At 42.2% G+C, this 121,751-nt stretch overlaps 1 protein-coding gene across 1 annotated transcript; it reads right to left on the reverse strand.

Moving 5' to 3' along the window:
* Window positions 1-19,591: 19,591 nt before the first annotated feature.
* On the reverse strand, window positions 19,592-111,303 carry SCIN (scinderin). The gene is made up of 16 exons (XM_006261770.4): window positions 110,971-111,303; window positions 103,388-103,542; window positions 100,705-100,866; window positions 79,194-79,343; window positions 43,994-44,086; window positions 39,041-39,173; window positions 37,429-37,517; window positions 35,696-35,911; window positions 34,236-34,357; window positions 33,955-34,045; window positions 28,509-28,679; window positions 27,850-28,027; window positions 27,187-27,308; window positions 24,820-24,897; window positions 22,906-22,966; window positions 19,592-21,559 (listed from the first exon to the last, which is right to left on the reverse strand). Exons 1-16 carry the CDS (start codon window positions 111,167-111,169, stop codon window positions 21,426-21,428), a joined length of 2,154 nt encoding a protein of 717 aa, XP_006261832.1. The 5' UTR covers window positions 111,170-111,303; the 3' UTR covers window positions 19,592-21,425.
* Between the last annotated feature and the right edge of the window lie 10,448 nt (window positions 111,304-121,751).

The following is a 121,751-nucleotide window of genomic DNA, read 5'->3' on the forward strand; positions in this document are numbered from 1 at the left end:
AAAATAATATACTGGCAGTCAATGTGAATAGTTGAAGGCATTTCAAGTCCCCCCTCCCTCCGCGCCCCCCTTCCCCTCCCCCCCCCCCGTTTAAATTAAGCAGCTCTTTTTTCAAAAAAGCTATTACATTTATTCCTCCAGTAAGGTAACAGTTAAGCACTAACAACTTGGAGGTTGAGATCAAGGATCGTTTTGGTGTTCACATACCAAAAGGATTATAAACTCAAAAGTTGTACTCAAACACAGTACACATAAAAATAAGACAAGAATCAACTCGACTTCATAGTCAGAGCTCATAAAAATCCTAGCAAACCCAAGTTGTTGCAGAAATATCCAGTTTCCAAATGTTGCCATAAACACACACCACTTCCCATCTAGAGAAACAGCAAGAAAACCCAGAAAGGTAACCATCCAGATTAATTTTTCACTGCTTTTAGTAACATTTTTTAATCAAGGATTATACAAAAATTAATCTTCATAATCAAACTTATGTTATCTTGCTTTTTCATACTTTTCTGTTATTTTTCAATTGATCAAACATACACATGCTTAAATTTACTAGATGAATGAGTTTCTTTCAATAACTTTACCTGAAATAATTTTTCCTGAACTAGATGAGTTAAGCTATGCCTTTGCCAGAAACATAATGCCACTCAATTTTACCACTCTGAAATCATTTCAGTTACTGATCTGGCCCCAAAAGCCTTTTGAGGGGAAAAATATATTTTTTTAATTTTTAAAAATAAAAATGGCACTTTGAAGCTGATTACCTGCCAGAGTTACTCTAAACCACTTCAAAATTATAGCATACTGAGATTTCAGTGTAAGCTTCTGTCTGTTTACAATGCTTCTTTTGAACAAGGCAGTGCATTTTTTAAATATATCACTTTTCCTTAATACAATGGAGGTAGTTTTCAAGCTGATTAAAGGTACTAATGTTTCAAATACAAGTGCAATAATGTCCCAGACTAACTACTTCATTTTGCTACTCTACTATTTAACTTAATATGAGCAGATATTTTCTCCAGTCTAGAATGATGACAGGTATATCAATGGTAAATCAACCACTCCTATTCACATTCTCATATTGCAAGCACAAAGCAACACTGAAGGAAGCTGACAGATAACTAAACTAAAATGTTTACAGAAGTACTTTTAAAAATATGAACATTGAAGCTAACATCTTTAGGGTACTAAAAGAAATGTTGGAGTAGTGTAGCTGCAGCTCTTAGTGAAGCTGCACTATGAGAGAGGACTGCAGTGAGAGCACTGCAGTGACACACAGCATCCCTACTTCATGTAAACTGTACCCCAATATGAATATGACACAGTTACCTTAATGAAACATTGACAGTAGGCCAATAATCTCACTCTCTTATAGGATTATATTTGGATGATCAGCCCACAGTTAGGTGGTTGTATCACATGCATTTCAGGGGACAAGAGGTATGGTGTTGCATCGGAGACCTTCTGGTGAAAACTGACTTACTGCTCTTTATCTTTCTTTATCTTCATTTCTTCTTTTATTTGGAAAAGCTGTTTTGCAGCCTTGAAGAATACCAAATCTTATTACAATCAGCCATTAAAAGCAGGAAACTGAAGTCAACCTTGTTCCAAAATTTAAAAATACAGTGAAAGTGATCCTGAAATTATATCTGAGGAAAAACAGAAACCGAGGTAATCAAATTATATATTTACTTCATTGTGTCCTATGACCCGAATTACCAAAGCCATTAAGCATGTACTTGACTCACAATAGAATCAATGGTGCTTACATATATGTTATCATAGCATTGAGAAAACTAGTTGAAAGTTGCTGAAAACTCCAGAAGCATGGTTTTTGTAAATGTAAATCATATTCTTGAAGTTCCCTGCAATAATAAAAAAAATACTAATAAAAGGGTGGGGGTGGAATTGTCAGCATAATTAATTTAGACTTATAAAAGCATTCAGTAAGTTCTCTACAAAGAATTACTAAGGAAATTTGGTAACACTCTTTCCTGCCTAGGCAGGGGGTCAGACTCGATGACCTGTTGAGGTCCCCTCCGATGCTAGCATCTATGAAACTATAAAAAACACAATGAAAAGTTTTATAATGAATTTCAAATTGCCTGACATCAAATTGCATTTTTGAATATAGCAAGATGGAACTAAAATAAACTATTATTTAATCTTAGGTTCAGTTTATGTTTTATAACAAAGCATCTTATGGTGTGGCACCATCTTGTGTTTAGCAGAAGGTACAAAGAGAAGAGGAAGTAAGCAAGAGGACACATCAACAAGTGCCAATTTAAGGTGCTTTAGCCTGATTTACGACACAATGGGGGCATCCACACATGCAAGCACATGCGCTTGCAGCAGCTCAAATAGAAGTGGTGCAAATTTGAGCCGGGGCTTTTTGCCTCAGCACGTGTGCTTGGACATGCACTTTGTTGAGGAGCAAGTTGTGCCACTTGGGGCAAAATAACGCTGCCTGGTTCCTCCCAAAACTGTACCCAGGGGGAGCTAGAGCCTGGGGCCAGCACCTATGCTGTCCCCAGCAGTATAAAAAACTGCCCTGTCCTGGCCCCATCAAGTACAAAAAGTTGCCCTGGCAAGTAACTCAGGGCTACTCATTCTCAGGAGCTTCTGGGGCCCAGCTAATTGGTACCTGAGGACACTACCCCTTGTGCCAGCTGGACTGCTGAAGCAGCCCTGAGTGTTCCCTGCACCCTTTGCCCACTGTAGCAGTCTGGCAGTGGGGGCTGCTGCCTGGCTGTGACCTGCTGCGCACCTGCCAGACCCTGATGGGGACTGCACAGCCAGTAGAGGCACCTGCCCCTCTGGGCCAGCTGCCAGTGCGCTGTGGCTGCAGATTTGGCCTCTGTGTGGCACTGCTGCCATGTGTGCCCCTGCTCAGCCACCTGGGCAGTTATCACCCGGAAGATGTTCCGGGTGTGGTGGTCTATTTTGAACTGTCACAGCATGTCCTCCTGGCCCCATTTGTCCAGGAGGTCAGCCACAGCCAGCTGGGTCCAAGGTGCCAGCTCTGAGCAGGTAGGTCCTGCTACGCACCTCCCTAGCAGGAATTCTGGTGTTCCCTATTGGAAAACTGAAAAACCCCTGATAAAAAAATCCCAAAGTCACTCTGTAAAATACCCCCAAATCCATGTTCCTCCACAATTAAAACAAAAGACCACTATAAATAGTGAGAGAAGAAGTGAGACAGAGACAGCGATCAGTTGGACAAAGTTTTATTGATATAGCTACAGTGTTAAAGCAATGTGGAAGCCTACCAGTGTCTCTTATCATAATAATAAAGTGAACTCTAAATACATGTTTCATGAATTCATGAATGCATATTTTGCTGACCTCCCACAGGGGCTACAGCCCCCACACAAGGATTATGGCCCCCCATCAGGGGGTTCGGCCCCCACACAAGGGCTATTGCCCCCCAACAGGGGTTACAGCCCCAACACAGGGACTACGGCCCCACACAAGGGCTATGGCCCCCCAGCAGGGGCTATGGCCCCCCAACAGGGGCCAAATGGCCACCACAGGTACTACTCCCCTGCAAGGCCCACATGCCCCACTCCAGCCTCCCAATTGCTGCCCCACCTGACCCCATCCCCTGCCAGCTGCTGCAGCCCCGATGGCTGCCCCACCCAGCCCCCCACTCCTCCAAGCCTCCCAATGGCTGGGGGGATGGGGCAAGGCAGGGCAGGGATCGGGGGGCTTGGGAGGCAGGTGAGGGGTGGGGCTGTGCACAGCAGGGATCGGGGCCTCAGGGGGGCTAGGGTAGGCTGGGGCCAGGCAGGGCAGGGATTGGGGGGCAGGCGGCACTGGGGCTGGGCAGAGCAGGGATTGGGGGGGCTGGGGGGCAGGGAGGGGATGAGACCAGGCAGAGCAGGGATCAGGGGGGTGGGGAAAGGCAGGGGGTAGGGCCAGGCAGGGCAGGGATCAGAGGCTTGGAGAGCAGGAGTAGGATGGGATCAGGTAGGGCAGTGCTGGTGGGGGCTGGGGGAGTGGGCAGGGCCAGCAGGTGTCCCCTCCATAGTCCCCTCCCCCCTCCTCCAGCCTCCCGGCCCCTTACATACTGGCACTGGAGCCCTGGTGCTGAAGCAGCTGCCTGGCACTCCATGCGCTTCAGCACCAAGGCAAGGGGCCAACCACAGAGATGCTCTGGCAGCCAGAGAGTCTCTGTGGAGGACCCAGCCTCCGGTCCCCTTCGGGCACAGTCCGGGACCACGCCCTGCCCCGCTTTTTTAAACTCCTTTTTTTTTAGACCCCTGGATATCCAGGGGTCTAATTTTCTCCCTGCACTGCAAGTTTGCAGTGCATGGAACATTTTTTTGTTCCCACCCGCATGTGTTTCTTGTCCCGTCTCAAAGGGGTATGAGACGGGGCAAGAGGTATGTGCGCACTTGTCTGAATGCGCCCATTAAGGGTATGCGTCTAGACATGCACATCCTTAATGCACCTTAAAATGGTGATTTAAGGCTATTCACGCCTAAATTTTATACCAAACCTGTAGATGTGCTAATGCACATTAATGTGGTGTGTGTCCATTGACTTGGAACAAACTTTAGTACCAAGTCAGTCTGCATACCTGTGTTAATGCATGTTAGCACCTGCACGTGTAGATGCGCACTTAAATTGCCTTAATGGGCATTAGGCAAATGCGCACTAAGTTTAGGTGCACATAAAAGTACATGTAGACATTCCTAGAGACATAAAAAGCATGCTTTACTAATTGGTTCACTGAATACACACTAAGTTGAGTTTCTTTTATTATATGGTTGATGCAATAATTAACAAATACGTTTCACTAGCCCTTGGTGAAATGTATTTACTACCACCATATATATATCTATATATTAGTGGCGTTTCATTTTAATCATGGAAAAATGTGTATTTTGGGTTATGTTTTTTAAATCTGAAAATTGGGGATTTCTTTATCAGAGAAAACCAGGATCCCTGTTGATGTGTCTTGAAGTGACTTAAAAGTCTAATCCTTGAGCCACAGATCCATTCCCAGAAGTTGTAGGTCTTTCTACAGTAGGGCTGTACGAAGTATCAGCAGCCGTTTCATTTTGGAGGTGTTTCGGCCTCCGAAACACTGAATCCAAAATATAATGGAAGGCTCCAAAACATCTCTGAAATGAAATGAAACCATCCAAAATGTTTCAGAAATGTTTTGAACGTTTTGAAGGCACCCCCCGGGCATAGTCCAGCACAGCCCCTCAGCCTACCTTTTAAAGTGCCGGGAGACTGGGGCCGGGTGGGGGATGGGGCCGGGCAATGCAGCCATGGGGGATTCTCCTGCAGCTCACCCTGCCCAGGGAGAGGCAGGCACAGCCAGAGGAGCTGTGGGAGAATCCTTCATGGCTCCCCTGCCTGGCCCCAGCCTCCCAGCACTTAAGAAAAAAAAAAGCCCTACACTCACTGGCTGCAGCAGTGGCCATGGGGCCTCTGAGGGCTCATGGCAGAGCCCCCCCCATGCAGCGCAGGACAGTGGGGGGCAGCAGGGATCACCTCCTCTGCTTAGCACCTGCGTTGCAGCTGTCGCATTGTGTGGGTGCAGTGCAGCTCGGCAGGACACCGCGCACTGTCTGGGAGCTGGAGCTACTGGGCCTGAGCAATGCCAGGCCCCAGGTGACAGGTGGAACCACCGCAGCTCCCAGTCAGCGTACAGTGCCCTGCCAAGCTGCACTTCACCCGCACGATGTGAGAGCTGCTGCGTGGGTGCCAATCGGAGGGGCGATCCCCGCTGCCCTGCACTGTACAGGGGGACTCTACCACAAGCCCTCGGAGGCCCCAATCACCGCTGCCAGAGTGAATGTGGGGCTTTTTTTTTTTTTTTTTAATAAGTGCTGGGAGGGGGATGGGGCCAGGCAGGGCAACCATGGGGGCTTCTCCTGCAGCTCCCCCCAACAGAGCAGAGGCAGGCACAGCTGAAGGAGCCACGGGAAAACCTGCAGCTGCCCAGCTGTGCCTGCCTCTCCCCAGTTGATCCAAATCTCTGAAGTAGTGTTGAAACGCCAAAACAGATACGGCCGAATCGAAATGGAACGGTGATCTGAAACACTGAAACGAATCACTTTCTTCTGAAATGGATGAATCAGAAACTGAAACGAAACATAGCTGTTTCGCACATCCCAATTCTGCAGGACAAAATAGGTCACAGACTGGGATTTCTTTCTTTTTCTTTCCACTGGCTGTAAAGGTGTGGATTTGCATCATTATAGCAAGTTTCCTTTTTGGAAATGAAGGAGGTTATTTAGGAGAGGAAAAAAGAAAAGAAATGGGGAGGGGGGAAGGAACCCCACACTCTTTATTAGTAGTAAAAATATACTTCAATTACTACCAAATGAACCAGAGCTAAATCAGTTGGGACTGAATTTTCCTAAGCTAAACAATCTTGTTTGGCTTCAGGTGATAAGAACTACAAAGTTAACAGGGCAACAATATCAGCTCTTCTAGGATCATTGGCAGTTTCACATACTTGCTTAAGCTGCTTCAGTTTTACGTAGGGGGATATGGAGTTCAGATGCTGTTTATACAGGCACCTGTCGTTATGATAGACTAGAACTTCAGAATAAAATGGAAGTATTATTCCTAGTTATTAACAGTAACTCCTAAAGATGCTGATTAAAGATTAGGATTCTACAGCACTAAGTGAAATACAAATGCATTAGAAAAGGGCAATCCTTGTCTTCAAAATATCATAATCTAGGATTATGGCAGCATAAAATATTTGGAAGAATGAAATAAAAGTGGGAAGGAGAATGGAGTGACAAGATAATAATATCATGAACACGTTCTGCATGTGAAGCAGTTTCAACTCGACACCTGCCTAGACATTAGCGCTGTGTAGCTGTTCAAAGATTCTGCAACCAATATGGCTTCCTTTGAAGTTAATGAGGAAAAAAAAAACCTTATGACTTAAATGAGAGCAAGATTGGGCCTGTGGTTTATTATGGCCTGAATGCCAGAAAATCAAAAATGGACTCAGCAACAAACAATTAACATGCTAAGGAGAAACTCTTCTGTTGCCCTACAAGATTTCTGTTCATATAATAACAATAACCTCATTATTTAAATGATTTATAACCAGCTGTCTCTACAGAGCCATTATTTGCTTTCATCTTACAAATAATGTGATTCAAACCAAACCATGTTGTAAATGGCAGGACTAAAGTATCACTGAAGAGGACTAAAACAATTAATTAAACCAGTGGGTCTGGCTACTACCAGCTCATGTTATGGATGTGTAAACCCCAGTTTTGGCACTTATTTATTTAGAAGCAAATCCACTCATTCAATATGAATGTATTAATGCTTTATGTTAATGCCTTACATAATCACCAGCTGGATACAAATATTCACCTTTGTAGTCCTGATGTTCATCTTCTGAGTGCCACATGAATTTTTTTGTGTCATTTAAACAAATAGTAAATATGGAGAGATGAAGTTAGGCAGAATTTATTTGCCTGAAGCAAACTCACAGATGTGAATTTTGGTCACTGAAAAAATGAAGGGAGCTGAAATGTTAATCTTGTCATTTGACTCTGAGAGTTAGGGATAAAACTGAGTGACAGTGAGAGTCGGGCACTTAACTGTCCTATGTATCTTTGAAAAATCTTCCTCCAAATCTCTAACAGACATGAGATAACGGGCTTGAGGAGGATTCTGGGCAGAAGCTCTTCAGTGAAGCAAAGAAACAGAGTTGCTTTCATTTTAGTAAGTTTGCTGCTTCATCTTAGGCTTCAATCACAATAGAGATTTTGCTGGCATTGAGAAAAATTAAAAAGTCACACCCCTAATGGACAAAGCCATGCAACAAAACCTGAAAAACATATACCTGACATGAGAAAAGTCATGAAAAAGAAAGAAGCCTAATGTGTCCAGAGATATAAAGTATTGTATAAGCACAAAACAGTTAAGACAAACAACACACCATATAAAACAGTTTCTCAAGTCTGATCGATCCTCTTAGAATAATGCAATGCATGATACAATATGGTGTGATGACATCTCCTTTGTCATAGAGTGGGTCAAGAGCTGAAAGAGGGCTAGGAGTCAAGAGCCCTGATCCTTATCTAAGTATACATGCCATGCCCTACTTGCTGTATTTTCTCGCATACCACACATCCATAAATAAGATGCTGTGGCAGTGTACCTTTGGGTGCTTGCCACTTTAGAGGCTGGAAGCAGGCAGCTGTGCGGGCTGGGAGCAGTCTGAGGCCCTTTTTTCGCACGGCGGGCTGTGGCCAGCAGCCCGGACACGCTGGGTCGGGGAAGGCAGGCGGCACGCTAGAATTAGGCACAGACGCTTAATGGTTGTTTAAGATTGTTTACTTACACCGAAGATGGTCGCGGTGCAGGCTGGAAAACTTCCAGGAATACTTTGCTTAAGTCCCAGTTTAAGGACTCGGACAGAGCTCTGGATTCACTCACATGAAGTTTGCTAGGCTCCGTGGAACTTTTGCACGCAGGGAAAGGGTACGTCGAGGATTGCGCTCAGCGACGGGGAGAGGCGAGAGGTTGATCAGACCCCTGTTGCCTTCTTGATATTCATGCTGGGTCCAATACGCTCCGCAGCGCTTAGAGATCTTCATGAGACGTGAAGTCTCCTCCTCCTGATAGTCGTGGAGTCCTCCAACTTGGGCGGAAACCACTCAAGCCTCTTATACAGCTAGCAAGCCAATCGTTAGCCGATTGGCTTGCTAGCTGTATAATTTAGAACTGGCCAATAGTGGGGCACAAATTTGAATACGAATGGCGGGAACTCCTTGCAACATGCATTTCCTTTCTGCAGCTAAGAAATGCACCCTGCAAAGAAAGCTACAAACGGCAGGAAAATAATTTAGCAGTGCCGAAGCACACACAAACAAAAATCACACCCTTGGGTTGTGACAGCAGCCACAGGTGCTTGCTTAGGGCAACCATTTTAGGACCCAGCTCTCACAGGCTGGGGCAGCAGTTTGCTGCCAGCTGCTGAGGGAGTAAGATCATCTGGTAGACCTATTGCTTGAGGAAAATCCTGGTCCTGGGCATGACCTGAAACTGCACCCTGCCAGGGAAGAGGGGTCAGATGGGACTGTCCGTGGTAGGGCAGTCCCCAAGAAATACCAGACCAGTTACTCTGCCTGGTGAAAGGTGAGTAGGGGTGCCTTAACCCTGGCCCCCACCTTCTGGTGAGTAATTGTGAGAGTGTGGGCAAGGCACACTAATAAAGGGGCACCTGAGCCCAGCAGGGGTGCAAGACCCTGGAGGCCCCAGAGGGGGGTAGTGTTGTGGTGAGGGCCCACACAGAGTAGGGTGTAATTTTGGGCACCTGAAGGACTGTGCTAGTGGGGTACAGTGTAGGGCTGCAAAGGGTGGCTTGAAGGACAGTACATGGGCCAACCCCAAGCATGACAGCAGGAAAATAGTTGCCCAGTGGGGAGCTAGGGGCAAAGGCAGCCCAGCGTCAGCACAAGGTGACACCACGTAGAGTAGGTCAACTCGCAGCATCTGAAGTTGCTGCGTGGTAGTGCCGGAGTGAGAGTAGCGAAGCCTGAAGGCCCAAAGGGGTCGCTCAAGGGGAACAAGGACAGTAGAGAATTGCACGTTAGGGGGTGGAGTGCAAGAGGCCCCTGTGAGAGGAGGGCAGAGTGAGTGAGTGAGTGAGTGAGTGAGTGAGTGAGTGAGTGAGTGAGTGAGTGAGTGAGTGCATGCGTGTGGAAGAGGCCAACAAAGGACTGAGTTTGCTCTGGCCTCAGACTGGGGAGCAATACCAATCTGGATGCCATCTCTATGGCACGGGCCACAGTGTAGAGAAGGTTTGGAGCTGTGGATAGCACCTCTTGGCATTGGGGTAGTGAATGGGCAGCCTTCCACTTAATATATCAGAGTAACATTCAAGTCATGACAGGTGAGTCAGGGCAGACTGTCCCCGGAAGGAAGGAAGGAAGGAAGGAAGGAAGGAAGGAAGGAAGGAAGGAAGGAAGATTTGCCCTGTCACAGTTGACTATGTGATAGAGTAAGTCTTCCTAGAAACTTACTCTGGGGCCTCTGGGGTATTCAGGAAGTGTGGCATCCCAGAAGATAGCAGGGTGAGAAAACACAAACTTAAAAAAGCTTCCCCACTTAAGACATAAACCCTAATTCCGGAGAGCTGATTTTAAGAGGAAAGATGGTTTGTGGTGTGTGTGTAAATATGATATCTAAAAAAATCATCATGCAACTGGGATGCTTGGATAGCAGCAGCAGTATGATCACATTACTATCTCCTACTGTTCCTTATCTCTTTATCTAGTTCTGTATCCACACATATGGATAAACTGTTTGGTTTAGCATTGTCAACAGTGAATACAAGTTAGATACAAAATAGGCACAATGAGAATTTGTGAAGTGTGAATACATTCTTATAAAGTAGAGGCTATCTTGAGCTAATGGCACTTTAGGAAAAGTGTTGCAGAGAATTTCCCTCTATGAAGAGGGAAAAATATGCAATAACTTTGCCCATATATTTTTAGAAGTAAAATTGTAGACAAAGATATTTTCAATGATGCAAGTTGCAATCATCTACCTGGTACATGAAATGGAAAATGAAAGCTAAATTGAAAGTGAAAGCAAATATCAATGTTCAAACACAAAATATCCTACACAATTGCAACACATTTCATTCAGAACAATATTAAACATGTCAGCAGCATTTTGTTGTCATTTTTGATACAGTTATGGTACAATTTAATAACTTTTTTCTGTTTCCATAGTTTTAAGCAGTGTAATGTCCATTATTTTAGCAATAGATTTTGGTTTATTAAAATATCAAAGCAGTTCTAATATTGTATATAATATTAAAGGAGAATTATCTTTATATCCCATAGAAGTGCTATAGCTACAAGATACTTGACACCAAATGAGAAAGAAGTGGAACAAATACTGTTTCCCTAGCATAAGTGAGACTTGACAGAACCCACTTGCACACACCAGAAGTCAATTTAAACCCACCAGAGCTACATTATAATAAGGAATCAATGTTTCTAATTCTTAGTCTTCAACTACCTTTGACGTCAGCCTCAATGAAAGCAGAGCACAATATAAATTGCTTACTGATAAGAAAAATAGAAATTCCTTTGATTTGCCTCTTACTGATTGCATTATACAAGGAAATTGCCAATTTCCAAGCAGTCCTCTTCATTCATGTCATCAAAAGATTTATTTTTTTTATAAAGCTAGGTTAGTTTTTGAAAGGTGACCTCTAACGTTTACATTTTGTGAATAATCTTGTTCAATGATGGGGAAGCAAGGCACAGAAATCTGCAGATTTTGGGTGCAGACTGAAAGATTTTACAACTCTACAGTTAAATCCATGGATTCTATGGATTACCAGAATAATACAAAAATATTAGCCAACCACGTGTGGTTGATAGCGCATGTGCCTATGCAGATATTGTTCTTGGGTGTTAATCGATCACCAGGATTTGGGGCAGAAGTTCAACAAGTTAAGTCTGATACAACATCCATCCAGGTTTATATTAAAACAGTTTTTCCCATTTTGAAAGCAGTTTATGTGCACTGAACTTCTCATGTTACAGATTTGAATCCATTTCTTATCACTTATACCAGTTTGCACGAAATTTCTGCCCCTAGCTCAAGGGTGCTAAGTTAGAGGATAGGATTTCTGGCTGCTGAACTGAGGCCAGGTCAAGACTAAAGAGGAAGAAGCCTGGCCCATGTCCTTCAAACCAGGAATCTCAATTTTCTACTCTACCTCATTCTTCCAATATAACACTGTATGTAATGGGAGTTCTTTGGCTAGCCACTGATGGTTTGTGGGCTGGCCTCATAGGCTGCCTCCACACGAGCATGGATGTTTGGTTCCCCAGGGACAACTAGCAATGGCACACCTTGTGCTGCTGTTAGTTGTCCTTGGGAAACACCTGTGCCATGTACCCTCTGGTGCACAGCAGGTTACCCTGGGTGGGGTAGGCGAGGCTGTGGCCAGCAGTGTGCTGGCTCCAGCAGCCATATCTGGGGGCCTCCCATGACTGCAGCAGTGTCAATCCTGCCATTCGGACACTGGCCAGCAGCCGGAGGATGAGTATGGCTATGGCCGGCCAGGGTCTAGTTTTGAGCAGTGCACGCTGCCCCTGCACGTGTCGCTCTGCCCCTTTTTTTTTGTACAGATTATTTTGACCCCTAGATATCCAACCCCGCCCGTCCCCCTGCTCCCTTGCAGCATGGAGAACAGCTGAATGTGCGGTATGTGGTGCTGCAAATGTGTCTGTGGTGCCACATACCTCACGGCCAGACTCATCTGGACACAGCCATATGTGCATGCAGGAACAAGTGATAGTACCCACTACTGTTCTGTTTCAGCAGTGGTGTTGAAAAGACCCCTCCTTGATGGCATCGATGCATCAGTACTTCCAAAATTTGGTATCACTAGCTCCAGTTGGCTAGTGGTAGAACTGAGGCAAGGAGGAAGGCAGGATGACAGACAATTCAGTATGCCACATCCTAAGTACAAGCTCTGAGAGGAAGCTGCAGAGATATTTGCCAAGGAGGGAGGACCGTTCTGCCTGAACCTCCAAGGCCTCTGCCATGGATTCCCCCAGGGAACCTTGTTCAGGACCTCTGGCCTTGTCTGGTGTCTCTGCGTATCCCCCTGAAACCAGCCCAGCCATGGCTTCTTGTATAGGGGGGTAATCCTGACTCCTAACTCTGAGGTCATGGCCTTTGTCACTAGTCTTTCAGTCCTTAATCGTTTCTGGTTATCTGGAGCTCTTCCTCAGAGAGCTGTCTTCTAGTTCAGCTCCCGAGAGAGGGATTTTACCCCACCAAATGGGAAAAGAATATATCCCAAATTCCTATCAGCAAAACAGACAATTCATCTTTGATAAAGTTATTGGGGCAAAGGCCACACAAGATCTTGTCTACCTGTTAAGGTTAAACAGTTCCTTTGACCCTAGTCCATCCCACAGAACCCTGAAAACTCCAAAATTAGCTCAGCAACTGTTTCTCCAGTCCACACAGCCCCAACGTGTACTCCCAAGTAAGCTCTGCTGTTGGTTCTGTTCAGACTCTCCAGCTCACAGGCTAACACTCTGCTTTTTCAGGCTGCTCCATCCATTGTAATGGTCATCTCCCTCAAATTCCCCAGATGCATCCTGGGTGTCACTTCTAGTTCCACTTTCAACAAATCTATTCACATCCTTTGTAAGTGGAGGTCCATCTCTTCTCATACATCAGCTCTGGGACCTATCAGGGACTCTATTAACCCTTCCTTCCTGGCATACAGCCTAGCCAGGGAAAATGAGGCATGCAACAATTTTTACAGCATAAACACATTTAAAGCAGAAATATTACTATAAAGCCCACGGTTTGTCAGGTCTTGCTACTGAGGGCCTAGACTTATCTGTTAGAAATATGTGCAGATCCTATCCAGTTGACTTTATTTAAGAATTTAGCCCTATTTATAGATGCTGAAATCAACGATCTTTCATCCTAGCACTAACCTAGAGAAATGCTAACTGCCCTTTGAACCCTGGTTGCTAATTGATCCAGGGCTCAGCAGTCTAGCACAGAAAGTGAACAACATCTGAGTTTCTTTAATCTCTATTGATTCATTCAGGTGGGCGTTTTCTGTGACAAGGGATTCCCTCACTTCAGTCCTTTATCATTACAAAATTATGTTCTTTGCTTTTCATTTGAAACAAAGACTCCTACCAGAGCACTATTCAAGAGAGAAGGACCATTGCAAAGAACAACAGCATGCACAGGGAATCCATCCTTTATAGTGGTGCTGCCATCAGCAACCAGCATGAGATCATTGTTGCTTCAGTTCATGCACTTTGCAGTATATAGGACCCCATGCAGCATTAGATTAATGTACTGAAACCACATTAACATATGTTTGATAACCACTGTAATAGTTGTGACAGAAAGACAGAAGCTCAGGCTCTGTCAGTACCAGCAACAGCAATATTACTGCAGGCTGGTGTTGGGGATTTACCTGCCATCTGAAAAAGTTTTGAGGAGCAGGTACTGAGAAGGATTGGCAGAAAGGAGAATGCTGGTCATATTTGTCCTATGCCGAGAGGGGCCTCAAACACTGTCTAGAATTATGATTAGTATTTGTAAGACAGTTGTGCCTGGAAGATCACACAGAGGCAGCCCTATTGCATCAGGCATTGTACAAAAGAAGTGAAAGTCCCCTAGAAGAACTCGCACTTGAATAGACCAGATGAATTCTTATCATCTTATGAATTCTTACCATTAATTTATAGAAAGGGTGCAGAGGCACAGAGATTTAGTGATTAACTTAAACGTTACACAAGGAGTTCATGGCAGAGCTGGGAAAGGAACTCGTATATCCAGAGTACTCTCCCCACATGTTGCCTATGAAATCAGCCTTCCTCACACCAACCTTAAACACGTCCCCTGGACTCTTGTGAACAATAGTGCTTCCAATATAGCTATATATAAGGAAATAGAAATAATTCCATGTAATCATGTATTTCAGCTTATGGGCAACATCATCTGCCATGAGGGATCTGCAAAAAATTTGGCAGAAGGGGTATATATGTGTGTACACGTGTCTGCTGTGGGGTGGGGAGGGTGGTTCCTGGTGAGTTATAAGGTGGCTGAGGAGTCCAATCCATGCTCTGCAAGTTTTTTCCACAGATAGGAAAAGTGGCGCCTTGGGGAGAGGGCACAACTGTTGGCCAGGCTGTTGTGCACTTACCTTCCTCCTCTGCCATTTCTCATCTTCCTGAGTAAGATGGTTCTTTTCAAATGGGCTGTGGCTTGAAAAATGATGTATGATGAGAGTATGTACACACACACACACACACACACACACAGAGTGGCAATGAACTGCTTTGGTCAATGCATGTAAGATGGTACCAAGATGCTAGGGATAGATGATGTGCTTGGATAGTTTCTGATGTGGGGTGTTATCCAAAGCATTTGGGTTAGGTGCTGAGATAGAGAGATTCTGGACAAGTGTTCTGAGTTTGATAGGTCCATCAAAAATAACTAGGTGTGGTAGGCATATGGGAGGGTAACTCACATATTATTGGCAGACTGGGACCCAAATGAGTTCAGTATTGAGTTCCCTCACCTGTAATCCCTGACGTTCAGGTATTCATCACCACTTCTCACTCATCTTGCAATCATCTCTTCCCTCCCATACCCAAATCCCAGAGCATAGCAGCTAAGAGAGAGAGGGAGGGAGACCACTTCCCCTCCCCTGACCACTCTAAACGTCTCCACCCAAAGGTTGATACCTCTAACCAGTTAGCCTGTTTAAACACAGCCGTTGCTCATAGAGCTCTAATCCCAGGGTAGAAGGGGTCTCAAATAGCAGAGACCTTTCAGGTTAATGTCCTAAATAGGCTTTTGGGTCAATTTCCTTAGGAGTCAGATGACCAAACTCAGTCTTGACACACAGGTGCAATTCATATGAAATCAGTGTAAAGAACTGTGCGTTTCTAACACTGAATAAGGAGCTTTGTTAGAAAACAGTTGTACCACTGAAGATAATGGCAGTCTTTCTCTCTCTCTCCCCAGAGAGAGGTAGTTAGTCTGATCTACGTTAGTCTGAACACAGGCAGAAGACAGGGTAGATTTGCACCTTATAGCCTAACTAATCAAAAATGAAGCAGCAGCTTACTTCATGAGTTGTTCTGAAGCGTCTGTAGGAAGCAGAGCTTCTCTATAGAAATCAGTGATTAGAACACAGCTCTTCCCAGCTTGATACTCTTGGCTTCCTGCTAGACTTCTAAAGAAACATTACATATATCTTCATAGCACCTGCTGACATCAGGGGTGCATAAAGATACCATAGGAGTGCAAGTAAGTTTAGGAGGCTTCTGCCTATCTTTTGAATAATTGCTGTGTCTGTAATTCTATCAAAGGAATAATAAAAAATTAGCCAGAAATTGTTTAACAGTTAATAGTTCCTTGGAGGAGGACCTGCCTCTTGCTGTTTTCATTTTATATGTCAGGGATTCCAGATTACTTTGCTTTCTGGGCAGGTTTTTCAGGGGAAGGAGGCAAATACTGTCCCTATAGTATCTTTTTGTTGATAGTATTGATTTATTTAATTGACAAGTGGCCTTGCATGGGGTGATTTACCCAGCTGCTTATCTTCTGTACAAACACTCTGCTTGTTATTATTTAGAAGGAGTAATAAAAATAAATTGGACAATTCCCAGCTGAAGTATTATTTAAAGCTTGTACAACAGAAGAGCAATAGTGAGGGGAAGTGTGTGTGTGTGTGTGTGTTTGTCTCCTAAAGCTTAAGTCAGGCAGGCTAAGGAGAAAGGCTGGAAAAGAAAGTGCAAGGGAAGCAAAGTCAGAAAAGATGTCTATTCATCCTGCAGCATTATGAGTCTCTTGTTTTCTAGTGTCCCTGCAATGAAATTATAGCTTAGAGAGAGTACAGTTTTTCACTGTCCAGTGATAGTCACGGGAGGTTACATGCAACTCTGAGACAGCCCAGAAGTGTGTGCATGACAGACTATTCAGTAACTGGTGTGGACTAAAGATCATCCCCTACTCGCATTGAAATCAGAACTCCCACTCCTGGGCATGACTCAGATCCCAAGAAAGGAAGAGGAAAGGAAGAGCAAACATTTTGTAGGGAGAACTGTAGCTCATCAAGCTGAGACACAACATGCCAAATTAGACCTGTGATAAACTCTTAAATTCGAAGTTCTGAAGTATGCTTCTGTTCTGAGAGATGATGGCTAATATGGCCTAAATGTTTCTTAAAAGAACAGAGCCACACCCAGAGTGGAAGGAAGCAGTGCTGCTTTGGGGAAAGCTCTGGGGGTTTCCAGCCTCAGGGATGTAGAATCCCTCTGAGGTATGAAGCAGCAACACACCTGGTTCTATCCAGTGATTGCAGCAAACTAACACAATACTGTCTGCGTTAGTAACAGGTGTAATGGGGTGGGATCAAGGTCCAACTTCTTCTTTCCCCTCCTGGATTGTGCAGCTGCAATATTAGTAACACTTTTGTCAATGATGCATAGAAAAGAATAGATGCAACTCTCCTGCTCAAGAGCCTTCTAGCCTCAGCAAACCTAAAAGGAGTCACAAAGTAGCTGTTACAAATGTAAGCTGGGGTGATTCTGAATACACACAGACAACACAGACCGCTAAGTAAACCCCCGTTCAGTATTATCACTGTTGAGAATAGAGGTGCACTTATACGATAAAGAACACTACTGAAATGTGCTTTAAAATACACTTGTTTGATACTGGATGTGGGCTCCCTTCCCATGTGTAATGTCTGGATGTGATTCTTAAATTGGCTACATTACCATATCTCTAAGGCCAGATGCAGACATTGCAATTTTACCAGTATAAGTGATCGGACACCAGTCTATACCTGTCACAAAACAGAAGTTCAGCACGCAAGACTGGTTTAAAAATGTCAGAACCCGGTCTAAGATCTGCGCCCCCCACCAAAGTGTGAATGTGAGTTCTGTTCATAAATTACCAATGCTACTTGTAATCTTAAAGTACCTACGGGACCTGATAATTTCAATTGCCATTTTTCAATAACCATTTAAAATGTGTCCAAGTGAGTTATGAATCAATAGTGTACTTACTGCCAGCAGGACATAGCTCATTAAACATTTTGTATTACCTTGGCATTGGATTGGTCTTCTAATAAAGTTGGTCCTCTAAGGCATGGGTGGGCAATTATTTTGGCTGGAGAGCCTTGTGTCCCATCAAGGGCTATGCTTCTCTCTCTCTCTCATCCCAGTCCCCATGCTGCCTGATCATGCCACCCAGAGCTGCAGCACACTCCAATCCCGACCCAGAACCTGCTGGCCGCATCCACAGCAAATGCCAGCACCCTCCTGGCATGCCAGAAGCAGCTCCCAGGTTGGCACCGGTGTCACCTGTGGATGCAGCTGGCAGGTTCCAGGTGGGAATAAGGGTGTCCACCAGGTCCGCAGCTGACACTACCATGTCAGTGCTGGGTGGAAGCAGCCTCATCCACCTGCCTGGCATGGCAGAAACAGCCCTGCCTGCCTAGCACCACACAACAGCCAGAGCGTTGAGTTCCCATGAGTTCAAATCCCATGAGTTCACAGTCACCCACACATGGGCCAGATACAATCAGCTGGTGGGCTAGATCCAGCATATGGACTGTTTGCCACCCCTGCCCCTGGGATATGTTTCACCATTATAATTAGAAAACTAGTACCATCTATTATTTCATAACAATACAAGTGGCTCAATCTTGGGTGCAGTTCTAAATATTTACACACATTTTTTCCTTTTTCTTTCTATAAAGGAGGTGAGTTTGCTGTTTTAAAGCTATGCACTTAAACTTTAAGTGAACAGTATCCTTAACTGAGCAATACTGAGTATTTACAGCTCTCACTGCTGATACATACTTTGATAATAAGATTTTCCATAGTTGAGGAGATTGTTATCCCTCCTCTCTCGTAATCTGTTTCACATCGTGCCCAGTATCTTTAAGAAAACTGAAACTCCTCCATATGTGCAGCACCTCATATACTTCAAACATGAACAGAAACAAATAATCTAGGGACCTAGCGTTAGGTACCTAAACAGAAATCAGTAAAGTTATTCTCCATAATGTGGGCAAAGACATTTTTCTTCCTTAAGGAATTTATAGCACAAATCTTAATTAAAAATTAAAACAAGATCAGCCAGCAAAACCACAGGAAGCCTGGCCAGCAATCTCTATGCTTAAATTAGTTTACGGTGCCGTTTTGATATGGCCTTTATGTAATCTACACAGCAGTACTATGTCAAGAGAACATGTAATTCTCAGCCAAGGTTACAATACAATTTATCTTGCCTGCATAGATGAACCAAAACTGTTTTAACTATGTTTTGAAATGTATTGACAAAGCCCTGGAAAGATCAGAGGTATAATCCCATTCTGGAACATGCTTAAAAGAAGCGTTTAACCCTCTCCATGTGTATGACACCAGCTGTTAAAATGCAGTTATGACGCTATTATGTTTTATAACAGAATCCTCTGACATGTCAAACAGCATACGGAGGCAGGGGTATACGTACCTACTGACTTGTGTGGTTTGCGTAAAGCACTCTAACTGATCAACTGATTTTAAAAAGGGTTATGGTTTTTGTTTAAGCTTTCCTTCCAGAAAGCTAGCGAAGACCTCACTTTTTCTCGTTTCACAGAAACATGCCAGAGACACTTTTTTTTTTAAAACCTACTCTCTTCCTTATGCCTATTATACATGTTGTGCCTGGGTGAAGCTGCAAGCAACACACTGGTACCTGACTGAATATCTGTTCAGAGCACTATTAACCATCCTTAAAGAAATACATCAACTGGTTTTCACAGCTTAGCTGCTCACCTCACACACCAGTTGAAACATCTGTACAATGTTGTACCTGTATGATCTAAAAGTGGGCCAGATCTCTGCTGGGATAAACTGGCGCACAAGCAGAGAATTAAATTACCTGTATTAAACTGTACTCCTAAAAGGAGATTGGGATTTGCTATTCTTGCCTGGACATGTTCTGCTAAATGTTAGCGGGATCACTGATGAAACAAAAACAATTAGAGAGGAAAGCAGCATTACACATACTGTTATAATACAGTGTTCTGTAACTTTATTTTACACAAAACTTCCAAATATAGCTAAATTGCAGTAACACAGATTTAAACAAATGCCTCAAGCTAACAAACTCCCAGAATTAACTCACCACCCTCTCTGCTCTTTAAACTGGATTTAGAGCTGGTTTAGAGCTGGTTTTAATATTTTGCTGCATCCTCTGGTTCTTATACTTCCAGTTGCCCAGACAATGCAATTTGTTCAATAATTTTAACTATGAGCTGAGGCTGTTTTCACTTCTTTGCTTTACTGAGCTTTAAAATCTAAATAGTTATATAGGAAAAGGTACAAACACAAGTTTAAAAACTTGAATTTTCTAACTAATTTAAAAATACATAAAAATACAATTAACATTCATTATTAAGAATCCACTTTGGTACATAGGCCATTTGAGTTGCACTTATACAAATTGTAAAATAAGCATTATGAAGTAAATAGTCAAGAGATTACTTTAAGTTTGAAATGGAATGATCCCAGCCGGCTTTGGCTGGGGACTGGGAGGGTGGGGTGGAGGCCTTGCGAAGCTAAACTACAAACACAAACACATCCCTTTGAAAATCTCTCTCTCGATTCCTAAGACTAAAACAGACTGCATTCTTTCCAACAGAATAATTTAGGGTCCCTTCTTAATTTCTGGCCAAATTCAACAGAACTTACTCATATAGCAACGTGTTCCCAGAACAAGGAGTGCTAATGAGAGAAAAGTGGTTTGCCAAAGCCCTTGTATAGTGCATCTGATGTCTTCTACATAATGAGAAATGTTTGCTGTGTTTGGCAGTTTGAACAAATCTCTGAAACAAACCAAATGCAGATGAGTCAAGGGGAGTGAGCATGATAGGGGCGGAGATGACCTGTACTGGGACATGCAGTATGCTTTTAAGTGCCACTTAGTGAATCCAGATGATGTGCACCCAGTCACTGTTTAAGCGAGAGGTGGCCACCCTGCAGCATGAGTGCCACAAGTGGCACTTGGCAGATGAGGGAGGAGACAAGTAGTACAGCAGCAAATAGGGCAGGAAACAAAGCAGAGCAGGAAATCAAGCAGGGGAAGGGAATCAGAGTGGCACTGGGGGAGGTTTGAGGGCTAATTTGTGCCATACCAGTCAAAAAGGTTGGCCCCCACTGGTTTAAGCTGTCACTCCTGATGCCATTCAGAAGTGATGGCTCACTGGAATGCATGTAAGAGCAGCAGTTAGACAAACCTGAAGCTTGAACCCAGTATGAGTCCAACAGAGCTCCCATTCCTGATTCTGCCTTCAGTTGGAGGTTTGCACAAGAAAGGACTAGAAATTTTTGGCTCATTAGAAAAATTAAGGATGAGTTTTGCTTTTGGGATTTTTCCCATGGGTCTGAATAAATACAATGTTAGGTCTTCATCAGATCAAATTCTACTCTCAGTTTCATCACTGGAAATCAGAAGTACTTTCTTTGGACTTACTCTGAAGTTCTACAGGTATTGAGAGCAGAGTTTGGCCCAGGGATGTTATTTTATTTTTTGCATTTTGTATTCTGATGAAACTGATCTACAGCTTCTGTTTGAAAAGGCACTCTGGAACCAAACCAAACCAAACCAATGATAGTGTGTCATGTATTTACTGCATAAAAATAACCCACCACCATCTTATTATTTTGCTATTTTCATTTAAGCCTTTCAAAGCTAAGATATGCTACCTTACTCAAAGGTGGGGAATGGGTGATGGGTGATAATAGCTGCATCAAGACCGCTTTGCAAGCTCATGCTTAAAAATGCCAGAGCATAGACCTATACCAACAACTGATGAGTTGGTAGCAGAAACCTTCTCTGACAAATCAGTTTTTCCACTTGTTGGAATCCCAGGCCAGGAACCAGCCAGTGAAGGTTGGGGGTTCAAGTCCTTGCTTCACAGTAACAATTGGAGTTCCCTTGTCCCTTCCAGAAGGATCTGTCTCAATATAACGTTTGGCTAAAAATGAATAAATAAATAAATAAAAAATAATAATAAAAACCTGTAAAATATAGGTTCATTTTTTCTGCAGGATTTAAGGCAAAATAATCCATGACCATTACAGTTAATCCACTTAATTATAATGAAGTCAGTCACATAACTATTGATTTTACTCAGTGGCCAGTGTAATTTTCAGAATTTTCAGATCAGATATTAGGTCAATTAAAAATAGCACAAGTGAAAAGTATAGGGGTCTTTACTTTGAGCACTGGCTTCTACTATGTAAGAGTTGCTTTGGCACTGGAACACACACATGTGGTTGTTGGCATACAGAAGCTCCACTTGTGATTTTCCCTGGGAAGGACCGTATACATCTACTCATTATAGTTTGATTCAGCATTACTGTGTGATATTAGTGAAGGTCTGAAACCATGCTGGATAACCTTGGCTAAAGAAGGATGGGTATGCAAGAGAAATGTAAACCATGGGCTGAAATGCAGCTATATTAAGTCACAGGAGAGCTAGCACAAGTTCTTACAGAAGAAATGTATTTCTTTGAAATGTATGTTCAGATTTAATGCTCTTAAAGCTACTGTTTAAGTAGTTTGGGGTAGTGGATAGATTTGTATATCTTTAAATTAAGAGCAGACTTTTGCCCATTACATTAAAATTAGAGATAGGCGACAATGGGAGTGACCTGAGAGCAGTTTATGAGAGCTTACTTTTGGGAGAGTTTGGGTGCATCTATATGTTCATTAATTCACAGTACTTACTGTGCATTCGATTTAGTACTTGTAGAATCAAGTACTAAATAAATGTGCAATAGGCTACCGTACTGCACATTACCATGACTACACTCTTTTTGGGTGACACTAAATACACAGTAGACTAATACTACTGTACATTAGCATATTAGCACAGGTTTTGTTATGCACACTAATGTGCAGTAGAATTAGTTTACTGTGCATTAAGTGTCTTGTATAGATATATCCTCTAAAGTCCAATTTTAGCCATCCACATTAAAAAAAAAATTCCACTGACTGCAATGCAGGTTGTATACCTGGAGCTGCTATTATCATTACAAATTATATACAGCCAGAGGTTATCTCAGCTTTGGAACACTATGTTGTTGATTCTCATTCAACATACAACTGAGGTTTTGGTGAGTACTGTGTTGTTTTAAATGGCAGATCAAGAGGGAAAATACTAATCATTATGTCTTTAGGAATGACTGCCTACCAAACCTGGTGACCCTTTGGAAAAATAAAACATGACTAAACTTATTTCACATTTTCCTTTCATTGATTTATTTAAACACCACTGCATTTATTTCGATCAGGGTTTTATCAAATAAATGTTCTTACCAGATTTAAGAGATTCATTTCGCTCAGTTTCATTAGCATCTTTACCAATCCAGATAAACACCTGTAAATGGAATATGAAAGTTTAGTTGCCATAATGTTTATGGGCTTCGGCCCAGAATCTGATATAGATATAGATGTATGGTTTTTTTTACATTGGTATAAAATCTGGAATAATGTAATTGACTCCTCTAGGAGAAAAAGCAGGCAAGCTTGGGGTAACTCCAGAGTTCCAGTGGTATAAATGAGATTTGGCTTATTATATTTAATGATATACCTTTTCAACAGATGCAGTTCTATACCTCAAAATCCCATTACATCCTAGGTCCTGTCAAGTATGGTGCTAAATCGTACAATTAATGAAATACTGATAGCTTCACTCTTGTTTGTGACTGGCACTTAAAAGTTTTGAAATTCAGCTAAAATACAGTGCCTGATTCTCATCTGGTCTGCACATTATGTTGTTGCTAACCTCTGTACAAAGTGGATAAAAACACTAATGGCTTGTTTACGCTATGGAGCTGAAACCATAATACCTGTGTTGGAAAGGTGTCCAACTGGAGATGCAGTGCAAGGAGGCATACACCATTTATCTGACAAGGTAGTTACCCCACTCCCCTGAAAAATGCATTTTAATCTGTCAGAACATGGTTCTGTTGTCATAGCTGAATGCATACAAGAAGTTCTGCCAGCATGGCTGCATTGATTAGGAGATATGATCTTGGCCAAAAAACTTTGTAGTGTAGCTCTAACCTGTCAAACAGAATTCTCTGCTTACAAAGATAGTAGGCATTTCACAATTATTTTGCATAGGTATAAAGAACGGGGAATCAAGGTGAACATCCCACACTAAATGATCACAAGTCTAGATCACAAGCTATGGCAGTGCATTCTGCTTGTGTTACTTATAACGTGAATTTTTCAGTGTGTAAAAGAAACAACATCAAAAATATGGATTTGGATTTTAGGCTCAAATCCAACTCTCCTTTAGGCAAGTAAAGGGCCTTACAGGGCTAAAGTTGATTGCATAATGGCAACTCAGGCTAGCACATGGATTCAGACCTTAGCATTTGTGGTTACTGGGTGAAAACTTGACACCAGTCCAGATCCTTAAAATGTACATCTTCAAGAGCATTCCTCACTTCTTATATGTTGCAAGGTAGTATTCTGAGGATGACTCTTGTCAAAGCAATGAGGCCTGGAACTTTGGGTTTGGGAGCACAATGGAGCCGAAAGCCCACATCTTGTCTGGCAGGCTAGAGCAGGTTTTGATGCAACCCTTTGACTATAACAACAGCAGCTCAACATCCGTATTGTTCTTCTACAAGTACGAGGTAAGAAATGAGGTTCTCTTCTCACTGTCTCTGATTTGGCTCATTTACTATTAATGGACTTTCATACCACATGTCGTCACATCCTTCTTGTACAATCTGCCTCTTTTGACAAGGTTTGTACAAATGGAATTAAAAAAAGGTTAAACAAACTTGAGTAATAAAGTAAAGAACATTATGAGGGACACTTTCAAAGCACTGCTGGGGCTGGTAGCCAGGCAGGTTCCACTGGCATTAATGAGAAATGCTCACTGACCTTCAGGATACTTCAAAAATTCAGCAGGCATTTGTACTAGTTTTTCAAAGCACATTCGAGAAACTTTAGCTCTAGCTTCTTCCTTAGTTATAACTTCAAAGGAGTAAAATCTCTTCTATCCTTATGACCATTCTATTGTTTCTCCAAAACCATTGCTTTTTTTCCTTTAGCAAATAGTTATCTTCTTTTTCAATTGTTGCTAAAGTATTCTTATGCCTTCCTTTCTTGTTTCTGGTTTTCCAGCTGTAAGTTACTATTAGGAGTAGATACTTCTAGTCACTGAATAAAACAATAATAAATTATAATATATATATAAAATATATAATTTACCTGATCCCAAACATCTAACAACATGACATCATCTTCAGCCAGATCATCCTGTGTGAACTCTCCTGGAACCTCCTCAATCTAAAATGGATAACAATCTTTTTTGGTAGGCTCATTCAAGACCTGTTCTATCATTCCTGTGTTTGGACAAAGTATCATACTTTTGTATTCCTTTTCAGCACAGCCAAGCTCAATGTTATTTGATCTTCAAGTACAACATATAAAACTCATAGGAGCAAGTTAGACATCTGGCCTTCTTATAAACCCAACACTCAGTTTGGCACAACTGGAAGCCTAAGCTCAGGAGACACTACCAGTGATTTTAAATACTAGTACTGATTGCTATAAATAGGGATTGATAATTCACTGCAGAGGAGGGCTGGGAAATTTGCATAGCACCATCTGTACTATATACCTGGACAGAGTCGGCCTTTCAGGTAGTGTGCCCATGCATATTTACCAGGTACCACAGTAGAAATAAATAAATGGAAAGTAATAGCTTTGAGATGCAATCTCTAGTCTGAGTCCTGAAATCCATACTCAAATAAAACACCCACTGAACTCTGCTTGATTAAGCAATTTAAAATTAGGCCCCAAGGGGAACAAAAAGACAAACTGCTATTTTTTTCAAATGATTATCGACAAGAGGGAAAACAGCTCCAGTTTCTTGTGCTGTGTCTTGGTCCAGTGGCAGTTCTAAAGGAAGAGAGGGCTAGAGATGCAGAGAACTTTCCCCTCTCCTTTTATTGTGTGCTGGAACTGGAAATGGTCAGATATGCGCATGAATTCTCCAAGATGGGCCTCTGCAATGATCCTGATCTCATAAGGAAAAGTCCTCTAGAAGTTAATAGAAAACATTTACTTTCTATTGGTTTTTAATTAATTCTATAGACCATTACAAAGAATTCCGTTCTTGTTATGCAACACCACAGGAACATTAAAAAACCCTTCAGGAAGGGCATACTTCTTTACTGCATCCAGATTTTAAATTTCTATAATATCCTGTCTGATTACATTTCATCTCAAGTACAGGGCAGCCCCACTCCTACACTAGCCAGCAGCATTCAGTCTGCAGAAGAGCTAGTTCCTCCTTTCCAAGCACGACCCCTCTGCCCCTTGGATTCTGTAAATTCTTGTACCCATCTCACCTCAGCTCAGGACACTCCAGCTGGGGATGCTCACCTTTCCTCCTCCTTCAATACAGAGCAGTGCCTTAATAGCACAATTACAGCCTTAAATGTTTAGTTTAATTTATTGCTCCTGGGCGTGTGACTTCACATGCATCTCGGACAACAGTACATTGAGCCAGGGCAGAGCAGCCCCAGTTGGCAGAGGATCCAGAGGGTCAGCTGCCAGTCTGGGCCTGCTCTCCACCCCTCCCTGCCCCTTCCCCCCCCCAAGGCCAATGTGTGGTAGAGGGACTGGCTGGGGCACAAGGGTACTTCAAAACAGAACTAGCTGGGGCAGCATCTACACATGTGCTGCTGTGGAGTCTTTTAAATTAGTTTACTCCAGCCTAATATGGGCACACGTATAGACATGAGATGTTTATTGTGCAGCTAATTAGTCTACTGCGCAGTAAACATATTGTGTAAATGCACCCTATCTGTAGGGGAAAAAAACCTTTGGTTGCTTCTGACACTAGGGAGTGCTACAAAACTACCTGTGAACCTCACACTGAGGGATTGCTGAGGCTATGTCAAGCCTAGCACTTCCTTCAACCATCAGCTTTGGGTTCAACTCTCATGCTGGACAAAGCTCCAAAGCTCCATAACACATAGCTGGCTAGGTACAGTCAAGCCCATACCTGCTTGTGCACTTAGCAGTATCAGGTACCAGATACTAAGAAGAGAACAAATGGCTTCCTTCAAAAGCTGGGTCTTCCAAAGAAGTTTCTATGGCCTTTATGCCTATACTTGTATCTGTCCTGCTCAGTCAGAATGCTCAGCACAACATGCCTCTTCTCTCACCCTACCCTATGATCCTCACCAGTGTTATCCTCACCACAACTGGGTGATGCATTGTCAATTCTTGAAATAACCTAACAGACTTCCAGTTTGGTTTTGAGACATTCATCTCTTCCATCACTTTTATCCTTGTGTGTAATGAAATGAGAAGGAAATGGTTTTGAAATGTTATTATGCTCCAACTGTCATCTGTCTCTAACCCTACAGCAACAGAACAAACACTCATTATTTCTTCTGTGCTGCTTATAAGGACTGGGATGGTGACCTGTTAATTCATAAAGGTATCATATTGTATCAATGGCAGCCCCAAGAGGAGTTTCATTTAGCAGTCTTGCAGCTGAATATTAAAATGTACTAAAGAGTACAGAGTTAGCACAGGGGAAAGTATTCATAACATACTTACAATAAACCTGCCAGTCTTGTTAGAACAGCCATAGAGACGAGGAGGGTGGTCTTCAGACTCAGTCAGGAGCTGTGCAGAAGTCTGGTATTGTTTCTTGCCTCCAAGGGCTTTCCAGAATTCCGCTGGAACATATAATAGATCATCTACTTGGTGCTGAGCTTTATAATGCTAAACATTTTTTCAAGAACCCCCTTGTCACTTTTTCTGATGCGGACATTTTTCTTTATTGGCAGATATCTACATGCAAACACGGAACAGCACCTTTCTTTTTCTCTCTCTCTGTTTCAGTCGCTCAACATATAGAAAGGACAAATTCGGTAACGATCTGCCTCCACTGTAACCCTAATGACTTCTCTGAGGCTTCACTATTAGTAAATCAACTTGAGGCAAATGCTTTTGGCTGTTGACAGCCATGGAAAAAAAACAACCAAATGATGCTTTACCAGAAGAGGAAGTGTGTTAATTTTACCAGGCTCCCCAGCATCTGAATAGATTGGGTGCTTCTGCAGGGCTTTTTGGTGGTTTTATCTAACAGCTGACTCAATCAGCTGGTTCCACAAAAATGTCTGCAAGTATCCCATGGTGTGAATACATGGGACTCAATTCTGTGTGGTGCTATGCAACCTCAGCTCACAATGAACAGCCAGACTGCAGAGTGCTCACCTGGTTCCTTGCCTTCATCAATCCTAGCCGTCTGACATTTTAGAACACTGGCTGTGTACTGAGCTCCCTTCTCTTCTTCTCTGCTTGCTCCTTTTCCTACCCAAGTATAGCCTGAGTTTGTCAGCAGTTTCAGAACAAAAACATCATTGGAGTTCAATGAAGTTGCATCAACATCAACCTAGAACAAGAGTAAGATTGTTTCCTTCTGATTTTCAAATAACTCTAATTTTCATCTTCAGTACATGGGTGCTGAGATTTAACAATGGTTTAAATTCAGAGTCTCACAATAGCTCTTAGTACTAGTGTTTCTCTAGATTTATACTTGGCAGGGGCGAGACAAGGATTTAGCTTGATATTAGTAACTGGCCAGAAAGAAAAAAAATATTGGTACTAGTTCCCTGTGCTTATGAAGAAATGTCCCCTATGCCCAAATGATTCTTCACTTGTCCTCTAGATAACTTCTTGCAGTTTCCTCTGAATCACAGAATCCTGATCATTGTCAGAAACAACATAACTGTATTAAACCAAAACAGCATCTGGTTCAACTCAGAATTCTTATAACCCTACTTAAGTTATAGTCATTAAATATCAGAAATTTTGTTTCTGGTATTCATTGTAACTGTACATAGAGAGTATTGTTAATGGACAGGTGACTTTACCTCTATAATTCTGGTAGTGGAGGCCAGATTTTTGCGTATTTGAAAAAGGCGTGTGGGGGAAGCAGGTTTCTGACCTCCTTTCTTAGATGTTCCATCCTTGTAGACAATGAGTGGTTTATTTTTGAACAAGCTGAGCATATGTGCAGGCTCTTTGCCTTGCGTGACTCGTATCTATGCATACAGGAACACAAATACAGGAAAATAAAATTACAACATTATTAAATCTGTTTAGCTTAATGGCAGAGCACAGGGGATGATGATTAATAAATATAAGTAGATTAACAAGAATTACAAGTGGCAAACCATCTCAGATATCTAAGTCTACATGGCCTCAGAGGCTTGTAGTCAGTAGTACGGTATTCCTAAATTGCTTTGTCACTCATGTTAACACAAATACAACCAGCCAGGCCACCCACCCACACTGATAAATAGGTCTGTGGAGATTCACTGGAGTCATCCCCAGCAGACCCTAGCAGTATGATGTGTTCTGAAATGTACTGGAGACCAAGGTCTCATAGGGGGCCACAGAGGAACACCCCAGAGTGTTCACTGGAACATTTCCAAATTTGGAGCATGCCCCAAATCATCCATTCAGGGATATGCTGTTGCCATAGTACAGACATACCTTTAGTGATTAAAATGCTGATGGCTGCTGTCTACTTTAGCATTAAAATGGTTCCTTTTTGAAAACACTTCCATTTTACAGAGATTTATGAAGGAGAATCTACCTCTGGGGGTTAGAGGATTTGTATGTAAATGAAGTAAGAAAGGATATGATATAAAACCTTCCTTTATTTCTAGCAGTATATGTATCAGCATAAAGAGGAGAAAGAGAACACATATCCACTTAGTAGGGAACAGCTATAACCTTCCGTGGTACTCGGATGGTAATTGAGGCTGCTATTGTTAATTTAGATGGTAACTGTGTGTAACAGAACTTTACATATTCTCCTATAGCAGAATCCCCTATTCCTTCACTCCAAAAGAAGCAAAAAGCCCACAATCTGTCTCAAGTCTCTTCAGTTTTGCCAATCTGCACTATACAAGACAGCACGTTTCAATCATAAGTTAGAGTATGCATCTACATCAAGTATGCCTCAGAAGATGGGAAAGATGGAGGACAGAAAGGAAGATATGGGACAGAAGAGACTAGAGGGAACAGTAGGAAAATGGCTAAACGATTAACATCTGATTTTAAAAAACGTGTAGAAAAAAAGAGGGAAAGAAAAAAGCAGAATCCCTAATGCAGCCAGACTTAATTTGGATGCCAGTCTTGTTGTTCTGAATGAGCTTTGCCAGTAGGGGGAGTTAATATAACCAACAACAGTATACATAAAAAACAGAGCAGCTTAAACTCTGGCTTTTAGCCTGCACTATTTGCTTTTATGTTTGAGACCTGGTGGCTCAGCTTACCAGCTGGGTTCTCTGACTCTTCCTGTCAGATGTCAACACAAAGAGGGCAGATGGCCACGATTACTTCCCCTCCCCTGACAGCTACTCAGTGACTCCCTTTTCTCAAATGAAAGAAACAGGGGAGGTAAAGGATGACTCTGAACAAGAAAGCAACGATTAACTGGCAGAGGGAGAGACGGAAAGTGCCTCAGTGCCACCCAGCATAACCTCCATCTCCAGCAGCCGCAAAGCTGCAAACTGCTGAGTGCTGCCTGCTGGTGAAAAAGCAGCCCCTGGGCCTGACACTGGAGCTCTGAGAAGCAAAGCCCACAAGGTGCTGGTGGGAATGGATGCATTTTGTGGGACAAGTACACACTGACATACTGTGTAGCCATGAACTGCTAAACTGTGTATGTTAGTGGATGCTTGTGCAGGGTGGAAGAGGGATTCTTATTGTAGCCCTGTTCAGGCTAACCCAGAGCCAGAGTAGAGGAGGATGCTGTCAGGCTGCTGCTGCTATCCCTCCTCTGCAAGTGAAGAGGGAGGGGACTAGCAAAAAATGAGAAGTACCTCAGCACTGGCACAGAGAACTAATCTCTGCCACTAAAAGAACTGGTGCAGATTACTCCTGGAAGTCAGAATCAGATTCTGACTCCATGTCTACTCTTTCTTCTCAAGCAGCACAGCCCTTTTAGCTTTTTTGAGTACCAAATTGCAGTCCAAGGAGATAAAAACATAGAGTGAATAGCACAAAACCTTTCAACCCCTCTCCTCGCCTTCAGACCAGCCATAACCTGCTCTTATAATTTAGTACATAAAAGTGATGATGAGCCCTCTATGGCTGTGACAGTTTAGTAAACTTACCATGCCAAGCAGCAGCACCCTCAACCCTTCTAGGCCACTCTATACCACTTTTCTCCTATATTTGACACTGTGTGTGCATACCTATGTGCTGCTTTGGGCTGTCTAATTAGCACTACTGAGCAAGATGGCCAATTAACCTGACCATAGCATCTATACTGCTCGCTGTTTACAAAGATGCCTGCGTGGAGTATTAGTGCCTGTTTGAGAGTAGTGCTACAAGACGCAGCTACTTTGCACTTTCTATGTAATTTTGATGTCTCACTATCAGATATCAGGTAGTGAGGAGACTGAATGAAACCTAGTGCAACCACCAACATTTGTAAAGGGCAAACTGCATCAGTTCTCTGAAGGTGCAAAAAAGCAGGCAAGTTTTAAAAAGCTACCCAAAAGTACGTAAAATGAAGATAAAATGAGGGATTATTGAGAAATAGGTTGCTTTAAATCTTTTACTGGCAATGCTTCTCATTACTATAATGTAGCCTGTAGTACCACCTAGTGACTAAAATGAAGGTTACAGTTTTAAATGTTAGAAATTATGACTAATATGGATGTTGTGGTAGTGTAAGAGTGAAGTTGGAGCTGCGATTGCCCACAAATGATGAAACCTGAAAAAATTATCTTGCATTCAAAAACATATCTAATCCCATCCCAATTTCCCAACTGATCCAATAAAATATATCAAACTAACAAATCCTGGTCTCACATAATATAGATGGTAAAATACAAATAACTGCTAACTGGACACATCTGCATGAGACATATACTGCGCAGCTGACTAATTAGCTGTCCAGTAAACATCTTGGTGTCTATACATGCACCCTTATTAGGCTGGAATAAACTAATTTACTCCACAGCTGTGCACATAGACACCAGAGAGACTGGCTGAGGTGTGAGGGTGATGCTATTTGGGGGCTGCCTGCTGGCTAGCCCCATCCTGAAGTACCCTTGTGCCCCAGCCAGCCCCTCTGCAGCACATTGAGCTGCAGGGAGCATCCCTGGGCTGGCAGGCTGACCCTCCGACCTGGCTCAACATATTGCAACATAAGTTCTGGAGCTTATTGCTGGGCATTAATAGGCACATGTAGACACGCCCATTGACCACCACTGTCCTGCTTTACCTGTGACAGGTTAGGGTGCTTTTGGTATCTTTGGGAAACATACCTCGTAGTTGTGTTACATGATTGATTGTGTAGTTTGAGGTATAGGTTAGACAAGGATTTGTTTGTGATAGTTTGGACATGTCTCAGGCAGAGGGTTAAGCTAGATGACCTCTGGAAGTCCCTTCCAGCCCTACTTTCCTATGATCCTGCCAGTGGTACACACATGTTGAAATGAATTATTTCATTAAATATAATGATATTGCAAAGAAATGGAATCTTTCAACTTTAATGAAACAGAAAACGATATCAATTGTTAGTATTTTTGATTATTTGAATTACCATCATGCAGGAGCCCTAGTTGTGGACTAGCACACTTTTGTGCTAGATGCTGTACAAACACAGACCATTATGTTGTTTTAAAACATATTTTGCTTTATTTTAGCTGAGTAATTACATGGGAAGACTGCAACCGTCACTTAATAGAATTTAATAGAATGTCAGTAAATAACTGCTTATTATGAACAAATATAACTATTTCGTGTGTGTGTGTGTGTGTGTGTGTGTACACACACACATATACACTCACAATCTCTATGATCAATATAAATTGATGATAACTTTGAGAAAAATGAGGGCTGTTAAAATTTAGAATTCGAGGAGGGAAGGCACATAAACCCCGTCCTCCTTTTGCTTCCTTTCCTCATATTTCTTCACTACCTTTTCTTTTCTCCTACTAGGTCTTCACACACAAATGATTTCCTGCCTCTTTTGCTGCAATGACCCTTTACTAGTAACAGAAATGAAACCCTTGCATTAATGCCCTATCTTCTCTAAATTGCTTCTGGGTCCTGTGAAAATCTACACCCATTTACACCCATTCTTCCCCCATGTGCGTGCAGATGGTAGTACCAACAGGACAGAGAAGGGAGAGGGAGAGATATTTTTAGTAACAGGAGAGCAGGTCACAAGGGCTGGGTGTCCCTTGGAATCCATTCCTTTCAGCAGCTATAGATTTCTGCCTTTCCTTGCACACTGTAATCCTGATTTCCTGTAGCCTGGGGATTGTATGTGTGTGAAAAGTATGAAAGGAGAAAAGGCAAAAGTTATCTCCTATGCATTAGGTCCTAAACCTGTAAGAGCTTACCACCCCACTGTTTAGAGAAACAGCCAGCCTCTTAGCAAATAGAGCTGTTCAAAGAGGGCCCCTGGGCAACAAACCCTCCATTAGACAGGGCTGAAGAGGCTGAGAATAGCAAAAGCACAAGGGATAGGAGGACTTATTGGTTATCCTATACAAAATTGTTTCTGCCATGACAACACAGGTATGAAAAACTAAAGGGTAAAGAATGTAACTCAGTGATTTTCAAACGTTTTGGACTCAAGCCATTCCTCTGTAAGTTTTGTGAAGTTGAGTGGAACCCAGTTTCAAAAGTGAATGAATATATTACAGTGCTTACCTCCTTACACAGGGGCTGGGCAGTAGGAGTGGGGGACTGCCCAGTTAAGAATAAGCTTGAGCCTGGCTTATCTACTTATCTCTTCACATCTCACAGGATCCTTCAAAAGATCTGACAGCACCCTGGTTGAGAATCACTGACATAAACCCTTCACTACTATGACCCTGGATCCAAGTAAAAGGGAGACAGAACTTCCTGAAATGTGCTCCATAGTTACCCTCTTCATGTTATTAGGTAAAAAAAATTATGGTGATGATTATTAATGATAATGAGATAGAAAAACATAAGTCACCCAGCTAGTATTATACATGGTACCCTGCAAATAGAGTAAGATAAATTCCAAAGATTACAACCCAAGACAAGAAAGAGAATATGTGGAATTATTAGTGAGAAAAAAATGGTAGAAATCTAACAGACAGGACTTTTGTTTTATTTCATCTCTAAATTAAGCTAATGTGGAAGAAGAAAATAGGGTTATGCAAGTAGATTTCTTTTTATGCTCACTTATAAACAAAGCCCCGATAAATTAGCAGTGTGACCTAAAATACAGTGTTACTAGGAAATCAGAGAGATTGACCAGCCCCTTCAAAGGAATAAGGCTGATCTGCTTAAGCTCATCAGAAAAACACCAACCTGCACTGGCCGGCCGTCTAGTGCCCGATCAAGCTGGACAGTCAAAAAAGCAGATGCTGTCAATTCATCTTTTGTTGCATGTGTTCCTTGCCTAGGAAGAAACAGACAGAAACACAGCTGAAGTCCAGTTTCAAAGTAACCCAATGTGTATTTTCCAAGCAAAATACCTGGTGCAGTCCTTAAACATGAGCAAGTCCACTGGTTTCAGTAGCATTATTCACAAAATCAGAATTTAATAGTATATATGGAGTGAAGATCAATGTAATGTGAACAGAACATACCATGTGTAGATGATCTGCCCTTTAGGATAAGTATACAGTATAATATAGCAATCACCACCATAAAATTCTCCATATGTCTCAGGATCTACAGGGATTCTGCCACTGCTTTCAACACGCCAGATCTAGGAAACCAAAGAAAACATTGGAAAATATCAGAACTCACGGGACCAGCCACCAGAGAAATAGTTAAGTGACATTATGTGTTTCCTTCTTGAGCAACCCCTGTTTTCTGTTTGAGATCAGCTTAACTGAGCTGACATCAGAAAATACCAGATGATCTTAAGGGAAGCAGATTGAAGCACTGTGCAGTGGACTGGATCTGACCCTACCAACCAACCAAAAGTGACAGAGTCAATTAACAATATTGTTTCTGTGCCTCAACAGCTTGATCATCACTTGATCATCAATATATGGTCTCCACTGATCTTTCTGCAGGTTACGCTTGCTTACTACATCTCTCGTCTGTTAGCTATCTGATCATATTTTTTATATCCTGTTTTTATTTAGATATGGAATTTTGCTATCAGCTATTGCTATCTTTTTTTTTTCCCTTAGAGACCAGAGGAAGAGTATAGCGGTACCCAAAAGCTTGTCTATGTCCCTCCCAACTATAAAGCTGGTCCAATAATAGATATCACCTGAAAAAATCCCTGCCTATAAAACTTATACTAAACTATTAAGTCCTTTCGCTCAAAGACAAAACTAGTGAAACATGTCTAAGACCTAAGCTGTGGCTGACTAAAAAAAGTTATTCAATAAGACTTAGCTGATATCTCAAGCAGCGGTTGGTGCAGTGAGTATTCCACACAAGGAATAAGGAGAATTTTTATCTTGGTCAGCCTACCAGTTAAGCTGGTTCCAAGTATCCTACACTACATCCCTGTTATAGAGGCTGTGATCAGAGGAGTTGTATGCTCGCATGGATTCCTACAACATAAAAGGTGCATGACCTCATGGACATCACCCCTTATTCAAACCTAGAACCTGAGGCAAAGCAGTAGAAGCAACTGCTTCTGTGACAAGCCTCAGAAGCCATGAAGCAAGAGGAGAAAAAATGCATGAAAAAGTGGTGTATGAAAACGTTAGAGCGTATGAAATGCTGGCTTCAATTACTTCAGTGGGCCAGGATTTTACCCATATACTTTAACTCTCTGGATTGCAAGTAGAGGGAAGGGAGCAATATTTCTTTTGAATAAGATTCACATCTAAAACATTTCTTTTAAATTTGTTAATAAGAACAGCTGTTCTACTTTTTTATTTGTACTAGGTTACTGATATGGCATTTTGCATGGGCATCAAAGCACTCTGCAGAATAATAAACTAACACAGGGATTTATTCACTCCCCCCAAAATGCTTTTGAGGCATGAAGTTGCTGATTTTAGAAAACAAACAGTAACACTATACAGTAATTTAACTCTGCAACAGGACAGTTGGACTGTAATAAAAAAAGAAATGTTACCTCCACTTTCCCTGAACCATCATCTACCATATTGTGTTGTGCAGCCATTTGTGGAGATTCATGTAACTTGGTAGCATCAAATTCAACCTGTTTAATTCTAGCCACTCTCTCAGTGACATATACTTTCCCAAAGCCAACACTTTGATCTTTATCCTTCCAGTCTCTGAAGAACTGTTTAAAGATTGGAGTTTCACCATCTTCTGGAAGAACTTGAATCTGAAGTTAAAGAAAAGGGATGAGGGAGGAAATTCACTATTTTACTAATACAACTGCTTTCAAATTGTGCAGCATAGAGAGAAGCAGAATGTTTTTGGTAGGTAATTGTTTTACTGTTGCTGGCTTTGAGAGCCTCTCAAATGAGATGCAACTACTGTGTTCAATGCTTATTTCACCTCTAGGTTAGATTATATTACCTTTATCTGGAAGTAGACAGAATGTGTAGCAGAAATTAAAAGTAGCACCAATCAATACATCTGCTAACCAAGATCAAGAATTGAATGACATCAGGTCTTAGCATTGAATATTGGCTACCTATTTACCTCCAAATCTAACTGAAACCCCCGCTCATAATTTATAAGGTTCTAAATAAATACAGCCCTAGTTATTTCAGAGTCTTCTTTTTCACTGTAAAAAATCATAAAAGCAGCTACAATATACAGTGGACACAAGGGTTGTTGACCTCGTAAGATCCTTGAAAAGAGAGATCTTAGCAATCGGCCTTCAACCATGGAGCAAGCTCCTATCAGAGATTAGGCTGGCTTCTTTCAATTCTGATGCAAACCCTACTTCCTCACAAAGGAGTTCCTTAGGAAGGAATGGGCCATATCACATCACTTGGATTCTGACACCTGAGACAAGAAGCTTAGGCTAGAGTAGAGTGTGGAGGGGGTGTTCCATGTATTACATGATTTTTTTTATTTTGTTAATAAAAGATGAGATATAGAATTGAAGCCAGATAGTGAGTGTGTCTACACATGCCCCCACGGTGCAGCTGTTGCTGCACTGTCATATATTACTTCCTTTAGGAAGTACTAAATGATGGTGCAGTACAACTGTTACTGCATCATCCCGGCAGCGCAGTTATTTTTAGCCACTATGTTGCTGTAGCGCTGCACTATAGCAAGGGAGCTCGTTGCTATGCTGCTGTAGCGTTCCCATCATGATTTGTGCCCACCGATGCTATATCACCACAGCACATAGCTATGGTGATATAGCATCTCATGTAGACATGTCCAGTGCATGGGAAAGATTGAACAAACTGCCTTACTTTAAATGAGGAATAAGAAATGTATATGACTCACCAATTTAAGTATCTGAACTTGTGCACATGTCTCCAGTCTTTTGGATAACTGTGGGTGCGTCTACATGTGTGCTTCAGTGAGCATTAACCTATTTTAATGCACATTAAAGCATCACTAAAAAACCACGCGCTTTCCCTAATGTGCACTAAAATAGGCTAATGTGCCCTTTTCTAGTACCTCACAATGGAAGTACTAAATGTAATGCACAATAGCAAAAGCACATCAATGAATGTGTAGATTCACCCTGTGAGAGCCAACACTGGGTTGGCCGCATCAATGCTAATGGGTATATTTTTTAAAAGATTTTGATCTATAAATTGAACAAATCTACTGGCCAAATTAATGACTAGACATTGTGCATATGTAATAATTCATCAGTATTGAAAATAATCTTTCAGTCTCTCATTGTATTATCTCACAAACATCCCGTACCTGAGTGTTGGCTGAGTAATTCATTTGCTGTACAAATTCTTCAGCAATCTTCATGGCTGCCCTTCTCTCTTGTGGGTTAGCATTTTTGCCTGATTAAAATACATGGACAAGATGACAGAGGGAAAGATGAACCAGTTCACAGAAGGTGTAAAATAAAACTCAAAAGAAAGACTTAATGAATAATACAATCTTTAGAAAAGCCCAGCCTTACCCTACTCTTACCTCAAGCTTATACAATTATAAAACTAAAAACTGAAAGTAGAACTAGTAAAACTCCAAACAAAACAAAACAAAACAAAAAAATCCAAACAAAAACCAAACACACTCTGACTAAGTAAAACTGCCTATATTTCTTGTATTGGTTTAGAAAGCAAATGCAAAATTACTTGATCACTTGCTTATTTGTTTGCACTGATATTTGGCCATGTCATCTGCTACTACTATTCTCTCTCAATTGCTTCTTGTTCAGCCAAAGGTTTTTAATACCTCTGAAACACTCTGTGGGATTGTACTGTAGACTGGTTCTGTTCTCCGCCATGCCACTACTAATTACATCACAAAGACCACATCTGAATTTCTTAAGCCAATCTGCTGGAGCCTCAGTACAAGAAAGCAGCCTAAGACAACAGGCCTGGTGACTAATAAGGGTTATAGTTTATTTTATTGGTAGCACAAGATGGTAAAGTGAGGATGCAAGGAACAGTAAGTCATGGGCAGACATACAGCTCTCCTAAACATTTCTCTGTTTGAATGATACTTATGCATTCTGCAGGTGATTTTTTTTTCTGTCATCAAGTTTAAAATACTTCCTGGATTGACTCCAGAAGACTGACAACTGACTTGATGTGTGATTTGCTACCGCACATGGTAAAATGAAATGCAAGTGCCACAATTAATTTGTTGAGAATTATGTCTTAGTCAGAAAACAGAGAACACTATTCATTAGCTCTAACTGGAGCTCTAGCTAGCTGTGAGATATTCTGATATTCTTGACTTTTCAGCAGCATGCTATTACAGGGAAAACGTGCTGTCATCAAAGTTCCATTGTTGCAAGCTCTGAAGTTGGCACAGAAGAATGTTTATAAGGGGGAAGAAAAAAAAAGGAATGCTAAAATTATGATAAACCTTTGTTTTTAAATGATTCTCAATATGCTATCTTGAGGATGGTTTGCACTCTACTTTTGGGTCTGAAGTTTTAGCAGTACTGCATATGTGAATACAGTATACGTTCAGTATTAAGCCTCCAGTCTCTGGATTTTGCCTCTGGTTGTAATGATTTGATAAATGAGCCTGTTCCAAGTTCTTTATACTTTTTCATAAATGCTTTATAGAACTTAAGCACTGAGCTAATACATGCTATGATATACAAGCAGGATATACCCATGATATGTAGACTGGAACCAGTCCTTGAAATCCTTTACTGATCTGAGCAGTTTTTTATCTACTATGAACCCAAGGAAACACTTCATGTGAGAAGGGATTTAAAGGATACTGTGCATGGACTATTATTCTCCTATGTGTTTGATGTGTGTTATGTGGGCTTCCCAAGTCCTGGCAGTATAGGATTATGCATCAACTTCCCAAATAACTGAGAAGCAAAGTCATCTCTTACCTTTCCACACAAAGATCTTTCTTGCTGTACCCTGGTCCAAAATGAAACACTCTTCAGACAAAAGCATAGCCCTAGAGAATGGGTTTTCCTCTGCAACCACTGATACCTTCATGGACCCGCTTGCATCTGATACCTGATAATGCAGTGATTTCACAATTAAGCAACTGAACCTTTTACTCTCAAATTCATAGATTTTCATATATTTATAGATGCTAGGGGCTGGATGGGACCTCACGAGATCATCAGGTCCAGCCCCCTGAACCTGGACAGGAAAGCAAGGTGTGCATCAAGTCGTTTTTAAAGATCTCCAGGGTAGGTGGTACAAGCACCTACCCTTATATACTTACAGGCTGCCACCAAGTCTCCTCTAAGTTCTTTTCTCCAGTCTGAACAGTCCCATGTCTTTCAGCCTCTCCTTGTATGACCTGCTCTCCAGACCTGTAATCATGCATGCGGCCCTCCTTTGGACTCTCTCAAGCTTCTCCACATCCTTTCTGAAGTGCAGTGCCCAGAACTGGATGCAGTACTCTAGCTGTGGTCTCACCAAGGCCGAGTAGAGTGGGAGGATGACATCCTTAGTTTTGCTTGAGATGCATCGGTAGATGCATCCCAATGTTTTATTGACTTTGCCAGCTATGGGATCTCACTGGTGTCTTATGTTCATTCCGTGGTGAATCACAACCCCAAGGTCTCTTTCAGTTGCGGTGCTGGCAAGTGTAGCACCGCCAAGCCTGTGTGTTGTGAATTATTTCTCCCCAGATGAAACACTTGTCATTTCTCCATGTTAAAGATAAGAAGGTTTTGATTCTCCCACCTTGCAAGTCTGTCCAGGTCAGCCTGTATCCCCAACCTATCCTCAAACGTGACTGCACTCCCCTATAATTTGGTGTCATTGGCAAATTTTTCCAGTACACTTTTAACACTTGAATCCAAATAATTGATGAACATGTTCAAAAGCACTGGTCTGAGTACTGAACCCTGAGGGCCACCACTGGTCACCTTCTGCCATATTGAGTCAGTGCCATCCATTAATACTCTTTGAGTCCTATCTCAGAGCCAGTTACTAGCCACTGGATTGTAAAGTAGTTGAGGCCGCATTTTCCCAATTTTAAGTCAAAGGCCTTTCTGAAATCCAAGTATATGATATCAACCTTGTGAATTCTTTCTTTTAGAAAAGACTTGATAAAATCTGTGAGTGACTGAAAAGTAGTGACAGCTAAAGGGATTTTTAAATGTTTGATTCTTTTCACTTTACAGACAACAGAGGGAGCTATGTTATTACTTTTGTGTCGGTTTCCTTTCTTACAGATAATTTAATAAATCCTTTTTTCCACCTGCTAGTTAAATATTTTGTTCTATGAATGATTCACAGTTAAAAAATAAGTTCTTCCATGCACCCTATAGGCACTACTGAATTGCAATTCCTCCTGTAGCCAAAGGCTCATCATGTCCTGAACTACAGCTTTTGAGCTAACTATAAATCTGTCCAACCCTAAGATTCATGGATAAAATACCTTTACTCATGAACTACTCTTACATCATAAGAAATAGCCACATCAGGTCTGCTCTGCAACCTGACTAATGATTCACACCCACAATTACCAACAGGTGTCATTATTTACAAGCGCAGAAAAAGGAGATGATCTTTAATGGCTTTTAAAATTAATTCCTTTATTGCTAGATTGGCCAGCAATAACGCTATCAATGTGGTTAAATGTGCCATTCTTCCACTGATCTTTCCTTTGTATTTGAAATAGTTCAATATTGATTTTAATTACATAATTTTTCTAGGTTATGTGATAACTATACACTGTGAAGGCATGAGAGACAGCTGCATAATTCAAACCTAAGTCAACTATCATAATGGGATACAGATTTTAAATTTATATAATGAATCTATGCTGTAGATTCAACTGTCATTGTTCATCACTATATTCCAGCACACACAAAACTGAATTAAGAGATGGATTTGAAATGAGACGAACAGAAGAGTTCACAGGATAACCAGAACATTTTATGAAAGCTGGCTCATTATTATTTAAATACATGTAGAACACTGCATAAGAATACTTTGTTCATAATTAACATTCATACGTTTTACTAAAATTGTCCACAATCCTGCAAAGATGTGAATGTGTATTCACCAAGTGTAAGGTTAAGCATGGACTAGTTTTTGCAGGGCTGGAATAATAAATAAGAACTGGATATAGATAGTTTTGAGAGAGGGAACACATAGCAAGATATCATAAAGGAATCATTTCAGAACTTTTGGAATAATGCTAAAAATGATTGTTTTCAGTTAGGGGAAGAATGGAACATCTTTTAAGTCCAGCTTTGGTCAGCATTGAATTCTGGACTCTTTCTATCCCCAGAGAAGATTAAAGGGGACAAAAGAGTCTAGATTTCAGTACTGAATAAACCTGGTCTTATAAATACATTTCACTCTTCACATAACTGAAAACAATCATTTTTATCATTATTCCAAAAGTTCTGAAACTTTATAACTTTTCAAGCCTCACCCTTTCTCCTCCTCCAAATAAACCAAAATAATTATAGGTTTCTAATTAAGTGGCAAATAAAGAAAAGAAATCAAAGGCAAAAGTATTAATGAAGAAGGATATTTAATATTTAAATATTTTTGAGATGTTAAAAAAAATAAAAATTTCCATTAAACAGCAGTTCATGGAATTCATTTATTCATAGTCAAAAAAGCCCATTTTTCTTGTCCAAAAAAAGTTTTGAAAGAAAAATGTTGATTAGCTCTATCACTGATAGATATGACATTTGCGAAGAGTGATGGCTGTCTATTAGTTAGTCACACATGATTTGTTGTAAAATGCATTTAATAAATATCCCTATATTTTGAATAACTTATTCCAAACGTGGTCACCATAATTCACTCATCTTACAGACTGAAATATTTTCAAAGCTAAATTTGAGAATATTTGGAAAGAGGAGATAATTTCATAGATTTTTTCCAAATAAAATATTCCCCAAAAATTTCCAGAAAAAATACTCTTCCTCTAATCCTTACACTTGGGAAAGGAAGTATATTTGTAGACTTTTACATAGGTTATGTAACATATTAAACTCTAACGAGAAGAATACCATGCTTTAAGCAAAAACAGTATCTAAGAGAGGATATCAGGTGACAACACAGGGAGCTGTCCTGTTATCTTTGCAATTGTTTTGGTTTCTTTTCATAGTTTCATAGCTGGTAGGGTCGGAAGGGACCTGAGGAGATCATCTAGTCCGACCCCCTGCCATGGCAGAAAAGAGTACTGGGGTCAAACGGCCCCGGCCAGATGTTCATCCAGCCTTTTTTTAAAGACCCCCCAGGGTAGGAGCCAGCACCGCTTCTTTTGGAAGTTGGTTCCAGGTCCTAGCCACCCTGACAGTGAAATAGTGCCTCCTGATGTCTAGCTTGAAACTACCCTCTGCTAGCTTGTGTCTGTTGTTTCTTGTAACTCCCGGGAGTGCTCGGGGGAACAGGGACTCTCCCAATGCCTGCTGGTCCCCCTTAACTAGTTTGTAGACTGCCACTAGATCCCCTCTCAGCCTTCTCTTTTGGAGGCTGAACAGGTTCAGGTCCCTCAGCCTCTCCTCATAGGGCCTGCCCTGATGACCCCTGATCATGCGGGTCGCCCTCCTTTGGACCCTCTCCTTATTGGCCACATCCCTCCTGAAGTGCGGTGCCCAGAACTGGATGCAGTACTCCAGCTGTGGCCTGACCAGTGTCGCATAGGGTGGGAGGATCACCTCCTTGGACCTGCTTGAGATGCATCTGTGGATGCACGACAAGGTATGGTTGGCCTTCCTGACCGCATCCCTACTTTGTCGGCCCATGTTCATTGTGGCATCAATGATGACTCCAAGATCCTTTTCTGTCTCGACACTGGCGAGAAGGGAGTGCCTCAGTCTGTAGGTATGCCGCTGGTTCTTCCTCCCCAGGTGCATTACCCTTTACTTGTCAGTGTTGAACCCCATCCTGTTCTCATCGGTCCACCCCTGTAACCTGTCTTGATCGGCTTGCAGCCTGTTCTTTCCTACTAGCGTACCCACTTCACCCCACATCTTAGTGTCATCTGCGAATATGAACAGGGTGCTTTCTACACCCAAGTCACTGATGATTAGTTTTCTTACAACTAACTTAATAAATCCTTTTTTTCCCCTATCTGCTAGTCAAATATTTTGTTCTATGAATGATTCATAGTTAAAAAATAAGTAAATTCTTCCATAGGCTGTATAGATCCTACTGAATTGCTGAGACTCTTGGGCCTTATCATCTCCTCACAAGCAACTCCTCCTGTATCCTGAAATCTTTGAAGTTAATGGCAAATCCCCGTTGATTTAAATGGAGCCACAATTTTACCCTAACTCCTTCTCCCTGTTGGTAATTATTTTGCATTTTTATCGGCTTAACATTAAGCCAGTTGCCTTTAATTCCTATGGGGAAGAAACAGCAACGCAAATAGTGTCACACTCAAACTTTTCAGGATTTTCATTGGTAAATACCACAGTACATCTTTTAAACTGTGTTAGAGTAACTAAATCATATGACAAATAAAGCCATGCCCTCATTTTGAAAATATGTCACAAAACCTAATTTAAAAGTTATTAACCATTCCACCCATGTCTTGTAGTTCATAAACTGTACTAGAAACATGTTATAAAAGTCTCCCAAGTGATACAATATCCTGGCTCCAGGCCATAGTTTTGTATAGCATAGTTAAAAAAAAAAGGTCTGATCCAAACAGTGTAAAAAATATGGCTGTATTGAATTCAGCTGAGTTCTGGTGATTAACACCTGATGAACCTCTGGCTCACCGAGTTCAAATCGACACAACTGGGATTCAGGGCCCAGAACCAGAATATAGCGGATTTAAACATACTAGATGACTGTTGTTATTTCAAGTGTATCTTGCTGCAAAAGGGGGAACATTCATTGCTTACCATGTACAGTTTAGCAATTCTTCTGTTCATAATATCAGCTGTCTCATCACCATCATCATCACCCTCAGGAAGCGATGGTTTGGCCCCTAGAACCTGTATACCAAAAAAACATGAATTTTTTGCAGAGGCAACACAGACTCCTTGGTAAAGATATTTAAGTATTTTAATGCTTGGAGTCTCAGTAATCTCTGTACATAATTATGCACTATCAAATATACCACCCATGTGTTGACTAGCCTGTTGGCAAATATAGAGGTATGTTTTCAGCAGCAGTGTCAATATGGTATGTCACTTATCTATAGCCAGTCTTTCCCCGTGTGCCAGGTCCTTGGCTATAGGTAAGCTAAGAAGGTAAAAATGATTGTTTTCAGTTAGGGGAAAAGTGGAACATCTTTTAAGTCCAGCTTTGGTCAGCATTGAATTCTGGACTCTTTGTATCCCCAGCGAAGATTAAAGGGGACAAAAGAGTCTAGATTTCAGTACTGAATAAACCTGGTCTTATAAATACATTTCACTCTTCACATAACTGAAAACAATCATACAAACAATTACCTAAGAAGGTAATTTGTTCAGAGAGAGAAAAATTGTGGAACAAGTAAGAAACAACTTATTATTCCCCACATTTTCACTGCTCTCTGTGATTAGGGACAGGAATTACACATAAGCAATCAAAGACAAAAGTGACTGGAAACCAGTTTAAACCTGTAACAGAACAGAAGTGCAGTGCTCACAGACTAGTTTCAAAATGGCCAAAACTGGTTTAAGATAAACCTGGATGGATGTAGTATCGGACTTAACTGATTTAGGTTAAACCAGTCTATTAAACTTCTGTCCCAGATCCCCTCCCAACTTTAAGTTACCTGCAGTCCTCTAGTATCCCAGAATGCTTTGTTCCTCCCCCCACAAACTCCCTCCTCCCCTGGAGCTTCACTGGAACTCAACTGAGCTTGGCTGCTTTGAGCTGTCAGCGAGAGGTAGGAAGCAGGTGAGTAAAGGGAGCACACGTAGCTCAGGAATTTTCTATTTTTCTACAACAGCTCCAGCACTCAGCAAAAGGAAGGACTGAGCTCCTTGTAAGTCCAGGGAATGGCAGGCACCTGACAGCAGGCACCCAGTACGATTTCCTGCAATCAAGCTGGGCCATTTGCTAGAGCTCCAAGGGCTGGATCATTTAAAATTCTAATTTTGTGCTCCAAAGTACCTTCAGGCCTTCCGTGCATGGTATCATCTACAAATTTAGTGTACTCTTTATTGCTTGACGCAAAGCATTAATAAAAATATTGATGTATACGGGAACCACGGCCATCCCTCGCAAAATTCCACTTGTTACATTCCTTTAGTTTGATTGAAAACTAGTGATTACTGCTTTTTCAGGACAGTTTTCCAATCAGCTGTGCATCAATCAGCTGTGCATCATTTCCTTTAGGTTATATTTCCCCAGTTTGCTTATAAATCTGTGAAGCAATGACAAAAGCCTCACTAAAGTCATGACATAGCACATCTACTGCTTCCTTCCTACCCATAGTGCCTGTTACTCTGTCAAAGAAGGAAATTAGGTTGGTTTCACATGATTTATGCATAACACATCTATGCTGGCTGTTTCTTATCACCCTGAAGTTACATTGACCAAACTTTATTTCTCAGCATTCTCCTCCTTTCTCTCTTTTCTTCCATTTTTAAAGGGAGGCTTGACCTTCTTCATCTGTCTGGAACCCCCACTCATTCTCAAACATATCTGCCAACAGTTCTGGTATTACTTCAAATTTATTTAAAGGTAAATTTCTTCAGTCCAGATCAATTTGAAAAAAAATCTACCAAATACATCCTGTCTCTGACCTGGTTCTTTCCCTTTCTTAGCCTTAGTTCTTATCTCCTTATCACTATTGTGTTAGTTATCCAAGATCCATTCAATTTTGTGGTGAAGGCTGGCAGAAAAAAATAAATATGTAGGCTCCATAGTGTTATCCATTTTATCCATATTAGCTTTCCATCTTCACAGAGCAACTAACCAGTTTGGCTGCTTGCAGATATTAAAAAAAAACCCTGAAAAACAAAATCACGTTTTACTAGAAGCAGTTCTTTACTGCGACCTGGATCCATGGCATCCGTATAAAGCAGGTGCTTTAGTGGGGCTTTTTGATGCTTTTAACTAAGCCATATCAATCAGCTCTTCGGAAAGGCACCAAAAAAGCTCCACTGAAGTGCCCAATCTACACAGATAATGGGTGAGCCAGGCCCCACTAATGTGCAGCCCAGTGGCAGATTAAGATTCATTGGAGGCCCCCCACCAGGCAAGGGCAGGTTGCCTCTCCCCAACCGGGGGGCTGTGGCTGGACCCGCCCAGTGTCCTTGGTGCGTCAGGGGTGAGCTAGGGGGCAAAAGTACCACTGAGGTGAAAATGGCCTTGGCCCTGGCCCAGCTCAGCCCCTCTGTGCAGCAGGTGTCACACAGCTGGGGCTGCGGTCCCCCACCGCTGCAGGCTGGGGATGGGGCCAGGGCCAGGGCACAGGCTTCAGGTTGCCCACCCATCCCCTGTCAGCCTCGGCGGGGTGGGCTGGAGCTGCCATCCCATCCTGTCCCAGAGATGCTGGAGCTGGTAGCCACTCACAGACAGCTGCAGATGGCCCTGGGAAGCTGCCACCACTCGCAGGGAACCCTGCACCCACCCCTAGCCTTGGCCTGGCCAGAGGGGAGGAGGCGCACACTGCCCACCCTGGATGCCTACAGGCAGGATGTCCACCTGGAATGTGCTGCCCCTGGTGCCCCAGGCAGCCCCTGATTGGCAGGGGCCTCTGGGCCCAGGCCCCACACATTGATCTGCCTCTGGCACTCCCTCTTCTTGGCATGTGCTGAGCTCAGCACAGGGGCATGTGAAATTTAAGTAAAGCGTCATTTTGTTTGTTTTTTTTTAACATCTGCAAGCAGTCTTTATGTACTAAATAAATAAATAGTAAGCATACTCCAAAGGCCCTATTTTTGGAGAGTATCAGATAAATATTTGTTATGTGGCTCAAAGTTAGGCCACTCCAGGGCAGGATTATCTCTGATCTATGAAACCCAGCTCATGTTGCACTAAGATGTAGCCACTCTAGGCTATACTCTAGTGTAAACACCCCACCCAACCCACTCCCCTGCTGGCCTGGTTCAGGCTCATTGTCTTCCTGCCACCCCTCCTCCCACTTACTTGCAGCTCCTGCATTATCTACCCCGGGGGAGCAGGCAGGGAAGGGTTAACCTGCCTGCCCAGCCTCATTGGTGCTGCTCTTTGGGTGAGCTCAATATTTGATTCAATATCTATGTAATCAAGCATATGGATAGTAACATTTAAAAAAAGCTTCTTGTTGACATAATCTCAGGCTAAATGACTGTCAATATTTGATAATAGGGAAGCTACACTAAGAATACAGTTACAAAATGTTTGGACAAAAAAACCCATATATATTTAATAAAAGTCATCAGCCATCTGTGAAGTTTCTGACTTGGCAACACAAAACAATGCAAGGCCTTGGTGGATGCGACTGAACCAAGTTAACCTCAAGTATTTAATTTCTAACTCACTGAAAAGCAAGAAACAGGCGAGTTGTTCCCATGTGCTCTTTAATAACTAGAAGTCAGGACTACTTGGATTATGGCTGCAAATGTAAAGGCAGTTAAAATAAGTGGGCATACGTTTTCTGAGTAGTGTGTTACAACACAGATGAATGACTTATGAAAGCCAGTGTGTAGCAACATCTCCATGAACTGCTTTGAGCATGTTCTCCTTCCTATGCTTTCATACTAAACTGCAGGCTTCAAAGCTGAAGAGCCTGCGATGGGTTTTGACCATTGGGTTAGTGACAAAAGGTGAGACAGCAAACATGTTTCTTTATGTGAGCAGACAGGGTGCATATTTGAGGCTGTATAAAACTGAAATATCTTTGAAGATCTAGACCAGTGCTTCTCAATCTTTTCGTATCCAAGGCACCCCTCCAAAAATGCCAACTCTTAATTTTAACCTGTTTTTATTAATATGTAAACGTAATAGAGGAATTCTTCTGTTGCAAAGAACTCAGAAAGACCATAACAGAACAGATTGTTTTTTAATACTATGAATTCCTTTTTTAAATTTCTGGGTTTATCTTGTGCGACAGTGAGTGGCACCCCATAGCACACCTGAAAGTCTCAAAACACTCCAGGTTGAGAATCATGATATGAACAATGAAGGGCTACTGTAAGATCTTCTCCCACCCATGTTAATACTTCCCTTTTGATTCACAGGGCATGTGCAGTACTGTCAACAGACCTCTTTACATACAAACTCAACTGTGCTGAAAGATTCAACAGTGACAAAGACATTTGTTTGTGCATGATTACCACAGTTTCATCCTGCCATATAGATGGGAACTATTTTTGCCTCCAAAATCTTGCTTTACTTTTGCTACTGCTAGTGGCATTGAGGCTAAAGGGGGGCTATGATTTGCTGTGATAGCCTCCTGGAGATGTGGCATTTCACTGACTCTTGTTAGGATAGGACTGGATATCTTCTTCCTCCCAGCAGACAAGACCACCTCCCAGGACCAAATGGGATCATTGGGTGTGGCTGCCATGAACTGTCGATAGGCAAACTCACAACAAGCTGGAATTACAGGAGACATACCTGAGTCTTACAAGTAGCAATATTTTTCTGGTTATATATCTTTTAGATGGGTGTGGGTTGGATATTTCACAAGCTTACAGGCCCCAAATACCCTTTCTCCAGTCTGGGAAAACAGCAGCTATAACTTCTTCTAAATACTAGGTAGAACTATTATGTTTAACCCCATCATATAAATGTGAAAATGGTCACTTGAACAGGAAGAGAGGAGGAACCCGGGGACACAGAAGTTATAAGAGTGACATAGTCTTTGATAGCATTTAAACAGGAAGGTAACATCTCTTCAGAGTAACCTTATAACAGTACCCAACATACAGGTATTCAGAGAGGCCAATCCAGGTATGAAAAAATGTAAAGCAATTGGGATAGCAGTGGAAACTATGCTGTGTTCAAAACAGATTAAAGTAACATTATATGCCATTTGCAAGAAGAACGTTATTCGGATGCAAAAAAGTTTATGCTGAAAAATTCAGTTATTTTCTTTCCCCATGAAGGAATGAGAACCTGTCTAATTCTTTATGAATATAAGGTAGGGTAGTGATACACCTTATAGACCAACAGAATCAGAAATCCATAAGTCTTTGTGAGCAGGAGTTTACTTCATCAGATGCATCTTGCTCATGAAAATTTATGCATCTCTGATTCAGCTGGTCTATAACATGCATCTCTGTGCTGCCTTATGCTGCCTTATACGAGGGAAAAAAAAACAGAGAAGGGAGGGAAGCCTTTAGATAGGAGAAGGGAAGATGGGTGAATGCCATTCCCTTCATGGGGAAAGGAGTAACTGCAGTTTTTTAGCATAAGCTGTTTTTTATCCACATAAAAACATCCCTTGTGCAAACTGCATATTATGTGACATAAATTTGTTTTGAAAGCAGTATAGTTTCCACTGCTATCCCAAAGTAAGCCACTATCCTTGAAGTAAGCCATGGCTTCATCTCTCATTTAGTCAGTCAGTGGAGGTACATCTCTAGCCTGCCTTCTGCCTGACTTCAGACTAACACACCTAACTACTAGGCTTGCGCAAAGCAGCTAGTATTTGCTTCGGATTCAGACGATTCAGGGGACAGTGATTTGATTCACTGATTCGAATCACTGTCCTGAACTGATTTGGCCAAATCACATGGGCCCATCCCCTGCCCACTCTTTCATCCCTGCAATGGCTGCCCTGCCTGCCCCAGCTCCCAGCACTTTGAAGAAAAAGAAAAAAAAACAAACAAACCCGACTCACCGGGTGCTGCCGGGCAGGGGGCGAGCCCCACTGCCCCCCACTCCCCCTCCACTGTCTCAGCCCCCCCTATGGCTGCCCCACCTGTCCCAGCTCTGGTCTTTTAAGAAAAACAAAAACAAAAACAGAAAAACCCCAGGACTCACTGCTCCTGCCCGGCCGGGGATGATCCCTACTGTCCCCCACTGCCCCACACCACATGGGGGGCTCTTGCAGAGCTCCCCGAAGTGCCAAGGCTACTGAAGGAGTGGTGAGTCCTTCTTGTGGGTTTTTCTTGTTTTCTTTTTTCTTCTTAAAGGGCCGGAGCTGGGTCAGGCAGGGCAGCCATGGGGGGGACTGTGGGAGCAGGCAGAGGACAGGGCCTGGCAGGGGTCCCCCCCATGGTCCCCTCCCCGCTCCTCTAGCCCCCCTCTCCTCCACCCCCTACTTATCAGCTCTGAGTCCAGCTGCAGCTCCCTGCTGCAGCGGGCAGGGACTGTCTGAATCATCAAAGCTCTCGGAATCTTTTCCAAAGATTCCGAGAGCTTCAAATTTTAATTGGTCCCCTGATTTGATTCAGATTTGGAGATTTGGCCACCGAATCGGGCTGAATCTCTTCTGAATTGAATCAGCATCCGAAGCTTTGCACAGCCCTACTAACTCTCTCTGTTACTGGTATAAATTATGCTAGTATAAAGCATAGTTATAATGATATATAAAGTTGTACCAGTATAAATATTTTGGTAAAATATGTTACAAAATATTTTAGTAATATTTTCACTAAAATAGTTGTACTCTTATAAAATCTGTGCGTACTGCAGACTTAAAACAACTATAAAATGTTTATACTGGGTCTTCAAGGCTTGATAAATCATGTTTACCTCAGGCTAACAGGATCCATTTTAAACTTACGCACAAACCCAGTTCCCTAACAAATAAAAATCTAGTGTTGACAGTAACATACAACACATGTCCTGTCTCCTTTATTGCTTGTCTGAACTGGAAATGATAAAAGTCCTTTGGCACAGCCAGCTGGCTAGAATTAATTTAGGATGAGTGACAATTTTATCAATAAGATGGTGAAGTTTTATTAAAACTCTTGTATGGCAGAGATAACAGGTTAGCAGGAATTTGAGCGTATAATTAAATTAGCCTATGTTTAGTTCAATTGCTATTCCTCACGCTGCTTCGTTTTCTTCTCTGTGTGGGTCCTCAAATGGAAAACTACTCGTCACTGAGGTTATTATAGCAGCTGCAGAGAAAGGTTTATCTAAAGAATATTGATTTCTCAGCAGAGAGCCCTAATGAAATAATTTAAGTTAATGGTGAGTTCTAGTGAAACAGAATGTTATAGCTTATGGTTATTTGGCTTCATAATGGAATTTATGGCAGGGCAGCTGGCAATGTAAGATCTGTGTCACAGATCTGGTCAAGCTTCATCTGACCGAATGCTCACCAATGTGACATCCTAAACCACTGGGCCTGATCTTCCTTAGATTCCTTCAGAATCTGAGCAGTCACTGTCCTTGAATTGGCATTTCTAGGTAGACTCTTAGGGTGCAGATCCTTCCCAGATCTTAAACCCATGCATGCTGCCCTGGGTCCTGTGCTAATCTGTCAGACTCCTTACGTGTCGGGTGACAGTATTTCAGTATTGTCAAATGGTATGTGCCACTCTCTGCCATGTTCAGCTGTATCTGAACAAGTTGGTGAGTGCTGTGGGGCGCGAAATGAACTACAGCTTGTCAGAGCAGCCTCCCTGCTTATGTATAGGCACCCACAGAGCTGGGATTTGCACAGGCTTTATGAACCATTTTTCTTTACTCAACAGGAGAGGAAATATACAAATAATATATAAATAAATGATAAATTAAAAAAATCATTAATTCATTCCACTGCCACTCTGAAGTGTTCTTTGGGCCACATTCAGCTGCTCTAGCATCCTGTGCAGATCATGGTTTGTTAACTGAGACATGATATTATTTTAGTTCAGTTCACCTTCTCTGACCCTAGTCAAATCAGGCTGTCAAGCCAACACCTCACTCTCCATTCTTCCACTGTAAAAACATGTTTACGTCATATTCTGCCCACAGTTTTCTCTATGAATGCCTATGTATCTTTTGGATTGCTTATTTTTTCTGGTAATTTTACTTTACCCCAGATTCAGCTATCTGCAGAGATATTTGAAGAAAACTACTTCTTTGCTCAGACAGTCTCTTTAGCATATCCACTGCATTGCCCAGGTAGATTTATTCAAATGTCAAATGTCAGTAAGTCACAATAATCTCAATAGACGAGTGCTCACCCACCCTAGACATAGCTACTACACATACATGCACATACATACACACAGATTTTCTCTCTCTTTTGATCTTGATCATTTACTCCCCACACCCAGCAAGAGTTTTCAGAAAAAAGTAAACTTGGTAACAAGCAGCTCAAAATGCAACCAGTAAACTGAAGCACAGAATATTTTTTAAATAAAATGCAGACATGCTCCAGGTTCTCAACAACCTGATCTTGCAAAACTCCCAAGTAGCCCCAAGGATTGGGCCCCCTAATTAGAGTGTGGGTCATTAATATGACAACTACTATTATACAGAGCTCAATAGACCTTTACTTACCTAGCTGACACACAAAAAGAAATTTGATCTCCCTGAAAATACTTGAAGGTTGGCTCAGGAATTGCATCCTGGATTCCTTTACCTTGAATGGGATGGAGTAGAAGTCACCTGCATCATTCTGAAGACAAGAGAGGAACCACTGAATCCAAGGGGGTTGTCTTGAAGACAACAAGGTTTGTGGATGGGGGTTTAGCATTTGGAAAAATGCTGGATGTCAGTGACTTTGTTGATTGAGATTCCTTGTGCATATGTAAATAGAAGACACTGAGGTTTTAATGGAATTTTGAATTTGCTTTGTTTTTTGTGGATTCTTAGTAGGAGAGGGGTGTTTTGTTTTTGTTTTTTACAGCTATTTCGTGCAACCCAATCTTGTACAAGTGGTATCTTTTGTGGTTAGCCGCCCTGCTGCTGGGTGCCCATCTGCACACTCGTATCCTGTGGCAAATTAAAGATAATCCATAGTAGTTTACCCCTCAGTGAAAGGTCCTGCAATTTAGGAGAGGGCATTCAACCAAGGTAGTTAACATGAGGTACCTGATAAGGCATTTCAAGAATCTGCACCCTCATTTACCGTATACAGTAATTTCTTATGCGTGTTCAAGCCCTTAGCCATCCTCAGTGTCTTTGTGTAGGCAAGCCCGAAGTGTGCATCTACCACCGTTCTAGATGGTGCAAATTACAAGGCTTTCTGTAACAAAGCCAAACCAAAAAAATAAAATAAAATAAAAGGTGAGGGTTATAGAAGAGGGAAGAGGAGGGAAAAAAAAGAGAAAAGGAGCAAAGTTACATACATAAATGCCAGGATCAAGAACCTTGAACAAATATATCTTCACAAAAGAGATAAGTCTAACAACAGAGGTTTTACATCTTGAGATGCAGGCAGTGCATCATAACAAAGTGGATATTAATTTAATGGGAACACAAAGATTATGGAGCATTGAGAGGCTGACTGGAACAATGAGTTGAAGGAAAGGACACCTAAACAAGGAAGTGTGAACTGCATGAAAGAATGGGTCAGGTGAAAGTTAATTAAGGCAGTCCACAGTGACAGAACCAGTTTTGTAGAGTTGAACTTGTTTAGATTAGTACTCTGTTTGTGTTTCTCCTTACTACTGCTAATTTGAGCTAGGTTTCTGGGCTGAAACTGAGCTATTTGTTAAGGCTGTGATCCAAAGTGTCCTATCTCAGAAAACTCAAAGAACCATCACTATGTACAAAAAGCAAGATAAAGAGAAAAAAAAGGAAGCTCTGCTCTGTCACATGGGTTAGTTCAAATTGGCAGGAAGTTAAATCTGCCCCATGGGTTTGATAATATTTTTCTGCTCTATACATTTTGAAAAACTGCGGGATTAGTCATCTGTTCTTTATTTTCTCACTTGACTTGATATTGGAATTGCAAATTACTTAACGTCATGGTTTTGATACCCTCCTGATTCACATAGGTCTAGTTCCACTGAGAGGTACTCATGCATGCTGATGAGAACAAACCTTAATGCAAAAGATTTACTTTGAATTACAAAAAACTCTGTAGACTCACCTGCACTTAGCGGTTTATTTATTCATTAATTGAGAGGCATGATACAGAGTACGTCCCTCTACAATAAACATTGCCCAAGTTCAATTCCAGGGTTTTGCATTAAGATAAAATCTCATTACAGCAAATAATCATTTACTACTAGCTCTTAACGCAAGTAGGGAGGGATTAAGAACTCTACCCCTTCCTTGTATGGTCACAATAAAAGCACCCAAATTATAGCTCTGAGGAGATGGAAGCAACTATGGAGAAATGACTGGAACAGAGATGAGGTATCATACTCCCACCATGCTCTCATTATAGACAGGGGAACTAAGAAAGGGTACACATAGGTAAGAATTCCTTCTGTGAGCTCCTCCTAGGACAGCAGAGAATATCCTGAACGCAGCATTTCCCAATTGCCTATTCAAAACTATTAGTAACTCATTTGATTTCCATAAGTAAGATGTTACTACTAGAGGTGTGCTGATACGTTGGTCTGATACTGGGTTGATACTGATATAAAGAAAATTGGTTGCATCGGAAATCGGCTTGATGCAGCCGATAATTTGACAGATAAATGCCTGTGCGTATGCACAGCCACAGCGCAACACTCAGGCAGTGAAAAGTAGAACCCTGCAGCATGGAGAGCTGCCTCCAGCTGGTGAGTCCATTGTAGTGGAATGGGAGGGGGGACAGAAGGGAAGTGGTGGACCAGATCAACACCGCCCCTCCTTCCCCTCCCCTCCCACTGCCCCTTCCTTCTATGACCAGGTGATGCATCATCTGGACAAAATGGAAGAGGTTGATAACATATATTTGGACTTTAAAAAAGCCTTTGACCTGGTGTCCCATGATGTCCTCATGGAAAAGTTGGGAAACTGCGGCCTCGGCTACTCCACAGTCTGATGGCTAGGGAACTGGCTACAGGGTTGGATCCAGAGAGTGGTAGTTGACAGCAATGAATCAACATGGCACTCAGTGACAAGTGGTGTCCCCCAAGCCTCCATTCTTGGACCTGTACTCTTTAATGTCTTTATAAATGATCTGGACACTGGTGTCAAAAGCAGACTGGCCAAGTTCGCTGACAACACCAACTTTGGGGAAAAGTGTCCACACTAGAGGATAGGCTGGTGATCCAGGCCAACCTCGATAGGCTTGCAAGGTGGGTAGATAAAAACCTGATGGCATTCAATATGGAGAAGTGCAAGGTGCTCCACCTTGGGAATAAAAACCTGCATCACACTTATAGGCTCAGCAATGCTACACTCACTAGCACCATGACCGAAAGAGACTTGGGGGTCATGATTAACTACAAGATAAATATGAGCTACCAATGCAATACTGCAGCTGGCAAAGCGAATAAAACTCTGGCTTGCATCTACCAATGCATCTCAAGACCCAGGGTGTCAGCCTCCCACTGTACTCGGCCTTGGTGAGGCCGCAGCTGGAGTACCGTGTCCTATTCCGGGCTCCATAATTTAGGAAGAATGTGGAGAAGCTTGAAAAAGTCCAGAGGAGAGCCACACACATGATCAGAAGGCAAGAGAACAGGCCTTATGAAGAGAGGCTGCGAGCTATAGGACTCTTCAGCCTGGAGAAGCGCAGGGTCAGGGGTGACTTGGTGGCAACCTGTAAGTACATAAGCTGTGTGCATCAGGATCTGGGAGAACACCTTTTCACCAGAGCACCCCAGGGTATGTCAAGATCCAAGGGTCACAAACTCCTGCACGACTGGTTCAGGCTGGACATAAGGAAAAACTTCTTTATGGTCCGAGCCCCCAAGGCCTGAAACAGACTCCCCCCAGAGGTGGTGCAAGCACCTACTCTGGACACTTTTATGAAACATTTGGATGCTTACCTTGCTGGGATCCTTTGACCCTAGCTGACTTCCTGCTCCTTGGGCGCTGGACCCAATGATCTTATGAGGTCCCTTCCAGTCCTAATATCTATGACATCTATAAAGTGCCAGCATTTGGTCAGTTCTACTTCCTGGTTCTCATGCATTAGCACAAACACCACAAAGCAAAATTTTGATATAATCGGAAACCTCTTCTGAGGCTAGTCAAGCTATGAGTAGCTGCATGAATTTATTTCACTGGTTATTCACTCACTGACCTTCAAAACTGTGCAAAGAGATTCATGAATGTAGGGACACACTAAAGGGATGGAAGTTTGGACTAAACTGCATCATAAAGTAGATTTCCCCTTCAGTAGCAAACCCAGTAGCAACCAACTACTTCACAAGCATGCCTCTAACAGAAAGAGCTCCCACTTAGCCGAGGGAAGTTGAGATTAAGATGAAGGTAGTTACAAAAGGACTAGATAAACCTGTTTTTATGCTCAAGTACAGTACTGACTTTTTTGTTTGGTAGTTTTCAGTCAAGTTATTCATCAAAGGACTTTATGGCACTGAGGTTTAAACCTGATATGTAAGCATTTGCAATGCTGTAAAACAGTCAAAGAAATCAGTTACTTATGGCATTTTTGACATTCACATTACAGTCTGCCCTCTAACTGGTGTTTCTGGAGGTTTAAGCATAAAGCATAATTTTATTCATGGCTCTATGCTGAACTTCCTGAATGTATGACACTGTACTTTGGCAGCCTTCCATCAAATATTAGTTTGCAGCTTTGCAAACATGCTGGATAGGTAATTTGAATTCAGAGTCCTTACTAACTTATTGAGAAAAAAATCTTATGAACGTACTTTGCTACACTAAAAATAAATCTAGGGTAAAGTCTCAGGTTTGTCTGCAATGCAATGGCAGTACGACCAGACTAGGACACCACAGGACATGCCCCCATCTTCCCACACCCATATACATGCGCCACACCCAGAAATGCATCAGGGGACTACTCCAGGACAGCCCATTGAGGCCACTCTCTTGCATCCTGGAGACTGAGGTCTTGAGAGAAGTCCCTAGAGCAGTCTCATCACATTTCTAGGGTTGTGTGTTAATAAGTGGGAAGGGCATGCTCAGGAATGTCCTGATGGGAACACAGAACTGCCACAATACAGGCACATCCTTGCTCATTTAGGACCCAAAGTCCAATTTTCAGAAGAGATTTTGAAAATTTTAGCTTGGATCCGTTAGCCGTAGTTATACTGCTTTTGGTACCTGAGCCAGCTACTGTAAACATAGCTCTAAATTACACTACAGTCACATCAGTGAAAGCCCTGCAGACGTACTCTCAAGGTCACATTTTTCAAAGTATTTGTGCTTAATGTTGCCACTAGGTTGCCATCTAAATAGTTCTGAAAATCAAGCCTTTAAGGGCTTAACACAGCAGTCAGACAGATATTTCTGTGAAACAGCTGGAGTGTGGTATGAAAGAGCAATAGTAATTCTGTACCGGCTGGACAAACTTACAAATGGCAGCAAGTTAAGACAGCTGAGATTTACCATGCATCAGCTGCTCTGCGGTAACTGCTTAGATACCTGCCCTTACCCACAGTGATCAGAAGATTCTGATCTGACTTAAACTGTTGTTTCTTTCACTTACCACAGACCACAAGATGGGCACACAGTCACCAAGCAGCAGATGACTCAGGGCATTTCCCTGCCCAATGTTACCTATCTGTATCATGCATGCTTCTCCATACCTTTAAAAGGTAAGAAACGGTTCCAGGCTTTCTTATTTGTCTTCAGCTCTACAGTGTTAGAGTTCATGGTATTCAAACATAATCCATAAAAACTGCAAATGCCCAATTAGGAGCGAAGAGAAAGGCCTCATTTATTTTACTTCTGACATCTGACTCTGAAGGATATCTCCCAGAGAAGGTTGATCCCAGAAGTTAAAACACTTACAGAATGAATCACATTATGCACACGAAAATTCTAGGTTTTTATAGTCATATAGCTGAACAATGAGAACTGAGTTGTTCCCTTACTCAGCATAATAAAGTAATCCTATTAAAATGAGAAAGAAAGCAAACTGCCTTTCAAATTTTAGCCACTTTGGATTTAACACTGGGTACAGAATAGTTATTTGTATCATCAACAGTAGCATTGCACTATAGCAGTGGTTTTCAAACTTTTTTCATTTGTGAACCCCTAAATAAGTTTGAATGGAGGTGTGGACCCCTTTGGAAATTTCAAATGGAGGTATGGACCTCTTTGAATTGTAAGTGTAGGTATTCACATACTTTTATTTGATCACAGGCATCTTTTGTGGAAGCCTTGACAGTCTGTGGACCCTGGGAATCCGTGGACCACAGGTTGAAAACCACTGCATTGGACTATTCTAACCACTTTATTGCTGGTCTTCTCTTCCTTATGTTATATCCTATATCCTATTCAGCTGATAAGCAACCCTGCATTCTTATCATAACTCCCTGTCCTTTCACCCCCATCCTACACCATTATACATGCTCTTAACTTTACACACTGGGGTTCATTTGGCTTCAGTGCATAAAGATAAGCTTGTGTATAAATTTTTGTAGCATCACAAGACAGGGTTTAAAACTTAGGTACCATGCAATATAGTCGCATCACACCTTTGCATACTGAAAAGTAAGTATATAAAATAACAACCATTAACTGCATTTTAATTGAAATTACAAGGGAACATCATGCTAAACCTTATATATCAAGCAGCACTACAATACCTTCCACTTGATGTACATGCAACAGGCAAGTGATAAAATAGTTAGGACTAGATTCTCAAGAGGAGGATTAACCTGGGATGCTGACATAAGTGCAGGTTCCTGCTGTAACTCAGAACACTTTACAGGAACCGTTCTGAGTTACAACCATCTCCCAAAACAAACAGAAATTCACTGTTGATTCCCGGGGCGGGGGAAAGGGGTGGGGGGGAAATCTAGCTACTGACTGTGAGCTATAGCCTGTTTCCCCTAGCAATTACACCTCTTCCCTCCCAGCCTGCGCTGTTTTCAGAACAGGAGGGGAGAAAGGGAGCAGAAGGAGCTCGTTCTAGGGGTTCCCCAACTGGTGCTGGAGAGTGGGGTGGGTGAATTGGAACCCCCCAGCTCAGGGGAGCTCCAATACACCCACCCCACTCTCCGGTGGGGGCTGAAAAACCCCCAGTCCGAACTCCCTCTGCTCCCTTTCCCCCTCCCATTCTGAAAACAGCAACAGATGCGGACGCAGAGCAGACAAGTTATAGAAGATGCTCTGTTTTGAAACATTTTCATTTGAAGCTTCATGCAATGAGGGTTCACATTTTCACATGCAATGAGGGCTCCAATTTTTGCCCAATCAGCCATTTTTGAAGTGGCCTGCAGCTGTGCAAGGAGAATTCCCTAAACTAGCAAGTGCTCTTTCGCTTTCCTCTCTTGAAGCTGCTCCAATTTGCATAGTATAATTAAATCTGGGCCAGAGAGAAAGTAAGAATGATTCTTTAGCTTGGCCATTGGAGTACTTGCTAGAAGGATTCTGATTCTTATGTTCCACCTATTCCTATTTGACAGTCATTTCCTACCAGTTTACTAAAGTGGATTATCATTTAGTAAATCCTGGCTAGTTCATGCAAGTCCTCAAATATGTTGCTGGCTCCTGTGAATCACATTCTTGGGGGTCTAACTCTCCCCTGGCATAGTACAGGGAGCCTAGGCACCTAACTCAGGGGTGTAAATTCTCTTAGGGTTCACAACTGTCAGTGCTTCAACATTTTGTGAATTTGGCCTTCAATGAGGTACTAAATACCGCATCATGTAGGGCCAGCTGATATACGGACAACAGTGGAGTTATGTTGGCGAGATACATTCTTTAATATTCCTGCTTGCTAGGAAAATTATTACAAAAATTATATCTTAATTTCTGTAGCCATATGCATTCACCAATAATGGTAGGAAGTAGGAAAGGGTGGCACCATAGAGACTAACTTGTTCAAAAGTGCATATACTTTTAGGGGAGAGGATGGCTGCTAGGTTATGGGAGATGAACTGGGAGAGAAAAAAAATCAGTGTCTTCCTCTTTCATTTTCTACCTGTGGAAATACTCAGAGGATGGTACGGAAATAACAGCTAGAAACTCGTGTGTGATTTTCTTCCTAACTATCCTCCCTTAATAAGTTACTGTGAATTAGAGTAGTTTTTCTTCATCTGCAAATTCATAATAGCTTAGGAGGGAGGGAGAAAAGCCATTAGCTACTTCCATTCATTTTCTAATGTGTAATTATAAGCTTATGATTGACTAACAGATAACCTCGTGAGCATTCCAATTGCTGGGGTGAGGAGACCACATAGCAAAAATGAGTAGTTTTCTCACCTGCAGAAATGCAAATGAAGCAGAATATGATTTAATTGTACTTCCAGAAATGTATAATTACTTCAGAGAATAGTTTAAATACCTACTATATGAGTACTTCTAGCAAAAAACATTGAGTTTTAGAACCATGTATTAGAGCACTTTATAAAATATAAGATTAACATGTAATGATATAATGTACATGAACATTTTCAGAGACAATTTTTTGAAGTTAGACACCTAAATTAATACTTGAATAATAGCTTTGACCTGATTTTCCAGTGTTGCTGGGACTCCTACTCAGTTCACTCACATTTAGGTGCCTGGCTTTAAGTATCCATGTTTGAAAACTATGGTTTCCATAATGTTATGTGTAACAGAAATCTTTACCAAATATATCACACTCATAACTCGATTCTACTGTTCCTACTCAGAAAGCCTCCCATTTTCTTATTAAACTCACTGAAATAAATGGGTCATAACTTTAACTGCTGTAAAATAGCATGGATTCACTGACTTCAATGGAGTTGTGCTGATGTACACACCTTGAGGATCTGGGCCTTAAGGCCTGAGAGAACAGTGGGAGTGAGCCCTTTGCTGAAAATTTTCTGCTTAATGTGCCACAGTGGCACTGAGTCACATGTTTTCTTTTAGTGAAGAAAAATTGTTTAGTGGTTAGCATGGGATACACGAAGTCTGATTTTGCTGTATGATGATAAGTAAATCATACAATGCAATCCCTATCACCCCAGCACTGACAAAGCTAAGAGAAGAGATATGACTGTATACCCACACAAAAAAAAACAAGGAAATTCAGTTACTGGTGGTTGAGATTGGCCTAATATTTAGGTAGTATGAATATGCAATAGTCCATCGAAAACAAAGGAAAAGCACTAGGCCTGCGCAAAGCAGCTAGTATTCGATTCAGATCTGGATTTGGCCAATTCAGGGGTCAGTGATTTGATTTGATTTGATTTGAATCACTGTCCCGAAGCAATTTGGTCAAATCCGATTCGGAGATTTGGCCACCGCCGAATCAGCTGAATCTCTGAATCAAACAGGCCCCATCACCCGCCCGCTCTCCCAGCCCCGTCAATGGCTGTCCCGTCAGGCCCCAGCATCCCAGCTCTTTAAACAAAAAAACAAAAAAAGTCCAGCACTCACCAGCTCCTGCCAGGCAGGGGGGCGGGTCTTGCTGCACCCCACTGCCCCATGCTGCATGAGGGGGGGCTCTGCCATGAGTCCCCAGAAGCACCAAAGGCCACTGCAGCAACTGGTGAGTGCAGGGTTTTTTTGTTTTTTTTTTTTAAAGAGCTGGGAAGCTGGGGCTAGGCAGGGCAACCACTGATGGGGCTAGGAGAACGGGCAGGGGTTGGGGGGCATTTAGAAGGGCTGGGGGAGCAGGCAGGGGTCCCCCCATGCTCATCTCCCCCCTCCTTCATCCCCTCCCCGCCCCCCCCTCCCCCTTACCGGCACCAAGCCCGGGTCCGGCTACCTGCGGTGGTGAGCGGGGACTGCCTGAATTGCCAACTCTCCGAATCTTTTATGAACTGGTTCGGACCTTTTCATTGGTCTCCCAATTCGATTCGGATCCAGAGATTTGGCCGCCAAATCAGGCTGAATCTCCTCCAAATCGTATCAGCACCCAAAGCTTCACACAGCCCTAAGAAGCATTCATTTACATCAACACAGAACAGGAAATTTCTGTACTTCTTTGACCCAAGGTGGGCATATCTACACGTGCATTTAATGCGCTTGGTTAAACTCTGGAGCTTATTGTGCCGGAGTTTATTGCTCCTGGGTGCACCATTTGAATGTGCACCCAGGAGCAATAAGCTCCAGAGTTTATTCATGTGCAGCATGTTGAGCCAAGTCAGAGCAGTCCCAGCTGGCAGGGGCTTCAGGGGAGTCAGCCTGCCAGCCTGAGGCTACTCCCCACAGCTCAATGTGCTGCTGAGGGGCCTGCTGGCAGGCAGCCTCTACACTGAAGCACTCTCGTGCCCCAGCCAGCCCTTCCAGCATCTACCTGCATGCTGCTGCAGAGATTTTTACTCTGCAACAGGATACTACTTGTATTTACAAGTGCTAGACTGCTGCAAAGTAAATTAGTTTATTCTGGTTTAACAGAGGCACACGTGTAAACAGGCAACGTTTGCTGCACAACTAATTAGTCAACTACACAGTAAACACCTCATGTAGATGCACCCTGTATGTAGGAAACAGTGCATGCAGTATGGTAAAGGATCAGTCACAATCTGCAGACAATCTGCAGTTAAAAGAGAAGTAAAAGATGATGTTTGAAACTGTAGGGCATGACATCGCATTAACTTTATAAGTGTGTAAGTGTATCTGAGGTAATGACTTCATTATACCCAGTTTTCCTGGCTCTAGAAAGCTGAACTCCAGTCCATAATATTATTTGAATGTGGGTTTATGGTTTAATTTTCACTGGATTTTGGTTATTTCTAAAAAAAAAAAAAAATCGAAATGGTTAATTCACCACTCCAAGGAAAACGAGTTTTATAAACATGCATTAGAGCAATAAAGATAAATTATCCTGCAGGGGCCAACAAAAAGGAGCTGGTATTTGGGAGGCGGCACTGGCAGGAATTTAGAACACTGGCGAATTAAACCATAGCAGAAAATTATCCGTTAGGTAAATTATCCATAGTTTAATTTATTAAAGGGTGCTATAAAAATAAAGATAATCTAATTTAAAGAAATATGGCTATGGATTCTTTTATAGATTACTTTACATGCCAAGCCAAAGTCAAGTTTAATTAGGTATAAAATCTTTGTATTGCTCAAATAAATATCTGCAGGAAAGATATATACAAAGTAGCATTGAAAACTAATAATTATAAGATCCTTATGACATGTTTATAGCACTTTCCCTCAGTGCTCCATACATTATTATAGACTTATTGGCCTAAAACTGTAAGATGGTCCTGTTTTCTCTTACGCTGGGAGCCACTATTGAGTTTAATGTTATTTACTTAAAATAAAGCTTGATTTAAATAAGTTATTATAATTTTGTTTTGCATCTGTCTTTTAAGTACCAAATTATATTAACTAGAAGGATATGTTTCTTTAAATATTTATTCAAGCAGGTGGCTGCCTTAAAATACATTAATTCAGATTTATATTTTATTACCTTAGGAAATGGTAAATGATTAAATGATTAGCTTTTGCTTGTGATGTGTGACAAGCTGGATTTGGGTAAAAAGGGAATTTAATCAAAATGAGCAATAACATTTTAAACAACTTATTAACAAAATACTGCTATAATACTAACTTTGGCTGTGCTGGATATAGTTGATGAAAACATGTCTTGCATTTAAAATTTTCTTCAACAGCAGATGTATTAACTGGTTACACATAATTAAATTGATTGCTTCTGGTCGCTATATGTTTCATGGTTTGAGATTTACTAGGTCTTATCTATTCATTCCTTACTGATATTCACTAACTGAAACAAGGTCCCCTGATCTTTCAATTTGACTGATTTCTTTCTGGCTTTGAGTTAGTCACTGAATTGAGTAAATTGAATAAACTGAAATGAGAAAATCATCTCACTGTACCCACAGGAAAGAACCTAGCTGGCAAAATAAGGGTTAGTAGTTCACTAAACTAGGCCCATAACCTTAGTCAGTGACCTCACTAGTACAGTGACTTGACTTTCTTTAAAACTTCAGCAATTATGTTATCAGGCTAATTTAGGCTTTGATATATGTTGTCTTAACTTCAAATTTAAATTTCAGAGTTTTATATTTTAGAAGAAAAATATATATTTAAAAAATAAAACTTCATTTTAAATAAACACCCAATTTAAAATATTGTATTTTCTGTTCTACATATGCAAATAGGACAATAGCAACTTTAACTGTATTTGTAGATATGGATATATAGTTTGATCATGTAACATTTATATAATTATTTTAATGAATATCACATAATAATAATGTAAATAAATTTTCATTCCCTGGAAAAGTGAATGTTGCACTAAAATGAACATTTTTTGTTTCATTTAACTCATTTAAAAGCATTTTCAGTATTCTCCCGATTCTATTGATTCAAAATGCTGCATATTATTACTTGCAGTTTTTAAAACACTAAATCCCAGATTTTGCTGTCAGTGACACAGCTATAAATCCAGAGTAGTTCCAATAACATAGACGGAGTTACTCCTAAATATACTTTGTTACTATTGCAGATGAACTCAGCCCATTGCATCCAAAAGTTTGTAAGCCGTCTGCAAAGGTATGGTGGCACCAGACAACATAGTGTAAAAAAGTTTTAATTGCAACCTTTGGTGACATTCACTGACCAACAGTTTGATAATTTAACAATTTTATCTCTGGCCTTCCACACGAATGTTATTAAAACAAATTGGCTATGTTACCTTTGTTAATTTATGTTCCTCCTAAATTAATGGAATACATATGTAGATGTGCACAGTACAATAGGGCAGGTGGGGTGGGGAGGACAACCTTTTGGCAGGCATGTCACAAATGAGTCCCACACGCTCCCCAAGTGCCACTCCAATTCCCTTACTCTGCCTGATCTACTGCTCTGCTTTCTGCTCCCTGCCCAAGCGGCCCCTGTGCTGCCGGCCTTCTCCTACATGCCACACAAACAGGCTGCCTGCACCACTTGTGGTGGGACATCCATACACTAGGAGGCTGAACAAATACATTCAGCTGGATGTACAGTACACATGGTTATAGTGACCTGAAATACAATTTTAAAATAATAATAATAATAATAACAACGACACAGAAAACTTCAAAAGTTGTTTCTTACTGGAAGCTTTCAAATATACATACATTTTAACTAGAAACAATGATTTAATAGCTTATCACTGGCTGGCAATTCCCTTGTTAGGGATTCTGCACTTCTCTTGTGACACAGAATTATAATGGCTAACTCCAAAAACTTGCATCAGAAATGCAGGCAGGAACCTGGGGTCTTGAATTTGAGTTTAGGAGATGAAGTACTAATTGCTTTCCCTGACGTGTGATCTCACTTCAAAGTATGCCAAAGGACATTGTTGTAATAAGTACTGTTCTCATGTCAGGGGTAAAGGTTGTAGTCATGTTGGTCTAAGGACATAGGTAGACAAGGTTCTTTGGGGAAATCTGATCTCTTTTATTAGACCAACATGTGTCACACATTTCAGATGAACAGCTGTCAGTAGTCTTCCGTGTTTCATGCATGTTAAGATGACTCTGTACTCTGAAGTCTTTATTTTCTCATGAAAATTTTATTTCTCTTTTCTTCCCTACTTGTTTATGTTTGTCTGGTCTCAAAAGGACTCTGTGTAATTTTCATTGTTTTCATCCATCATGCATCTGTTATAATGCGACTACTTCTTGCCTTGGCATATGTTTGAATGTTACCTCCAATACTGAGCTGTTCCTGAAGGGAGAAACTTATTTTCAAGATGATCTATTTCTTGAATAATGCACAATTTTATTTGGTTAAAAGGTTTTTTCAAGGTATCTGTATCTAAACTAATTCTTTTGTTACCTGGAATGTTTATATGCTTGGTTTTATCTCCATATATGAGGTACGTTGTCAGTAGGGATCTACCAAATTCGCAGTGAGCAAGAGGGATTTTTGCGCCCGCTAACAGTTCACAGAGCTGATTTCATGGTCTTTTTGCAGCGAGCACTTCACCATTGATTGGCCAAGAGGGCTGTCTGTTGTGAAGCCCCACCCCTCACCACTGATTGGCTGACACAGCAGTCTGTCCCTCACTGCTGATTGGCAGAGATGGGCAGGACTGTGCAATGGGCAGCCCTCTGAGCCAGAGCAACCACCGTCTTGGCTGTTCCCATTTTTGTGGGCAGTTTCCCTCCTCCAGTAGACTGTAAGGTCAGGCCGCATTTGCCATGAGCATTTTATTTTTAGGAGTTCGGGATTTTTTTGATTTCCCAGATTTTACAGAAAATGCCCAATTTTGCAGTTGCAAGGAACTTAAAAGTGTCCTGCTATTGATCTAGAATCATGCTAAAGACAGCCTGCTGGAATTGATTACTTTGCTGTAATTGGGTACCTGGTCACTCAGGCCAGGGAGCTGAAGGCAACAAGATGTGGTGCTAGACACACAATCCCTCATGTTTCTTAACCGAGCTATCCTGATGGGAGCCATCAGGGTTCAGGCAGACTTTTTGACCCCTTTTGTTATATTTATTTTGCATTTCAATATGAATATTAGATGCATGCTTATATCATACATATCATGTATACAATATGTATACATACAATTCAGAGCTTATTGTCCTTACTGAAAATGGTAAATATCCTAATAGTTAAACACTGTTCTTCACTAGAAATTATGTCTGTCAACATAACTGTTAATTTTTTATTGCAATTCAAGCTTGACAGACAATATCCACAGCCTGTTTTTTATGGTCCCAAAGGAAATAGAAGTGTTTTTAAAATAATGTTAAAAATATTAGCCGTTTCATGCACAGAGCTCTATGCAATAATAAATACCCTCCCTTTGGACTGCAAGAACTTGGAACGTTATTAAAAGTGCTTTGTGCTGAACGCGGCTGCTTGCAGCCATGAGGTCCAGTGTATGCTTGGAGCTATTGTGAAACTCTCCAAGCACACAGAGCTTTCTGATGTCACCCACCAGGTCACCCCTATTACAACTTCTGTTCCAACATACAGGAACCTGCAATTTGATATATTATCATTGTCAGTGCTGGGTTGGTAGGGACCATATTCTTCAAAAGACGCAAATTCTTGGCAAATGTATGAGCTTACAAGGACCAAGTAAACTGAAACATTCTCTTCTAACCCTTCACAAGGACCCAGGTATCTTGAAACAATTATGCAGACTTCAAAGCAAACTATAACATCCTTTCACCTGTCTGAAGAAACCTGTACAGAAGCACACCTTTAAGCTGTTTATACAATCTGTAAAAGTTCCAAAGTTTCCAACTTAACTTCTATTGGTATTGGTAACTCTGCCTCCTGCTGAACCAGGTATATTTCTGGTAAACTTAGACCGCTGCATACTATTTGCTTAGAACAATGCATGAGATGGATCCTTTGTTAAAAAGGAGCATCTGCTTGTTGTTGACATTCCCAGCTCTTTCCCCAGATTTTGAACCTCAGGCTCCAGCAAGCACTACAATGATGTTTGCACTATTTGAGTCCTTAAGGAACCAGTCTCTATTTCTCTAACCTAAGAGATGCATTATTGCCCTACATGCTTGACATTTTACTCACAGTACTTTCTTGATCAACATTAAGTGTGGCTTTTACTTGGCAAGTTCCTTCATTGCATCACAATCCTGAAGTTTTACAATTAACGAGGGGGAAATCTGCTGTGGAAAATGACCACACCTTAATTTTTATTCACAGGTCAGCTAAACAAACTTTCCTTTGATTTGAGGCACAAGGACATTGAACAACAATGCTTATTTTATGGGGTCTGAAATTTTCAGAATATCTTTTTTAATTAGCTGCATCAGAGAAAGTGAAATGAAAGCACTATTAAACTTTATCAGCAAGATATTAATGAAGATATCATCCATATTTCCTTTATTACTTGACTTCAAAAATGGCAATATTAACTGGTAAAAATAATGTGTGCGCGTTCCTTCATGAGAATTGAGTTTAAACACAGGAAAAAGTAATGGAACATTAATTAGTGCCAGAGTTTTCTGCAAGATTATGAGTGTTCTAATCAAAACCAGCCATACCAACAACAAGAAACATAAGTAAAAATGCATGAGATTTATGGTTAGTCAATCAGGAAGTTAATTTTAAAATAATACTAATATGAGCTCCTTTTATTCCTCTTGTGATTTTGGAGTCCTGGGGGGGGAAGAGGAGGGGGAGGGTTCTAGCTTTCTCAGGAACCACAAAAGGTTAAACCTTTTTTTGTTTGTTTTTTATGTAGAAGCTGAGTCTCACATAGTGGCATGACACCAGTGGCTCCAGCTTTAACGCAAAGACTGCAGCAGGATGCGACGCTCAACTTAGTGAGGAGAACTTAGTCCCCCCCATTAAGTGTTGAATAACAATACATTAAAATTGTGGGCTAAATTATGACTGGCCTTGCACAGGCATGCCAAAGCAGTTGAAGTGCATCTCTATCTCCATTGATTAGAATGGGATGTAACCTAAACATGGCTGCACAACAGGGGGAATCTCAGCTGATCCTGCAGAAAGGCCAAGTAGGTCCAAAGAAGGAATATCCAAGTAGGGTGGAGTCATCCTCTAAGTATCACTTGTGCATACAAGTGGGACATGTATGATGTAGGCATTTCTGATACACATTGCAGTTCCTGTGACTAGAGTGTGGTTGATACATAGCTAAACTAGTTTTATATTAGCTAGCTCAGGTACTGATAATAGGCCAACTACAGCAGTATGGAGTTCAGGACAGTAAGCACCCAAGCATTGATTCTGTTTTACAGGTAGTGTTTGCAGCCTTCGGAGCTCTGGGCTGCTGTGGTTGGACTGCCCCTAATAACACAAACTCGCTTAAGATCTTTGGTATGTTTGCAGCTGCACTTCAGTTCAACTATATAAACATACCCCAAAAAGAAGTACAAGGGGAAGAGACTTCTTCCCCCACTTCCCCAGGATCTTGAAAGTGTTCAACCTTACAGAAAAACAATGGTTTGGGCCCCTTGTGGTTGGTGGTTTGCATCCTTTGCCTCTGTTGAGACATGACTGAACCTTGTATTTATACACATCCCGTGTAGATTACATCAGCCATTTCACCAGACAAAAGACTACACAAAAGGCAGATCAACTAGATGCCTAACTTATCTATAGTTGCAAGTCACAGAATGCTAGCTCTGCTACAAACTGGCAGTTTGAACTTTTCAGCTTTCATAAACCAAGCAAATATACACGTCACTGGAGGCAGAAACCACTTGTACCAAATCAATCAACCACATGCTCATCATTTTTCAAACTGGTGCTGGTTAAAGAGATCATTGGAGGTGACTTTAAAGATAATGTATTTAGTTAGCAACATTTTCCTAGTTTTTTTTCCCTGGAGCATTTTATCTGAGATTCAAATCATGATATTTTAGAAAATATTACATGTTAATGTGGCTAGAAAGTGGGGGTTATTTTTGGCAATACACGTTGGCAAAAGGATAGGACTAATCTATAAATATTACTATAGGTGCATCCTAAAGCCCCAATTTAGATGTGCATGATAGAAAATACATAAACAAAACAGTGTGAGAATCAACTCTGTGAAGTGCTAACAAGTGTAAACAGTCAGAAAGGGTGAACAAGTGAATTCAGTTAAAATAATTTGTCCAAACTACTCAAAGTCTTGCAAGGCCTCGGTCAATTTCCTAACCACAAAACTGGCTTTTCTCTTTGCTTATAAAAACCTCCTTGATCCTTCTGATTAATCCTAATATGGCTGGATAGGGACAATGTTCGACTCCCCAAGCCCTCCCATGGACCCTGCCTAACCCCTCCCCCCCCCCAAAATCCCTCTGATCTGCCCCACCCTGCCAAGCTTGCTTGCTCTCCCCTAAGTGCCTCCCCAGCTAGCCCCTTCTCCCTCATCCTGACTTATCTTAGTTCAGGTGGCCATTTTTTACTATCTAACCTACTCCTAATCTCCAGGAACATAGGCTACAGAGAACACAGAAATGAACACTTGCACTCCAGAATGAACAAGACACTTAAGAACATGAATAAAACCACTCTGCTACTCATGTATTTAAAGACAAGCAAGTGTTTAAGAATATATCTAATCAATATCTCACCTAATAGAGACTTGCTGAACAGAATCCAAGAACAGATGTAGTCAAAGCTATTTAATCAACATTATAAAAAGACAAAGCACAGAGATTTCTTGAAACAGTAGAAGAGATAAAACCATAGAAGTCCTTTTTATTCTGAAATTCTCTCCTTTGGAAACAGATTGTCAATCTGGAATACCTACATTATAACAGAATAGCTATAGTGGAATTACCCCACAATAACTGCATTGTCAGCAAGGTCTAGGTTCTCTACAGGAAACTCTTAACACGGGAACAGTTTTTGTCCGCATAACTACAAAGATGTAATGCTTTACTTGAAACTTTACTCTCCACCTAGCCTAAAAATTATTCTAAAAATAAAAACCTTAATCGGATTTTACAGAAGTGCTCAAAGGGCACTTTTGTAAAGAGAGAAAAAAAATAAGAAAGAAGAAGAAAAAGAAATAGAAAAAGAGAGAGAGTCATTAGAATTGGAAATATGTTAGATCAAGAAAGACTTGGCTTAAATTTGTATATATAGTTACCCTGTATAAAGTTATACCCAGTTATTTGCCATGCACTTAAACTTTCACAATCAAACCAAGCTCATAATTAAACTGTTACTGATACATTAGTGTCCATATCAATTTCAAAGGAAGTTGTAAGACAACATCTGTTCTGATAGTCCTCCTAAAGACTGAAACATAACAGGAATGTCTATGGGAGATAATTTATACAGGGACTATTTTAAAAAAAATTGGTGTGAATACATTCTGGAGAAGCACTGCAGGATGATGACTAAAATGTATGTGTCTTCATAATAGTTTTAAAGAGATATTGAAGTAACAAGGCACAATAAAAGAAACAGATATTTTTCTGCATATGGGGATACAAGCTGTTATCAACAGTGACTAAAATTCATTTAATCTAATGAGCTATGGATGGAATCACCATCACCCCTTTCTTTTCTGCTAGTTACATATTAATGTTTGCAGGACAAATGCTTCTTTTCGAGTTCTGTCATGCACCAAGCATGCATAACCATTTCTTAGCAAATTAACAGACAGGGAATCACTTTTCCCCAACTTTTACTGTGAATGGAAGCTTTAGGGATGTCACTCTTAGTTTAGAATGATGCCAACTGGCAAAATAAAACTGTTTATTTGAAAGATAAGTCTCTCCTTCCAAAGACTGAGCAGTGAAGAAATAGTCTGTTTCTATTAAATGTCTGGTGACACACGTTATTGCCAATCCCCAAAATACAAAAGTGAATCACCCTCCCACCACTGGAAATCATGAGATTATTAAAAGAATCAGGTCTAAATTCTTATTTGCTATTTGCTTTTGGAGCTGTTGGGCTTTATGCAGAAGCTTCCGTCCACAACTACAAGGTTGGACTTTTTAAAGCTGAGGTTCTCACATAATCACATGACATCAGAGGCTAGGGCTTTAAGAAAACCACAAGATAAAAATCATGCGAACTAGCCTAGCAACAGTGGATTCAAAGAATCAACTTTTGTCCGAGATTACAGGTGACCCACACATCCCACCCTTTCTTCCCCTCCCCTGCCATTCCAAGTTTTTAAAATTCCTCCTCCGAAACCCCAAAAGGAGAACTGTCCCTATGCTCTTGGTCATATTCATAAGGCCAAATAACATGCTGTGATAAACTGTCACTGCAGTACTTCAGCTCAGCTGTCCTAGTTTATACTAGCAGGGAGCCTAATGCATACTGTGTTCCCCTTAGCAGCACCAAGAGAATCAAACTGACAGCACCAGAGTCTGTCTCTGCAGTCCTATGGCTGTTGCTGAATAGGCAGAGTGCTGTGCGATAGCCAGACCACAACCAGGGACTGAATCAGCAGTGTAGAAACAGCTGCTAGAGATGAAAGAGAGGGATGTCTCCCCTTTTTCTTACTGTCCAGAAGCTATAAAAAATGAGATAGAAGCACAGAACCTAAGTGAATAACTCACCATGAACATGTATTCAAGGCATTGGCCTCTTTTTCCTAATGCAGCGTTCACATTTTTATTCTGTGGATTGATGGCTGTAACACGAATTTAAGTTATTCATAGACAGATTTCATAGACATTAGGGCTGGAAGGGACCTCGGAAGATCATCAAGTCCAGCCCCCTGCCCAAAGGGCAGGAAGTCAGCTGGGGTCACAGGATCCCAGCAAGATAAGCATCCAGTTTGCTCTTAAAGGTGCTCAATGTAGGCGCTTGAACCACCTCCGACGGCAGGCTGTTCCAGACCTTGGGGGCTCAGACAGTAAAGAAATTCTTCCTTATGTCCAGCCTGAAACGATCTTGTAATAGTTTATGACCATTCGACCTAGTCGTCATCCCTTGGGGCGCTCTGGTGAACAAACGTTCCCCCAGATACTGGTGATCACCCCTGATACACTTGTAGGTGGCCATCAGATCACCCCTGAGCCTGCGCTTTTCCAGGCTAAAGAGCCCCAGGGCTCTCAGCCTGTCATTGTAGGGTCTGCTTCCCTGACCTCTGATCATGCGCATGGCTCTTCTCTGGACTCTCTCAAGCTTCTCCACATCCTTTTTGAATTGTGGAGCCCAAAACTGGACACAGTACTCCAGCTACGGCCTCACTAAGGCCGAGTACAAGGGGAGAATGACGTCCTGGGATTTGCTTGAGAAGCATCTATGGATGCAAGCCACCGTTTTGGTCACTTTACTAGCCGCAGCATCGCACTGCAGGCTCATGTTCATCTTGTGGTCAATGATGACCCCCAAGTCTCTTTCTTCCATAGTGCTAGCCAACATAGCACTGCCAAGCCTATAAGGATGCTGCGGGGTTTTTTTCCCCAAGGTGGAGAACCTTGCATTTATCGGCGTTGAACACCATCAGATTCTCGTCCGCCCACTTGCTGAGCCTGTCCAGGTCAGCCTGGATCACCCCCCTGTCATCTGGTGTGGATGCTTTGCCCCAAAGTTTGGTGTCATCGGCAAACTTGGCCAGTCCGCTTCTGACTCCAGTGTCCACATCATTAATGAAGATGTTGAACAGTATGGGTCCAAGGACAGAGCCTTGGGGGACCCCACTGGTCACAGGACACCACGATGAGTGACTTCCATCAATTACTACCCTCTGGGTCTGACCACGGAGCCAATTTTCCAGCCAGTGGATCGTGGTGGACCCAAGGCAACAATTGGCCAGTTTCTCCAAGAGGTGATCATGGGAAACCAGATAGAAGGCTTTTTTGAAGTCAAGATATATGACATCAATCTCTTCTCCCTTGTCCAGGTGATAGGTCACCTGGTCATAGAAGGAAATGAAACTGGTCAAGCAATACCTACCCGCAACAAACCCGTGCTGGCTATCCCTTAAGTGTTGGCGTCAGCCAGTCCATTAAGGATGGCCTCTTTAATAAACTTTTCTAAGATCTTCCCCGGGATAGAAGTCAGGCTAATGGGCCTATAGTTAGCCGGATCCACTTTCCTCCCTTTCTTGAAGATAGGCACCACATTGGCCTTCTTCCAGTCTTCGGGCACTACACCAGAGTGCCAAGAGGTTTCAAAGATCCGTGCTAGAGGCTGGGCTATGATGCTCGCCAGCTCCTTGAGTACCCTGGGGTGAAGATTGTCAGGGCCGGCTGACTTGAAGGTATCCAGCTTCTCAAGATGTTCCTTCACAAAGTCAGCATTAATGGAGGGCAGGGGATCACCCTCACCCGGACTTCCCTGTCCCGTAGCGGGCATGGGCGTCCCATGGGACTGATGAAAGACCGACGCAAAGTACCTATTTAATAGGTTGGCTTTTTCCTGGGCGTCAGTTGTCAGTTGCCCCATCTGGTTCAGCAGGGGTCCAACGTTGCCCCTGCTTTTCCTCCGGCTCCCCACATATCTGAAAAAGGACTTTTTATTGTCCTTGATGCTCAAAGCTAGTTGGAGTTCAGTTGCAGCCTTGGCTTTCCTGGTATGCTCCCTACAGGACCGGACCAGTGCAGAATAATCCTCCTTGGAGGTGACTCCCATCCTCCATCCTTTGTAGGCCTTTCTTTTTAGCCTCAGGAGGTCTGCTAGGTCCCTGGAGAGCCAGGGGAGCTGCTGTGCCCTCTTGCTGCCTTTCCTCCGAGATGGAATAGACTTAGCTTGTGCATTGAGGATCGCTCCCTTGAGGAGCAACCACTCTTCTTGAACTCCCCCCTCCCTGTGATCATGGTCCCTTAGGGCCTCACTGACAAGCCTCCTGAGCTTGTCAAAGTCGGCTTTCCTGAAGTCAAGGACTTCCGTGTTGCTGACTGACTTGCCAGCTTTTCGGCGGATGGTGCTTAGTTGCAACTGGCAAGCGAAGTGACATGGTATGACTCTGGTTTTCCAAAGAGAACAAAATGCAAGCTCTACCCTCACAAACACTGGAATGTGCTTCCCTGCCAGAAATGTCTGGTAGTGAACTCAATCACTGTGTCTTTTCAAAGCAAAGGGATTTAGGAACTTTTGGTACCTATACAAATGTAATTACAACACGTCAGAGCTGACTCGATTAATTTAGTCTGCTGGAGCGTGGCAAGTACTGCGCTCCAGCAGACTTCAGCATCACATGCATCAGCTTCCCCGTGCTAAAAAATGGTGACAGAGGTGCTTTAACTAAAGCTCATTCAATGAGCTTTAGTTAAAGCACCCCCGCCACCATTTTTTCAGAGCAGGGATGCTGATACACATGACGCTCCAGATGCTTTAAATTAGAGTGATTCTTGGAGCTACTCTAATTAAAGTCCTCCCACCCCTCCTCCCAGAGCTCATGTTAAATGCCCATCATTTCCTGAAATGCCCTTAAAAGTTTGGGGGGATCCAGACAGAAAAGATTCCCTTACAGAGAAGTAAAGCTTTGACCCCAGAGAGTTCTACCAATGCCAAAAGCCACATTTGTGCATCCAAGCCAAAGCCCTAAATAACTTGGCTTTCCCCTGCAAACAAACTATGCATTCCCACAAACACAGCAGCAATTCTCTTGAGAAAATTTTAATCTATATTTGCATTGTAAACATGTACTCAAGAAATAGGAGGCTGGCACCTTGACTACCAGGATATGATCTATTTGCAAGTGCTCACAAGCAAGAGAAGTCATCATGTGTGCATATCCAATAGAGAATATACCCTCAGGAGTTTCATTCTGGCATGAGACCATGGGAATCCCAGTTTCTCTCTTCCCACTCATTCTGCACGCTTCTCCTTTGGGAAAATGGGTGGTGCCCTGCTATCTGCTCCTGCCCATATGGGACTAGAGAAGTAAACAAATGCAATAATATTATTAATCTATCCAGACCATCAAGGAAGGACTAGATAGAAACAGTTAAACTGACCCTTTCCCTGCCTACTCAAGGAAGGGCTAGGCCAAAACCCTTCAACCTCATAGAGACAAGGGCAAGATACAAAGGGAAGAGGGCAAGGAACAAAAGACACTAGAAGAAAAAAGCAAGGGAGGCAACTCAGTACTTTTGTGGCAGCACTTTCTTTAAGGTTCACAGCGTTTGGCTGCCCCAATGATTGGGGCAGCCCTATGTTGCTACATGCACATGCCCACAAGCTTGAAGTACTGCCCATGGAACTTCCTTGGTTGGAACTGATTGTCTCAGAGTAAATCTTACCAGGTTAGTTAGCAATAATAATAAACACTGTTTCATTTCATTAATCCCATTAATTAAACCCATTTATCTCCACCAATTTTATTTAAAATATGAAAGGACAAGCTGAAACTTCACCTCAATTACTGCCTTGGAAATGATGAAAAAATAATTCTCTGATATCTGCCAGAATAGTAACAATGTGTTGTAGAATCAAACTACATCCCTGACATTTTTCCTGTTCTTGTAATCATGTATGAAAGTTATTAAACATCTCATTAACCGTACAAATTCAACAGCAGCAGAACACAGCTGAATTATGCCCTGGAGAAAAGTTCTGTATTTTACTCTGTAAGTTCCCTTCCACCACCATACTCCATGGATTTCTTTCTAAACATTCTCTTTTGAGGGCAGTGAGAGTGATTTGAAAAAGACAGTAAATGTCAAAGACTCAGAAAAGTAGCCTCCATGTATTCCTCTGATTACTTGCATCTCTAATTAGATGTAAACCAGGCACTGAAAAGTGCATGTGGCCTAATTTCAAATGCATTTTACCCAAGCAATACAGCTATCAGACCTCAGCCTTTTAGAAAACATACACCTAAAATTTAGATTGATACTAAAAATCAGGTATGCTTGGAAACAAGTTACTTTTTAAAGTTATTAGCATTCATGGACATTCCATGGTTGACCTCAGAGCAGCTGTTTTTAAACAGCAGAACTATAAAAACCAACTTGAGGAACAAGAAATCATCTACAAACTGAACTGTGTTAAAATATAGTCTAAACAGGGACTACAGATTCTCATCTCATTACCGGGATCAGCTTTTATGACCCCTTTGTCCCTATGGGTTTATTGTTTGCCTCTCCCAACACTGCCCCCCACCCTTGCTCTCTCTTCCCTGTCTTTTGAATTCAAATTACTCTATTTGACAGGGTGCATATACATGTGTCTCTATGACACTGTTACTGCGCTGTCATTTAGTACTTCCTTTAGAAAATACTAAATGATGATGTAGTAATAGCCATTACTGCACCCTGCTGGTGGCGCATGGTTATTTTTAGCCACTACATCACCATAGCAATGCACTACAGCCAGGGAGCACGTTGCTATGGTGACATTAGAGATGCACTGATACATCCGTCCAATATCGGATTGGCACCGATATAAAGAAAACCAATACATCGGAAATCGGCCATATCAGGGTGATAATTTGGCTGACACATCCACAGCATAGCACAGGCAGCAAGGAGCACAGCCCAGCAGCTTGGAGAGCTGCCTCCAGCCGGTAAGTCTGGCATAGGGGGAAGGGAAAGAACGTGGCGGAACTGATCAAGGGCCCTGTGGGAAGGGAGGAGGGGAACTGGAGCAAGTGCTGCCCAGCCAGGGTGGGGCAGGTGCAGGATGGTGCCACAGCTCATCCAGGGGGTGCAGGGAAGGGAGGCAGCTTCCACCGCTGCGCACCACTTGGCCAAGAGCTGCTGGTCTGGCGGCTTGTCCGGTGGCTCCCACCACTGCTCCTGCCACTCATCCACTCCTGCCACTACCACCACTGCTCCTGCCACTTGGGGGGAGGGCATGTGCCAATGGATCTGTGCGGGACAGGCTGGGGCCAGGGCTGCGCCAAGCACTTCCCAGTAGAGCAAGGTGGGGCTGTGCTGGGCTGGGTGGCTGCAGCACTGGGAATTGGCTACGGCGAATTTGTGGCTGCAACCTCCCCTCCCTCCCCCCACTGTAGCCCCTTCCCCGTGCCCCCTGGATGAGCCACAGAACCACCCTGCACCCACCCCACCCCAGCTGGGCAGCACTTGTCCCTGTCTCAGCCCTCCTCCTCCCTCCCTGTGGGGGCCTTGATCTGTCCCCACCCTCCACTCCCCTTCTCTTCCCCCTCCCCCCACAGCTGAATGCACCTCTCCACGCTGTGGGGCTGGTATCGGAAATTGGACTGGTATTGGCCGACATGCCTCCTTAAAAATCAGCTATCAGTATCGGCTGCAAAAATCTCTATCAGTGCACCCCTTGGTGACATAGCTGTGGTGTCATGGTTTGTGTCTGCTGATGCCACGTTGCTGTAGCACATTACTATGGCGATGTAGCATCTCATGTAGACACATCCATAGACTGCTCTGTGCATGTCCTTTCACAGCCTCTGATGAAGTAAGCTCAGGCTCAAAAAAGCTTGCACATCTCTGATTTAATTAGTCTATAAGGGGCATTTTTACCCAGCATTTTTTTTTTTAATCCGAAATAATTTCTGTTTGGAAAGCATGCAGTTCAATTGAAACTATTTGCATTGACTACTTCTAGCATTACCCTGCATGTAGGCAAAAAACACAGCTAAGACTTTCACTACAGCAGTAATGAATCATGGAAAGAAATCAGTATGACTAATATGCCACAGGGATTAAAAGTACAGCATCTGTCATTCTTTTTTCCTTAAGTAATTATTAGTTAAAACCAGTATGGGAAAACAGTGGTGTAAGCGTCAACAGAAACAATGTTCTTCAGGTACACTCCTTTACTATTGCTTCATGCAGAGGGAGAAAACAATCCAAACCAAACATTAATATTTTAAATGGACACATTACATTTTGTTTAAGGATTATTTTAGGGAAAAAAAAAAGTGTGATCATTTCTCAGTTATTAAAAAGAAATATAACTTATAACTTTAATAACTACCAAAATATATTTTACTTGTTAGTAATTCAGTATATGATCTGCACAATTAGTGATGGTACAAAGTTTCAGTGTTTGAATACTTGGCCATTTATGACTAAGCCTAAAAGTGGTTAAACTGGTTTTCCTCCCGTAAGCAGCATGCGTGCTTCTTAATCAGCACCAACTGTAATACACAGTCTATACATGTAATTAACACAACTTCATATACTCTGGCTCAAACTGAGCCACAGTAAACTAATCCCAATATCACTGTCTACATGTGCGTTTAAGGGCAGCAATTTACTACACTGCTGGATATCACCTGTATCTGACAGCACTATCCAGCAGAGCAGTAAATTAGTTTACTACATCCTAATTACAATGCACGTACAGACTGTGATGCTTTACCGTGCAGCAAATTACCCTGTTGCGCAGTAAAGTGTCTTGTGTAGACAAGCCCAGTGGGTGCATCTACATGTTCATTAATGTGCAGTGGTTACTCCGCATTAAATTTAGTACTTGTATAATCAAATACTAAATGCAAAGTAACCAGAGTTACCATGCAGTAGCACCAGCACACACCATTTTAGTGACACTACTACGCAGTAGCCTAATAATACAGCACAGTAGCATATTAGCACTGTTTATGCTATTGTGCTACTGTGCCATATTATTAGGCTACTGCACAGTTAGCATCTCATGTAGACACACCCAGTGTTTATTACAATAACAACTGATACCAAGATCCCTGATGTGGTGTCACCTACACTCTCAGTTGTGATGCCCAAGAACACATGATGTGGGTGAAAAGAGCACCACTTACCTGTGGTGAATTCACCACCCTCACAACTACATAAAGCATCTTGGATTCCATTAGCGATCTCACCTGTGTAAACACTGGTCCTAATCCTGCTTAATTTAGCAGCTCTGATGAAAATGACATTCTGTCCTGAGGTAGTACTACAGTAAAATATGCCCAAGTGTTTGGATAATGGTGTGCCTGAATTAGAAATAACTGTTCAATACCTTTATAACTTCATTTGGTTCACTTCCTTCTTCCACAACGATTAACTGAGACCTTCCATTCCTTTCATTGTCCCGAATGCCAACGGCCACTTGATTAGCTTTCAGGCGCTCATACTTATTGCATGCTGAACCACACCACTGGAAAATTTTCTAGGAAAAAAAAATGAATACAGATGTTTCAGCCACTCAAATCAACACTGGACAGACTCAATAGTTTGAAAGTGTTTTTAACCCGATGCACACATTTCAAATCAGGCACATTTCAAATCAGGATAGCATCTTTGATTTCAATTAAGTTACATCAATTTACAACAGTTGAGAATTGTTTCCAAGAGTATTTCTATGTTACTTGGAACAGCAATGTAACTGTAACATCTAAGGTATTTATATAGCAATTCACACATTAGGAGATGGCTGAACTTCAGAGTTTGCATTTGGTTGTGATCTTTGGGTATCTGACACTTATCTAAACAATATGGCCCTCTTAAGTTTATTCTTGGAAGATTCTTGTCTGGCTCTGTCATGACATTTCTGGCACTTCGTTTTACAATTAGGAATGTGTTAAAATTAGAGCCTCTCTTATACGACTTTGACATAGTTCTAGTTCTGATCCCAGCCAGAAAGCAAAACAAAAACAACATCACTCAAACATTTTAGAACGTTTAGAAAGGTTCTTCCCATATACTCAGGTATGAAGAAAGGTCCTTCAAATGATTTAACCAATTCATAATTTAGGGACTATTCATTCTAGAAAGTCGTATCAATGTACATCCATTCTTGTGCGGACACATTTTAAAAACTAGGACCACAGAAAGTGAACACCAATTGAGCACTGCTATATATTCACTCATAAAAAATGTTTTCTTAACTGGAGGATTTTCTCAATATGAACCTGATCGAAAACCTATGAAAGCTCACCAACTAAGGCTCAGGCTTTGGGCAAGCTCTTCCACAGATACTGTTATCACCAGGAATCTTTCAAATGACAGCCTCACAATAAAGTTTGTTTAGAACAGGTAAAATTTTTGGCAAATCTAATCATCAGACTTGAATGCAGATTGTGTTTCAGAGAAAGAATAGATTTCAGTCCTTGCAGACCTTAATGGAAAACTTGGCAGAGCAGGACATGATTAATAGATTCATAGATTGTAAGGGGCTGGAAGGGAATTCGCAAGATCATCGGGTCCAGCCCTCCCAGCACTAGGCAGGAAAGACAGCTGGGGTTAGGTTACCCCAGCAAGGTGATCGTCCAGTCTCCTCTTGAAGATTTCCATGGTAGGTGATTGCACCACCTCTGGGGATAGTTTATTCCACAGTCTAGACACCCTAACTGATTTCCTAGAGTTAATCCTGAAGTGGACTTCCAGGAGTTTGTGGCCATTACTCCTGGTTTTACCCCAGTGTGCCCTGGTGAACAGTTGTTCACTGAGCTCTCGATGTATTCCCCTGATGTAGCAGTAAATTGCTACCCAGTCCCCTCTCAGCCTTCTCTTTTTTAGATGGAAGAGGCCCAAGTCCCCCAGTCTCTCCTTGTATGGTCTGCCTTGCAAGTCTCTGATCATATGGGTGGCTCTTCTGTGGACTCAAGTTTTTCCATGTCCTTGTTGAAGTGCAGCACCCAGAACTGGACACACTACTCCAGTTATGGTCTCACCAATGCTGAGTAGAGCAGAAGAATCACTTCCTTGGTTTTGCTTGAGATGCATCGGTTGATGCATGCCAGAGTATTGTTTGCCCTGCTGGCTACAGCATCGCACCAATGGCTCATGTTCATGCAATGGTCAGTTATTACTCCTAGGTCCCTTTCAGTCATGGTGCTAGTCAAATTGGCATCACCAAGCCTATAGGTATGGTGGGGATTGTTTCCCCCCAGATGGAGCACTTTACACTTCTCATTGTTGAGCTTCATCTGGTTCCATTTCGCTCAACTTTCCAGCCTGTCCAGGTCTGCCTAAATCTGCAGCCTATCTTCAGGTGTGATCACGCTCCCCCATAACTTGGTGTCATCCACGAACTTGGCCAGTATGCTCTTCACCCCCACATCCAAATCATTGATAAAGATGTTAAAAAGCACTGGACAGCAAGCAGTTGTAGTAGTTGATGGAGCAGTTCTGGAAACATGGTTAAAAAAAGTCAGCTATGATTTCTTGATATTATATGTACTTCCATATGCCTTCCCTACCCTCATCCCTCCCAAATGCATGTCTTAACTGGGGAAGATGATTTTTTTTTTTTGCTGGAATAGAAGCATGGAGAGGCAGTGCTGCAAAATGGCCGACAGCTTCTATCTTAAGAAGCAAACAGGAAAGCTAATATCCAGTGGAAACCCCTTTCACAAATGGTCTCTGTGGGGCTGCGGAGCTACATGGGGCTGCAGAGCTGCTCAGAGCACAGCCCTGGCTCTCCTCTGCCTCCCACTATCAGGCTGCTTTGAAACTCAAAACACTTAGAAACTTTCAAAATGTTTTGACTGCCCTCATTTCATTTTGAAGCTGTTTCAATGCTTTTTGTTTTGTTTCAAATTTCACTGTTTTGAGCTTGAACAGCTTTGAAACGAAACATTTGGCGAAATTTCACACAGCCCTACTGTTTTTCTGCGAAGGTACAGACAATTTACCACTATCCAAAGTGCTGGAGGTAGCTAAGTCTTTATATCACTTTTTAAATGTTTCCTTGTTGATTGCCACTAAAACCTGCTGCCACAATAGATCCAGGGCAAAAACAGCATTCATTTGAGTGTTGTTTTCGTAAAATTGACCTATGAAATACAGCTTCTTTGCGAAAAGTTTAAGTAATTCCTTTTAAACAGCACAAGCTGTGGCTGGTGCAGAATGTGACAGCCGACCTTCTGACACAGATGGATTACCATAAATACTTAACTCCAGTCTACGGTGGGAAGGCAGGCCTACTTGCAGAAAACTATATCTGGTGCCCCTCAGCTTCAGTGGGCACATCTACATGAGACGTTTACAGCAAAGTTGACTAATTAGCTCCACAGTAAAATGTCAACATGACACACGTGATGTTATTAGGTTGGAGTAACTGCCAAATATAAGTACTATCCCGCAGCGGAGTAATTTACTCTGCCACAGACAGATGTAGACAGAGACTGGGCTGGCTGGGGCATGAGGGTGCTACAGTGTGGCAGTTGCCTGCTGTCTAGCTCCGCACTGGAGCACCGTCCTGTCCTAGCCAGTCCCCCTGTAGCATGTTGAGGCAGGGGGTGAACAGCTCCAGGCTGGCATAAAATATAAAGTTACATTTTGCTTTTATTCATACGGCTCTGACACAGGGCATGGTACAGTTCTGGGCTTAACTAAAGAAAACTATTTTTAGTTTTATATTTCTAGTCTTATTCTGAACTGGCAGACTGACAAGAACAAACATCCATTAAAGGGAAAATAACCTTCAAATGTTCACTCCTCTCAAAATAGGAGCTTCATTCATCAGTAATTTCTGTACCAAACACTGTTTATTTTTCAGAAGTCCCTTTTTGAATTTTTTTTTAAAAAGGCAGCTGAGCAAAGTAGAGGAAACAGTACTTTACAGAGCTGTGTTTTGTTACAGACCTGGTATCCATCTCTATTATATATAATTTTCAATGCAACCTTGGGGTAAATAATTATCTCTTTACACACACTGAGTCTCAATTGTATGGGAGTTTGTGTGGGAGTAACAGATCAACAATGAGACTGAGGAGGTTATAATCTGATGCTATATTCTAAAGGACAAGAAAGTGGAATAGGCCACAGCTGATGAAAGCATGAAGTTCAACAATATTGTCCAGTATGACATACGCTGCTCTAACCTACCAAGGAGTTCAGAATAGCAGTCATATCAACCCACAACATAAAAAACTGTAGATCTGGCTACCAAAAGGTTATAATTGGCTTTAAATATATGTTTTTAATGTTAAGTGTCAGAGTCTTTATTGGCCTTCTGGGTTTTGACTCAAAGGTATATGTTATTCATATTTTCCAGCTTTGCTCTAAAACCACATCGACTAGGACTCTTAAATGAAAAAAGAGATTTGTGTCTAACCATATGTCTACAGAACCTGGATGTTTAGGGGGAAAACAAATGCTACAACTCAATAAAATTGTGAACGATAGCAATAATTAATTCACTCAGAAGGTGTGCAGAAAGTGCCCTTTCCAGAAACAAAGAGCAAACAGTGGTCTCACTCTCATGTTCTGATGTCAGCAGTGATTAAACTAGACAACTGATGGTGTGTCTACACAAAATGTTTACTGCAGAGTAGACCCAAGATGTTTAATTAGCTCCACAGTAAAGTCTCCACATCTGCACATGTGGCCCTATTAGGCCATAGTAAACTCCACTGCAGGTTAGTACTTGTAAATACAAGTACTTTTCTGTGGCAGAATTTTTTTAGTGTGCAGCAACACACATGTAGACGCCAACCCAGCTGGCTGGGGAATGAGGGTGCTTCAGCACAGGGGCTGCCTGCCGACTAGTCCTGCACCCTCATGCCCCAGCCAGCCCTTCCACATCACGTTAAGGCAGAGCAAAGGAGCCCCGGGCTGGCAGGCTGACCCTCTGGCTCCCCTGCCAGCTGGTGCTGCTCTGACCTGGCACAACATGCTGCAGTCCCGACTGTAGGCACACATGTAAATGCGGTGCCCGGAAGCAATAAACTTCAGTGCAACATGTGCCAGAGTTTATTCCTGCACATTAACAGCGCATGTAAATGCACCCTGAGCGTATCTGAACTGACACAGACTGGTGGACCTCTTTTGGGGCTGCAGCATAAGCCAGCCAAGAAATTGGTCCTCATTATTAGTGCTTTCTAGAGCTCTGAGAAGTGGTCCTGTCATACCGTTTCTATGTAGTAAGACAGCATCTACCATCTCAAGATTTCTCCTCTCCCACCTAGCCCTCTAGCAAATGGAACAATAGTGTTTGGTGTATTGGTTACAGCATGGCACTAGGAGTCACCAGTCCTCAGACTGCCCTGGGTTTCCTGAGACCCTGGGCAAGTCACACAGTTTCTATTTGAAAGAAGCAGAAACAGAAGAAGTTTCTATTTGAAATATTTGCCTACAATACAAAAGTAAACAGAGAATGGACTGCTTGTTTACATGTCTCTTTGAGATCTTAAAAGGAAAATATCAAGGTATTTTTTATCCAATAGACAAGGAAAACACATCCCTGCATATCCAGTTCTGGCCCTGAACTGGATGGGGAGCTACTAAAAAAACACAGCAGGCAAAAAACAAAACAAACAAAACAAAAATTAACTTGCTCATTTTGCGGGTGGTTTGGTATAAAAACAGTTCTTATTCTCTCCACGCACAGTAGTAGCCTTTGTATTCAGCTGGCTCCCTGTCCAAATTGAAAGCAAATGAAAACATATTACCTGCCCAGGCTCTATAAGCCTTATTCAGGACTAAAAAACCACACAGACTGCAAAAGCCAAAAACACATGCCACACCATTTTTCATGACTAACAGCATTCATGGAAAGGGGAATCTTTGTCACTGGTGTAAAAAAAGTTTTATATCACAGTGTGTTTCTTCAAGTTCCCAGCAGCTCTCTCACTCCTACTTTACTCTTGATAATGCTGACTGGCTTCTAGTCAGTACAATAAGCACCTTTCCTTTCTAGGCACTTTCAGTAGATATTAGAACCTACTGAGTATATTACAAGTTTGGACAGCTGCAGCAGGCCTAGTGGCAAAAATAGATTCATATTGTAAAGAAACAAGCTAAGCTGTACTTACAAGGAAAGACACTTTCATTGGAGGACACAAAGTCTTTACATTCCAATGCATGCTGTGAAGAATTATATCCACAATGTATGGCATGAGTATCCTCAGTGTATGGCATGCAGCTGATTGGGGAGAAGACAGGCAGAACAGCAACAGACAGGGCAGGAAGCAAAAGCAGAGAAACAGATTGGGTAGAGGAAAGGGATCAGGGAGGGTATGGGGCTAATCTGTGGCATGCCTGCCAATAAGGCTAGCCCCCACTGCCCCAAAGGATTTTAAAAAAATGTTCCTTTTATTAAATGAACCCAAGTAAGTACAGTGGGAAGCTGGCTGGGAGGTTTGAATACACTGAATAAAATTCAGCAGTCGCCTTTCCCTGTATATACTATCCATTTATTGCCATTAATTGCCATGTCTAGTTCCATGAATCACATGCATGGCAAATCAGAACTGAAGCATTCAGAACACAGAAACAGGAAGCAAAATATTGTCGTCATGGTCCTTCCCCTCAAACAGGTACAAGTACTTGAAACAAAATAAACCAAAACCTTAGATCCAGAAAGTCCCAGATTTTGGGGAAGTCTGGAACCAGATCTGAACTTTGCTTCCCTAAACACACATGCACGCACACACACAAAAATGCTGTTCATTCATTTACTAACAGAGAAAAAGCTTAAATTCTGTTTTCTTTTATACCAGGGAAATTCTTCAAAGCCTAGACACAGGAGTAGAGGTGGATGTCATTTTCTTGGATTTTAGCAAGGCCTTCAATATGATATCTCATCCCATTCTCATAAATAAATTAAGAGGCTGTGATATAGATGTTTACACGGTTCGGTGGGTGGCAAATTGACTTAGCAGTTGCACCTAGGGAGTGGTAGTAGATGGGTCGGTATCGACGTGGAAGAATGTGGGTAGTGGGGTCCCACAGGGTTTGGTCCTTGGACCTGTACTCTTCAATGACTTCATCAGTGATTTGGATGTGGGTGTGAAGTCTGTCCAAGTTTGCAGACGATACTAAATTGTGGGGTGAAGTGCGTGCTCTGGAGGGTAGAGAATGATTGCAGGCAGACCTGGACAGGTTAGAAAAGTGGGCAGTACACAATAGGATGCAGTACAACAAGGACAAGTGCAGAGTGCGTCACCTAGGGCACAAAAATACGCAGCACGCCTACTGGCTAGGAAGTGACCCTCTCAGCAGCACAGAAGCAGAAAGGGATCTCAGAGTCATAGTGGACTCCAAGATGAACATGAGTTGTCAGTGTGACGATATCGTCAGGAAAGCTAACCACACTTTATCATGCATCAGCTGATGCATGACAAATAGGACCAAGGAGGTAATACTTCCCCTCTATGCAGCATTGGTCAGACTGCAGTTGAAGTATTGCGTCCAGTTTTGGGCACTGTACTTCAAGAAGGATGTTGAGAGACTCAAGGGAGACCAGAGGAGAGCCACTCATATGGTCAGGGGCTTACAGAACAAGTCCTATAAGGAGAGACTGAGGGATCTGGACCTCTTTAGCCTCCTCAAGACACGGCTGAGAGGTGATCTCGTGGCCTACAAATTCATTAGTGGAACACAGCAATGATTTGTTGATTCAGATCACAGACCCAATTTAATTCAGCAAAATCTGAAAGTGAAGATTCGATGCTGATTCAGAGAACCATAGACACAGCTTTAAATGTTTTTTCTACATACCTTGAGGTACCAAGCGTGGTTCATGAACGCTATACGGTGGGGCAGATGAAGCTCCCAAAGGGGGGGGGGGGGGGGGGCGGAAGTGGACCGGAAGTCTTCTGGTCCACTTCCAGGCCTGCTGCCGAGCGTGCTGGGGATTCGCCTGCACTGCTCTGGGAAGTTCCATCCACCCCACCATCTCAGCATTCATGAGCCGCCTGGTACCTTGAGATACGTAGAAAAAATATATAAAACTGTGTCTATGTCCAAATCGTCGAACCTCTCTGAAATGATTTGGAGGGTTCTGATTCAATTCAGAGAAATTAAAGGGTCTCCTGATTTGATTCAGATTTGGAGATTTGGCTGCCGAATCAGGCTGAATCGAATCAGTGATGAAAACTTCGTACAGGCCATTTAACAGCATCTGATAAAGTGAGAGCTTCCTCGTGAAAGCTTAAACATCTCTGATTCAGTTAGTCTATACAGAGAGAAAACAGTTTGTAGTTCTCACATTTGTTAGCAGGTCAAGGTAAATCCCAGCATTAATTTGCCCAGTTCTGTAACTCGACTGTCTATCTCAGAGGTACTCAACCCCCAGCCTGTGGGCCAGGTCAGGTGACACCACTCCCCTGCTGCCAAACTTCTGGACCCATAGGGAGCCCTAAATGCTAGATCAGGCAGGAATGGTGCTAGGCCCCAGGGCCCAATCCCAGCACACAGGGCTGGGCAAGGGGTTGGCACCAGGCTGGTACACAGACCAACCCTATGCCATTCATCTGGCCCGTGAAGCCAAACGCTTGAGCACCACTAGTCTAACCCAAATGAAAACACAATCTGCTTTCACTAAGGTGAGACATGAAGTTACTTACCTAAGATTAGTTAACATCCATCAAGAATATTATACTGTATACAAATAAAGATGTGCCCTTTTAGTGTGTCTTCTCTCCATTATTGCTTTCCTCCCTCCTAAATACTTCCCATTTCTGTAATTGGAGCAGGCCTCTCAGTCTGCATTTGAAACCCCTGGATTGATTTTCCCCTTCTTCTCCCTACTCCTAATGTTTCCTACTTTGTTGAATTTAATCAATAAACTAAAAATCTACACTGAAAAAAAAAATTACCAGTTATCCATTTTGTTGGTAAACTGCTGTGAAGGCAGATTGTTTGAGTATGAAACAAGTTAAAGAAAAGCCCCTGCCCCCACCCCCCAAAAAATACCCCAAATTGTAGGCTCAGAGCATAAAGGGCAAGGCAGAACCTAAAAAGGAAATCTGGAGTGAAGTCATGCCTCTCCCTCCCACGCCCCTTTCCTTCCCCAGCTAAATTGTTAAATCTGCCTCTCAAACTTGTTGAAACCATGATGCTGTGTGTGAGACTTCGAAGCATACAAACAGTTCAATCAATCAAACTGATGTCTGAGACTACTATGGGCCTCTCTCAATTATAAGGATGCCATTGTCTCTGTAACCCATTTACGATTCTCCCATCTGACCCAGATAGAAATAAAAAACAGCTGAGAGAGAGAGAAAAAAAAATATTTCCACTGGCTTGACACGAACATCCATCTACAGCATTTCCATTTCTTCATATGACATATTACCTAACCATTGTATTAGTACATTTGGGGAACTTACAGCACTATTTTGGACTCTCAGCAAAGGATATAAATACCCAGAGTACATGAGCTCAGAGAGAAGCACAAGGAATGACACACTCTGGGATTTCTTATTCCACAGACAGCTTTAGGAAGAAAGGGCATGTAAGTAGATATTTAAGCACTGTCAGGCATCTATTTAGGCACAGTTGCATCTATTATAGTGTTACAGATACCTCACCTTTATTGGGAGTCTGCAAATGCCAGTGTTTTTCTTGGAATCAGGCAATTTAAAAATAATATGCATGTAGCTCTTATAGCTAAAAACACCACAAAGACTCTTGAAAACTGCAGCATAAATAAAAATCAAATTCAAAGTTTATCTTTCTTCATCTCTGAAGGTCTAATGTGGTTTTTGGAATTCTCCAAGTCAGCAATACTGATACTAAATATTCACACGAGAACCACTGTAGATCACTGGGAAGGACAGAGCACTATTAACTGTCACACCAAGCAAAGTGAACTATACTGCATGTAGATATAAACCATGGGCCATATACTATTACACCTCTTAGCTACAGAAGTGCAATTCCATTCTACTCTGAGTCCCTGGAAAAACAGGTAATAAAAAGGGTGAGGAAGTCCTTGTCTTCCTTCCTGCTTTTTATGACCTATCTTAAGAGTAAGATTACACTGTGTACTATGGAAGTGGATACATTAATAGATTTTCAGGAACGTGAACAAAATGGAACAGGTTTTGTTATAGATGCCTAAATCCACTTTGATGCTTAATAGGTGGAATAGATTCTGGCCCTGTGTCTCTAAACTGCTAAACTGTTATGGAATCAGTTGAACTGAATCGCAAGTACTATTTCAGTTTACTCTTAGTTAACAACTATCACAGCTATACATAAAATTTAAATTCAAGAGTTGTCTCAAATTATAAAAGTAGTTAGTTGCAAGAGAAAAAGGGGACATTGAAGGACAATGAAGGAAGGACATTAGGAGATAGAGATACATAATATTTTTCCTACACTACTGGTAGCATGGCAGAGGGAACAGGATTAAAGAAGATAATATAATACATTCATGATGGTCAATCCCCTTAAACTGAAAATCTAGATTTACAGCTGTCTGATCTGGTTTATTGCCAAAAAAGTGGTTAAATACAAGCAACTAATATACCAAGGGGAACAGAACAAAAACCCACCCAGAAAAAGGAAAGGAGATTGCAGAAGGAGACAGTGGGATAGTGAATCATAGCTATTGGTAAGGCATCTAAAGTAGGTATCTGTGCTCTTCATCTTATTAATATCATGTAGAAGAAATAAAAAAAGAAAACATTGTATCTATAGGAGGAAGGAAACCAGCCACTGATGTCAAAACAAAGAAGAAAAGAGGAATTTTTGTGAAAAAAGAGGAAGTCTTCCAATTATTTTACAGATGGACACTCTCTAATGCAGTTTAGAAGAGATGGCCATTTCAGTTCCTTACTAAATATTACTGGCACCATGTTAGGGGTATAAGCACAAGTAGAGGAGAAACTCTATAGTCATATGATTTTTACTCCAGATAACCTCATGGTGCTTGGGTCAGGTCCTGGAGAACTGGAAAATGTAGTCCCTATTTTCAAGAAGGGGAGGAAGGAGGATCCGAGTAATTACAGGTCAGTCAGTCTCACCTACATCCTTGGAAAAGTCTTTGAAAAGATTTTGAAAGATCATATCTGTGGGAGCCCAGAAGGAAAAATAATGTAGCAGGCAAACCAGCATGGATTCATAGCAGGTAGATCATGCCTGACCAATCTGGTTTCGTTTTATGACAGGGTCACAAAATGCTTAGATGCAGGAGTAGAGGTGGATGTCGTTTTCTTGGATTTTAGCAAGGCCTTCAATACGATATCTCATCCCATTCTCATAAATAAATTAAAAGGCTGCGATATAGATGTTTACAAGGTTCGGTGGGTGGCAAATTGGCTTAGCGGTTGCACCTACAGAGTGGTAGTAGACGGGTCAGTATCGACCTGGAAGGATGTAGGTAGTGGGGTCCCACAGGGTTTGGTCCTTGGACCTGTACTCTTCAATATCTTCATCAGTGATTTGGATGTGGGTGTGAAGTCTGTCCAAGTCTGCAGATGATACTAAATTGTGGGGTGAAGTGCGTGCGCTGGAGGGTAGAGAACGATTGCAGGCAGACCTAGACAGGTTAGAAAAGTGGGCAGTACACAATAGGATGCAGTACAACAAGGACAAGTGCAGAGCACATCACCTAGGGTGCAAAAATATGCAGCACACCTACTGGCTGGGAAGTGACCCTCACAGCAGCACAGAAGTGGAAAGGGATCTTGGAGTCATAGTGGACTCCAAGATGAACATGAGTCATCAGTGTGACGAAACTGTCAGAAAAGCTAACCACACTTTATCATGCATCAGCTGATGCAGGACACGTAGAACCAAGGAGGTGATACTTCCCCTCTACGTGGCATTGGTCAGACTACAGTTGAAGTACTGCATCCAGTTTTGAGCACTGTACTTCAAGAAGGAGGTTGATAGACTTGAGAGGGTCCAGAGGAGAGCCACTCGTACGGTCAGGGGCTTTCAGGACAAGTCCTATGAGGAAAGACTGAGGGACCTGGGTCTCTTCAGCCTCCACAAGAGAAGGCTGAGAGGTGATCTTGTGGTCGCCTACAAATTCATCAGGAAGACGCAGCAAGGGATCAGAGATGCTCTGTTCACCAGGGCACCTCTTGAGGTAACAAGGAACAATGGTCACAAACTGACAGAGCGTAGATTTAGGCTAGATATCAGGAAAAACTTCTTCATGGTAAGGGTGGCCAAAATTTGGAATGGGCTTCCAAGGGAGGTGGTGCTCTCCCCTACCTTGGGAGTCTTTAAGAGAAAGCTGGCTGGGGTCATTTGACCCCAGCACTCTTGCTGCCTAGGGCAGGGGGTCAGACTCAATGATCTGTTGAGGTCCCTTCCCACCCTAGCATCTATGAATCTATGATACCTGGAATTATCCCACACCTTGATCCTCCAGCAACTGGAGAAATAATTCTGAGTCCATCTCACCTCTTTAATGAGCAATGTATCTTGCCCACTATTACTACCTAATAAGAGGCATATGTATCAATTAATATGAGCCCCATTTATCTTACTGCATGGATATTCTTCCACCAGCTCCTTATAGGGAATCCCAATACTGCACAGATTCCAGCTTTCTCTGTAATGACCACTGGCTAATAACATTGTTGCAATCTTATTAATCTAAGAAGAAAAACCACCATGCTGTGTAGTTATCAGATTGGAATTCTGCCTACCTGAAGGAGTATCTGGAGACATGTTCCTTTTCCTCATGTGTAACAGCATTACTAACTAGCATTTTTCAACGCAAAGATTTTCTACTTTATTTTCTTCTAGTGGCTGGGGGCTGCACACAGCAGGCGCCTCACCAGCACAGCCTGAGCCAAGTCCCTGTCCACCCCCCCACCCTTATCTCCCTGATTGCAAGCTCCCACAGCACAGTGTGGTGGGTGGTTCTCCACTTCCCACAGTGCAGGTGGCTTCCTCCATCAATGCACTGCATTGGTGAGCAAGAAGCCCACCGGCTTCCTTGGCTGCGGGCTCCCCCATCACTTCAGGCTGCACTGAAATGTACTGCCATGTCCCATCTCTGCCCTGCTAGAGACAGAAATTGCACATAAACCAGCATAAGTAATCAGAAACCAGTTCAAATCTGTAATACAACAGAAGTTCAGTGCACATAAACTGCTTTCAAAATACCAAAACCGGTTTGAGATAAACCAGGATGGATGTAGTATCAGACTTCACCAATTCAGGTTAAATCGCTTTTACTAAACTTCTGTCTCAGACCCCCTCCAGATTCAAGTTAACTCTCAGTCCCCCAGAATCGCAGGATGCTTTGTACCTCCCCCACAACCTTGCCTCGCAAGGTGGGCAGGCTAGCTTTGGCCCAAGATATCTGCTCCAGCCAAGCAGGTGTCTGCTCTAGCAGTCCCTGGCTTCTGGCCTGGGCCACTAAGGCATGTGGCTGCATTTCCAGAATAAAAAGTGAATGTGTGTTCATTTGCTTATTGGTTCATTCTACACAGCCTTAGAAGACTGACTTCAGGCAGCCTCATGCTTTTTGACTGTCTGTACTTAGCCCTGAAGTGAGAGCAGGAAATGAAAGCCACAAAACGCAGGAGGAAGCTGGAGACCCTAGTCACAGCAGCAGCCACAGAAATGAGGGGGGGCAGTAGCCAAGGAGAAGCTGAAGAGGAGAGGGGAGGAGGGTACAAAACTTTACTTTCTGGGCTTCCAGTTGGGTAGCCATGCATTAAGTGAAGAAAAAAAACTAAATAGGATGTTTTAGTTTCCTTTTTCATACACGTTTCTAAATATAATTGTGCGGGCCGGGAGCAGTCTGAGGCTTTCGGGGGCGCGCGGCAGGCTGTGGCCAGCAGCCCTGGCACGTGGGTCGGGGAATTCGGCACAGCGGACTAGAATTAGGCACGGACGCGAAGCAGTTGATTAAAGATTATTTTACTTACACCGTAGATGGTCGCGGTGCAGGCAGGAAAACTTGCTTGAGTTGCAGTTACAGATAGGAAAGAAGAAGAGCGGACAAGAGTTCTAACCGCGAACTCTGGTCCAAGGCCAGCTGAGAGCTGTAGAACCGCAAGCCCGTCGAATCAACTGGACGAAATAACCCGAGAAGAGCTCTGGATACCACGATGAGAGTCCGAAAGGTGACTCTCCACGAGCACGCAGGGAAGGGTACATCGAGGGATCAGGCAGCGACAGGGAGAGGCTAGAGGTTGATCAGGCCCCTATATCCTTCTTAAGGCACACACTGGGTTTGTTAGGCTCCACAGCGCTTAGAGTTCTTCACGAGATGTGAAGTCCTTCTTCTCCTCCTCCAGATGGTTGTGGAGTCCTCCAGCTTGGGCAGAAACTGCTCAAGCCTCTTATACGGCTAGCAAGCCAATCACTAGCCGCCACGTGGGAATAATTTAGAAACAGTCAACAGTGGGACACAAATTTACATATGGGTGGCGGGAACTCCTTTGCACCGGGGTTGTCTCTATGCAACTGAGAATTGCACCGTGCAAAGAAAGCTCCGTGTGGCGGGAAATAATTCTGCAGTGCTGAAGTGCACACACAATCATACCCTTTGGGTCATGACAATAATCAGAAAAAAAATAAAATGGAACTAGTGCACCATATTAGTCATGTATTTAAAAATGCATGCAAATGATGTATGTCCCCATAATGAGAAAATTTAATGGAATTGTACATAATCTAGGCAGCACAGTTTGGAGAGAAGGTGAGCAGTCCTCAGTGGTGAAGGAACAGGTTAAGAACTACTTAGAACAGCTGGATCTATACAGTATAAGTCCATGGGGCCAGATGGCATGCACCCAAGGGTGCTGAGGGAATTGGCTGATGTGACTGCAGAGTCACTGGACATCATCTTTGAAAATTAATGCCGATCAGGAAAGCTCCCAGATAACTGGAAAAGGGCAAACATTGTGCCTATATTTAAAAAAGAGAAAAAGGAGGATCTAGGGAACTACAGACTAGTCAGCCTCACCTCAGTCCCTGGAAAAATCATGGAGCAGATCCTCAAGGAATCCATGTATAAGCACTTGGAGGAGAAAAGGGTGATTAGGAGCAATCAGCATGGATTCACCATAGGCAGGTCATGCCTGACCAACCTGATTGCCTTCTATGAGGTAACGGCCTCTGTGGATGTGGGGAGACCGATGGATGTGGTGTACCTTGGCTTTAGCAAGGTTTTTGATACCATCTTCCACAACATTCTCACAGACAAGTTAAGTAAGTATGGGTTGGATGAATGGCCTGTAAGGAGGATAGAAAACTGGCTGGAGCATCAGGTTCAGATAATAGTAATCAATGGCTCAATGTCTACTTAGCAGCCAGTATCAAGTGGAGTGCCCCAGAGGTCAGTCCTGGGGCCAATTTTGTTCAATATCTTCATCAACAATCTGAAAGATGGCATAGAGCGCACTCTCAGCAACTTTGCAGATGACACTAGGCTGGGGGGAGTAGCAGATATGCTGGAGAGTAGGATTCAGAGTGACCTAGACAAACTGGAGGATTGGGCCAAAAGGAATCTCACAAGGTTCAACAAGGACAAGTACAAAGTCCTGCACTTAGGATGGAACAATCCCATGCACTGGTACAGGCTGGGGGCTGACTGGCTGGGCAGCAGCTCTGCAGAAAAGGATGTGGGGGTCACAGTGGACAAGCTGAATATGTGCCAGCAGTGTGCCTTTGTTGCCAAAAAGGCTAATGGCATACTAGGCTGCATTGGTAGGAGTGCTGCCAGCAGGTCAACTGTAGTGATTATTCCCCTCTGCTCAGCACTGGTGAGGCTGCATCTGGATTACTGTGTTCAGTTTTGGGCCCCTCACTACAAAAAGGATGTGAAAAAATTGGAGAGAGTCCAGCAGAGTGTGACAAAAATGGTAAGGAGGCTGGGGGACATGACTTGTGAAGAAAGACTGGGGGAACTGGGCTTGTTTAGAAGAGGAGACTTAACAGCAGTCTTCGACTACCTGAAGTGGGGGTTTGAAAGAGGATGGACCTAGGCTATTCTCAGTAATGACAGATGACTGAACAAGGAGCAGTGGTCTCAAGTTGTAGCAAGAGAAGTTCAGGATCAATATTAGGAAGAATTTTCTCACTAGGGTAGTAAAACACTGGAACAGATTATCCAGAGAGGTGGCAGAAGCTCCATCCTTGGGGGTTTTCAAAACCCAGCTAGACAAAACTTCGGCTGGGATGATCTAGTTGGGGCTAGTCCTGCTTTGAGCAGGAGCTTGGACTAGATGAGCTCCTGAGGTCCCTTCCAACCCCAACTTTCTATAATTTTATCTCTGCTACATAATTTGCTCCACTTTTACTTTTAAAAAGACATTCATTTCCTCCTGTCTCTGTTTAAGTCAGTGCATGCTCTCAGTAAATAAATAAATAAAATAGGGATGTTTCCCTCAGGTTTTGGAGGTCCTGAGGAGTTAAGCAGTTTTCAAAAAGTTTGGCGGGTATTTAAAATGCAGTAGTTCAGTGTAGCTGTCACTCATTAGATATCAGTAACTGTCAGCATCATGTTCAGCACTGTACATATCCCAGGCAAACCTGATACACAGAGAGCGTGTCTACATGTGTCCCTGACTCCGTATTTGGTATTTTAGTACTAAATGACTGAACAGTACCCACCAGTATTGCCCAGTGCTGGTGATACACAGTTACTTCTAGACACTGCGTCACTGTAGCAATGGGCTACGGCAACATAATTCATTGCTACAGCAATGTAGCTCTGGTGGGCACAAACCATGACACTGACATTACGTCAACGTAGCAATAAGCCACAACGCCGTAGGTCATCGTTACAACAACGTAGTGGCTCACGTAGGTGCTCCCAGAGATGCTTTAAAAAAAAAACAAAAAAAAACACACATGCTTTTAATCAGGGAAACCCTTGGTGGCCGACAGTTTTTTAGTCCTGGTCATAATAAACTTTCTTAATTATCTCTTTATTATCTGTACAAAGTGCAGGTTTCAAAATACTGAAGGAATTGAGCTCAATAAGGAATTCAAATGAGATTTCAAGGAAATGTGCCCAGGGATAAGTTTTATTTTCTTGATATTAATATTTGATGATTGGCCTGTTGACGTGTGGCACAAAATGGAAAGTACAAAATGTTCTACAATACCACAGAGACCATTTCTACAGAAGCTAAGGAAATAGGAATATTGCTTCTTCTTGGAAATTCATCTAATTTGACAGAGTACAACAACATGATATTAAAGTGCTGACACAACAAGGCCACTGTTTTATGTACTGCCAGCCATTACTCCACTCTTCGATGAAGATTCACTAAAGCCTTCAGATGTTCCAATTCAAAGGAATCTCACTCAAGATGCAGTTTATTTCAAATATTTAACCAAGAAATAAAAATCTCCTTGAAAAAAAAAGAGGAGGTTTTATTTCTAAGATTGAGATACCCAGCCATGGAAAATTTCCACCCAAAATTATCATCTTTAAGAAAACAGGAGGTTATAATGGGAAACCTTTTGCAAATCAAATAAGACAGCTCTATTCTTGGAGATATGTGACCCAAACCTTACATATATCACTTTTAATTTTGAAATTGTAACATGCCTTGGCTTTTTACTTCCTAACCTCACCTACAGAAAAAAAATATATATATATATTACAAAATAATGCCTTAAAATACAATAACAGCATAGTTCTGGATGCTAATGTATTTTTCTAAACCCACAATTAACCTAAAGATTCTGTAAATCAGACAAACAGCAGTGACAAATATGCAGACCAGGAACTTTCAGCCAACCTGATGATTTGAACATGCATGATAAAAATATCACATAGATTCCATCAATGAGCTTTATGATTTATCTCTTCCTGTGTATGAACACATGATCACCATGTCACCTCTAGTTTATCAAACAGCAGATCAGACAGTGATTTCCTGTAGGCTCTCTCAAGTTTGACGCAACAAGTGAGTATTGGTTTACAACCTAGTTAAACCTGGACCATAAACTAAAAATTAAATCACTTGCAGGACTTAATTCTTTCCTTTCACTGAATAAGATGTGCCAAAAAGAGTGGGAAATTTCTCCAGAAGTGTTATTATTGTTCAGTTCTTTTGAAAAATGCAGGGGGGGGGTTTTAACAACCTGGGTAAATCAGATACTAATTTGCTAAATACAGCACATGCACAATTCCAATGTCACTGTCAGATCCGTAAGCAGTAAATTATTTAATGCAACCTGAATGGGAGGACTGCTGAGTAGAGTAAACTCCCACTTGAATCAGTGAATGTTTGAAGGTTAGGAGCAGAACCCCATAAGAGAATTAAGCCCTCCAACAGGACTACTCTCAAAGCAGCCATTTCCATGTATGTTTATCCCCTTATCTGCACAAGGATTTTTTGCAGAAAGGTAGGAGGGAGGGGAATTTGGCTCTTCTGGGGTGTCTCTTGTTCAATCCTAAAATGCTATTTACAGACAAAAGTTTGAATTCTGAACACTTTCGGCTGTTTGTTAAATGACTGGAGGGAAGTATTGTAGAAGGAGAGAGAAAGTTTCAACATCAACAACAACAAAGCATGTATGTATGTTTCTGTTGAAACAAGTACCTCTGGGCACTTTAACTATAATACACAATTCATCAAGAGCATTAGGGCTGTGCGAAGCTTCAGTCCCTGATTTGATTCGGCCCAATTTGGTGGCCGAATCTCCAAATCCGAATCAAATCAGGAGACCCTTTAATCTCTCTGAATTGAATCAGAACACCCTGTATCAATGCGGAGAGATTCAGAAAGATTCAGCGATTTGGATATAGACGCAGCTTTAAATGTTTTTTCTGCATACCTCAAGGTACCAGGTGGCTCGTGAATGCTGCAGTGGTGGGGCAGGTGAAGCATCCCACAGGAGCACGGGAGGCTCCCCAGCAGGCTCAGCAGCACACCTGGAAATGGACCAGAAACACTTCCAGTCTACTTCCGGGTCCGCTGAGGAGCATGCAGGGGGGCTCCTCCGCATCCCCTCAGCATGGCGACTGGTGTCTCCTTGGTCTGGGGGGGCACCCAGGGTCCCCCCATGGCTGATTGCTGAGCCAGTGGGGCACAGGGCCCACAGCGTGCTCAGTGGCAGACCTGGAAGTGGATTGAAAGTACTTCCAGTCCACTTCCAGGTTCGCTGCCAAACACATGGGGGGGGGCCCCCTGCACCCCTGTGAGATGCTCCATCCACGAGCTACATCTGGTAACTCGAGGTATATAGAAGAAACATTTAAAGCTGCGTCTATGGCTGAATCTCTGATTCTCTGAATCAGCATCGAATTTTCAGATTCAGCCGAATCAAATCAGGGCAGTGATCGGAATCAACGAACTGAATCACTGTTCCCGATTCAAGCCGAATCCAAATCAAATACAGCCCATTTCGTACCTGCTGCCAATATTTTCTCTGAGCAAAAAATATAAGAAACTATACAATGAACAAAACTCTCTCCCTATGCCACAAACAAGATCAATCAGGGCATATACTAGGCCTTTTTCAAGAGGCTACTTGCACATAATGCAAGTCCCAACTCTTTCATAGTAAAGTCAGTTTATAACAAGAGTTTAGAATAGATTCTTGTTCCCTAGTTAAGGAGCCCTCATCTCAAAATCTGTTTCACCTGCTGAGCATTTTCCTTCCCAAATTGTTTAAGTTAAAACTTCAGCTGTAAGGAGAAGACTCCACATTTTTTCCTCACATTGCTCTCCTACTTTAAATATATTAACTGATATATACACAGATGTGTCAGGCATAGTTAGAACTTGTTTAGCTAACATGGATTGCATTTAATCATGATTACATTCCAGTTTTAATATAAAAATGAAAAACAAAACAAAGCTAAATGCTAATTCTATAGCCACATTTCCACTGCTTATTTGAATCTGAGAAACCTCTGTATGAAGTACATAAGAAAAAACATCTGCAGAAAGTCATTCTCTATACTTTTCATTCAAGAGCCTGAAGGTAGAGGATTGCTTCTCTTAATCCCCTTCTTCTGCTTGTCAGAAGGATTATGTTCAAATATCCTCAACATGTTGTAAGCATTGTTGGAAACTGCGTCTTCAAATAGAGGGTGCAGACAGAAGTGCAGCTACCTGCTGTAACTGAGAACACTTTGCAGGAAGCGTTCTGAGTTATAATGATCCCTTGGAACAAACAGAAGTTCACTGTTGGTTCCAGGGGAATAGAGGAATCTAGCTGCTGGCTCCCAGCCTACTACTGGTTTCCCCTAGCAATGGCCCTTCCTCCCTGCCAGCCTGTCCCTGTTTCATAATAGGAGGGGGAAAAGGGATCAGAGGGGGCAGGGAAAGGGGGAAAAGGGATCAGTTCGTTTAGGGGTTCCCCAGCCAAATCTGAAGGGTGGGATTCCAATTCATCCACCCCACCCTTCAGATTGAACTCCCTCTGCTCCCTTTCCCACCCTCCCATTCTGAAAACAGTGGCAGGCTGGCAGGCAGTGCAGGCAGAAGCATGCAATAAGGGGTCAAATTTTTACCCAATTAGACAGTTTTGAAGCTGTCTGCAGCTGTGCACTGTGTTTGGTCATGGCTATAAACTGCCTTCTGTGGCCAGATCACGTGAAAATCGTCACTTCTGTCTGTGCCCACAGGAGCAACTAAATAATTTTACGGTAAGCTTATCATTGTTTTAAAATATGTAGTAAGATTGTTATAGCAATGTTATTTTTATAGTTACGTTTAAAGCACATTCTTTTTGATGAAAAACCATGTAAAGGGATGAAGAATATTAAGTACTTAATCTTAAGGCAAAGCCAATTTCCTCATTTAACAATTGTAATCTTTTGTTCATTCCTTGTATAAGGAACAAAGCATCATTGGAATCATGCATGTAAGAAGAACAGAACATAGAAGGCTAAGCCCCTCATATGTCTCTTTAAGTATAAGGCATGCAGAGACAGGGGAGCAGCCAGCCTAGGGCTGCCTTCTCCCCCATCTCAAGGCATATTGCACCCCAGCTAGCTGAGGCAAAGGGTGCCGCAGCACAGGGGCTCCACAGTGTGCGAGATGGAGGAGCCAGCAACGACATGCACAGTTTAACGTGCAACACATGAGGTTTGTAACCCAGCAAGAAGGCTTACAGAGCCACCAACTGAGTGTGTCTGCACAGCTGGATCCAGCCAATGGGTGCATCTACCCATGCCATTTAAGGTGACGTGATAAACTCCAGTGCAAGCTTCCCAGGCATAGTATCTTCACATGCGTCCAGGATCACAGAAGTTTGAGCTGGGGTGGAGCAGCCCCAGGCTGACAGCAGGCTCAGGTGGGTCAGCCCTAAGCTTCAGGTGGAAGCTTTGGATCTGGCTAGAGCACGAGAATGAGGGGCTAGGTGGCAAGCAGCCCCTACACTTTAGCACCCTTGTGCCCCAGCCAGCCCGTAACAATTTACACATGCGTTTCAGTGCACATAATTAGTCTACCATATGTTTTACTATCCTACAGTGGAGTGAATTAATTCACTGTGCCTTAATATTGGCACACATGTAGATGGTGACAATTTACTGCAGAGCTAATTAGTCAACTCTGCAGTAAAGCGCATGTGTAGATGCACCCAGTATAAGCAACTGAAACAAGCAAAATCCTAATCATACTGAAGTCAAACTTAAACCATTCAGTGATGGGGTGGGTCACAGCCTAAGTCATAATCTGGTTTATTATGTTCTGATGTTAATAAAAATAAACTTCCCAATGTCATCCATTAGTACTAAATCATAGAACCTCCAAATCCTCATATGTTGCTACAACAGCTTTCTGAGGCAGTAGGCCTTCCATTTGGCTTGTATGCGAGTTAGAAGATTAATATATATATCGATTATATTCCAGACTTAAGTAAAGATGTTGCTTTTATTGTCTCAATATCTTAGTTTTAGAAAAACTTACAGTTCCAAGATCAATAATGAAACAGTCGCCTTTGTTGAAGCTGGCCCAGCTGAGGGGAACTTCTGTGGCTCTTACTACGCGCCGGCCCTTGATATGCAGAAGTCTCTGTGCAGTCAGATCATTAGTGACCACATGTTTAAAGCCAGAAGCAACACCACCTGCCTAAATATAAAAAGAGCATTAAAAAAAACCCAACACTTCGGTTAAAGCTTTTTTTCCCCTGTGAATCTGCTTTTTATGCACGACAACAACAAGTGAGAACCCAGACCTCAGACATACATACAAGAGACGCACAGAACGTGCTTTGAGCTCATCAGTACTGACCGCAGATCACCAAGAGTATCATGCAGCCAGACCTTTGCCTCTGCATTTCTATCAGCAAAAGGAAACCATTTAAATTCAGCTCCCCAGTGGTGTGGGACTACCCTTGGAGTCTGCCCTGACACTAGCAGCACACATCCCTAGAAAAGCCGTCTGAATAAGGAATGGAGAACATGGCACCAACTGGTCTCTTCACCATTCTCTGTAGCCATGTGGAGGTATCAAGTACAGCCTTATGACAACCCAGACTGTCAGGGCAGAAGTCAACAGGGCAGTCTATATGGACTATACAGTATGAGCAAAAAAGGAAGGGCAATTTTAAAACAGTTCTTTGGGACTACGTCTAGACAGTTTACTGTCCCTGGTAGTGGCACCCAACATGATATGCTGCTCTATACACACTAACCTGGAGCACTGTAGATGCCTCTCTGTGGTAACTACCTATTACCTATCCCTTAATTAGCCTGTGGGCAGGCTAATTGACACTACAGAATCAGTTACTCTATCCCCAGTGAGGCAGTTACAGCTAGTTTAACAGTGCAACAGCTAGTTACAGCTGTTGCAGAAAAGCATGCATAGAGCAGGGCAGCTTGTTTGAGGGTTATGCTTTGGATACAGTAAGTCTGTGGTCTAGACATGGCATGGAGTAAACTCCTTGGGTGTTTATACATGTGCTCGGGGAGTGCATGGGTGAAGAGGGCACTTCAACTAAAGCACTTGGAGCATCACGTGTATCAGCATCACCACACTGAAAAATGGCAGTGGGGATGCTTTAACTAAAGCTCATTGAACACTTTAGTTAAAGAGTCCCTGCCACCATTTTTCAGCATGGGGACGCTAGTTTGCTGGAATGCAGTAATTAATCAAGTAATTACAGTACGTGGGAGCAGCCTTGTGCCTAACATGGAGTTTCCATCTAGGAAACAATGTGACCAAGTGTATGCTACTACAAAGGAGCATTCATAAACTCTTTTCCTTGGAGCTTAGACTGACCTGGACCACATGCCTACATTCAACACTAAACACTTTACAAACTGTCCAAGAATCCATCTATATACTTCTTGATGAGGATGAAAAAAGAAGTAGGAGAATAGGTGGAACCTTGGTAACAACTCCTCCATTCCCTGAGGGTTTCATTTATTTATTTAATCAGGATAGGACAACCTAAGTACAATAACCTTTCACACAGTTGTGTTACAAGCAGCACCACTGTGAATTTATACTGAAGCACACTTGCTTATAACACCTGATTCTTCAACTTCATATTAATGTTATATTTTCAGAGTGCAACATCTGAAAATGTGGTGGGTGGCGCAGATTGAAGATTTTAAGGTTTTGAAATGTTGAATAAAGTTTGATTATAATTTGTTTACAAGAGCTGGCTTAAAAAAAAAAAAAAGCCCCAGCAAACATTTTTTTTATTATTAATCTAGTCGGGAAGGACAACCAAAAAAGATTTTTTCAAGCCAAAAAATAAATAAATAAATAAATAAATAAATAAATAAAGGAGGGGTATCGTCTACATTGTTCTTCTTTCTTATCTATGCCCATGCATTGGTTGCTACATGGAACCAAAAGCAGAAATACCCTGAAGCAAGAAGACCAAGCTTTGTTCCTCTGGTATTTACCACACACCTATGAGCAGACATGAAAGAAAGCCTCAGGATTGTGAGATTGCAAAACTGGACTGTTAATCCTTATGCGATCTCAAATTTTTGGGCAACTTCCTCCATTTATAGCAGGCATGTGGACAAGCAGGAGGCACTTTTCTGGAAGGCTGGACAACCATGGTCGGTGGACTTTAAGCCTGTAATGTGTTCTGAAAAATATTCCTTTCCATGCCTGCTCTTTGTCAATAAATCAAATAATACCTTAGGCTGAAAATACTGCAATTGTAATAAGTTCTGTTACTTGGAGAAAAGTATGAGGCCACGTAAACAAAGTAGAAGCAGATCATATATAGCTATTACTGCAGACCATGATATTTCTATAAAACAATTATAAAATTACAAGTAGAATCTGTTTTTGCAAAAGCCCTAAGCAGAGGAATGATAAGGCACCCAGCTGCCTGAGACTGCTGCAACATGGGAGCAGCAGAAGCTTCCAGCTGGCATAACTGTGCATCTGTGGTAGCAGCTGGTGGTTTTCTGCCCCTTTCCTGCCCCCAGCCCCACCTTAAATCAGTGCCTGGGTCAGCTGCCTCAGTCACCCTGCCTTACTGGTTCTAAGACATTAAATGTGCCAATGGGATTGCATTTTATTAAATGCAGGTAGAAAGCAGAGTATTTTCTTTTGCCCAACAGGGGTTGTTTCTGCCTTTTGAAAAAATAAATAAATAAAGGTGTTTTTGAAGGTGATCTACCTTGTACTTAATGCCTCCTTTGAAATATCCAACAAAATCAGTAGACTCATATCCTTGAATTTCTCTACTCTGCACAGGCTTCCCTCCTAGGTAGTCATCCATCTGAACAGCAAAGATGGCTGCAGCTGCACTTTCATCCTGAGTACATTCTTTTCCTGAAATTATAAGAAACTTATAATACATATAATATTATAAGAAAATTATAGTACACTTATTTAACAGTTCAACCTAACATGTTGCCTAATAGATTTGTGGTTTCTTAGGGCTACATTCAGCAGATTATACATTTGGTATATTCCAACATTTCCTTCCCATCAGAGTTTTGACCCTTCAGAAAAAGTGCTGAACATCCTTCAGGACCATGTCTTAAGTATTCTCAGACCTGGCTTTCTATAGAATGAAACAGGCGATGTAGATATCTGATTCTTTCCTGTCTTACCTTCCCCGAGTAATACAATTTGAGTTTAATGAAACAAATTATTTTATGTGAGAAGCTGCTTTCATTTTTGTTATACTATAATTATTATTTGTTTTGAGCTGGAGCATGGAAAACCCTAGGGAAGTCCAAGAGGCAAAAGACAGTGGTTACTTGGGATACTAATATCGAAGGTAGGATGGGAAAACCAAGTTTCCTGAACTGGAAGTACCAAGTTTCCATGTACAATAAATTCAGTGTGTCACAGAGCTGGGGTGGGTGTCAGGACAGAAACCCACATTTCCACCCCCCAGGCAAGCTGTGCATGGGGCTGGGGCCAGCCCAGCACTCAGACACAGCAAACAAGCTTTGCCCAAGATGTATTACAGCCCTGTGCGATGCCACCTGGGATGGCAGTGATTGTGCTCTAAGTTAACCCTCGATGGGCTCTGGCACAGATATTCGACTAAGTGCTGTAACAGAAAGTGCTTTAGGTTGGTACACATCCATCCAGGGTTAACTTAAAGTGGGATTTGCCTTTTTAATGCAGTTTGTGCACCATGGACGTCTGGTCTGTTATGGCTGTAAAGCACTTTCTGCGTGCTTAAAGTGCATTAAGTGTAATCTAACCTTAGTGACTACAAGTGACTTGGTGTAGCTGTTTTTACTTGTGTATAAGAGTTTCCTTTGTATACTGTAATTAAATGGAGGGGTATTATCTTAACCAGTCTTCTAAAAGGCAGGATCATACACGTCCCTGGCTTTAAAAGAAATATTTTAGTTTAGTAGAAGAGCAACCCCCCAACTAGGGATCAGCCAGCCAGAAGCCAACTATGAGAAATTTAAAAAGTACAGTTTTCATGGGTTTTCCCACCTCATGTAGGATGGACTGGACAAGAGAAAGCTCAATCCCTGACAGCTTGATCCTGAACAGCATAGCTCAATTGGTTTCCAGATACCAGACCAGTTAGTGTGAGGTCATACATAAGACAAAGTTAAGGAGCCAGGGGCAGAATGGTAGTGAAACACTTTCATATATTAACAGCTTTTTATCTGAAGACGGGTACCTGTTTAAAATTACTGTTAAAGGTCTAATTAGAATTGTACATCAGTCCATCAGGACTAGATCTTATATCTTTATAGCATGCGATTATGACATAGGGTTCAGGGTCCAAGGAAACAGCCGTTAGAGTAGCGTTATATTTATACTGAATACCAACTAAAGTGCATGGCTGGAAAATGGGAACTCCATGTACATTTAAAAACCAAGGATATTAAATGCAACTGAGTCTTTTCATATACCAAATATAACAGCTGCTATGCAAAGATGATTGTTAGTGTGATATTACTTAAAGTCAGGTGAAAATCATTCTGGACATAGAGCAAGCTCTGTTGAAGTTTATGAGCCTAATTCTTCATATGTCTACCTCAGTGTAAGCCAAAAAGAGACTCAGGGCCAATTAATATATATTGGAGTTGATCTGGGCTCCTCGGGTACCTATACACATGGCTTGATACATTCTAATTAGAACATGTCAGAGCAGATTCGATTAATTAAGTCTGCTACAGCATTTTAATTAGAATGTTCCAGCGCGCTGCAGTGTCACATGTATTCAGTGGCTCGCATTTCAAAATAGCGGTGGGGGCACTTTAACTAAAACTTGTCGAACGAGCCAATTTGATTAAAGTGGCTGTCCGGGAGCTACTTTAATTAAAACACCGCTCCACCACCCCGTTTCAGAGCATTTAATTAAAGTGGCTGTCCGGAAGCTACTTTAATTAAAACACCGCTCCACCACCCCGTCTCAGAGCAGGTGTGTAGACACCCCTCGTGTCCACTTGGGTAATTAATTTCTGGGGGGAAAAATATATAAAAAACACCAAGCCTTTAGAATTAGAAAAAATCATGGACCAGCATGACTTTACTTGTGTGGTTTCAAAGACAGCATCACCAGCTAACATTTTCGGTAACTAAGAACCTAGAATATTGACACCATCAGATCACTCAATCCTATTTGGCAGCACTGGCATGCAAAAAACTAAACCTAAACCCCATAAATAAAGCATCCAAAGAGCTTTTCCTTATGCTACAAGGGTGAATCAGAAGATACAGCTGGTAAATGGATATAGGTATTAATGATGTTCTAAGGAGGCATGGTTTGAACAAGCCAATCCTTGCAGGCAAAGCACAAGCTGCTACCCTCAGCAATAAGCCAACCAATACTTGCTGAAAGGAATGCCGAGAGACACAGAGAGATCTTCTCCAGCCTCAGGAGGATACTTTGGCTAGGGACATAAATGACACATAAACCAGTATAAGTGATCAGAAACCGGTTCAAATGTGTAACACAACAAAAAGTTCAGTGCACATAAACCACTTACAAAATGGCTGAAACCGGTATAAGATAAACCTGGATGAATGTAGTTTCAGATTTCACTGATTGAGGTTAAATCACTTTATTGAAGTTCTGTCCCAGATGCCCCCAAGATTCAAGTTAATTCAGTCCCCCAGCATCCCAGTATACTTTGCACCTCCCCTGCAACCTCCCCTCAAGGTAGGCAGGCTATCCTTGGCCCAAGCTGTCTGCTCCAGCCAAGCAAGAAGGCATGCTCTAGCAGCCCCTGGCTTCTGGCCTGGGCCACTGCAAGCATGTGGCTGCATTTCTGGAATCAAAAGACTAACCTGTGAAGATTCAGCCTCGGGCTTTTTGACTGTCTTAACTTTTGGGTTATAGACAGCAGATTGTATTAGCCCAGGCAAAGTACTCTGCTAATGCAGCAATACTACTTCCAGTAGTACACCTGCGTTCTAGCTGGCTCATTTAGCAATAATTTGGAAACCTCTGCACAGCTCTGCATTGTGCCTGGTGGACCTACTCTTATGAGCCTGACACACTAGCAAAACTTTTCTCCGCTTCCTATTGCACCACAGGCTGCACAAAAAGGGACTGATCTAACCTATTACACAAGGTTGAAGTCTTCACAGCCACAGAGCAAAGACAGTTGTGCATACAAGTAGTTAATTAATGCTGGTCCCTTTAGTGCTCTTGCAGATAAGAGTAAATTGTTATATGATCTGGCCCTGTGTGTGCTCTACAGGGGGGAAGTGGAGTTAGAAAAGTCAAATAATTGAGAAAGATCTCTCAAATTCTAAGCTCTTTTTTGTGTCACCAATGCCACATCTGTAAATTGCATGAGATTTTAGTTTAAAAATACTGTTTTTGAAGAGTGGAGAGAAGAGCCTTTTGGAATACTTCAGTCAACTGAAGTATGTACTTTCTGTCTTATGGCATCTGAAAGACTGGATACAAAGGACCTTTTTAAAACCAGATGCACATTTAAAAACTCTGCTGATTCTACTCTAGGCTACAAACAAGATGCTTCATCCAAGATCAAGGTTCTTTTTACACTATATCGATATAACAAAATGACAGTACCTGTCCTGAAATACTTTCAGTCTTACAATTATATAACAGAGAAAGCCTCACTCACTGTTCTGAAAGTACACCCTCTAAAGCTTTTACTTAAGGTTCTCCCCACGTAAGGAAACTAAATTCAATGCAACATGGGAAGTATCATACTTCCAATATTTCTTTGGCCCTGCTATATTACTTAGCTTAATTATGGGATCAGGGAGGTTATTATACAAATGCAGAGATTTCATCCCTGGAGCCAATTACCAACTAAAGTGCATGACTGGAAAATGGGAACTCCATGAACATTTGAAAGCCAAGGATATTAAATGCAACTAAATACCAGACTGATTTTTGATCAAATAATGATCCTGAGAGTATGAAGAAGATGCACCAGTTAGACACCTAAGAGGATTTACTGTACCATCAGAGCATCTGCAAATGCTTCTCATTATCCCATCTCCCTAGATAGCCAATCCCTGAGGCTTTGGAGGAAAGGGAAATAAATGTAGAAATCAACCCATGCATCAGGAGAAGACAATTCCTTCCTGACCCCTGGTTTAAACCTGCTACATGAGATCTGATTACAGTCATTGTCCTCATGAAGAGCTGCAACAAGATAAAGGTAAAGCAAAGCAATCCTATTTTCTATATTCATCCTCTTTCTTCTCCATGAAAGGAAATGAACAGAGACTCATCTCTACAAATGCCAATGCCTGGGATGCTGGAAGGACAATCACAACCATCCAGATGGGCTCCTACCCTAAGCTCCTACCCTAAAGCCTTCTCCCAAACATTATGCAATATGAAGCCAGAACACTCATATTAAGAGCACTATACACCTGCCTCCTCCATAAGTACCCACTCTTCTGGATACCAATATTTTTTTCTACCTGCTATGCCCTGTTAGTTTGTTCATGAATACAGGGATATTCTAAATAGAAAAAAATCTTAAGGGGCCTCACACTAATAGAAATTCAGTGGGATTTATGCACTTTGCTGTCATATAGGCCCTTGAAGATCTACCCGTGTTCTTTTCCTAGCAATATATACTTTGTCATTACCCTTTGGTGTGCTTTCACCTCCCTCACGTTGACTGACTTGCTTTATAGCAGGAAAAGTTTTCCTGAAGTATTTAATGTATTCCCTGAAGTAATCAAATGCACAACTCTAGCTTCCATTTGCACAAAGAACAATGTCTATCTATACCACATGAAGCTATCCTTAGTATAAAGATATGAGCACATTTCACAGAGTGGCATGCCTTGGGCCAGTTGCAAAGAGAGCCAGATTGTGTATTTGGTGAGAAGTATTTATTTGTTTTACATGTGCAAAGATATGGAAAACAAAGATTCCTCAGTACTGTTTTTACACTATCACCATAAAGCAGGGAAATGTCAATGAATCTCTGCTTTGTGGAAAGCCAGAAGTTGCAAACGTTTTCTACATTTTTTAAAGTTTGAAAAGCAGAAAACAAGTGGTTAGTTCCTGTTTGAGTGTGGTTCTAATGGTAATTAGAATGCCAGTTCTTATTTTGATCATAAGCTCTGAAGAGGCTAGGGGTTTATTAACGACTGTGAAACAGCTCCATACTTTGACCACTATACTAACAATAAAAGATAAATGCAAAACATACAGCATAGAGCCAAAGCTGATTAATTTCAGTGCCAAACCCCGATAATAGCATCCAATGCCTTTGGCATAAGCGAATATCTGTCAAAATATCCTCTCTTCTACCACATCTGAGTGCACTTCTGGCAATAAGGCAGATTTTGTCCAATATTCCACCCATACGATGACTCTCATTTTCAACTGGAGAAAAGTGAAACTGGGTGAGCCCAGTATAACCCTGCCAGGAATAATACTAGATCCACAACTCTGCTCCAGAATTGCTCCTCAACCCATCCAAAACACCTGTTGGAAAATCAGAGCAATGTTGGGATCCCTGGGAAATGAGGCTTCACATAGACTGCGATGTATTAGTAGATACCTGACAATGGGTATCACAATCAATTTTACTTTTCATAGCTACATGCAAAGACAGACCTTGGAATGGTGGGAGATAGGGGAAAAAGACAAGCTAAAAACGTTTCTACAGCTGCGTAAATAGCCTTAAAAAGTAAAATGACATTGGTGACTATGGGAAGTCTCAATCCCTTGAGATGTTTCCTTTTCCCCTGCTTTAGGATTCTAACGTTATACTAACTGTTTCCTGGAAACTATAGCTGACAAACATAAGCCTCAGTTGTTCTACTTACTTCAGGAAGAGCTTGTGCTCACCTAGAAGATCTGTTAGTATAGGGATGGAAGGAAAGAGGCTCTTTGCTTCCCTCCCCCTGTACCATTAAAATGGAAGTCTAGCTGTTCTGTCTACAAATAAATTCAAGATCCTGATACATGTTGGTGCAACAGCCCTGCAAACCCCCAAACCTTGGGATGCTGAAGTAAGGATTCTGGCGCCAGTAAAAATCAACTGCAAAGCTTCCAATAACTTCAGTGGGCCAAGATTTACTTGTACATTTTGTCCTTAACTCCCTCCCTTCCCCAGCTACACTTTTAGTAGAAGTTCCTCTTATACAAACGCACTCTGGACCCCTCTGCATCCCAGCCCAAACATATCACAAATACCCTGGCTAGATCCTGCTTGGTTTTGGACCTAGATCCATTGCTAAAGTAGAGAACACGTTCAGTTCTTCCTGCAGCACCTTAAATTAATGATTCTCAAGCCGGATACTGCAACACCCTAGGTGCTTCGAGATCTTTTCAAGGGTACCAGCGGGTGCCATACAATATTAGTACTGTTAGCTGTGCAAACAAGAGAAACCCAGAAATTTCAAATGGGAATCCTTAACGTTAAAAACATGCTGACCTGTTGCAGTCCTGATTTCTTTGCAACAGAAAGCCTGCTCTATTATTTTTTCATGGAAACTAAGAGTGGGTGTTTTCTGAGCAGTACCTTGAGTCCAACAAGGGGTACCCCCAAGTCTAAAAAAAGCACTTCCTTAAACATTCGAACATAGTTACACTCAACACTACAAGAGCCTTCAGGTCTAGGATCTGGATCTGGCAGGTTTAGGCAAAAACCGCTAGCAGGGACCCAGTAGATATTTACAGTTTAACTAAAACAAAAACTTACCCCAGTTCACTGTCCAAACCACAGATCTGACACCTGCACCTTGGTGGGTCCCTTAACTTTTGGCAACACCTCACCCTCTTTCAGCATCCAAACTAAATCTAACTTCTTTTTTTTTACCCTGCTTCTTGCAAGCAATACTCTTTAACTGACTGGGGGAGCCTGGCTTATTTAGTCTGGAGAAGGGAAGACTGAGGGGGGATTTAATAGCAGCCTTCAAATTCCTGAACAGCAGTTACAGAGAGGTTGGAGCTGGGCTGTTCTCAGTGGTGGCAGAGGACAGAAGCAACGATCTCAAGCTGCAGAAGGGAAGTTTAGGTTAGAGATCAGGAAAAACTTGGACTAGGAGGGTAGTAAAGCACTGGAGCAGGTTACCCAGAGAGGTGGCAGCCTCTCCACCCTGGGCGGGCTAGAAGACAAAGCTTTGGCTGCAGCCATGTAGTTGGGGCCGGCCCAGCTTTGAGGTGGGGGTTGGAGAAGACCTCCTGAGGTCCCTTCCAGCCCTCAGTGGAGGATCTCCAAGTGGGGCATCCCAGAGCATCGGCAAGTCCCCAGGAGCTGCCTGAGCCTTCGCCACAAGCATAGATGGGCACAGTGTCTCCTCCGCTCCCCAGCCTCTTACCCAGCCAGAAGTGCAGCTTGTAGAAGGTGCCGTTGTTCCTCTTGACGGTGAAGAGCACCAGGTAGGCATCTCCCACGTAGAAGTTGCCATGCAGGCTCTCGGGCACCGGCACCAGCTCCAGCTTCTCGATCCTCCAGACCTGCAGCCCGCTCTTCTGGCCGGCGCTGGCAAACTCCTTGTGGTACAGCTCCTTGGCCATGGCAGGCAGACGGGGCGAGCAGACCGCCGGCGGGGCGCTGACAGGACAGGACAGGACAGGACAGGGCGGGCGCCGCAGATGCAAATGCAGAAGTAGCCGAGTCTCCTGCTTCCTCCAGCGCAGGGGGCCGGGCGGGGCGGGCCGGGCGGGGCGAGGGGGCGAGGCCTGGGAGCGGGACGGGCGCTGCCTCGCTCCTCCCCGCCGGGCGCCCCTGGCTGGCGGCAGCGGTGCAGACAACTGGAAGGGCTTTCAGCGGAGCCCCTTCCCCCGGCCCGACGCCGGCTCAGTCGCAGCCTTGTTCCCCGCTCTGCGCGGCCCGGGTACGGACTGCCCGCAGCCCTCACCTGGCCGCTTGCCTCGAGAGGGGAGAGCCGGCTTGCAGCCCAGTGGCAATCATCCAAAGCCACTTTGCCCCCTCCCTCTTTGCACTTCCGCAGCCCTGCGCGTTGCACATGGACGGGCTCCCGGTCCCCCCAGCCCAGCAGCCTCTCCCTCCCCCTCAAGAAGGGGGTTTGTGCCCAAAAGCTTGCACAGAACAATTTTTCACCCCCCCCCCCCCCGCGCAAGTAGTTGGCCTAATAAAAGGTATCACATTTGCCCAAAGGACTGGAACAAGGAAGGCACATTTCAGGCAGCTCCCAAAACTGTTTTTAATTTTTCGATTTCCATCTTGGCCTAATGGCTCTTAAGGCAGACACGGTTCTTTGGGTGAATCTGATCTCTTTTTTTTATGAGACCAACTCAAAGAGCTGGAAAAATTCTTCTTAGCAAGCGTTCAGGTATAAATAAATAATGGCTCTTAAAGCACTTGGCAAGTCTCGTTTGAAGTGGACCTGACTCTTTCATCCTAAGCCACCTCCAAGAGCAACTCATGGCCGTACTAGTTTCTTCAGCCCAAACCCCAGAACCAGCTCATTTCTAAAATAAAGTATCAGTCAATCAGTAGGGCCTGCCTGGAGCCATCCTTTCTTCAGTCTAAAATTAGAAGAAAGTGAATTGTAAAGAAGCTGCTAGTAAAGCAAAATACAACTGGCCAAAGTAACCCATTCATTATGGCGTTAATCTCCCTGTGCTGCCTACCTATATCATTTGCACAAATGAGTTGCTCACAAAAACAAACCATATCTGACTTCTTGGAATTATTGCCGTTTATGCTTGTTGCAGGGCTTGGGTTTACCAGAATCTGTATATCTGTTTCCAGAAGGCAACTATAATTCTCCCTAGCTCATTACTGTAGTTCCTTGTTCCGTGCTGCTGCTTCTGCGGCAGAGGCTCCTCAAGGAAACCCAAGAAAAACTCTCTCTCTCCCCCCTCCTCCCCCCACCAAGAGTCTGGAGTATTAGAATTTTTTCCATGGATATTATAAGAGCAACACTTCATTTTAGGGTAAGGAAAACACCAAAAAGCAATTAGTCAAAACACAAAGCCTAATTTTCTCCAACCCCCTCCTCTCTAGACACCCAGTTCTTTTATAAAAACAAGTAATCCTTTATCTTTGTCACCCCAGCAGTTTTTTTCCAGTAAAAAAAATTAAGGCAAATTAAAGTGACATGACTCAGTGGATAAAGGTTAATCTGGATTGATGAAATTTAAACCATCACTGGCTCAGAATAAATTCCTTATTTTCAGATCTAAAACCATCTTCCTATCAGTTCTTGCTCCATTTTCAGACTCATCATTTTTCCACTACATTCTTCTAGCAAGTTATTACAAGATAAAAAGTCTTACATATTGCTGGGCCAGGATTATATGAACTGTCTTTAAATCCAGCAGGCCTTCAATGCAGATGTAGCCCTTTTACAATAGTGAGTCTCCCCCGAAGCTAATTACAAACAGAACCACACCCTAAAATACTTTTTTACCGTGATTCTTGTTCTTTCTTTTTTTCTAAACTCTCCCAACTACAAAATAGCTAGTAAGGAAAGGGAAACATATTATCATGCATTCTCCCACCATAAAAGCATTTGCCCCCAAATGTGTTGTTTTATTCTTAATCAAGAGAAAACAAAATGTTATCATATCTAAACTAAACCTTAGTATTGCTTTATCATACTTACAGCAAGACATTCCCTTTCTGTAATCCTTTAGGGTATGAACACAGGCAAGCCTTGGTGCAGGTTATCCTGAGGTTATTTCAACACACCCCCATAAATTAGCAACATCACTTGGTCCATCATTATACCAGCCTTGATGACACAGACTGACAGAGCAAGATACAATCTCTGCTTCATCTGGATTGTCTTTAAAAAAGACTTCACTTCAGTGTACACCTTGTGTCTGATCCTCCGCTATGTCCACGAGGAATTTCTTTGGCAATTTGGACCCACCATATACATTGTAGTAGACATTTTGTCCACTACAATAAGCACTGCTAGTTATTTGTACTTTGGGACACATTTCTTTTCATTTGGTAAGTAAATCCACACTACATCTCCCCCAGTATAAAATGCTTTTCATTCACTATATATGTTCCACAGCAATTCCAAGCCATTTGAAATTATGCAGAAACAGAAAAAACTTTAGGGATTATTAGGCCAAGAAATTTAACCATTTTAAGTTTCAGTATGACATCCTTCAAGAAGTTTAACAATGTTTCATTCATAGATAGTGTCAAGTTAGATTGTTCACTTTTGCCAATACCAACTCTTCCTTTAACTTCTACTCACTTAGGCCATGTAGGCTGATATACCCCTTTCTCACATGAGTTAACATTTGCCAGTACTGACAGTACTTAATGAATTTCTCATACCTAAATGGATTTAATATCTTTTTTAAAGTGGCAGGCTGCCACAATTGGATATGTGCTAATGGTTTTGCCCAACAGTGAAAAGCAAACCAGCCAAATCTAGTACTGATTTATATCTCTTCTACTTATACAGTATGTGCAAAGAAGCTAGGAATGATTACTCTCAGATTTTCTAGCTCAGTGAAATTTCTCAGTGTATCTGAAATCAAACCTTACATCTTTCTATTCTAGCTCCTCTGCTTATTGAAACATTTCAAATAAGTGGCAACTTTTACTTGCAGGTGCACCTTTGTGGCCCCATGGATGTCACGTGTTGTTTGCTGACTCTCTGTTTATCCCTGCATAGCCCCACTCCCCCTCCCAAAAAAACCCAAACTACACAATGAACAAGGTTAAATAGAAAATGTAATTAGAATTGTGTTAGTGTAAGAAGTTCATGGAACGACTTATGCACAATGACAGTACTCAGTGAAAGTGAGAGTGTCAGAATCTTGTCTTGACTTTTTTCTGCACAAATTTGCTTCAGCAGGTTTAGATACCAGGTAATTAGTTAATTGTGCATCTATCTATTAATAGAGGAACTAATATTTTCATTAATCCAAACACCAGGATGTTTATCTGAGCAGAGTTTATACTACAGTATAATTCTATTTCTTCCATTATTTTCGGTCTGATTTTTTGCTGTCTACCTATTACTGTAAATACCTATCAGTAGACTATGACCTTTATTCATTATTTAGAGCATTTCTCCTTTCTTTTTGGATATAAAGATGACATTTTGGTACTTAATGCTAAAAGAAAGCTTTATCAGAAACTCTTAAAAAGGGGCAGTGTAGAACCACCCTAGGAGTACTAAAAGAAAAGAGCTGTATTGCACTTCCTGCTTTTCAGTCCCCAGGGGAATGATGGGTGTAGTAACTGGCTGGTAGCATCGACCTGGTGTACTGAGAGGCACCAAGGATCCAGGTAGTCCTGCCTACATGTTCAATGTAGGATACAGTAATCACGAACAACCTGCTTACATTGACGCACCCAGACCTGGTGTCAGGGCATCCCACACAGGATATGAAGAAATGTCCCTGCACAAGTGCACAAGACAAACCCAGAGACAACTTAAAATTATCAGACATCCAATTCAAAATATGGGCCAAAACCAGATCTGGGATAAACAGATAACTCCACTGAAATCAATGGCATTACACCAGCACTTGATTTGACTTTATGTAAATTGCCATTTTCTTTCCGTATGTTTTATTTTCCAAACCATATGTTGCATCCACAAAGGGCCCACTGATTCTTGAAATGCTGTTATTAATATTGCACTCTACATTTTATAGCTGTTACGATAGAAACAAATCTTGTCTTGTTGTAAAGTATAATATGCACAGGTACCCAAAGTGAACAAGACCTCCCAGTAACTTAAAGTTAGCATGTTTCCCAGTAGTACTTCAGTAGTGCCTAAGATTTTTCTTTATTTTATGCAATGGCTCAAATCAAAGTGAAAAATAGTAATATTTGAAGGATTAAAAAAACAAAACTGTGACAGAGTTCATTCAAGGGTTTACAGAGTTCCGGTTCTGTAGGGTTGACTCTTCTTTCACCACAAATTCTCTGCACTCTACAGTCCAGTTTTAAACCACAAAGATTATATATGCTTCCATTTTCCTTTTAGTTTTGCATACTGGTTGGACCTGACAGTTTGTTTTATATTGAGTAAATATGTAAAAGGTATAACCTATGACAAAATACAAAAAGACATGCAGTCCAGTTACTCTCTGTTACTCTGCTATGGCCCCCACAGGGCACACATGGTCCCCACAGGGGTTACCATGCCCACTGCAGGGCCCACATACCCCACCCCAATTGCTGCCCCACCTGGCCCCATCCCCCACCAGCTGCTGTAGCCCTCCTGATGGCCACCCCACCCAACCCCACTCCCCCAGACCCCTCAATGGCTGCCCTGCCCAGCCCCAGCCCCCAGTTGCACCCCCAGGCCACTATGGCTGTCCCACCAACCTCAGGCACCAGCACTTAAAAAGAAAAAAAGAAAAAAAAAAGGAAAAAAAAAAGCCTCTATTTACTGAGCAGGAGCTGTGGGAGCTCCGGAGCCTCCTGGCACAGCCCCCCCAGGCAGCACAGGGCAGCGGTGGCAGCAGGGCCTGGGCTGGGGCTGTCCTCCTGCCCCGCGCTGTGTGGGCAGGGCCCCAGTGACCCTGACAGCAGCCAGACTGCTGGTAAGTGCTGGGTGGTTTTTGGAAAGGATTTTTTTCTTTATTGTGGGGATGCTGGGAGGTAGGGGGCAGGGATCGGGGGTTTCGGGAGGATGGGGGGATGGGGCCAGGCAGGGCATTGATCAGGGAGTCTTGGGGGGGCAGGTGGGGGTGGGGCCAGGCAGAAAAGGGATCAGGGGGACTTGGGGGGCAGGCAGAGGAGGGCTGGGGGAGTACGCAGGGCCAGCGGGGGTCTCCCCATAGTCCCCTCCCCCCTCCTCCAGCCCCCTTACTTACTGGCACTGGAGCCTGCTGCTGGCACGCTGCCTGCCCTTCACAGGCAGGCAGTGTGCTTCAGCACCAGGGCGAGGGCCAACCACAGAGACGCTCTGGTAGCCAGACCATCTCTGTGAAGGACCCAGCCTCCAGTTGCCTCATGGCACAGTCTGGGACCGTGCCCTGCCCGGCTTTTTTTAATTCCATTTTTTTTTTTTACCCCCAGGGGTCTAATTTTGCCTGCGTGCTGCAAACTGGCAGTGGGGGGAACCTTTTTCTCTTCCTGCGTGTGCCTCTTGCAGCGTCTCAAAGGGGTTTGAAACGCTGCAAGAGGCGCGTGCGGGCTCGTCTGGATGCACCCAATGATGTTAACATTGTGTGGCACACCATGACACCCTTGAAAGGCACTCGTGTGTGCTGTGGCACCCTGGTTGAAAATCATTGTGCTAGAACAAAGAGAAGGAAAATGTCAAGAATGATGTGTTTCCATGTCTTCTCACACAACTACCTCCTCTTTAGAGGAACTGGTTTGGTTTGTTTGCATTTTGTTTGTTTGCTCACTGTAGTAAATTACCAGATCCTGCAGGTTTCCAGCTTGGCTTTATCACAGCAATAAATCATTCCTTCCTGTATGGAGATATGATAATAGTTGCTATTTGAAAAGCTTTCACCAAAATCATCCCACCAGGTTTGGAGTTTTCTGCATTTGGGCAAACCTGTCCTGGTTTGATGGGGAAAGTCTGCAAATCTTTGCCATGAATAAAATTCAAGATTGCAATGAGAAAGTATTTCTTGGAAAACAGGTAGGAAATAAAGAAAAATGGAAAATTCAGTTATCTAGGTTAATAAAGATTTGGAGGCACTTGGCCAGACCCCCAACTTACATGACTCAGTGTAACATTAATGGAATATCAGCTGAAAAGTTGGGCTATGAGTGAGTTGGGCTTTGATGAGTGAAACAGGACTGTACGGAGGTGCCTAGTTCTATGTAAAATATACGGAAAATGACCCAGCCCCAGTTGTCTGATTTCCCAAGAAAGTGATCTAACCATTAGCCTATTAGGGAAAAGGTGGACAGATGCTCTTCCTCCAGATCAATATGATGGAGGCTCAATAATATAGAGCCCTGAGACTGAGTAGTGGGAGAAATGTTTGTACCTAGTATTTCCCACTGGCTACCTGTACTTTACCCCTGCTATGAGCTTGTGCACTCTGAAGTTTCACAAGGCTTGTGCCTTGTGCACTCACAAATTTCACTGAAAGCATGAGAAGGCACTTCTCTAGGCAAAGAAGTCTCAGTCCCCTGAGGCAAGCTGCATATTCTTTGATCAAGCGAAGAGGTTACATAGGCTTAAGTATTTAAGAGACATAATAGCTTCTGGGCCATAGTGGCTGGGGTAATTTCCAGAAATAATCTGAGCAGACAGACTTCCAGTAAGTTTCAAGAACTGAACTTCACAGACTTGATATCTGAATTTGACTCTTACATACTTTAACCTAGCTCAAGTTTCAGAATGGTATTTTTAGAATCAAGAAGTGGTCATTGAAGTTCACTATTTATACAGTACTAGAAAATAAGGTTTTATGAAGATTTTGGCATTTATCTTTCTCTTGGTCTGAATGGTTACAGAAGAAGGGAAAGAAAACTGTCACATCACTTCTGAGCCTTTTATAATGAGTATTTCCTACAACACAACAATTGTTAGTTTATAAGAGTTAGAGCTAACAACCACCAACTAAGATGTCAAAAGTACAGGAAGCCAAGTAAAATTCCATCAAATACACTGCACAGCAATCAGTAAAAAATGGTAGAAAGCACAGACATCTTTTGGCTGTAGCCATTAAACATATGGACATCATCCATCATGCTCATAAGCCTTATCTGACCCAGACAAGGTTCCTTGGGTGAATTTGATATCTTTTATTAGACCAACCCAAATGGTTGGAGAATAGTTATTAAGCAAGCTTTCAGGTTCAAAAACCCTTCGTCAGGCTAAGGACGCTGACCCAGGCACTTTTAATCCTGTGCCAATAGTGATGTGAGCATTAAATGGGAAAAAATGTAAACATCATCAGTGACAGTGAACATTAGAATGCTACATACTTCTAACAAGGAAATTTTCTGTCTCAAGAAGCTTCTGTCTTGCAGAAGGCAATACACACACACACACATATTTATATAGGCACATACATGTAAATTGGTCCAACGCTAATTTTTGTCACCTTTGACCAGTAGAAAAGAAAGGTATTTTTCATGCTGCATTTTTTCCTGTGGCAAAAGTATTTTTTTTTTAAAGTTTTGATAGAAAGTCTTGAAATTTCACTTTTTTTCACCTATTTTTGCTGTCTCTCAACTAGAAAAGGAGAGAAAAAAGTAACAGGAAAGCAGAAAAGACACTTTTTAATCCCTTTCAAATTGGAAAATGCTGAAAACAGTAGAAAGATATAAGAAAATGATAGGAAAAGCTAACAATGTCAAATATTGAAGAATTTTCCTTTAAAAAAAAGATTCTGATTTTCAAGACTTTTTTCCTAAAATGTTTCATTTTAAATGAAACTATAAATTTTCCAATAAAAATGTTCCTATAAAAATAAAATTTCCAGTAGCACTATTTTTCAATGAAAAATGTATTTTCAAACTTCTGCTTTCCAGTAAAACAAGAGAGTCCCCTCTAAGCTCACTTCATATTCTCAAACAGCTCATGAACTATTCTGGGGTTCTTGAGTACAGACTTACAGTGGTATTAGGGAAACAATTCTGGAAAAATCACCTCCTTGGACCTGCTCATGATGCATCTATGGAGGCATGACAAAGTGCGGTTAGCCTTCCTGACCGCGTCCCCACATTGGCAGCCCATGTTCATCTTGGAAGCAATAGTGATTTGAAGATCCTTTTCTGCCTCTGCTCTGACAAGAAGGGAGTTCTCCAGCCTGTAGATATGCTGCTGGTTCTTCCTCCCCAGGTGCAGCACCTTGCACTTGTCCATATTGAAACCCATCCTGTTCTCATCTGCTCGCCTCTGTAACCTATTGAGATCTAGTTGTAACCTGTCCCTCTCTTCTAGCATGCTCACTTCTCCCCACATCTTAGTGTCATCTGCGAACTTGACCAAGGTGCTTTTCACCCCCTCGTCCAAATCTCCAATGAAGATATTGAACAGTGCAGACCTGCTATTGAACAGTAAGTTCTTGGCAAGCTTTTGGGTACAAGCACCCTTCTTCAGGCATAGGGAGTCTCTGCTGTTCTGAGATCTCCAAAGAATGAAAGAAGCTAAAAGTGTGACAGGATGTCAGTGAAAATGTAAGCAGGTAGAAATTAAGAAACCAAAGAGTAGGGAAGGGGGGGAGGGGGAAATTAGCCAAAGGTAAGTAAGGGAGACTTTACTGTACTTGAGATCTCCAAGGGAGAAAAGAGTAGTCTGTGAAAAAAAAGTAAATACCTGGAAATTAGGAAGACAAACAGCAGAAAAGGAGGGGAGAGGAGGAAGCGGGTGGGTGGGGAGGGAGGTGAAGAAAAGCATAAAAGTTAAGGTCAGGCAGGCACCTGATGAATCAGGTGTCAGGCAGGTTGTAATGTGTCATAAATCCAATGTCTATCTTGAGTCCATGATTTTTTGTATCCAGTTCATTTATGAAGTAAAGTTCATAAGCTCATCTACGAAATGTCTCTAGCTTGAATCTTTCAGTAATAAAATTTAATAGGTAATATTCTGTTCTACTCAAGGCATCAAAATTTTTACACCAATTGCACACTAACATTTGTTCAGTTAAAGTTCTACCCTGTTTTTGCCCAACTTGAGTTAGTATAAAGGCAAAAGTAGTTTTAAAATATATTAAAGGCAACTACTTTAAAAAGACAGAGGGAAGATACAACCTTTGATAACAATTAGAGGATATCCTGCAAAAGAATACTAAATACCATGTTAATCCTACATGCACAAAATGTTGATAGCTTCTATCATAGTTCTAAGGTTCTCTTGCTCTCGTAACAGGGAATGTAACATGAATATACTCAGTGAGCTTTGTATTTTTGTGTTGATGTTTTGTTGTTTTAACTGAGAATGAGACAGGAAATTATCTCATTTTCACTGATCAGTCTCCCAAACCCTGCAACTGATCCCAAACCCATTGAAGTGCTAGGCTTTCAAGAAAGCCAAAATCCAAACCAACCAATTGGATTAGGTATGTCCAGAGAGTTCACCTGAATTATGTAGAACAGGCGCGGGCAATTATTTTGGGCAGAGGGCCGCTTACTGAGTTTCGGAAAGCCATCAAGGGCTACATGACAGGCAGCCGAGGGCAGATTAATATTAATTTTCTACATTTTTTAGGGGCCCCAAAGGCTGGATAGAATGGCCTGACAGGCCGCATCCAGCCCCCGGGCCACATTTTGCCCACCCCTGAGTGACTTAACCTCTTCCCTTCCTCTGTGGGAGTAGAAAGCATACTCATCCTCTAGAGCTGCTGACAACAGCATCGGAAGCAATCAATCAGAGGGATGGAATGGGATATGATCAAAGCAAAATTGCCCAGGAACATTAAAGTCCAAATGAAGATATATTTTTAAATCAAGCTTAGAGTCAGTTCCTGTTTCCAGATGCTGATAAAGACGCTTACTAGAAAAAGACACGTTTTTTTCCTGTCTCTTTTCTGACTGCAGAAAGTATATGGAAAATGCACCAATATTATAAAGTTCATTGTCAAAATAAAATCCTTTTTAGGTTTATTCCACAGGTTTAGATGCAATAGGAAGACATTCTGCTCCATCATGTAACCCTATAAAAGAAACTAAATGGCTTGTAATAGTGACTTATATTACTTTTGTTTTTCTCCAAAATGCATCCATTCTGTTTTCTAGGTCCACATACAAAGAATTAAATGAGAATTAAGTACAGGTTAAGGCAAAATATCCAAATTACAAGTGAGAAATTTCACATAGAAAAGGGTGTGAAGATGAGAATTTAAAAAAGTCTATCTGTATTTCAATTGAGCAAGTTTTTGTTCACGGGGAATTTCAGGAAAACACGTTTCAGATTTACAGTCTCAGTTTGTTTAAGTGATAAAGTGAAATGTGTTTCAACTGGAAGCTGAAATAGACTTCCTGTTTTTTTCTAAGGGAACTTTCAGAAATAAGAAAGGTGCATCATCATGAGCAAAAGCAGGGCTCCAGGTCTACCATGAGTGAACACAGCTGATAGCAATGATGAAAGTGTATTAGTAATATTTACTGATAGTTGTCCCTGGTCGTTCTGAGTGTGCCTCTTCAATAGACACACCTATGTTAGAACACAATCATAAGGTTGCATGTAAACCTGGCATTAAACTAGACCAACAGTCAATGTAGTCTCAA

This window comes from Alligator mississippiensis, chromosome 5 (assembly GCF_030867095.1).
Source record: "Alligator mississippiensis isolate rAllMis1 chromosome 5, rAllMis1, whole genome shotgun sequence".
Taxonomy (NCBI): domain Eukaryota; kingdom Metazoa; phylum Chordata; order Crocodylia; family Alligatoridae; genus Alligator; species Alligator mississippiensis.

Coding starts and splice junctions, on each gene's coding strand:
- SCIN (XM_006261770.4), bottom strand. CDS start 111,169: ATGGCCAAGGAGCTGTACCACAAGGAGTTTGCCAGCGCCGGCCAGAAG. Junction 28,028..28,508: donor CCACTACCAGAATTATAGAG/GTAAAGTCACCT, acceptor CTCTTGTTCTAG/GTTGATGTTGATGCAACTTC. Junction 27,309..27,849: donor TGATGAAGGCAAGGAACCAG/GTGAGCACTCTG, acceptor TATATGTTCCAG/CGGAATTCTGGAAAGCCCTT.